The sequence below is a fragment of the Mustela lutreola genome, chromosome 4 (assembly GCF_030435805.1).
Source record: "Mustela lutreola isolate mMusLut2 chromosome 4, mMusLut2.pri, whole genome shotgun sequence".
Classification (NCBI taxonomy): domain Eukaryota; kingdom Metazoa; phylum Chordata; class Mammalia; order Carnivora; family Mustelidae; genus Mustela; species Mustela lutreola.
The window spans coordinates 126,181,966-126,323,561 of record NC_081293.1 but is presented as its reverse complement, the minus strand read 5'-3'; the positions used below and the strand labels follow the sequence as shown (position 1 = coordinate 126,323,561).

General features: G+C 39.6%; 2 protein-coding genes across 7 annotated transcripts; one reads left to right on the top strand and one right to left on the bottom strand.

Moving 5' to 3' along the window:
• Positions 1-22,891: 22,891 nt before the first annotated feature.
• On the top strand, positions 22,892-88,094 carry ABCB4 (ATP binding cassette subfamily B member 4). Of its 5 annotated transcripts, XM_059171002.1 has the most exons (28): positions 22,892-23,039; positions 23,249-23,334; positions 26,263-26,317; positions 29,505-29,655; positions 35,611-35,668; positions 37,748-37,939; positions 39,034-39,205; positions 40,248-40,372; positions 42,920-43,091; positions 45,382-45,495; positions 46,600-46,710; positions 46,924-47,049; positions 50,095-50,298; positions 50,661-50,831; positions 59,014-59,175; positions 64,062-64,238; positions 66,778-66,924; positions 68,578-68,682; positions 70,539-70,616; positions 71,711-71,794; positions 72,998-73,201; positions 76,294-76,394; positions 77,854-77,994; positions 80,243-80,399; positions 82,132-82,329; positions 83,801-84,007; positions 87,283-87,429; positions 87,841-88,094. In XM_059171002.1, exons 2-28 carry the CDS (start codon positions 23,255-23,257, stop codon positions 88,045-88,047), a joined length of 3,846 nt encoding a protein of 1,281 aa, XP_059026985.1. In that variant the 5' UTR covers positions 22,892-23,039; positions 23,249-23,254; the 3' UTR covers positions 88,048-88,094. The 5 variants fall into 5 exon arrangements, with proteins under 5 accessions (XP_059026985.1, XP_059026986.1, XP_059026987.1 ...); XM_059171003.1 differs by lacking the exon at positions 46,600-46,710; XM_059171004.1 differs by lacking the exon at positions 72,998-73,201.
• Positions 88,095-90,938: 2,844 nt separating this feature from the next.
• On the bottom strand, positions 90,939-139,256 carry CROT (carnitine O-octanoyltransferase). 2 transcript variants are annotated; one of them, XM_059171008.1, is made up of 18 exons: positions 139,131-139,256; positions 138,453-138,504; positions 135,411-135,546; positions 131,336-131,460; positions 129,559-129,740; positions 129,270-129,394; positions 121,940-122,048; positions 119,055-119,148; positions 117,735-117,860; positions 116,317-116,418; positions 109,965-110,048; positions 109,778-109,885; positions 108,973-109,103; positions 98,104-98,227; positions 97,062-97,140; positions 96,879-96,972; positions 96,635-96,754; positions 90,939-91,804 (listed from the first exon to the last, which is right to left on the bottom strand). In XM_059171008.1, exons 3-18 carry the CDS (start codon positions 135,523-135,525, stop codon positions 91,684-91,686), a joined length of 1,839 nt encoding a protein of 612 aa, XP_059026991.1. In that variant the 5' UTR covers positions 135,526-135,546; positions 138,453-138,504; positions 139,131-139,256; the 3' UTR covers positions 90,939-91,683. The 2 variants fall into 2 exon arrangements, with proteins under 2 accessions (XP_059026991.1, XP_059026992.1); XM_059171009.1 differs by having other exon boundaries at positions 138,453-138,545; positions 139,131-139,207.
• Positions 139,257-141,596: the final 2,340 nt, after the last annotated feature.

Sequence of the window (141,596 nt, the reverse complement as noted above, 5' to 3'; positions counted from 1 at the left end):
AGGTAATTCCCAAAGAAGAAATGCATTCGAAAAAAAAAGAAGTGCATAATCTTGATAATGAGAGAAATGTAGATTAAAAGAAAATACTAGTAATAGCAGCCTCATGGTGAAATAAGAGGTTCCTTGCTTTTGTCCTCCTCCCTCAACAACAATAGTTTATCATCCATCAACAAACAGAAATGCCTCTGGGGAGCTATAGGATCCAACGCCGTAAGCCCAGGGTCCTGAGAAAATCTCACCCACTTGTGTGTTGGGTAATAGGCATATAGACCTTGGTCCTGGCTATGGACCCTAGGCCCTCTCAGCCACAGGCCTAGAAAACCTTGTTAGACCATAACCCATGGATGAGAGAGCCTTTGTAGAAGCCCAGGAGTCCAGAGGAGAAGTTCCAGGAAAAAAAAAAATTAAAGCAAAAAATACTAATTTAATGCATTGGAGAGGGTAAGAGGAACAGCTTGACTTGTACCACTTTTCTCCCAAGGCAACACAGCTGAGGGCCCAAGAGAAATCTTAGTTCCTTTTCTTTTGGAAGGAGGTGAAAGCATGAATGAGTACATGGCTTCCCCCAGCTGTGCAGAATGCTGCCGAAGAGGTGCATTTTCTTCATCTGGAGTACTGAATCTTGAGCTGCATGACTTCAGGAGGTGAAGAGAAGAAACTGGGCGAGCAGCAAACAAGACTCTCAGAGGGCACTGAAAAGATACAGATCCTACCAATTGTGTCATGGACTCTATCAAGAAATTTAGCTGCAAGCCACACGGAATATGTTGCCTGTAGCTCCCCCCAACTAGCCCATGGAGTATCCCAATGCTCAGTGTTCTTCACTCATACACATATATCTTCTGCCCAGTCCTGGGACTGGTTCTTGTACAAGTTCTCAATGATGGTGGTAAGGGCAAGACTTGACAGACAGCTAGTGGTGAGCACACACAGGAGGCTGGCTCCAAAGAGCGGCCACAAACATGAATTTAATGCATTGCCTGCTACTTTTGGTGAAACAGAAGGAAGGCAGTCACTACATGGCCCGGTGTGGAGTCAAGAGACAGCACATAAGCTTAAGATCTCTGTCAATATGGGGAGCAAGAAGTGTGGATCAGTTGTATTCATAGAGGGTCTGATGAATCCTGCAAGTTACTAGCAGAGCTGATAGGAGATATTTCTCTTCTGAAGCCAGTGAATAAAACCTGGAAGTGACCGCTACTTCACATGGGAAGACAGCAATGTAAAATTTCATGGAACATGAAAAAATCAGGGAATCATGACACCATCAGTGGATCACAGTAATTTTCCAGTAACTGACTCCATAACATGAAGCTCTGTGGTTTATCTGGTAAAGAATTCAAAATAGCTGTTTTATGGAAACTTGATGAACTTCAAGTAACACAGAAAGAGAATTCAGCAAAATGAGAAGTTTAACAAAGAGGAAATTAAAAAAAAAAACAATTTCTGGAACTGAAGAATACAATGAATGAAATGAAAAATGTAATAGAGATTCAGTCAGAAGAGTTTGTGAGACAGGAGATAATGGGATAATTTGGGATAATCTAGTTGAAGGAGAACAACAAAGAAAGAATGGAAAAGAGTGGGCAAAGCCTATGTGATCCGTGGAATACCATCAAAAGAAGCAGTTTCTGAATTACTGGAGTTACAGAAGGAGAAGAGAGGAGAAAGGGGCAGAAAACCTACTGAAAGAAATAATGGCTACGAACATCTCAAGCCTGGAAAGAAATTGGATATTCAAGTTTGCAAAGCATCACATTAAATCAATTTAGGTTCTCTTCATCACACATTATAATTAAACTGTCAAAAATTAAAGACAAAGACTTTTAAAAGTAATAAGAGATTTCTGCAGTTGGGCACCCAGCTGTAGCTAGTATTTAAATACTAGTTTAGTATTTTTACTAAAAAATAGTTTTAAAAGGTGGTTTTAAATACTACCTTCTTACACTGCCCACCTCTATTCCCTTTGTGCTCAGCAGGCACTCAGCTGGCTAATCACGTGTTTTTTGAGTGATTTCTGCTACTGTATGTTTTAATTACAGCAAAAACATTGAACTTGAAATTTATCCTCTTAACACATTTTTAAGTGTACAATTAGGTATTATTACCTATAAGAATTATGTTGTACGGCAGATGTTAAACACATTCATTTTGCATAACTGAATTTTTTTTTGAAAATTTACACTCATTGAATATTTAACCATTTCCCTCCCCCAACTCACTAGCAAGCACCATTCCTTTTTTTATTAATTATTTTTTTAACATATAATGTAGTATTTACCCCAGGGGTACAGGTCTGTAAATCGTCAGGCTTACACACTTAATAGCACTGTCGTTGTTATTAGTATTTCTTCTTTATTTCGTTTTGAATTGGCATGTGTATTAAATTCTTTGTTTTCTTGCCTTTTTAATCACTATATCATATAACATAATCAGTGTTAACTTTTCATCATAGTACTTAAATTACAGGTTATCAAGGAGAAGTATGAACATCACTCAAGGACTTCCCATCCTCTTCTGGGGACAGAATTAATAGTTTTTAATAATAGTACACAGAATAGATGCATCATTCTAGACAGAAGTGTGACTTTGTTATTGTCTTTATTAGGATATTAAGTATGATTTAAGGAGAAGTGTATGAGTGCTAAATTGATAATGAATCTAGTATGATGGTGAATTTTATGTGTCAGCTTGGATAGAATGCAATCCCCAACTCTGATCAAGCACCATTCCAAATAGTACTCTATATTTATTTTTAGATGTGATTAATATTTAAATCAACAAAATCTGAGTTGGCATTTACATTCTAGTGGAAGAAGACAATAAATAACAAACAACTATATAAACTAGTACACAGCTAATCATATTATTAAAAAGAGTAATAAGAGAAAAAAATAAAAGCTTATAAAGGCCCCCTATATGGCTATACTTGGGTTTCTCAGCAGGAACCTTGTAGGCCAGGAAAGAGTGGCTGATACATTCCAAGTGCTGGGGAGGGGGGGAATCCTTGCCAACCAAGAATATGCTGTCTGGCAAAGATCTTCAGAAAAAAAGAGAGATTCTCCCAAACAAACAAAAGCTGAGGGAATTCAACACTACTAGAACTGCCTTATAAGAAATGCTGAAGGGAGGGGTGCCTGGGTGTCTCAGTCATGGAAAATCATCAGTTCACACAGGAAGACAGCAAGAGAGAAAGAAACAAGGGAATGACAAAACAGCCAGAAACCATAAGATGGCATTGTAAGTTCTGTCAGTAATTACTCAGTGTAAATTGATTGAATTCTCTAATCAAAAGGAATAGAGAGTTTGGATGGATAACAAATCAAGACCCAACTATATGCTCCTATAAGAGACCTACTTCAGCTTTAAAGATACACGTCGGCTAAAAGTGAAGGGATGGAAAAAATATTCCATGCAAGTAGAAAGCAGGGGTACCTGTCCTTATATCAGACAAAATGGACTCTAACCCACAAATGATGATAAAAGCAAAGAAGGTCCTTATATAATGATAAAGGGTTCAATTCTTTAAAAAGATAAGACAATTGTAAATATATATGCATCCAACAACAGAGCATCTAATATATTAAGCAAAATACTAAGAGATCTGAAGGGAGAAATAGACTATAATACAATAATAGCAGGAGACTTCAGACAATGCTAGAGTATTCAGGCCCCCACTTTCAATAGTGAATAGATCATGCAGGCAGAAGATCAACAAAGAAATGTTCAAAACCAAATGGGTTCACAGATATGTAGAGATCATTCCATCCAATAACAACTGAATATACATTCTTCTTAAGCACGCACAGGACATTCTCCAGGGTAGGTCATGTGATAGGTCACAAGTCATAGCAAATTTAAGAAGACTGAAATCATACCAAGTATCTTTTCCAACTATAATAATATGAAATTCGGCATCAGTAACAGGATTATTCATAATAATGTAGAAATTAAACAACATGCTCCTCAACAACTATTGAATTAAAGAAAAAATAAAAGTGGAAATCAAAAAAATCTTGAAAGAAGCAAACAAATGAAAATTGAAACACAACAAACCAAAATCTATGAGATGCAGCCAAAGTAGTTCTAAGAGGGAAATTTATAGATATAAATGTTAACATTAAGGAAGATCTAGAATAAACTGATTTTATATGTTAAGGAACATGAAAAAGGAAAACAAGCTAAGCCCAATGTTTGCAAGAGGAAGGAAGTAACAAAGAAATGAAATAGAGACCAGAAAAAAAATAGAAAAGATTAATGAAATTAAGAGTTGGTTTTTTTTTTTGAAAAGACAAACAAACCTGACAAAACTTGATTCAAATTAAGAAAAACAGAAGATTCCAATAAAGTCAGAAACAAAAGAGGAGACATTACTACGATACCACAGAAATGCAAAGGTTTGTAAGAGATTACTAGGAAGAGATTACATGCCAACAGATTGGATAACCTAGAATAAACGGATTAATTCCTAGAAACATACACCCTATCAAGACTGAACTGTGGAAATAGGAAATCTGAATAGACCAATATATAAAGAGATTGAATCACTAACTGAAACCAACAAAGAAAATACCAGGACCAGATGGTTTCACTGGTGAATTCTATATTAAAGAAGAATTAGTGCTATTTCTTCTCAAACTCTTCCAAAAAATTTAAAAGGAGGAAACAATTTAAATCTCATTTTCCAGGCCAGTATTGCCATGATACCAAAGCCAGGTAAGAATACTGCAAGATGTGGACACCTGGGTGGCTCAATTGGTTAAGTGTCTGCCTTCAGCTTAAGTCATGATCACAGAGTCTTGGGATCAAGTCCTGCATCGGGATCCTTGCCCCGTGGGGAATATGCTTCCCCCGCCTGCCTCTCCCCCTGCTTGTGCTCTCTCTCTCTCTCTCTTTCTAACTAATAAATAAATAAAATCTTTTTTAAAAACATATTACAAGACATGTGAAACTAATATAACACTGAACATTAATTATACTGGAATTAAGAAATAAAATTGAATAAATGAATGGATGGTGGATAAATGAAAAGGCACACTACAAGAAAAAACTACAGACCAATATCCCTAATAAACATAGGTGTAAAATTTATCAATAAAATACTAGCAAAACGAATTCAAAAGCACATTATAAGAATCACACACCATGATCAAGCAGGATTTATCCCTGGGATGCAAGAATGTTTCAACATAGGCGAATGAATAAATATGGTGCACCACGTTAATAGAATGAGGGATAAAAATCACGTGATCCTCTAAATACCGGAAGAAAAAAACACTTGACAAAATACAACATACTTTCTTGATAAAAATTCTCTACAAATTGAGTATAGAGGAATATAATAAAGGCTATGAATGATAAACCCACAGCTAACATCATACTCAACGGTGAAGGATTGAAAGTTTCTCCTCTAAGATCAGGAATTCCGTTAAGGGTTAACTTTTACCATTCCTATTCAACATACTACTGGAGTCCTAGCCAGAGCAACCAGGCAAGAAAAAGAAATAAAATTGGAAAGGAAGAAGTAAAATTGTCTTGGTTGTAAAAAAAAAACAACAACAGGACTTTATATAAATAAATATATATGTTACTAAAATCCTCACCAAAAAATTTGTCTTTCTCTGTCTGGCTTATTCCACTTTGCATAGTGTCCTCCAGTTCATCCATCTTGTCACAAATGGCAAGATTACCTTCTGTTTTATAGCTGAATACTATTCCATTATATATATTTATATACATGACATTTTTCATCCATTCATCTATTGGTGGACACGTGGGGTTCTGTGTCTTGACCATTGTGACTAATTCTGCAGTCAACACAAGAATGCTGATCTCATTTTCTTCAGATACATACCCAGAAGTGGGATTGCTGAACCATATGGCAGTTCTATTTTTAACTTTTTGATGACCCTCCCCAGAGTGTTTTCTCTAATGTTGTATCACCAGATTTGTGGTGATTGGTTACAGTAGCCTCAGGAAACTGATGCAGGCCTCAAATCAGAGAAGCTAAACATATATTTTTATTTAAAAAACAAAACAGTGAGGGTAACGAGGCTCTGAATTGGGCTGATGAGAACAGAGAAACATCTGTAGTGTATATGAGAAAGGTAGAAGTGTGATAAAAATTGGCTTAAAAAATGCTGTGACATTGATGGAGATGAGGAACTCTTTTAGAAGGAAGACGATTTATTCTTCTGGTTTAGAAGTGACATCAGACCAGAAGGTGCTCAGAAGTGCAGTCCTCAGGGTACTAACTAAGCACAGATGGGTCCTAATGTGTATTCTTTGCTTGAGTTCCACTCTTACTTTCCTAGTTCCCTTCTAATTGTAGGATTATACACCTGTGTCCACCTCTAAACAATGACAGCCCTTCTGTTTGCTTTACCAGAATCAAGTTCTGAATTTAGGCCAAAATGTATTTCGGTCTGTTCCTTCACACACAAAGTAGCTACTTGTTCCCAGGTCTCAGTGATAAGAGGCCTTTGTGGTTCATTTTCCTCACTCACATCTCTGTTTCAGATGCCTCCTCCCAGTTTGTAAACCCTTTGAGAAAAGGACTGTGTCTTTGCATCACTTGATTCTTGGGTTTGGCAAAGTCCTTGGTATCTAGTAGAGGTTCAATGAGTGTCTTTCTTTTGCCAAGTTTTTTATTTAGTGTGTATCTTCCTCTGGTTTAGTTTTGTTTTATCACAGATTAACATCTTAAAGTCTTCTGTTAACATATAGAAGAGAATTTTTATCTAAGGCCATAGAATTTTATATAAAAAATAGGAAGGAGAGAACATCATTACCATAAAATCTATAATCTAGCCTTTCCAACTCTACTGAAAAAATAAATAAATAAAGACTTATGGGAATTATATACATAATTTTGTAAAAGAAAAAAAATGTTCTTAAGATATTGGAGTGGTCTGGTATCAGTATTGTACCAATGTCAATGCCCTGGGTTTGATTTTGTCCTACAGTGACTATATGCCGTCATTTGGGGAAGCTGGATGAAGAATCAGCAGCCCTCTACAGTTTTTTCAACTTCCTTTGAGTCTATAATTACTTCACAACACAAAGTTAAGAAAGAAGAAATAGGAGAACCAGTTACATTTAAGGATTTGTGGCTCTTAAAATGAGAGTAATTTGGGCTGAAATCTGAAAAAGGAGGAGTTACCTAGGAAGTAGGAGTGGGGAGACAGGCCATAGGGAAGAAGGGAGAGATTTAAGGTGAAGGTAATAGCCTGCTCAGAGAGAGTTTGAAGTACATAAAGAAGGACATTGTGTTTGGAGCTGGCTGGCCAAGGCAGAGAGTGGCATGAGGCACCTAGGGGGAATAGGAGTAAGCACAGTTGCCTGCTTTCTTCTGGGAGCCCTCCCTGACAAAGTGGAGATGGCTACTTGTGATCTCTGTTAAATAAATCGGTTAAATCTTTTTTAAAATTTAAAAAAAAAACACAGATCCTAAGCTATGTTGACATCCCCCACCTCAGACCCCAGCAGCATGCTGTAAGGAGAAATCTAATGCACATGGGGAGGCCACAAGACTTGACTCAGCAGAGCCTCTAGCCACATCAAGGGCCAGATGTGAGTGGGGATCTCAGACATCCAGCCTCGTTAAGTCTTCAGATGCAGACCCAGCTAGCATCTGACTGCACCATCATGAGACGAGACCCATCTCACTGAGCCCAGTCAATTCAGAGAACTGTAAGAGGTGGTAAAAACTGTTGTTTTGGTTCACTTGGGTGGCTCCGTCAATTAAGCATCTGACTTTTGATCTCAGCTCAGGTCCTGATCTCAGGGTTGTGAGCTCAAGCCCTGCATTGGGCTCCACCCTGGGTGTGGAGCCTAATTAAAAAAAAACAAAAAGCAAAAAAAATCCAAAAAACATTGTTTTAAGCTAATTGATAGCTAATAAGTAATAACTCTTCCAGAGCCTATGAAGGATTTTCACTTACCTTAACTCTCTTGATTTTCAAAAGCATCCCTCTAGGCTGCAGTGTCTTGGTGGGCACCTCATTCACCCATGGGCACCACACCTAGAGCAATACTTGGCCCATTGAAAGTCCTCAATAAAAGTATAGGTTAAATGCAAAAAAAAAAAAAAAAAAAAAAGTGTTGCTCTTTAAAAAGATTAAACAAAAGATTTTCAGGGAACACCTTCTGCACTTGTAGTCCTTTGTTCCAGTTGGAATGGCTAACACCAAGGTTAAAGACCTCTGCCCTTGGAGCCTGAAGAAATCAGAATAGCAAAGAGAAAAGCAGGAATGTTTCCAGATATGTGCAAAAGGCAAAGGTACATGATGAAATATTTTTACCTGGACTCTTTCAAAAGAGCCAGTTTGGGTCATAAGGAAAAGCGACCTTGGAGCTGGAAACTAATATTTTCGCTTCTCCACTGGGCAGCTACACAGAAATGTTTTCTCTCTTATTGATCGTTGTCTAGTGTATGGAGAAGCTCCTAGTCTCTCCAGTCAGAAAAACCTGGGCTTCTCTTTCAGCTGTCGGTTTGTATGGTTCTTAGGCAAGTTACTTCCTTTTCTCTAAGACTTTATTTCCTCATTGGCAATTAAGGTATTTCAAGAGCTCCTTGTTGGATTATTTGGGCATAAACTATTACAATAAAGGATTTAGGACAATACCTAATATCTAGAAATTTCTCAGTAAACAGAAAAATGATGTTGGCTGCCTTTACTTCATATTTTTCTTGCCCTTCAAGGCTACCAGTTATCTTGTGTGAAAAGGAAGTTGTGTTTTGTATTTATTCTTTTGACAATTACCTCAAGTGCCTTCTGGACTGGATGTTGGGCGCACACAGTGTAGGAGACAAGAAATTAGATTGGTCATCTGTATTGGTGCCACAAGGCAAGACTTCTTGGAAAATCAAGTAGAGAGTGATCACTTCTCTTGGGAGTGGTTTGAGCGTTAGAAAACTTCCTGGAGAATCCAGTAGGTACCTGTCAGGTAGACAGTAGGGAGAGGGTGTGGACACAGAGAACAGTGGAGAACAGCCCAGAAGCCTGGAATGGGAAGTGAGTTTGGGTGGTCAATTTCCTGTGTTGTGTGTTGGGAGGATCCCTGTGGTGGGATGAGTCTGGGAAGTAAGGTAGGAACCAGCCCCAAAAGGCCTGTTGTGCTGGGATAGATGGATTTGTATTCTTGCTGTGGTCTATTTGAAATAGAGTATTGAGATACGCCTTATTTTAGAGGGTCCACATTCTGACACAGGTGCAGTGAGCTATCATAAAATGAACCACATCTTAACCTTTTGACTTCCATTATAAAGGTGAAAATGTATACCTTACAACTTCCATAAGTGAGGGAGGAAAAGAACACACTTTAAAAACCTACCCCAGGGGCACCTGGGTGACTCAGTGGGTTAATGCCTCTGCCTTCAGCTCAGGTCAGGATCCCAGGGTCTTGGAATTGAGCCCCACATTGGGTTCTCTGATCAGCAGGGAGCCTGCTTCCCTTTCTCTCTCTCTGCCTGCCTCTCTGCCTACTTGTGATCTCTGTTAAATAAATCGGTAAAATCTTTTTAAAATTTTTTTTTAAAAAACACAAAAAACCTACCCCACATCTCCCAAGCACGTGGCCAATGTGCAAGAGAGAAGCTCTGTCCATAGCATTTCATTCCCCAGCATCGAGGAGGCACAACTCCTAGCATATTAGGCAGGAAATCACACTATTCTTTCTGAGGAGGAGGGAAAAGGGCATGGTAAGGGAAGGAGTTAAAAGAGTCAAAAGGACTCTTTTTAGTCAAAAGAGAAAGCTAAAACAGTATTATCAAGGTCAGGACTCTAGTAGTTTATTTCTATAATCAAACCAGTTTTCAGCTGCGGCTTCCCTATTCAACCAGAATTGGAAAGTGACAAATTCTTTCATTTCCAAAAAAGTTCATTGTCCTTCTTCAATTCTCTTAGGCAAAACATGTCTATCAGTGTGGGCATTGACCCCACGACTCCCACCCTTTAGAGTTTAAATAGATGACTCACCTGGGATATATCGGTGGTTTTTCTACATCACTTTGGGAAAGTGCCAGCTCCAGCCAAGTTAGGGCTCAGACTGTCTGAATCATTTGTAAAAGTGCATGGCTATAATAATCTACCTCCATAAACTAAAAAATGGTATAAAAGTCTTTGGGATCTGACATATTCCAAGTCTGGAACATACAGACAAAACCTGGAGGGAAGTTATCGGGTTAAAGGGAGAAACTACTTGAGGGTTTCCTCTATGAGAACAAATACTTAAAAGGATGGTTAAGAATGTTGGATGATGCGGTGTTTCACAGCACTTAGCATACATGAAAATCTTTTGCATATACTTTAATTCTGAAAACAAGTTTTTGAATAGCTAAATTTTCTGTTATGGGTTATTATTGGCTATTAACAGATGAAATTAAATTTCAAATACCTTTAAACTCTCAAAATTTTCATTTCCACCAGAAGAGTTACTTTAGACAACAATTTCATCTATTAGCATTACATATCAAGGCCAACGTCATAAGTGAGCTATGCAAATTCTCTGCACCAAAACTCCCATATATTTTGTACATCTCTTTATTTTAGATTTCACTCTGTATTTTAATCACTTGCAGCTTCTTCACTCTGTTTTTGGTTATTTTTGCATACCTGAGGGCTGGGTCTCTATCTTCTTGTCTTTATGTCTTCGCTGGGCTTAATGCCATGTCTTGACACAGTCGATGACTACTTTAGAAGTGTTGCATGAACCATGATAGTCATAGTCAGGAAATGGCACAGTTCTAATATCTAATATCTTTATCCAGTTTCCAGAGACTTCCACCTTAAGACATGTGCCAAATATCTTCCCTTTGCTCTTCCCTGTTTACTCTCCACCTTCTCTCCACACTGCTCTCTGCGCTGGGAGATCCACTTCTGTGGGTTTAGCTGAAGGGGAGCCTGGGAGCAGCTGGAGGGGCCAACTGCCTTTCTCAAAGCAGTTTTCCTTGTCTAACACTTATTGTGGGTTCTGGCAACTGCTATTTTCCCTATGATGCCAACCTAGGGAAAGCACTGGTTTCCCCATTTTTGTGGCCCCAATGTCTCCCCTATCCGTTATGAAATATCCCCTACACCCTATATTCTGCCCACATCTTTGTTACTGGTTCCTTAATTAAATCTTCCTTGAATGTCCTAATTTGAGCATACCATTCTTCTCCTGCTGAGACTTGGACTGATTAAGGACAGTATGTATTTTTGCAAAAAGACCTACCATTCTTGACCAGTATAACGATTGCTTTCTTAAAACCATCTCGATAACCTCTGTAAGTCTAAATTCCTCCTTCATTTTTAGTGTGTAAAATCTCATAGTGTATAAAACCTCTTCTGAACCCCACTGCATCCTTACCTGTGTCTCAGCTCAGCTAAATGAAGATCACACCTTCTTTCTTCCAGAGCTCAGCTCTTCACCCCCAGCTCTTCTTGTGTGGCGTCCCTGCTCTTGGAACTCTGAGAATACTTTCCTTAGAAGTAGCTTTACATATATGGCTAAAGAGAGCATGGATATTATGTTTTCATTGGGTATTGGGGGAGGCGGTGGGGGAGGAAACACAGGCAAACAAAACTGAAGCAGCATTTCTCAAACTCATTTGACCAATAGAAACTTGTTATCTAGGGGACCTTTGTTACCTACTTAGTACTTGCTGGCAGTCCTCAGTTCGCAGTTTGGAAAACTTGGCTCTAGGGGCATACTTCTAACTCTATCCCTCTCTCCCTCCATAAATATGTATTGAATAAATGAACACATATTTACAAAATTGGTCAAAGCTCTAAAAGAAAGAAGTGAAAGACGGGGTTCTGCAACCCTTCCCTTCCCCCCCCCAAAGATTTTATTTATTTATTTGAGAAAGAGAGTGAGGGGGAAGGGGTGGGGACATAGGGGGGAGCCCTATGGGTCTTACCCAAGGAGGGGGTGAGGGGCTGGCTGGACCCTAAGACTTGATCCCAGGACTCAGGGGTTGATCTCAGGACCCTGGGATAATGACTGGAGCCAAAGGCAGACCCTTAACCTACTGAGCCACCCAGGTGCCCTGACAGCCCCTTCCACTTAAATCCATGGTATCTACTGTGTCAGGATCTTCTAAATAGGTGTGTGCTGGGAGGGGGCCAGCACTTCCTGCACAATCTAGTTTGAGGTACTGATTGATGGTACCTGGCTATTGATCTAGAGGTCTTCTTCAAGACTTTAATAGTAAATTAATTGCAGATGCAGTTTTCCTCCGAGCTTTCTGCCTTGATCCTGAACTAGCAAAGGGTAGAAAAAGGGGTGGGCAAGAAGGAGTAGGATTTAACAGGTACTTGCAATGTGCCAGCTACTATTTTTGGATTATCTCCTTTCCTGGAGAAGCACACAGTCTAGGAAGCTTACAGGAAGGAAAAAATGTAAAAATAAGCATAACGAATGCAGTCTAACATAACGCAAAACATAGCACAAGGCGGTATGAATGAAGAGCTCGTACCCTGGTTTCTTTAACATTGCCTCATTATTCCACTATGTCAACATCCATAATTATTGGCATTTGACTCCCTATTTTATTGTGGCATAACCTTGAGGCCAGACTGAGATAGTGTCCACCTACTCTCATGTCTTATGTAGAATTTTTTTTTTTTTTTGTAAGTGACTTAGTGGACTGGATGTTACTATGAGGGTAGAGGGAGGACATGAGCAGATAAGTTCGAGAAATCTTTTTAGTGACTACTTCACACCCCTTCCTCCGTCGATGTACAAATACTGGCTACTTTGATTTTAGGGTTTTCTTTCTTTGCCTGTGCATTTTATTAAAGGAAAACAGATTAAGAAAATCAGGCAGCATGTTCAAGGAAGATGGATAAGATGTATTTTTTCCTATTCTTCCTGCTGAGTCCAACTAGGAACACTGAACTTTGTATGTAAAACAAACATAAGAAGACTCTGAAAAAGGCAAACCAGATAAGGACATTTGAGACCAAAGAATGAATGACATGGTAGTGAATTTCCCACTTTCCTTTTTTTTTTTTTTTTTGCTTTGTTTCATTCTTGCCCCATATGTCCCCGGCTTGGAGCAGAAGAATGTGAAATGCCAGTGTACGCAGACAAAAAGAAGCCCCAGCAAAAGCCTGTTCTCTTCAGCCAAAGGACCAGGAAAGGGGCAACCTAGTAAGACGGAAAATGTTTAGACAGTAGCTACTGTACTCTAGCCAAACAGCATAGGAAAAAAACTTGTGATATCACTCAGAGCCACACCTAAAAAAGCTAAGTCTCAAGCCTCAGCTTCCATACTTGCTAGGCTATAAGAAGGCACCCCGACCTCACTGTCTGCCTCCAGCCATGTCAGGGAAGACTAAATAGGAAGCTGACTTTTCATCCTCACCTGATAGAAGTGAAGCACTCTCTTCCCTTTCCCTCCTGGGTGGTGTCAGAAGGGGTCCAGGAAGGGTTAGGACTTTTACCACCGCAAACTGGTCCCAAGGCCACCTCGCCGTTCTCCTCACTCCCACCCTTATCTGTACACCCCCACTCACCCTCCATGGTGCCGACATGACCATCTAGAGAACTCTAACAATGTACTTCTTCTCCCCCCAGCCAGGAAGTTAGCAGAGGAGTCCTAGTAGGAAGCCAGGACTCGACCAGTGCCCAGCCACAAGGAACCCCCCCCCCCCCAACCTCATGTGTGAATGGAGCCCAAGCAGAGAGCCTGGACTTCTCTCCCCATTTACAGGAATGAGGAAGGAATGATACCTCCCTTTCTGCTGAAACAATGTCTAAAAATCAAGGAAAGCAGAAGGCTTAAGAAAAATCTAGAATTTCATAATATCATACCTCCAATGTCAATGTTTCAGTTGAGTCACACTCAATAGACCATAAACTGGGAAGATCTCAAACTGAACATGGTAAATTATTGTACCTTCTATTCCATTTTGCTGTGAACTTAAGCTGCTTTAAAAAGAAAGACAAAAAAGAAAACTAAATATAAAGAAAAATATTGTGAACAGCAAGGGAAAAATGACACATCATTTTAGGGAAAAATGATCTGAATCATACTGGATCTCTCATAAGAAACTATTTTTCAAATGCTGAAAGAAAAGCACCCTCAACCCAGAATCCCATATTCAGTGAAATTATCCTTTAGGAATGAAGGAAAATGAAGACATTTTAATTGAAGGAAACCTAAGGAAATAGCTCACCTACCCCAACTACCCTAAAAGAAGAGCTAAAAGAAGTCCTCTAAATAGAAGATAAATGATAAAAGGGAGCTTGAATTATTGGGAAGAAAGAATGTGGTAAGCAAGAATATTGCTAATATAATAACCTGTCTGTCTCCTATTGTGTTTTCTAAATGTTTTTGCTGGTTGAAGAAAGAAATGGACTAAAAAATTATCACACAGCCTGGTATTGTTTTAAATGTAAGTAGAGGAAATCTATAAGACCCTCAGGTTATCAATAGGAAAGAGTAAATGACTGTAATGGAAATGACATTTCTACATTTCACTTGGGCAAATAAAATGCAGCAACAGTGGTAGACTGTGGTAAGTTATTCATATGCGCTATATGATACTCAGAACCACACAAAATGGGAGTTTAAAAAACGTAACCCATAATCTCTCCCAGGAAATAGAAGTGGAGGGAATGCTTCCCAATTCATGTTATGAAGCTAGTATTGCCTTGATACTAAAACCAAAGACAGACAGATGGAAGGAAGGGAAGGAGGGAGAAAGGAAAGCTGCACACCAATATTCCTTGTGAATTCTTTTTCCTTATGAATTTTGACACCAAAATACAATGTATTACTACTGGGGAGGTAGAGGAGATCTCTCTGTGTTATTCTTACAATTGCATATGGCCTCTAAGTATCTCAAAATAAGAAAGTTTTTAAAAACCAGAGCAAAGGAGTGAGTGAATACAATTTAGATTCCATCTGATATTATTCGTTGAGTTCCAAAATTGATTTACACATGACGGCAAGTTCATTTGGCTTCAGTAGGATTTCTGAACATTTTACAATACCCTTTCAATGGTTGAGGAAGCCTTAGGATGCCACCATTTTAAGGCTAGGAAAGAGTGTAGTAAGTGAAAACTAATATCAAATGCAAACTTGATGTTACTGTTCCTTTTCATTATACTATTTATGGACACTTCAATATCAGCAAATATCTGAATCTGTAGCAAAGTGAAGTGCATTCTTTTGAAAAGGTACAGTTTTGTAATAACCTTAGGAGTAAGTCAACATAAATGACCTAAAGCATAGTAACTCTCTTTCATGCTTATTCATTTCATCTCTAACCTTGACACCCTGTAGCCATTCCTGTCCACCTAATCATTCCCTTAACCCTCACAGAGCACAAGAATTCCATTAGGCAATGTGACCTTGGAACTCTCAATATATGCCGTTACTCTATGCTGACAGAAATGATATGACACTGTGATTCATAGCAGACTCTTCCCAACTGCTTCCTGAAGGTCCATCATGGCACTTCTGTAAGTCCTCCCTGGTTTGAGAGGGTGTAAAGAAGAATTCACTGGGAAAGAAAGAGCTGAATTGGAACCAATCCCATCTTCTTCATCGTACGAATACCTTCCAGTGTGAGTCAAGTAAGTCAGGAGAATTTTACAGTGAACAAAAGAAGACTGAGAACAAAAGCAAAATTTTTTAAGGAGAAAGCTAGGTCAGAAATGGAGAGGGATTTTTGTTTTGTTTTTCAAGCAATGAAAAGGTTTTGAAAAAAGAATTTTGGAGAGAAGTGCTAGATGTAGCATAGTTTGGAGAAAGTAAAGGCAGGGGCAATCAGTCTATGAACTCTGAGAAGATGGAAAAGTTAGCAGAGGTTGGAAAGGTCTGGTGGTAGTTTGGGAAAAGTGCTGTTAAGTGTGACCACGTGCAAATACAGTAGTTGAAGAGAGTATCTAACCATCTTCAGAGATGAAAGGTCAGGGTTTTTCACCACAAATACAGTATAGTGAGGGAAAGACCAAAAAGCATATTATGGTCAAGCTCAAGGTCAACTAGAGAAGGAGCTGAGTCCATCATAGTCTCTTCAGAGAAAACTGCTGTACATTAATTTGTATTTAAATATAAAATAAAAATATTGTGTTATTGCATTATATAAATATTACATATTATCATATTACATATATATTTTAACATGTTAGTAGATGGCATTTGTTCTTCCTTTTGTCTCTTAGAGGAAACTCTTTTTTTATAATTTTTTATGCTATAGCTTAAAATATTGATCTATTCAATACACATTTTTTAAAAGATTTTTATTTATTTGACAGACAGAGATCACAAGTAGGCAGAGAGACAGGGAGAGAGAGAGGAGGAAGCAGGGCCCCTGCCAAGCAGAAAGCCCGATGCAGGGCTCAATCCCAGGACCCCAGGATCATGACCTGAGCTGAAGGCAGGGGCTTTAACACACTGAGCCACCCAGGGGCCCCTAATTCACATTTTTTTTAAAAGATTTTATTTATTTATTTGACAGAGAGAGAGATCACAAATAGGCAGAGAGACAGACAGACAGAGAGATGAGGAGAAGCAGGCTCCCTGCTGAGCAGAGAGCCCCATGCGGGACTCGATCCCAGGCCCCTGGGATCATGATCTGAGCCGAAGGCAGAGGCTTAACCCACTGAGCCACCCAGGCGCCCCCCTAATTCACGTTTAATGAGCCTTCTAGTCCTGTGGAGACTAGAACTATAGGTAGGCACAGCCTCTGACTGACAGTCATCTTCCCCAGGGATACTGAACAGGGCAGCTGGAGTCACATGGCCAGAGTGGGAGTCCTAATGCCACTGTGTCTGAGCCACGTGGAAATTCACCTACTCTTCAGCAATCCCAATTTCTAACGTTTAAATCAAGAATAGCTTCTCCCTTGTTGACCTTAAACATGATTCTTGTTTTGATAATCGAATGAGATAATATATATGTGTGATAGGCTCTGTTCTCTATAAGGCACTGTATATTTCTGCATGATTTGTGCACTGGTTTATTCTCAGTCCATGGAAGGGCAGGAACCATACCCTGTTTTCTTTATATCCTCAAACCCCAGCACAGAGTCTGGCGCATTTTAAGTGTTGGCTAGCTCAGTGATTCATCTTTAGGCGCATGAGTCTTACATACTACTGAGGTGACAATAAATAACAAGGTTAATAAATCTGTGAGTTTCATAGTATATTAGAAGTGATAAACGTTGATTTGAATCTCTGAATCAAAATAGAGTGATGGGAACTGAGGGTCCCAAAGATATGGAATGCAGTTTTTAAAGGGGACATCCACGGTTGGTCTCACTGAAAAGGTGGTGATTGGGAAGAGACTTGGAGAAGGTGAGGGTTTTAGTCATGTGAATATTTGGGGGAAGAAAATTGGGGCAGAGGAAATACCTAGCTCCTCAGTTGGTGGAACTCTGCCTCTCTTGTTTGAGGAACATGGAAGAAGCCAGTGTGGCTCGGGTGGAGGGAGGTGGGGAGAGGAACAGAAACCGAGGTCAGAGAGACCAGAGAGAGGTTGAGCCTTCACAGGCATGGCTCTGAGTGCATTGGAGGCCACTGGGGAATTGGGAGAAGAGCAACATGATCTGACTTATTTCAAAAGAATCACTGGAGCTGTTGCTTTGAGAACGGACAAACGCAGAAAAGGGGGCAACAACAGCAGCAGAGAGATTGTTAAGGAGCTATTGTGTAGTGGCTCCTGGGCAGTACAGTCAGTTAAGCAGCTGTCTTTGGCTCTGGTCATGATCTTGGGATCCTGGGATAGAGCCCTGCATGAAGCTCCCTGCTGAGTGGGGAGTCTGCTTTTTCCTCTCCCTCTGCCCTCCCCCCGACTTGTGTGCATCCTCTCCCTCTTTGTCTCTCTCTGTCTCAAATGAATGAATAAAATCATGGAAGAAAGAAAGAAAGAAAGAAAGAAAAGAAAAGAAAAGAAAAGAAAAGAAAAGAAAAGAAAAGAAAAGAAAAGAAAGAAGCCATTGTAGTAATTCAGGTGAATTACTGTACCATGGTGGTAGAACTTGAGAAAGAGAAGTGATGAGATTATGGAACTATTTTGAAGGTAGAGCCCATGGGATTTCCTGACACACTGAGTATGGATTGTGGAAGACAGATGAACATGCAAAACGACTCCAAGGTTTTTGCTGAGCAGCTGGGAGACTGGAGCTGCCAACTGAGAAGGAGGCCGTTGGAGTGGACAGCTTGGAGAAAAGATCTGAGTCATTTTTCAACATAAAGGCACAATAGACATCCCGATAGAGATGTCAAAGATATAGTCATATATATGAGTCAGGAATCCAGAAAGGAAGTCTAAGCTAGACCCCTAGGCTAGAAATAATAATTTAGAAACTGTTGGATACAGGTGGTATTTAAAGCCGTGAGACTGGCTGAAATTACAGAGAGCGTGAGAATAGACAGAGAAGTCCAAAGAGGGAGTCTTGGAGCTCTCCAGTGGTAGTATAAAAGTTGAAAGAAGAGGAAGACAGGGGCGGCTGGGTGGCTCAGTCTGTTGAATGGCCAGCTGTTGGTTACAGCTCAAGTCATGATCTCGGGGTTGTGAGATCAAGCCTCCCCCCACCCCCCGCCCCCACCTCGTGCTCTGCACTCAGTGGGGAGTTTGCCCCAGACTCTCTTCCCTCTTCCTTTGGCTTGCTCACGTGCTCTTTCTCTTTCGCTCTCTCAAAAAGAAAGAAAAAAAAAAAAAGAGGAAGACAAAGTAGACCGAGAAAGAGTGACCAGTAAAGCATTACAAAATCCAAGAAATGTGTGGTGTCCTGGAATCCAAATGAAGAAAACATGTTATGGAAAAGAGAATGATGAACTTGTCAATTGTTTAAATTTGTGAAATAAGATAAAGACAAAGAATTGACCTTTGGGTTTAGTTATATAGAGTTTATCAGTGTTTTTTAAAAGAGCAATTTTAGTGGTGCAAAAGAGTCAGACTTCTTAGAAGAGTGGTTTAAGGGAAAACAGGGGCAGGAAATGAAGACAGTGATAGCAATAATAATTTTAAGATGTCTAGCTGCACAGAGAGGGAGATAAACCATAAGAGACTCTTAATCATAGGAAACAAACTGAGGGTTGCTAGAGGAGGGAGTGGAGGAATGGGGTAATTAGGTGCTGGACATTAAGGAGGGCACGTGATGTAATGAGCACTGGGTATTCTATAAGACTGATGAATCACTGACCTCTACCTCTGAAACAAATAATACTCGATATGTTAATTAATTGAATGTATATTTAAAAAAAAATTTAGTTGCAGAGAGAAAGAGAGAAATGGGATGGTAATTGGCAGGAGAAGTAGGGTCAAGAGAGTTTTTTGTTTTTTCTTTTTTAAGATGGAAAAAATAACAACATTCTATGTACCAACAAGAAGAATCCAGCTAGGATGGGAAAGTTGATGCAACAGGAGGAAAATCATTCTTCGGAGGATGGGATCTATATATAAAACTACAACCATCAGACCTGGTGGCAAGTAGGGGCATGGACTTTGTTTCATGGTGGGACCATCCGGATGGTTTTGTGCTTTTTCTTTGGTGGTGTTCTTCAACACAGTGTAGCCTTGCAGTAGTTGGATCATTTAAATTAGTCAGAGTCATGGTTTTATCGAGGGAGAGCAATACAAAGAGAGGACAAAGGAGTTGCAGATGTTTACAAGATGGGTTATGAAGGAAGAGAGTACATCAAGGAAGTCAGGAACAGTAAAAAGGTGGTGCGATCAATGGATTGGAGGATACATGTGTTTAACCATCTGGCACATTTGACACATCTTCACCACTCCCACTTCCCTGCCCTTGTTAAAACGGTGGCTAGGAACACTGTATGGATTAGAGTTCTTTCTGGCTGTCAGTTATAAGATCTCAATTCTGTTCCACTTTAATTTTGTTTAGCCCTGCCCAAAACACATTGCCTCAATTGCTGTGGTTTCATTGCAAAGGTCTTGATATCCAGTGAGGTGAATCCCAAGTCATTTTTCAACATAAAGGCAAAATACATTTTCAGGAAAAAAAAGAAGTGAGAAAACTCACCACTAATTAAAGGAAATACAAGAGTGTTCTTCAGGTAGAAGGAAAATGACCCAAGATAGTGACTTTGAGATGTAGGCAGAAATAAAGAGCAAGAAAGGGACAAAAACAAAGATAAATATAAGTGAACATTGACTCTATAAAGCAGTAACATTTTCATTAAGAGCCATAAATAGAGAAAATCAAAGTATATGACAATGATGGTATTCAAGTCAGAGGTAGATGAATGAGGTTTGAGAGTCCTAAGATATTTGCATTGTTGTAAAAGAGAAGAAGGTAGCAATAGTTGAAGATACGTGTCATAATCTTCAGAAAGGGGTTAACTATTGAAGAGATAAGAGAATACATACTTAATAAGCTAAGAGAAAGGAAACCAAAATAATAAAAATATTCAATAAATCCAAAAGAAGGTAAAAATTAAGATCAACGAAGAAAGACAAAATGAATGGAACAAATGGAAAAAGTAAGATAACAGAGTGGTGGTAAGACAACTCTCTAAAAGTGAGAACAAAGGAGAAGTATTTCAAAAATCCTACCCCAAAGAGAAAGTTAAGATTTCTTATAGCCTGAATATCATCAAGAAACCCAGCTTACCACAGTGGCTTAAATCTGGGCTTTGAATGAGTGAGTAACTGCATGGATGTGCAAGTAGGGTTGTTTCATTGTTATCAAATAAATATTAAAGGAGCCCTTGGAATTGGCCTTAACACAGGCAAACACAGAAACACTGTCACGTCGGCATGGCTCCTCTCTCCACGAACACCCACTTGTCCTAGATTCTCACTTCCGTTCTGAAACACAGAAAACCCATGATAAGCACTTTTTCAGGGACCACTTTGTGAGATGACTCAGACAGCCAGGCAAGCACATCTCGTAACTGGGAGCCTTTGTTTGCTTATTTTTGGGTTTTAGTTCAACAGATTGCTAACTGCTTCCTGTATCTGCCCTTTTACTCCTCCAAAATTTCTTGTGTAGAAACCAAAGAGGCTATCATCCCTATAGTCTACCGACTTTTATAATGTCCTCCAGCTACCATCCAACCTTCATTCCAACTGAAGAATTCCAATGGCTTTCGTCCCTCTGGGGATGAAATCCTGGCCTTAAAAAAGGGATATGACAGGCACCTGGGAGGCTCAGTGGGTTAAAGCTTCTGCCTTCGGCTCAGGTCATGATCCCACGGTCCTGGGATCGAGTCCCGCATCGGGCTCTCTGCTCAGCAGGGAGACTGCTTCTCCATCTCTCTCTGCCTGCCTCTCTGCCTACTTGTGATCGCTCTGTCAAATAAATAAATAAAATCTTAAAAAAAAAAAAAAGGGGGGGGGCTATGACTACCTGTTAAGAAGACTCCTGAAGAGCAGGCCTTCTGGTTGATCAGAAAAAGAATCCTCATGGTGATGGTAGACTGGATGAAGAAGAACAGCTATTCTGAGGAAAAACTACTAAAGTAAATTCATTTCTGTCACCTAATTCGAGAATATGTCGTAGTTTCAGTCAACCCCTAGAATGTTCTTCCAGACACAGGCGGCCAAGCTCCAGATTAACAGGCAGAGCAGGATGGAGAGGAGTGACCCGTATAAGAGTGAGCATCAGAGCAACTGCCTCCTCCTTCTTCCTCATCAGCCTCTTCTGATCTTTTAGTCATAACACTTGCTTATTAGGGGCTTCCTATGTACTGGGCACTTTTGTGTCTAATCCTAATAACACTCCTATCTTATGGATTCAGCCACTGAATTGATGAAATAAACTACCCAGATTAAATAAACCGTCCAAGACCAGACAGCTAATAAATGGCAGAGGTGAAGTTCATAGCGGGGTCTACCCAAAAACACGAGTTCCTGTGATACCTTGCTCTGCTTTAAGGTTCTCTGGGAACCCAACAAAGTCATGGGATGACTTTCGTTCTAATGAGGCACCATGGAAGGAATGTAATGTTGCTACCTGATCAGGAGGAAGGAAGGGCATATTTGTTGAGTATCTACTATGTTTTAAGCATAATACTAGGTATTTACCTTCCTGATTCATTTATTCCTTGCAGTAACCTGGAATGGGAGTTGTTATCCTCATGCTGTTTATGAGGAGACTGAAGCCCAGAGAAGTGAGTAAAGTGTCCACGGTCACATAGCTTATAAGATGTGAAGCTCTAGGTTCGAATCCCACTGGCTTCAAAGCCTTCATAATGTTTTGCTCTCTGTTTTAGACCCTTTCTTTTCAGAGACGTGTTCAGAAGTTAATCAGAAGGGACGAGAAAGCCATACAGGGGACTCAAGCAGGTGCGAGGGGCAGAGACCATGTAATATAGGGAGAAGTCTGAGATCAAAGTAGGGAGGCAGGGGAGGGCCCTGGAGACTGGATTCTCCACCCGCTGATGCAGCCTCAGGCAGGACTTTCCTCGCCGGCCTCCATTTATTCTTGTTAAAAAAAAAAAAAAAAAAGAAGAAGAAGAAGAAGAAAATAAAAGAAAAAAAAGCAGTTTTAATTCCGTGATCTCTACCAGCCTTTCCAGCCCTAAAGTTCTGTGTCTCTAAGTACTAAGAGGGCACGAACAGCCTTTCTCTTCTCCCAGGATCTGTTGATTCTGGGTCGTCCCGGAGATGGTGGGGCTCCGGACCCCCAGCACCAGAACTGCGGACGCGTTAAGTAGGAGGCAGGTCTGGGGCGCCCTCCTCGGCTCCCCTATGATTGTTGAGGGTCCGGAAACAGCACCCCACCCTGCACGGGTGTAAAAAGAAAACTGAGCCCCGAGAGAGAGAGTGACAGTCACTTCTGGGGGCTCGGGTGGCCCGCCCGGCGCGGCTGTCCCAGCCCCGAGCACCGGGAACACCAGGCTGGCGGATCGCCCGGAGGGGGCGGCGGTGAGGGCGCCCGCGGAGGGAGCCCGGCGGGTGGCGGGGCTGCCCCGGAGGCCGACGCTCGGGCCCCGGCGGCAGCGGGAGGCGTCGCTGGGGCGCGGCGCGCCTAGGGGGCGGGGGCGAGGCTCCCGCGAGCAAAGTCCAAGCCCCGCGGCCGCAGCGCCCCGCGCGCCCGGCGGCTCGGACAGACAGCGCGAGGTCCGAGGTGAGTCAGGCTCGGCGCTCCGGGCCGCGGCGGGAAACCCCGGGGCCGCCGCGCGCGAGACCCGGACCGCGGGGCCTCCTCCGGGCGCCCCTCCGGCGCGCGACCGTGTGGCCGGCTCGCACGCCTCGGCGGCGGGCTGTGGGGAAGCTGGTTGTACCCTCGAGCTGTGCCGGGGGCGCCGGGAGCTGAGGCTGTTGGTTTCTCCCCAGGTCGAGATGGATCTGGAGGCGGGAAGGAACGGAACCGTCCCACGCCCCGGGAGAGCGGAGGGCGACTTTGAACTGGGCCCCAGCAGGTACCTCCCCGGCACCCGCTGCTTTCCTTACAGGCGCATCCGCAGGGCCCCATTCGGCTTCGGCAAAGTGGAGCAATCTGTGGATGCCTTTGTGTCGGGGGCTTCGCTGCAAGGGTCTTGTCTAAGGTTCTGACTTTCCTCAAGGAGTGCCACAGAGGCTTCTTTTGGAACAGGCTTAGGAAGAGGCCGCCTTTAGAAGTGCCGCTTCCCCACTTTGTGCGGGGTGACTCGAGGAGTATCGGTGCTGGGTAACGTTCCCCGCATTATATAACTCAAAATCTTTACAGTTAACTTTCATAAACATCATCCGAGTTCGCTTGCCCTAGAGCATCTGACACCGGCTGTGGATGGTCGCGCTTCTGGAACAGGACCCGAGAGGCAAGAGAGCGACAGCAGCAACAGCCACAAAAACCCTCCTCCCCCTGTTAATTCCTCTTCCGCCAGGGTTATCCCCTCCCCCACCCCTCTCTCAGCACCTCGAAGGTTCGCGTTTCTCCCTCCCGGGCAGTGAGGTGGGGAGGGGGACTGTGGACAGCCTCAGTCTTCCGTAACCTGCGCTTCCAACATCAGTGTTTGTTCAGGGCAAGCCTCAGCCCTTCATTTGCTGGTTGGTTCTCTGAGGCTGACTGGCTCTCCGAGGCCCTCGTTAAGGGCACTTCACAGGCCTTCGTAGGGGCAGAAATGACCAGTCAGTGGTGTGTTGTCTTTGTTTCCTCTTTCAGTGGAGGAATCGTGAATCATTTTCGCCTTTAGCCTCAAATAGTTTCTGAGGCGGTTATGGTCTCTGAGTTCATGCCAGGCCACCCAGGACTGACTGACCTGTGTCATCAAGTAATCACCCAGAGGGACAAATTTATCAGGTTGTGTAGTGTGTCCTCAAGCTGCAAGGGGCCTGATTAGCCAACTGAAAGTATGCCTACCTGATGTTTAAAGAATCATTTTAGCCTGTTAACTTCTTCTTACAGTGATCCTGCTCTGTTCCTTCTAACCACCATGGTATTCATTCATAGAAAATTTAGTTTGCCAAAGAGAATTAGAAAACAGATGGATGGTATTATTTCTACCAAGGGGAAAAAAAATGTGGTTTTCATCAGCTGGCAATATAGGCTGGGATTGACTGTGAATCTATAAATAGATGGCATTTTTATGAAGGCTATTTATGTACTGCACTGGCTGAACATTTGATGAGTGCACAAAGGAGCTGTCCCTGCAAAAGATGCAGTAATCCCCAGAACTCAAGGGAGTTCTCAGAAATGAAGTTCACAGCCTTGTCTTGGAAATACAAGAAAACAATTCAGAAGAGAAATACAGAAAGTTAATAGTAAGTTAAGACTGTGAGATTAGGAAAGTACATGTTGAGACTAATTTTTATTTAAGAAGAAAAATCAGATCAAAGCTTATTCATTCCAAGGAAGTCAAGCTCCTTCCAGTTATTTAGGGCAAATGGCAAGTCATATGCTAGTTCCAGTCATCCTGCTATACTGCCTATGGCACCTTCTTTTGAACAGATTTAGTGGCAGATGTCTGTCTGATTTTAACAAGTGTTCTAAATAATTTGGGATCGAGTTTTAGGAGCAAAATTTATCACCTACTTAAATTAAATAATTAAATTAAGCTAAATAAAAGTATTTCGATTTTAAAAATCTCTATCCTCATGGAGTTTGCATTATTGTTGGGAGGACAGACATAAAGAATACTTGTGCAAAATAAGTCAGCTACAGCAATTAGAAGGTAATGAATGCTATGGAAAATGTTAATCAAGGCTAGGGAATTGGGGAGGGCAAGGAGGAAGTAATTTGCAGTTTTAAATAGGGCCCTTAAGATAGGTCTTATTGGGAAGGCAGTATTTGAGGAAAGACCGGAAAAGACATGAGAAGGAGGGTGGTGTGTGGGTGTCTGAGAGGCAGCATTCCTGGCAGAGGTGTCTGACAATATAAAGATCGTGCTGTGAGAACGTGTTTGGTGTGTTCAGAGAACAACAGCAGAGAGGCCAGTGTGGCTTGAAGCAAAGCAAACAGGAATAGGAGTAAGAAATCTGGTGAGAGGATGCCTTGGTGGCTCAGATGGTTAAGCAGCTGCCTTTGGCTTAGGTCACGATCTCAGGGTCCTGGGATCGGGCCCCATAATCCAGCTCCTGGCTTAGTGGGGAGTCTGCTTCTCCCTCTTCCTCAGCCTCTCCCCCTGCTCGTGCTCTCTCTCTGTATCTCTCTGCCTTAAAAGAATAAATAAAATCTTTTTAAAAAAAGAAATGTGATCCAAGAGGTGACAAAGACATCATGTAGGGGCCAAAAACCCAATGTAAGAATTTTGGCTTTTACTTTGAGAAAAATGGGAGCTATTATAGGCTTTTGGAGCATAAGAGTAGCATGATATGACTTGACTCGAGCTTGGGAATGATTATTTGCATGATGTGTTGAGGGCAGACTGAAGTTGGCACAACTGAAAGTTGAGAAACTAGGCAGGAGTTCTCCTGGGCTATTGGGATAGCAGTAAAGTAATGAGTAGTGGTTGAATTCTAGTTGTACTGCGAATATAGAGCCAACAGGATTTCCTGATACTGCTTCCTTTCGTCCTTCAGAAGAGTAGACTTTACTCTTCTTTTAGATCAATACATATTTTTTTTAGCAACAGAAAAATTTAATTATTTGGCAGATACTAACCTATGTATTTTCTTTCCATGTATGAGCTCTGCAAGGCAGGTGACCCTTTCTCATCCATCCAGATATCCCTGTAGTACCTTGGACAGTTACCTTTGCACTTGGTGATTGCCTTGCAATTTCTTAAACTGGTTAATTTGGACACTTTGTGGATATCGCTGTTTTATATTTGAAAAAAATAGATGTGATAACTACTCAGGTTTATAGTCAGTGACTGTGAAGCATTTGGTAACAGTTTTAAATTCAAACAATTATATATATATTTTTACAGCAACCAAGACAAGAAAAAGAAGAAGAGAATGAACCTGATTGGACCATTAACTTTGGTAAGCCATGAAATATTATATATGAGTAATTCTTATTTCCATTCAAATTTGGTGCCTTGAATCAACAGATGTGGAGTCAGTACTTTATGATTGTCCTAGGTTGGTCATCACCAGACCACATTCTCAAGGTAGTTGATAAAAAAGGTAGGATAGGCTGGCTATGAAACAGAGCAGAGCTAGGACTTGTGTTCATAGCACCTCATGCAGAGATGTGTTTTCCTGAAACAGATCTCTGCATTTGTTTTACACACACACACACATATCCAAATTTTGTTTAAAATAAGATTGCATATAAAGAAAGTGATTGCTAATTACAGAAATTTAGAAATAAGGAAGAAATCTATATTCCAAGAAAATTGATTACATATGGAGCAACATTTAGAGATTCTGATTATGTTTAACACAATTGTCAGTGGTTTTCTGCTAGTACAAGGCAAGTCAACATACTTTTGGGAGAAGTCTAATCTGGTTTTCATTTGTAATATGTCTCAGAATAGTGGGCCAAGAAAGTGTTTCCCACATTGAGTAAGTATGATGGGTTTCAAACTCTGACCGATTATTCCATAGCAAAAAAGATGGTATTAAGTGGCATGTCAGCTGAAACCTCCAGCTTTATAAGTAAATGGATGAAAAGGCACAAACATTCTTAGTCTCAAACACTGGTGCACGTTTCTCATGTCACAACAAAGCCCCTATTCATTCTCTTCTCCCTTATTGTTGTAGTGTTCTTATTTTAAAAATTTAGTGCTTTAGAGAATAAATTGTTTATAAAACTAAATCTGCATTTAATGCACATGTGTTAAATCTGCCTCCTATAGCAAATAAAACACCACAAACTTTGAGGCAAGAGCTTAGTACATTTAATTTGAACTTAAAAGTTAAAATTTAAATTAAATTGAAATATAATCTTTTTTTTCCTTGGAATAGATACTTTTTTTTTTGTCCTGAAAGAGGTTCAGGACAAAACTGTTTTTAACAAGAATTAGAAATTCATTGTTTGGTTGAAAATCACTTAAATTTAAGTTTGCTTAAGAAACTGTGCTATTGCTGTGAAATGCTTATAATTTCAAATTTAAGCTCAGAGACAGTGAAATTTTATTTAAATAGCATGAAAAGCATTTAAAATGATTCTCAATTTTATGTAAATGTTCACTAAAGAGAACATGACATGATGATCAGATCCTGTGCTTGTAACTGTGGTCAGTAGACCCAAGTGCTCTATGTCCCTTCCTCAGAGCCACTAAAATGAACCTTGGAAACACTAATCCTTTTTCTAGCAATTTTGGGGATACTTCTCTATTTACTCTCGACTTTACCGGCTCCCCTTGATCTGCTCCAAGCTCCACCTAGCTTCTGACCCTTGTCTCTTTCGGCACTCTAGCTTGCCCTGCATGTTTGATGATGGAATTTGGCCTTCCCATACTGAACTTCTGGAACTCTGTGAGAACAGTTTGCACACCCTCCTCCCCACCAAGTGTGTCTGACCTTAGACTGTCCTGGCCTGTTGACCCTGTTTGACTCAGCTTCAGCTCTCAAAGACCCCACTCTGCCAAGCCTGACTTGTGACTCATTCTCCCCATGACTGTCTTGTCCCCAAAAGGGGTAGAGTGAGAAAACTGGGTGACTCAGTTGATTAAGCATCTGCATTCAGCTCAAGTCATGATCTCAGGGTCCTGGGATCAAGCCGTGCATCAGGCTTGCTGCTCAGCAAGGAGTCTGCTTCTTCCTCTCCCCGCCCCAACTCATGCTCCCTCTCTCCCTCTCAAATAAATAAAAAATCATTTAAATAAATAAATAAAAAGGGACAGAGGTAAGGTATAGAAATGGAAATGTAAGGGAAGGTAGATGTAATCTAGAAGAGAGAGGAAGAGAGAAGACAACAGAAAGATCCATAGAATGATAGTAAAAACCTGGAAGAAAACATGAGAAATGAGAGAGGGCTAAAAAGACAGTGAGGGACAAAGTCTTTGACGTCCTGGGACATTGATTGGCTGGTTAGTTCTTGGGCATTGTACATGTCACTATAACAACTAGTGTCCGCCTTCTAAGTGATAGTACTAAATACACCGTACAGTGATACTTCAAAATCTAGGACCCTTGGTGTGGCCAAGGTGTGACCCACCAGGCCTTTTTTGCCTCTTTCTAACATCAGCTCCCATACTCTGCACTCCAGGATTTCCCCTGCAGGGAGTTCTCTGAGCACTGCATGTGGTTTCGAGGTACCTTGCTTTTCTAAGCCTAAATACCCCCAATTCATCTGTTCCCTCAATTCTTCTTCTGCAAATTCTCCCTTATCCTTCCAGATTCTTCAAGGAGCATCGTCTCCATAAGCAGGACTTCCCTAGAATACACATGTAAGCACTCCATAATGCTTTTTCATTTCACTTCTGAGCTGCCTTTTAAAAAGCTACCTGAAACCTCTTAAGAGGAACTTACCCACAAGACTCAGGGGATCTGTTTCCTCCTTATTTGTAATTCTCTCTCTGAAATATTTTGAATATTGTTTTGAAGGATGTGATGTGTGTATACTTAGCGTTTTCTCCTAGCTGCTTTTAACTGACTACATAGTAGCTCTGGAAGATCAAACCATATTTCTTCATGGAGCTAAACTTTTATCCCTTCTGATTATATTATAATCATTCAACCAAAGAAGATACTGATGAAACAGAATCAGAGTATTTCTTCACAGGATATAAAACCAAGAATCATAAAATTAATCTGTCAATAATTTGGATGGAAATCCTCCTTTTTCCCTATTACATTTATCTGCAACTACTGACCTTAAATAAAGTACTAACCTTAAGTAATATTATTGACCTTAGAGGAGCCTGGATGCCTCAGTTGGTGAAGTGTCCGACTTTTGGTTTCGGTTCAGGTCATGATCTCAGGGTCCTGGGATCAAGCCCAGCAAGGGGCCCCTGCAGGGCTCTTGCAGGGCTCTGCACTCAGCAGGGAGTCTGCTTAAGGACTCCCTCGTTCTCCCTCTGCCTTGTTCCTCAACCCCTACTCACTCTCACATAACTCTCTCTCTCTCTCTCTAAAATTAAATAAATAAATAAATAAATAAATAAATAAATTTTAAAGAAAGTACTGACCTTAAATAAAATCCAAAGAATATATAGTTACAGAGAAAGAAAAATTCTTTTCTATAAAATATTCTTTTATTTTCTTTCTTTTTATTTTGTAGTTTCGGTATTCTGACTGGCAGGATAAATTATTGATGTCCCTGGGCACCATCATGGCCATAGCTCATGGAGCAGGTCTCCCCCTCATGATGATAGTATTTGGACAAATGACCGACAAATTCGTTGATACTGCAGGAAACTTCTCCTTTCCGGGTAAGCATTTGTCTATTTTTTTTTTTTTTTTAACATACATTGTACTCCTTTAACTGGATGAAAGATCAAAGGTTGATTTTGCTCTTTCTCGTCCACTTAATTAATGGTTTGCCCTCTGGCTAACTCCAGGTATCACTGAAGAAGTTATAAAATTTTCAGAAAATTCCTTGAATACTCTTTAAATTTCAACCACTAGACCTATCCTGTTTGACTTTTAATACAGAATAAGAAAATGTACAAAAACTTTTGCATCTAAATAAAGCAGGGAAATCCCTCTCCTTGAGGACAGCAGAACTGTCATCTGAGTACACCTATGCAATGTCCATCCTTTTGGTGATGACAGACATGTTTCAAAATACTTCCGTTAGTATGGCCATACTTCTTAGCTACACTCAGCTTATAAATCTTTTGCTGGATTTCTTTTTTCTTTTCTCTCCCTGCACCCTTTTTGTCAACATTCTGTCCATCTTCTGACTGTAATGTGTGGTTCAACCAGGTTGACTGGAGCTTGATCTAACACTTCACTAAAGAGTAAATGGTTTCAGTATGAGAATGATGTGTTTTGAAACCCACACAGAGGAGTGTAATTACTAAAGAGCCAAGGATTCTCATAAGTTAGGGTCACCTGTAAGAGGGACTGTAGCAACAGCACTAGAGTCAGGTTCCAGTGGACAGAGTTATTTTCATATTAGCCATGTTCAACACAGATGGTGAAACCCTGATGCTTTCTACCAAGCCTCATGGCCCAGCTCCTCCCAAGAGACCTTGTAGGCACTAGGCCGGAAAAGATTGAGGGAAGCTATATTGGCACACAGATGGTGTAAAGAAGGGAAAAAAATTGATAAAGATATGGCAGCTTACAATGCAAAGATACCCAAGAAAAAGTGGACTCTGGCATTTAGATCAGTTGGAGTTTTCAGGGTTTGCTGATTCAGAACTATGTATTTGGTTAGCATTGCAGAACTTAAGTGTTATTACCTAAGAGAATAGAATTGCTTGATTTGTACAATAAGGTCTATTTACATAAACATTAATATCTTTTAGAAATCTAGTAAAGGTACCTTTTAAATTTTTATTTATTTATTTTTATTAAAGATTTTATTTATGTGTTTGTTAGAGAGAGAGAATGCACACAGGTAGGGGGAGTGGTGGGCAGAGAGAGAGAGGCTGGGATCCCAGAGGGGACCCTGGGATCATGATGTGAGCCAAAGGCAGATGCTTAACCAACTGAGCTACACCCAGCTGCCCCTAAAGAATAGACTTTAAATAAACATCATCTCTACAAGATGAGCAACTGTGTTCTGCTAAGGCTAAGTACAGATATGTACAGATCTTCTCTCAACTTCCATGATTTTTGCTAAACTCTAGGACTCTCAACATACCGGTGAGCTCTCGGGATTTAGACTGAGTAGGAAATTTAAAGATTTCACTTTCTCCAAAAAGGTATGACAATATTATCTTTACAAACTACTAAAGAGTGGGCATTGGAAATTAATAACATTTGAGGGACTTCTCATCGCAAGTCCTCTAAGACAGCCTGTAAGCCTGATGTCAGATGTGGCTGTGGAAGACCAGGGGTCATTTCATCTGGAGGTTACAGAAAGTAAGTTGGCAACTCTGGGGAGTTTATCACCCCAGCAATGACAGGTTTTTAAGTGATTTGCTCATGCCATTCCCCTGAGAGACCTTGAATTTGACCCTGGGCACAGCACATGGCACCTGTCTGCCATGCCCAGCTTCAAAGCTACTTGGTTGCATAATTAGAAACAAGTAAAAAACAAACAAACTGTTCCAAATAAGAAAGTTGTGGAGTTATTCTGGTCCTAGTGAAAATAAAAACAGGACTACTAAAATGGATCCAAACACTAACTTACCTGTGTTAAGTGTAGGGCATTATTTTAACCTCATTTTTAAAAAACTTAATTGAGATAAAATACACAACAAAATTTACCATCTTAACCATTTTTAAGTGTGCAGTTCAGTAGTGTTAAGTATATTCACACTGTTGTACAGTCAATCTCCAGATTTTTTTTTCATCTTGTAAAAACTGAGACTCTGTACCCATCAAACCACCAGCCCTGCCTGAGGCTCTGTACTCAGCACAGAATCTTCTTGTCCCTCTCCCTCCCGTCTTGCTCTCTCTCTTTCCCTCAAGTAAATACAAATCTTTTTAAAAAGGCACTTTTGGGATGCCTGGGTGGCTCTGTTGGTTAAGCATCTGCCTTCAGCTCAGGTCATGATCCCAGGGTCCTGGGATCGAATCCACCATCAGACTCCTTGCTCAGTGGGCAGCCTCCTTCTCCCTCTCCCTCTGCTGTGCTCTATCTCTCTCTCAAATAAATTAATACAATCACTTTTTTGAAAGTCTATTCTTAAAAATTGTTGGACCCTTGGACAGTTGGACTTACTGGGAGTCAAATAGGAAGGGAATGTTATAAGAAAACAAGGCTTAAATTACAAGAGGGTTTGACAGTGAGTGATTGTGAAGAAAGCACATCCTATCAACAGAATAAAGGTCCTCAGTGACAAGGTTTTTCTCTCACAATGAATCAGTTGTGTAGAAACTGAGTTATGTGTGTTATGCATCCAAAACCTCAATGACAGAGTCAAAGGAGACATTTTTTATGAAGAGTATCAGGAACTTAATATATTTTATGTCAAGTATATGTAACTGTAATGATCTAGAAAATTCTGTAGAGAAATCAATATACACTGCATGCCTTTGTATTGCCACGTGGTTGAGAGGAAAAGGCATTTTGGAGACCCCATTTATTTTAAGTAACTATACGTACTAAGTTGCCTGGACAAACACCAGCTCTTTGCTTTGTGCTGGATATTTCCATATGGTAAGAGAAGTTCTAGGCAGAACTGAGGAAGGCAGACATTGATTTGAGACTTAAATACGACAGTTAGGACTCTCTTTATAATGTCTCCCTAGGTAATCCTTAAGATATGCATTTATTTAAACCTTTCACTTACTAGCTGTATGACCTTGGGCAAGTTACTTAACCTCTGTGATTCTTACTATGCTCATCTTTTAAAGGTGATCATAGACTTAACGATAGAATTAAATGAGATGTTTACAAAAGTAGAAGATAGTAAATGATTGATAAATATTGGGAAAAACTAACTGTGAATACTTGGAAAAGAAGTGACCGCTCTAATCCATCCATCTACGGACTTTATGAGAGCGCTCTAAAATGAATAGGCAACTTCAAGAATTCTCCATTTCCTTATTCTGGGAGGCATTCAGGCAAACCAGAGTGAGGCCCACCCTAACACATTAGAATCAAATGGGGACAGTTTTTAGAAATGTGATGCTCTAGCTGCCTTCGGCTCAGGTCATGATCCCAGCGTCCTGGGATCGAGTCCCACATCGGGCTCCTTGCTCGGCAGGGAGCCTGCTTCTCCCTCTGCCTCTGCCTGCCATTCTGTCTGCCTGTGCTTGCTCTCTGCCCCCCTCTCTCTCTGATAAATAAATAAAATCTTAAAAAAAAAAAAAAAAAAAAAAGAAAGAAATGTGATGCTCTAGACTCAGCCCAAGGTTCTGACTGAACTGTTCTTGCATGAAGCCTGGGCAAATGTATTTTTTTCAAGCTCTCCATGTGAGTCTAACAGGCACATAGCACTGAGAACCCCTGAACTAGGTGACTTAGAGGTTGTTTATGAGACCGAGGTATAACAGGTAGCATCTGAGAAGACCAGGCCTAGGCCCTTTCAAATCTAGAGTCCCATTAGATCTCCAGATCTAGAATTTCAGATCAAGAGGCCCATGAGATGTCCAGGTCTAGAATCTTATGATATTTCCTGGTCTAGAATTTCAGATCTAGAGTCCCATAAGATTTCCTGGTCTAGAATTCCAGATCTAGAATCCCATGACTTTTCTAGGAACACATCAACACGTATCTGCCTTACTTTAGTCCTTGGGCAGCAAAAACTTTCCTAGGAGCTCCTAGGGTTATTAACCCAGGCCTAGATTGCCATTCTTGGCTTGGACTCTAAGGAGCATTTCAAATTTTGAATGCCCATAGATTCTTATTTCCTAGGAGAGAGAATCAGTCTGAGTTATAATGTGCTCACTGAGAGAGTGTAAACATTTGAAGGAGGCATTTAGAGGAGAGTAAAATTCATTCAAGATTCTACCTGATTTTTAAGTTCTGGGGGAAAACTAAACCTGTACACATATATGTGTGGCATTTCCCCAAGGTTTGAACAATGATTTCCACCATTACCAAGCTTTAAGTAGCTTGTCTGCCTCTAATTCCAAATACCATTCCAATTTGGCATCTGAAAGCAGCCATATTTAAGAACTTAGGGAGGAAGTGAGCAGACACAACTGAACTGATAAGAACAGAAGTGAAATAGGGTCTGACTCCCAAGGACCTGAAAGCTGATGGAGAGCTAGATTAATAAGCAGAAACATTTTACCATGAACATCAGTGGAAGTTACAGTTTTGAGGGAGAAATTATGCCATAGTCAAGGCTGCATGCCTGGTAATTGATCCTGAGTTTAAGTTTTAAATAAGTTTTTAAGTTTTAATGTTTAAGTTTCGACTTTAGCCCCTTTGGAAGAAGATAAGGAAGATACACCACAACCAGAAAACATTACTATGGGGTTATTTATGCATGATAAGTGAACAAAGACTAATTTCTGTCTTAGCACCATGGTAAATAGGGAAATATCTACTTTGGTATGTTTTCTCAACAGTGCTGTGGTGGTTATTTTGTTCTATTATTTTGGCATGGATTGTTTCTTTTATACTTTTTCATTTTGTGGTTGTGTGTTTTTCAATTTTTAAAGACTTTTATTTATTTATTTGAGAGAGAGTGAGAAAGAGCATGGGTGGGGCAGGAGAGGGAGAAGCAGACTCCCCTCTGAGCAGGAAGCCCAACTCAGGGCTTGATCCCAAAACCCCAGGATCATGACCTGAACTGAAGGCAGATGCTTGGCCAACTGAGCTACCCAGGCATCCCTCACTTTGTGTTTTTTAAAAAGTGAAGATAGTCATTACTGCATGAAACCATTAGTGTAGTATGAAGTTAGGAGCTATATGTATAGTGTGAGGACTCTCAGCCTCCTTGCTAACTGTGTGACTTTGGACAAATTACTTTATCACCCTGTGCCTCAATTTCCTCATCTGTGAAATGGGAATTCACAAAGGAGTCCTACATCATAGGGGTGTGGTGAAAATTAAATGAATTAATACATGTAAAGTGTTCAGAACAGAGCCTGGCAGATAACAAATGCTCAATACATGCTAGCTATTATTACAACAGGAACAGCACATAGACGTTTTCATCAAATTAGTTCAAATTAATATACAATAATATTTCCTTCCAATCAATACCACTTTAAAAATACCAGAATATAGTTTTGCCAACAAACAAGATGTGGAATCCAGGATCACAACCAATTGCCAGTGAGCAACTGTCGTGTCTTTAGACAACTGACTTATCTTCCTTGTCTCTAATTTTCCCTCCTTTACAATGCATGTAATTCAGCCTTTGTACCCCTGATGGGAAAAGGAAGCACCTAAGGGAAAACACACATGTAATCAAACAAAATTAACAAAAGCAATTATCTATAAAGTGCATTTGGCCTCTAAGAAAAAATGCCCCTTGAATTCTGTCCTTTCTCTTGAAACCATTTCTTTTTTCTTCCTCTGCCTTCTATATGCTCTGCCTGCCCTCCATCCACTCCTCTCTGCTGCCTTAGGAACCTGCTTTGCTAAAGTCCTGAGACCGCCAGGATCAGGGACGAACCTAGGAGAGCGATCTTTCCCCATCTGGGCCCTAGATGTCCTGCATCTAAACCCGTGGACTCTCTATTGGAGCAAAGTGAAAAGTATTCATTGAGGTTGAAAAAAAAAGAAGATTTTTAAAACCTGGTAACATCTATTAATAGTTCAACTTTTTAAAAATGTCTTATTTTTGTTTTGTTTTGTTTTTATTTAGTGAATTTTTCATTGTCAATGCTAAATCCAGGCAGAATTCTGGAAGAAGAAATGACTAGGTAATTGGCTAATACGTACATATATATATATGTAGGTATTCTATATATAAATATACATTTATATATATAAATATGATATACTTTTAAAAATGTTTTATTTGAGAATAATTGCAAACTTTCAGAGAAATAAGAATATACAAAGAGCCTCTGTATAGTCTTTACATTTTATTATATTCTTTGACCTATTGTTATCATTGATTTTTTAATGATTTATTTATTTTAGAGGGAGAGAGAGAGCAGGAGTGGGGTAGGGACAGAGGGAGAGAGAGAATCTCAAGCAGACTCCCTGCTGAGAGTGGAGCTCTAGTCCAGGACCCCGAGATCATGACCTGAGCCAAAAATCATGAGTCAGCAGCTTAACTGACCGAACCACCCGGCACCCCCTGGCCGGTTGTTATCGTTATACCCAGTCCCCTCACCGCCACCATCTGACGTAACTTGCATACATCATCGTGGCCCCTTCCTCATAAATACTTCAGTGTGCTTTCTAAGCATAGGATACTCTCTTCATAACCATAGCACAATTATCAATGTCGGCGAATTTAATACTGATACAATACTTTGATCTAATCTATCATTTGTATTCCAGTTTTGTCAGCTGATCCAATAATGTCCTTTATGGCATTTTTCCCTTCCGTCAGCCTTCTTTTTTTTTTTTTTTTTTTTAAGATTTTATTTATTTGACAGAGAGATCACAAGTAGGTGGAGAGACAGGCAGAGAGAGAGAGGAGGAAGCAGGCTCCCCGCCAAGCAGAGCCCCATGTGGGGCTTGATTCCAGGACCCTGAGACCATGACCCAAGCTGAAGGCAGAGGCTTAACCCACTGAGCCACCCAGATGGCCCCCTTTGTTCTTCTTAAGAGAAATCTCAAAAGCCTGTGCCATAATGTTTGTATGCTTACTTATCAATTAATCCTGCTGATTTAAATGAGCTCCATCCATATGCTACTGCAGGCCTGAAAGGCTTCTTTCTGGAAACAGTTTGTAAAATTATATAAGAAGTATCTTTGAGAGTATCAAAACTGAATTTGTTCTTTTTTTAAAATTCTATTTATTTGAGAGAGAGAGAGCGAGCATGATCAGGGCAGAGGGCATAGGGAGAGGGAGAAGTCGACTCTCTACGGAGCAGGGAGCCCGCTGTGGGGCTCGATCCCAGGACCCTGGGATCATGACCTGAGCTGAAGGGAAATACTTAACCAACTGAGCCACCCAGGCACCCCAAATTTGTTCTTTTTAATGATACTAACTTTCCTCTAACTTAGTTAAGACTTCGCTCAGGGGCGCCTGGGTGGCTCAGTGGGTTAGGCCTCTGCCTTCGGCTCAGGTCATGATCCCAGGGGACTGGGACCGAGTCCCACATTGGGCTCTCTGCTCAGCAGGGAGCCTGCTTCTCCTCATCTCTCTCTCTGTCTGTCTCTCTGCCTATTTGTGATCTCTCTCTGTCAGATAAATAAATAAAATCTTAAAAAAAAAAAAAAAAGACTTCGCTCAAAGTTAGTTTGAATTTATGTTTTTGGCGTACTATTAAAAAATATTTTTGAATTATGCCAGAGAGCAAGAGGGTTTTCTGTTTTGTGTGTTTGTGTGTGTATGTTTGTGTTTTGTTTTGTTTTGTTCTTTTGGCGAGGGGGGGGTGTCTTTCTGTAAACAATGCAAGAACACTTATATTAAGAACCATTTCACATGCTCAATCTGGTTATTCCTATACCTATGGTATGTGAATAGTAGTGAACTTTTTCAATACAATAAGATATGCAAGTCTGGAATCTTAATTATGAAAGAAGAATCACATCATATCTACAAATTGTCAATATCAGTTTTAAGATGATCCATTAATACCATTATTTTTTGTAATTAAGCCCCAAATGTTTCTGTTTTCTGGCAATTCAAGTGAACAGATTTTCTGTCATCCTCTTATAGTTTAAGAAAGAGAAGAGAAAAAAATTTCATGTGTATTTGTTATGATGTCCTACACAATCTATATGATTTTGATAAACTGAATCCCCAGTTCTGAAGATTTTCCTGAAAAAGATGAGTAAATTAAATAGTATTTAAAAGAAACTTCCTAATTATTTTTCAGGTATGCATACTATTACTCAGGGCTAGGTGCTGGAGTTCTTGTCGCTGCCTATGTACAAGTTTCATTTTGGACTCTGGCAGCCGGCCGACAGATCAGGAAAATCAGACAGGAGTTTTTTCACGCTGTTCTACGACAAGAAATAGGCTGGTTTGATATCAACGATACCACTGAACTCAATACACGGTTAACAGAGTAAGTGTATTGTTTATGTCACACTTTCATAATGAAATTAACCACTAACTATGTGAAAATGTGCCATGGTTAGATTTTAAACTTAAAAAATTACTAGATGAAACATTTGGATACGTACTGGGAATAGATCACCTAACAGCCGTTTCTAGCATCTGTAGCTTATGCCCCCGTGTGTTTTCCTTATCAGTTTGTTCTCCTCAGTGATTTAGTAGGTTAATTTGAAGACTGGGCTCACATCTTATATTTGTTTCTCTCTCTGTGGAGCTTGCTACAGGGCCTGGCAGATGTTATGCATTCAGTTAAGACGGTTGAATGAATGAGTAGATGTGTGAATGAAGTCACAGCGAGGCTTGTCTTCGTAATTGTTGGCTCTTCACTTATTCGACAAATACCTGAGGGCCTATTACATGCCACGCACTCTTCTAGATGTTTATGATATACCAGTGAACAAGACAAAGATCTCTGCCCTCCTGTTGCTTACTTTCCAGCAGGGGGAGATAGATGGCAAACTTTGCCTTACTGGGATTCCTGGCAAAAGAGTCCTGAGCAAATGAAGTAAAAAAAGAACAGGCAAAGTTCTTTTATTAGGACCTGGTTGGCCTCACTACAGACTTCAGCTTTGCCTCCTAGTAAAATGGGCAGCCATTGGGAGTTTTGATCTGAGGAGGAACACGCTGAGACTTCCATTTTCAAAGGATCCCGCTGGCTACTGTGTTGAGAAGGGAGTGGGTTGAGGGTAGGGCAGAGGGTAGAAGCAAGTAGGCCTTCCTTATTAGTGTTGCTATGCCCTTCCTGAACCCTGCTTTTAAACACATGGATTCATACGTGCAGAATGCTAGTGTTTCTCGAATGGGATTAACTAGTTTAATAGCATCAACTTTAATGATACAAACTTCTTAGAGGCATGAACTGAACCTGAATTTCTTCCTTTGTGCAGTATTTAGGTGGGGAAAAATCTCATTCAAGAGGCTAAGACTGTGAACGAGGCTTGCCGTAGTGTGAACGAGATTTACCTATGTGTTTGTCAGATGTCTGCTTCAGCCCTCTGATTGAAGACCTCCTGCCTGTAACCACTTAGGTGTGATCTTTTTTAGTGACATCTCCAAAATCAGTGAAGGAATTGGTGACAAGGTTGGAATGTTCTTTCAAGCAGTAGCCACGTTTTTTGCAGGATTCATAGTAGGATTCGTTAGAGGATGGAAGCTTACCCTTGTGATAATGGCCATCAGCCCTATCCTGGGACTCTCTGCAGCTGTCTGGGCCAAGGTGTGTGAAACGGGGGCATTTCCCTGTGTGTTAGCCCACACTTCAATAGTTATTTTTTAACGTGCAGGGTTCGGGTTCTTGTAGTTGTCCATATCTGTGTGACATGTCAGTTGAAACCACATTTAAAAGCATTCTGTTAATGCCATAATAAAGAAATTCATTTTTAATGTGATTTTAAAGGTCAGTTATTATCTCAATTATGGATTTTTTGCACTGCTATTATTTGTTCAGGTAAATCTGCTGACATAGTAGTTTAAACTGCTTAAATGGTTATGTTCCTATTTAAGGAAACACAATTTTAAAACCTAACATTCTACCAAACCATTGCATGAATGTTTTTTTTTTTTTTAAATGAAGTTTGGATTTATTTTATTTATTTTTAACTGTTATCTCTGACAGGTGGCACTCTGCCAACTTGGCCATGCCACAAAAATGTTTGTTAACCTGTTCTACTTCAGACAACACTGCAGAGTTGAGAAATGTTACTGGCCATTTTGCTCTTTTGGAGGTTGATGAACTGCTTAGTGACTTACTTGTAACTCTTTTATTTTGATCATTCCTTTACCTGTCTCTCGCAATACCTTGTTTAGTCATCATATTATAAAGCAGAATGCCCATGAGTAGATCTGGAGGCATTGTTCCCATAGTACTTAAAATCATGATATGATAAAGAATAGTGACTTTCCAAAGCAGTAAGATTTTATTTTAGTTCATTTTGCAATTAGCAGAGAAAAAAAACACAGCAGATGTGGAACTTGACGTTATTCCTCAAGGCACTATTAGAGAATTATATGTGGATTTTCTGTTCCTGACTGCTCTCGGGGAGCGTACCACCAGGGGGGATCAGATCTAGCCTTTATAGGGGGTGGAAGGAGTCCCAGGGTCTGGGACACGTACTGTTGTTCACTTCATGACTTCAGTGTCTGGAAAGGGAAAGGGTTTGGGAAGAAAAAGCAAGTTAAAGAGTTGACCAGACTGCCTTTTAACTTTTCTCCCCATTCGAAAGTCATGAATGTTTCTCCTCCTATCTCCCCGTATCCAGATACTCTCGGCATTTAGTGACAGAGAGCTAGCCGCATATGCCAAAGCGGGCGCCGTGGCAGAAGAGGCTCTGGGGGCCATCAGGACCGTGATAGCCTTTGGAGGCCAGAACAAAGAGCTGGAGAGGTCAGGAAGGTTCTTTGTCCACTAGATCAAAGAACCCATCTTTGCATCTTGTTACTCATCTTTTGTTGTGTGTGTCTATTACTTGCCTTGCCTCAGTATTAACCCCTCCCGCCCCCAATATAGGGACACTTTCCTGATGTCTGGAGTTTAATGTCAGCCTCTAAAGCAGGGTTCTTACTCTTTTTATGTTCCATGGACTCCATTGGCAGTCTGATGAAGCCTACGGACCCTTCCTTAGAACAGTAATTTTAAATGCACAAGACAAAACACAGAGGATTACGAAAGAAACCAATTATAGTAAAGTACAGTTTTCAAAATATTTTTTAAACTGTGATACAGTAGATATCTGCCTTTGCTGTTAGCATATTAAATAATAAGAGCGAACTCTGGGTTCAGTAACTAGTGTAACTCTGAAGTAGAAGTGCAGGTGAAAGATACTTCAAGATACTTGTTTCAAGTGTAGCATGATCTAAAAATGATCCAAGGTCTCTATTGGCAACAAAGGCATGGTTACTGCTAATTCTGCAGTGGTTTGTTGCCTCTGCTAAGAATCCAAGGAAATGCTATCTTTCAGGTACAAGTTCGTGAAAATAATGATATAATTGTTTCCACCTTTGAATTCCTTGACCATGGATCCCAGGCCACGTAGCCCTGCTCTACAGGAACCTGATAGCCAAAACCCAAAATGCCCAAACAAAGCCCGCAGAAAAGGCAAGTCTGCTTTTCTTTAATGCCCCCAACCAGTTTCCTTTAGCTAGCATGCCCCAGTACAGTCAAAGTATGATTCGGCATCAAGTATTCTCTCTTGCCATCCTGCCGGACTCCTGATACCCACAACTTTTTGCAAGAGAAATTCTCTGGAAATTCTTCCTCCTCAGAAGCCAAGTTGCCCCCAGTTTCCTCCATTTTCTTTTCCTCTTTTCCTTTTCCTGAAGCCCTCTTCACAAGCGCCATGTTCCGGTTCTCTAATCTCTTCCTTTTTCTCTCTCGCTGCTGCTTCCTGCACACAGTAGCCCCCACAGAGCACACTAACCCTCCCTGGGACCTCAGGATGGGAGTGTAATCAGTACCGCTCCATTAGCCGCAGTAAGCAAGCCGCCTCAGCGAAGGTAATTACAGCATGTCCTCCACTGTCACCGGAGCCTGGTGTCACACGGGGGCTGACCTGAATCTCCCTGGGCCTTGGGGCCCCGCCACAGGGGACTAATCACAGGGCTGGAGGCGGCCTGCCACGGGCTTCCCAGGGACACAGATCTGCGGAAAGAAAGCAGTGCCCTGAGCTGGGCAGGGCACACTGAAAAGTCAGCTGCTTTGAGTAATCAAACACAGAAACTTTTTGGTGGCAATGGCATTTAAAAAAAAACAACAACAACAAACATCTAATGAATCTTCAACATCTCATTTGGTTAAACTAAAAAGAGAAGTGTTTGTTTTTGTTAGAAACACACTATTTTATATGATATTTCCCCAGTCTCATTTTATAGACATGTATTTTTTTCCTAATTTTAGGCAGCCAGAATTAAGTTTTACACACTTTCTGTACCTAGCATGGAAAGGTAGATTTAGTTTAAACTGATGGAAACAAAAATCGTAATTTATCAGACCCACTGTAGACATTTATATCTTTGTATCAAATCCTGGAAGCCAGAAATATGAATTTTAATTACTACTCAGAAATGTAATATTATGTGCACTATTCAGGGAGAGATTAAATACTAAAACAACAGTAGGAATAATAAGAGGAATAAGAATCACCAGGTTTTGCCTGGTGTGCCCGCACTGTGGTAACTACTCTCCAGAATTCTCTCTCAGTATCAGAATGATCTTGCAAGGTAGGCATTATTAACTCCATTTTATAGATAATGTAACTAAAATCTAGAAAAACCGAGTAAGAACCCCATACAAAGTGACCACTTTAGAACCTTGCGCCCTGGCTTGACAGTGGAAGATCAGTCTGACCAAAAAACAAAACAAAACTAACCAACAACAACAACAACAACAACAACAACAACAAAACAAAACAGAAAAAAAAGTAGGCCAAAGTTTAACACAAGAATGTGTGAAATTCCGGTGCTCACCCAATGGGGCAATAGAAGAAGTCTTTTCTCTTCTTTAGAGAAGAGAAATTGAGCAGTGTAAAGAATCTGTTGTAATCATCCTGAAACATATGTAAGTTTTAGAGCCGTTCTCATTTGGTTTGGTTTCTCTTCTCCTACCTGAACCTCGGCTCGTGATGCTGGCCAGGAAAGTGATGGCTAAAGCTCTCCCATATCCCAGGAGAGGAGTTCAATCCTGGAACAGCTACAGGAACCCTGGTTAGACTGTGAGGGACCAAAGGAGATGAGTCCAGGCCAGTAAAGAGAAGGCTCAGATAGGTTCTAGTCCTGGCTGATCCTGAATTGGTTTGATTGCCAGGAAGCTGGGTTTCAGTAGGGTCTCTTACTTGGTTGGCTCTGTTCCTTAAACCTCCAACTACGTAGGAGGCAAATATGGCTCTGATTATAGATTGTTTTCTTGCTACAACATCTTCCCCTCATTTTCTGGTAGGTATGAGAAACATCTAGAAAATGCCAAAAGGATTGGAATTAAAAAAGCTATTTCAGCAAACATCTCCATGGGCATAGCTTTCCTGTTAATATATGCGTCATACGCGCTGGCCTTCTGGTACGGATCCACTTTGGTTATATCCAAAGAATATACTATTGGAAATGCAATGACAGTAAGTAGTTTTCCTAGTATTTATAAGAAACCAAAAATACTGTTTATCCCTCTACCTTGTGTTTTCTTTCATACTCCTCCTTTTCAAAGAATGAGCCTGATTATAGGCTTTTTTCTTTTGGGGAATCTTTGCTCTGTCCCGTGGGCAGACCTGGCCTTCTAGAATACTCAAGACATAATTATGAGTTGAGGGCAGAAAAGTAGCATGTGGATGGACTACTTGGAAGCTTTACAGCATATAAAAGAAAGTAAAAATTGAATGGATTTATGAATGAACAAATATGGATTGGAGGCATCCTCTTTCTGCCATTGAGTTTCATAATATAAGAAAGTTAACATTATTATAGATCAGTCGTAGTATGAGAGAACGCCAAGTTTATATAATATAAAACATCAGCTATCCAAAATATAAGATGGACATTTATTTTCTGTTTTTTTAGAATGAACATAGATTTTATGATTCAGAAAATGACATATACTAGTTATATGAAGGATTAGAATACAGAATTTTTAGAATTACGGATTACTTAGAATTTAATCATTCATACATAGTTAATGACAACTTTTGGTGTAGATCTCCTGCATCATTATATATATTTATTTTTTTCTTTGAAAACTGGAATTATATTATACATATCTTTTTATAACATTTTTTTAAAAAGGCTTATTTATGTTAGAGAGAGAGCGCACGCACAAGCAGGGAAAGGGGCAGAGGGAGAGGGAGAGGAAGAGAATCCTCAAGCAGACTCCCTGCTAAGTGCAGAGCTTGACATGGGGCTTGATCCCAGGACCCCAACGTCGTGACCTGAGCCAAAATCAAGAGTCAGCCACTTAACTGACTGAACTACCAAGCACCCCTACAAACCTTTTTTGTATAAACCAGCAATATTTTGTGACCATCTTTACATGTCAGTGATGATCCAAACAACATGTAACCATTCAAAGAGCAATCTTTTAAAACCTACAGTTTCCTGTGTTTCTTCTAAGCAGAGCATACTGATCCCAATTTGGCTCTTTGGTGATGAATGGGGACCATTAGGAAAATTAATCATCTCAAAATGTTTTTTGGAATGGTATCTTCAGATTCCATTAGGTGTTGAGGGCTATTTGCCGGATGAACTTTTGTAACTGTGGAGTGGATTTTTCCTTCCTTTTCTTTTTTGTGGGGGTTGATTTTTTTCTCATTTTGGCCTCCTTTCTGGTGGTCAGCTCGGAAGCTCTCCACCTTCTTCACTTCCTCATTTGCTAAATTTTGTAAAGAAGAAAGAAGAGAGAGAGAAAATCCTGACTCGTCTCTCTGGCCCAGTCTCTGCATTTGTACAATGTGGACAGTGACACCTCCCCAGCAGGGCTGGAGAGCAGAGCCATGGTGCTGAGAGCCCAGCCACACCCTCTGCACACCAGGACAAGAGTTCTGGTGCATGACCTTTATAACATCTACTTTGGTAGAGACCTTTCTTGCTTCCTTACTTGTTCTCATCTGTATTGCAGTCAGTAGATTAGATATTGGTAGGATATTTGAATTCGGGATTTGTGAAGTGTTTTTCACTGTGTTCAGAGCAAAGTCAAGCTAAATGTAGAAGTTTTGTCATGCCCAGAGAGAAAGTTATAATTTCTCTACATTTATGTTTTCTTCAGTTAAGTGTTGCTAATCATATGCATTCCTGAAGCTATATTCTTGGCTTTTCTCCAGTAAAAGGAAATGTGTTAATTTCTGTTTGCCATAGTATAGAATAATTGTGTTTAAAAGAATTATTAATCAGTGCACACAAGTGTGATTTAGTGATTTATGTGTGAACTATTACTTTTAATATAAAAAAGGTTATCAAAATATATATGTAAAATGCTTTTTTTTTTTAAGGGAAATTCCACGGGCCCCAAATCTACTGTGTTTCATCTTGAGAGTTTTGTATAATTCCATGCATAGGTAGAGAAAGTCCTAACAATTTGAATAACATTATTGATGGGCAATGTTTCCCTCTAGTGGCCATTGGCTTCAAAGTCAAGGAGCTAGGTCTGAAAAACCGTTCTGACTGTATTAAGTTCAGGAGAAGAACAACAGATAGTCTCACCAGCTAGACAAAGAAGGGTTTTTGAGGTTAAAGAAGCCTATTGTGCAAGGAAATGTTATATTAACATCATAAATGTTGCCCTTTTGCTAAAAATTATATTTAATGGGATAAACCTAAACTTAATCCTTAGTGTAGTAGGTGTTTCAGAGAGTCGTATTTGAGATAATAACGGGCAGCAGAATGGGGACTTGTAACTGTTCCCCATGTTCTTTCGCTCAGGTCTTTTTTTCAATCCTGGTTGGAGCCTTCAGCGTTGGGCAGGCTGCTCCATGCATTGACGCTTTTGCCAACGCAAGAGGAGCAGCCTACACGATCTTCAACATCATTGATAGTGTGAGTCATTTATTTTCTCCATGGCAAAAAATTCTTTGAGGCTCACATACTTAATTCTGCCTTTAGATGAAAAATCATGTGAAAATAAGGGACCTTTTCTTAGTAATGAATGGAACAAAGTGCCTCTTCTTAATGTTTCTAAAGGTTCATCTTGAAATGATAGAACACTGATCTCATTTTGGAAAAGAACCTTTGCACCAATGTGTGATTACTAAAGTCCAGAACAAAGATGTTTGCTTTTCTGAGTTTTTTCTTCTCTACTCTTGCATCTTTACCCACTGAGCCCCCCAGGTTCCCCCTGCTCTTGCATCTTGTAACTGGGCTAGGAATATTATGATTTCTATACAGAGAATGAGCGGGTGGAAGAATTATTGGTGAGACCCGTAATGACAGTATGATATTTTGCTGCGGGTTGCCCCCTTCGAGGAAAAAAATCATTGCATGATTCATATGACTTTGAATCAACTATGCTGAATGCATGCAGCGAAGTAAAGAAAATCGTTTTCACATATTGAAGCATGTCCCTGCATTACACAGATAAAATCCAGAAGAGGTACCTGAAATGTGGTCATGTAATCCAAGCAGATCCTCTGGGTTCATTGACCCAAGTCAGGAGAAACTTGCTCAGCTTCTGATTATATTTACAGTTTACGTTTCTCCTAAATAACTTGGCCTTAACCACGTCTTCACAACCCAAATCCATCCCATTTGCTGTTTAAGAATAAGCTCATTTTCATTAAATGCTGGAATATCTGGCTTTATCAATTCTAATATGTCTTGTTATCTCACTTATCTCACTTGTAGAAGCCTGCATATTTGACCATTTAGAAAATGTATGGGGATAGGCCAAAAACTTAAAGAGAGGCATTATAAAAAATGAAATTAATATACTCCTATGTATCAGAAAGTGTCTGATTTTTGCCAAGGAATATTTTCTTACACACACACACACACATGCACACATAGTCTACAACTAGGTTCTGTCTCTTGGGAAGGAAGTTGTGCCTTTCCAACTCCTTTTTTTGGAAATTGCTTAGTCATATTCCTTAAAAGTGCAGTTGTTTGTCCTATGATGGAATAGTCATTGAGTTTTGTTTTATTTAGAATCCTAAAATTGACAGTTTTTCAGAGAGAGGACACAAACCCAACAGCATCAAAGGGAACTTGGAGTTCATTGATGTTCATTTTTCTTATCCAGCTCGAGCTGATGTCAAGGTACCGTAAGTGATATTTGTAAGAATTCCTAACTCAGATTGATTGCTTACTCATCATAAAGAATCTACAGTCTCTATTGTTTTGATATTTACATACTTTTTCCTTTTGGGGTTTTATTCCTTTATGTGATAATTTTTTCAAAGTTCAAACTGAATCAAATTAGTCCCCTTTTAGGATTTAGTTGTGATTGTGTTCTTCTCTTTGCCCTCACAGATCTTGAAGGGCCTCAACCTGACGGTGGAGAGTGGGCAGACAGTGGCACTGGTCGGGAACAGCGGCTGCGGGAAAAGCACGACAGTGCAGCTGATACAGAGGCTCTATGACCCTGATGAGGGTAGGGTAAGTGGGAAGACACGTTCTCAAAGTGGCCAGCAGGGTACCAATTAGCCCTTTGAAAGTGTTTTTTCAGTAGCAAATTTGCATGTGAATCCAATTCTGGCAAAAGGCTATAGAATTGCAATCCATCTAGATAATGCATTCAAACACAGGAAAGGATTAGAAAAATATTCAAGATGATAAAAGCCTGGACCCCTGGGTGACTCAGTGGGTTAAGCCTCTGCCTTTGGCTCTGGTCAGGGTCTCAAGGTCCTGGGGTCGAGCTCCCCCCAACCCGGCGCCACCCCCCCCCCCAATCTGGCTCTCTGCCTGCCTCTCTACCTGCCTTTCTGCCTACTTGTGATCTCTGTCTGTCAAATAAATAAATAAAATTTAAAAAAAAAAAGATGATAAAAGCCAAAGAGGCTAGACAACACTCTGTTCTGTTCTAAGTAAGCATTTCATAACTCACTAACTCAACAGGGAAACAGTCACCCAGACCACTGAGACTGTTATTTTCAAGAAATTATTGGGTTTGCTAAAAAATATTCCACATAGTAATTTTTGAGAAACTGATACTCGAGGTCACAAGAAATCTCAGGACAATAATTAAATTCATCAAAGATGGCTGAGCTTTTTAAATGCTGGGATATCTGAAGGGGAAAGTGGGGTAGTCTCTTCAAAAACTTCTGGGGACTTTTGAGACATTAAGAGTCTAGAGTAGATTTTTTTCCTTTCAAAAACTTTCTTATGAGGTGCCTGGGTGGCTCAGTCAGTTAAGCATCTGAATCTTGATCTCAGGGTTGTGAGATCAAGCCCCACATTGGGCTCCACACTAGGCACGTAGTCTACCTAAAAAATAAATAAGTACGATTAAAAAAAACCTTTCTTATAAATTGAAACTTAAAAGTTGCAAGCAGGAAACACATACAATCTTCACCCTGATTTACTAATTGTTCATATTTTGACCCACTTACTTTATTGTCTTCTCTCTCTATCCACATATATAATAAATACACATGCACACACACACACACACAAGGGCATATTTTTTTCTGAATCTTTGAGACTAAGGTAAGGACATTATGCCCCTTAACCCTTACATACTGCAAAGTACATTTTCTAGGAAGAAGGACATTCTCTTACATAACCACAAAAACAATTATCAAAAACAGTAAACTTAATTTTAATACAATACCAGCCCACAGTATAGATTGGGATTTCCTCAGTTGATACAACTGAGGACAACTTTAGGACATTGAGTTTACCTGATACTAAAATATCTTATGAATCAATAATTATGAAAACAGAAGATTACAAGGTATAAAGAAAAACAAGAAAAAAAAGACATTAAAAGGCATTGAGATAGAACAGAGTTTTTTGGAATGAATAGAGAGTTCTAGGGTACATGAATTATTTATTTATTTAACTTAAGAAAATACACGTTTTTGAAAAAATATATTATCAGGGGAAATATAATCCTATCCCCATTTACTAAAGCAAACTCTAGGTTGGTTCAAGTATAAACATTTTTCTTTATTTTTAAAAAAGAACTTAGTAAGATACTAACCATTAAGAATACACATTTGAAAATATCTTCTTTTTAAAATTATTATTGGATGGGCGCCTGGGTGGCTCAGTGGTTAAGCCGCTGCCTTCGGCTCAGGTCATGATCTCAGGGTCCTGGGATCGAGTCCCGCATCGGGCTCTCTGCTCGGCAGGGAGCCTGCTTCCTCCTCTCTCTCTCTGCCTGCCTCTCTACCTACTTGTGATTTCTCTCTGTCAAATAAATAAATAAAATCTTTAAAAAAAATAAAATAAAATAAAATAAAATTATTATTGGAGTAGGAGCGCCTGGCTGACTCAGCTGTTGGAACTTGTGACTCTTGATCTCAGGGTTGTGAGTTCAAGCTCCACATTGGGCATAGAGCCCAGCTAAAATTTAATAAAAAAGTTTTTTTAATGTTGACTAATTGAATTTAAATTATAAAGAAGAAAATTTCAAATTTTCAAAAATATTTCAAATTTCAAATTTTTCAAAAAGAAAATAATTATTGGAGTAATATTTTTTTAAATATACATGTCAACATGGAAAAAAGTCTTCAGAAATTCTCTAACTCAGAGGTATGCACTGTTCACATCATGATTTAGCAATTTTCTTACTAAAATATTAAAAGAAATGTCCAGTGGTGCAATTTATTTATTTAATTTTTCCTTAAACTTTTCTTTAATTAAACATAATAAAACATAAAAATCTTTAGAGAATAAATACGTATCTGTAAAATTTTTCAAGAAACGTTCAGCCTCATTTATAAATATATACAAAACCAAGCAAATATAAGGCACCAGTTTGCAATTATTAATTAGAAAGAAACAAATTAAAATGATAAAACCCAGAGCTAGTAAGTTGCAAAAAAGCAGATACATTTTACATATTTTTGCTGACACTATAAATTGTTAAACTCTTTTTAGAGTGTTGTCTATTCAGCCTTTCTCCAATAAATAATAAATGTCCAACATAGCCCAGTCATTGTACAGGTAAGCAACTGTTATCAGAGAAATAAAAAGAAATCTTACTCTTCAGCCTGGTAACTCTACTTCTACAATGATTGTCTTTCTGTGTTCTTTGAAAGAAGTCAAGTACCTAGCAGGTAGGAAATGCTAAAATAAATTATGGTATAGTCCATCTAGTAAAACATCATTATGCCATCAAAATGATAATGTAGACTATGTAGGTAAATGGATACTTTATTCAAATTTAAATAGTGATAAGCAAAAAATAATAGTATGCCAAAAATATATAACCTCCTATCGCTTATAGGGAATAATCCATCCATGAAAAATCTGTGTGTGTAAGATCATAAACATGCTTTTTATTTTTATTCTCACTCATTGCTATTTGTTTGTAATTCTCATTTCTAACCACTTGTAGCCACAAAAGTAAGTTAAATAAGTTAATAAGTTAAATGTTAAATGGCAGCCAAGACTTTTTGGATCAAATTAAAGAGTCTTGATGCTTTAGATGTCAGATGGTTTAAAATATTAAATGGAAATATTTCTTTCTTCCAGATTAATATTGATGGGCAGGATATTAGGACCTTTAATGTAAGATATCTCAGGGAGATAATTGGAGTGGTGAGTCAGGAGCCAGTGCTCTTTTCTACCACAATTGCTGAAAATATTCGTTATGGCCGTGGAAACGTCACCATGGATGAGATAAAGAAAGCTGTCAAAGAGGCCAACGCCTATGACTTTATCATGAAACTACCACAGGTAAAGGCTCTGTTAACATCCTTGCCCTTGAAATTCGAATTTGACTTTGTGCAAGCAAGTTCTTTCTTCAAAGTTTAAGCTATGAATGTTTAAGATGTAAGGCTGTTCAACCTTCCTTAGGCAAGTCCCTTGCATTATTCAGTTGGAGGTATAAGGAGTACGGCCTAGTACAGGAATCCCATAAAATTTATACAGAGTATATGGTACTGGTTTTTTAGAATTCAGTATTCATCGACTTTACTATAATTTGGGACTCATTACCATAGTCAAAAAGAAGCTCCACGTTGTCTTCATGAACTTCTAGACTCTATGGCCTTTTCTATTTAAACTACATGAGTTCCTCCCTGTTTTCCGTGCTGTAGAAATTCGACACCCTGGTTGGAGACAGAGGGGCCCAGCTCAGTGGCGGACAGAAGCAGAGGATCGCCATCGCTCGGGCCTTGGTTCGCAACCCCAAGATTCTCCTGCTGGACGAGGCCACGTCAGCCCTGGACACTGAAAGCGAAGCAGAGGTTCAGGCGGCCCTGGATAAGGTCAGTCAACCTGAAACGCCCAAAGGACCAGCACACTGAAGGCTTTATTGGAAATTCTTGCCGATGCTTTGCGATTCTAGATTGAAAAACATAAATGTGAGAGCAAGTGAAGCTCTCTCCTGGGGCTTTATTGATTTCCCTTTTCTGTCACGTCACGTGGCAAAGAGAGGTAGGTGGCGCATTAACCGACTTGCTCTTACCAAAGCACACGGAGCTCCAATCAGGCGTATGCTGCGAGCCACTTGGTCATGAACTCCTTGCTCGGAGGCTCTTGCTTTGATCAAAAGCAGTCCTGTCAAAAAAAAAAAAAAAGTCATGTTAAAATGTCCAAAGAAAAATCTGGTTACCTAGACACCAGTCCAGATGAAAAAACAGCTCAAAATACTTACCTTATTCTGTAGAAAGGCAGTACCATTATCTTTATTCACGAAGGTGAAAGGAAGGCCAAAGGAAGTAAAATCCAGTTTGTGTGTTTATCTAGGCACATAAATCAGCAACACATTTTAAGGATGTTGAGCTCACATGCCCAGCTCTGGAATCTCTGAATCTCTCACAGTCATTTTTCAAAGCTGAAGCTTTCCAGGAAGAACCTTATGCTGTGACACTCTTGTGGTCACTGCTGATGTCATCTGTACTAAGGACCCAGGATAATAACCAGAGTCAGAGGACACCGTCTCAATGGGTCTCAAAAACATAAACACCACAAATATATTTGATTTGAGAATACTTAGTAATCAAATGTGCAACTGAATTCACAGCTTCTATCCAAACTACCTCTTGCGATTTTAGAGACAAGTTGTATGAATCAGGAAAACTTACACCTGAATCCTAAGTAAACACTATAAACTGGGGTTAATCAGTGCTTCATGGTTTTTCAGATTAATATTTTGGCTTATTTTATATAATTTAATATAATAATGATTAATGAGATGATAGTTATTCCTCACAAATTCTTGCACCAAATTATATTGCTTTCATGTATGTTAAGTCTCAGTATTAAGGAACCAATATATAAACACAGGAAACTGGCATTTGTTTGGTTAATCAGGCATGACTTAAAGTAGGAAATTATTTTTTAACTGCATAAATTAAAACATAATACTTAAATGAGCATTCATGTGTTGACATAGACTTTTTTGAAGATGTCAGAATAAGCAAGATATTTTGGGGGGAAAATGTCCCATTCATCCTTAAAGCTTAGGTCCCAATGCTTTCTAGGATACAAATACTCAATATAATAGCACTTTCTGTGCTAAAAGAACAGAAACAGAATTATTACACATGTTATTTTTTGTGATATGTATCCTATCAGAAAAATTGTAGTCTTACAAGTTTTAATTGATAGACAAGTTACTTCATGCAATTTTAGCAATTTGGGTTCTCTAGGATTATGACTCACTCCCCAGTTGATAAAATTTTAGGTTTTAAAAATAGCTGATGAATCACTTGTAATTTTTTTTTTTTTTAAGTCCCAAGAAAAGCCATTAGCAGCTTGGGGAAGGGTTAAGAGCACAGGCTTTGGTGCTAGACTGGCCAAGGCTGGAGTCCTGGCTCTCTGTCCCTTTCTAGCTGCATGATCCTGGGTAAATTAACTGACCTGTCTCTAAGCCTGAGATCTTGCAGAAGTAACTGGGGAGAAGGGGGAAAATTATGATAAGATGGTTGTAAAGATTCAGTGAAATCTTTACAATGTAAGGTTGTAATCTTTACATGTAAAGTGAAATCTTTACATGTAAATAAACTAGCGCATACCTTGCACATTGGGAACTATGTGATAATGTTAGCTGGTGCTATTATTATGGTGACTGCCAGTACCATGATTATTAACTATACTAACTGCAGAATTGGTTACCTATTGCTACATAACAAACCATCCCAAATTCAGGTGTTTTTTGTTTTTGTTTTGTTTTGTTTTTTTAAAGATTTTATTTATTTATTTGACAGAGAGAAATCACAAGTAGACGGAGAGGCAGGCAGAGAGAGAGAGAGGGAAGCAGGCTCCCTGCTGAGCAGGGACTCGATCCCAGGACCCTGAGATCATGACCTGAGCCAAAGGCAGCGGCCCAACCCACTGAGCCACCCAGGAACATATGATATATTATTAATTTTTTAAAAATTAACATATGATATATTATTTGATGATTCTGTGAATCATCAGTCTTACACACTTCACAGCACTCATCATAGACATACCCTCCCCAGTGTCCATCACGCAGCCACCCCATCCCTCCCCACCCTTCCCTCTAGTAACCCTCAGTTTGTTTCCTGAGATGAAGAGTCTCTTATGGTTTGTCTCCCTCCCGATCCTATCCTGTTTCATTTTTTCCTTCCCTACCCCTCAAATCTCCTACTCTGCCTCTCAAATACCCTCTAGTTCCACCCATGTCATTGCAAATGGCAAGATTTCATTTCTTTTGATGGCTGCATAGTATTCCATTGTATGTATACAGCACACCTTCTTCATCCATTCATCTGTTAATGGACATCTAGGTTCTTTCCACAGTTTGGCTATTGTGGACGTTTTTGCTATAAACATTCGGGTGCACGTGCCCCTTCAGATCACTACATTTGTATCTTTAGGGTAAATACCCAGTAGTGTGATTGCTGGGTCGTAGGGTAGCTCTATTTTTAACTTTTTGAGGAATCTCCATGTTGTTTTCCAGAGTGGTTGCACCAGCTTGCATTCCCACCAACATCCTCACCCGAATTCAGTCTTAAACCAATAATTCTGTGGATTGGCTGGGTGGATCTTTTGGTGTTTTCACCTGAACATATTGTTGCCTCTACCTGGAGGGTTGACTTAGCTGAAAGAGTCCAAGATGGCCTTACTCCCATGCAGGCTGTTGACTGGGCTTCTCATGTGGCTTCCCATTCTGGTACTTATACAATAGACTAGCCTGGCTGCCTTCTATGGCCTTCTCAGGACATTGTCCTGAGGCAGAAGCTAGAAGACGTCTATAGGCTTCGACTCCAGGACTCACACAGTGTCCCTTTCATCATATTCTGTTGGTCCCAGCAAGCCACAGCGCAGCCCAGACTGAAGGAGTGAGGAGACAGAGTCCACCACCTCTTGATGGGTGAGCTCTAAAGTGTCTGTGTCCATATTTAACCTTTCACAGAACACTCTCTCCCACAATCACTCACCCTTCTCCCACCTGCAAGATAAATTCACCTCTTCCCAATACCCTCAAAATTTTCAGGTTCAAAGTCCAGTACCTGAAGATCTGTATGGGTCCAGATATGGATGGATTTTTCATGTTATGCTCATCTTGATCCAAGATTTGTGAACTCAAGAGACAAGTTTTCTTCCACACACACCCCCAACATGCAATGTTGATGCAAGAACAGGATAATAATAGTCACTCCCACTCAAAAATTAGAACAGGAAGCACATAGCAATTACCGGCCCCTAGTAATCGTGACGTGCAGTCAGGTGCATGTAGCCAGTTACCCCACTGCCCCAGGGAATGGGCTGGCTCCTTGATTAAGTTTCTGTCCCACCCCGAGCAGTGGTCTCCTTGGCTTTGTGCTCTACCTTCTGGGCTCTTAGATCCTCTCTCTGAGAGATCTTTGCTTTGTGATAGAAATGGCCTGTGTCTGTAGCTGAATAACTTTCTCAGAATGCTTTCTACCCACAGAAATTTGGGATCTGCGGGCCTCTATGTTTTCGATTTTCTCAGTCTCCTTCAGTGCAGGCCAGTAGACACTCTTAAGGACTGTGAGCTTGCTTGGAATCCGACCGTGGCTCACTCAAGCCCCAAAACCTACATCTATAATTTTTTTTTTTTTTTCCAAAACGAATCTCTGCTTTGGACCATGTGTGAAGGCTGCCATGAGAAAAACCTTAAGAGTCTCTGGAGCCCTTTTATGTAGCTGTGGACGTCTACCAGAATCTGCCTTAAATGTCTCAGATATTTTAACAAAAAAAATCATATACTCACACACTGATTGGATATTTGACTTCATTTCACTGGATGACTAACAATTCACTCCCCAAGCAAGCAGGCATGGGTCTCCTGTGTTTCCTCTAGATTCGCCCTGCAAGCCAAACAGCTCCTTCTTAAGTTCCTGTAGCTTGTAACAAAGAGCCAGTGGAATCCCACTGGCATGTCAACATTCTATTCAGAGATCTCTAGAATCTTCTTGGCCAGATGTACAAGTGCAGTAGATAAAATACCCTTCTTTCAAATGATAGCAGGACCCTTTCTTCTCCAGATACTCCAAGGCTGTATAATGCAGGTTACCCTCTTTCCAGGCTCCAGTAGCAACGTCCTTACTTTTCTTCCAGGCTTCTGAGATTTCTGAGTCAGCTGCTTTAAGTCAAAACTTAGGAAGACAGCTGGTGTTGTTCTTCTGTTGGTTTTCCTAGTCTCCCTTAGGCAGCTACTTTCAACTCAGGGTCCGCTGGGCTGGAACGTTCAAGGTGGCCTCACTCTTGTGCCCAGCAGTTGTAATGGCTGTTGCCTGAGGCTACTCAGTTCTGCCCATGAGGCTGCTCAGTTCTGCCCATGAGGCTTCTCATCTTCCAGTAGATTAAACAAGCTTCCTTTTACTGTGGTTTCAAGGTAGCAAATCTAAGGCCTCCTGAAGCCCGGATTCTAGAAATTGCCAAGTGTCAATTACTTCACTTTTTTTTTTTTTTTTTTTGGTCAAAACAATATCAAGGCCTGCCCAGATTTGAGGAGATGGAGAAATAGACTTCACCTCTGGATGCAGTGTTTATGGCCATGTTTAATGAACTGTGGTTGCTATGACTACTTTATATTCTACCTAATTGACTCCATGCTTTGCAAGATAAGCAAGCTGATCTATTTTGAAAACAATAAATAACATCTTTAAAAGGGAAATCCTTTATTACTGCACCTCCCTCAATGATCCTAGTCAGTCACTTGGGCCAGTCATTCTAAGGTCCCAATGATACTTTAACAATGACAGGTTGACTTTGTAATTTATTATTTTCCCTCTGAGGAACATAAGGATATAGCATAAGGATATAAGAACATAAGAATATTATATCTATTGCTATTTGTCCCTGATTACCTATCCTGTAAGAATAATATTTTTCTTTTGTGAATTCTTTATACATTTATCAATACTTTGGCACCAATTTGTTGTAGTTATTTATTATATATATTTATTTATATGACTTCTCTCTCCTAGAAAGATTAAATCCTCTAAGAGGCAGAATTAATAAATTGTTCATGTTTATATTTCTTTTTTTTTTTTTAAAGTAAGCTCTACGCCCAATGTGGGGCTTGAACTCAGGACTCTGAAATCGAGTCAGGTGCTCTACTGACTGAGCCAGCCAGGCGCCCCTATGTTTATATATTTTTAACACTTAATCAGCACCATGCTGATTATGCTTATGTAGATATGATTATGTAGATTCTACATAAGTTTTTACTGAATTATGCTCCAGCTCTTTGAAATAATACATGTGTATGTAAAAAAAAAAAAAAAAATTAAGGACTATATCAGCTGTTGACTCAAAGATAGCTACTATTTATCAAAACAAACAATAGGTTTTTCTATGTAAGATCTTAAAGAATACAAATGCAGATTTGTTATTATGGTTTTTAAATGAAAGTCAGTAGTCACAAGGTTTCATACCTACATGACTCTTCTACTCACAGTGTTACATACTGGAGGGGCAAGAGAAAAATTAAAATTAGCCTCCATGTGATTTTATCAAATGATTTCAAAGGTTTCATTTTATGTCCCCCGCTAGGCCCCCCCCACCTCCTTTTCCCTCAGAAGTTCCAGAAAGCTAGTGGATTAATACTCCCTTTGTTTGGACCTGCCTTTTATCCCTGCATATCCAACATTAGCAGAAGGTCTAAATTTCTTAACAGTTGGTGTCCTTCAATCTGGGATATTTACTTATCAATGTTTTTTCATCATTGGAACATCTGAAAGCTCTGCAAAAAAATCTCTTTGTGTCGAATCTCTACTCTGGCCAGAATTTCGTGGGTGACACTTGCTAACTTTTAAATTCATCAACACTTCCTTTGTTTCTCCTCCGTATCAATCATTTGCTCACAAGTCTGGCTATAATTCCTCTGGGCTTTTTTAAAATGTTGACGTAGTATCAACCTATGGTTATCATAATATTAATATAGCCATTGTTAGCAATTTACTCATCACTATTAGTATCATGAATACGATTAGAATAATAAAATTATTTCCTACATGCCTTACCATACACAGACCAAGATATGCAACCTCCACATCGACAAATACATATGAACATTTTTGAGGGCCTGGGTACTAAAATCTGAACAGTCAGAAATGTTATCCAATAGATAATAGTAGCTCTAGTCTCTGTTTTTTGCTATGGTTTAACTCTTTTATACTTATTTAAACATAGTTGATGGTGGTAATGTTAGTGTAAGGACTGATGGGAAAAGACCACATTATTTTTTTCCAGGTGATTTAACAGTTGGTCCATACCATTTATTGTACAATCTACCCTTTTCCTGACTGATAAGGCCTTGTTTATCATACACTAATTCTTAAATGTTTTATATCTATTTCTGGACTCTCTATTTTGGTTTATTGATCAAATTGCCTATTCACTGATAGCTTCCCCTGGATTCTATTTAATTACTATTTTAAGTAGTCTTTTATGTGTAATATCTGGTGAAGGTATTCCCCTCTCCTTATCTTCTTTTTCAGAATTTTCATGGCTGTTCTTTGTTAATAAAAAATTGAGATATAACTCATATACCATGAAGTTCACCCTTTTGAAATGTACAAGTCACTGATTTTTAGTATACTCACCAAATTTTGCAACCATCACCACTAATTGCACAAGATTTTCATCATCCCCAAAGAAAACCTAGTACCTCTTATCAGGTTGCTCCGCATTCCATACTCACCCCAGCCCTTGACAACCACTAAATCTACTTTCTGTCTCTATGGGTTTGCCTATTTTGGAAATTTCATATAAATGGAATCATACAATGCAGACCTTCTGTAACTGATTTCTTTCATTTAGTTTAATGTTTTCAAAGTCCATCCATAGTCAAGCCTGTATCAGAATGTCGTACTTTTTTATGGCCCAATAATCTTCTATTGCGTGGATGTACCTCATTTTGTTTATCCTTTGATTAACGGATGAACATGTGGCTTGTTCCCAGTTTTTGACTATTATGAATCTCAGCTGTCATTTTTAATTTGCATTTTTAACTACTTATGTGAATTAAGCTATACTCTAATAACCATCCTAATCACGTGGTTTTATTGCCTCAGAGTAGGAGTGGTCTTAAGAAGCTATAGCCTAACAGAGCTAATGAGTATCAAAAAGAATAACCTTGGGGTGCCTGGGTGGCTCAGTGGGTTAGGCCTCTGCCTTCGGCTCTGGTCATGATCCCGGGGTCCTGGAATCAAGCCCCTCAATGGGCTCTCTGCTCAGCAGGGAGCCTGCTTCCTCCCCTCTTTCTGCCTGCCTCTGCCTGCTTGTGATCTCTCTCTCTCTGTCAAATAAATAAATAAAATATTTTTTAAAAAAAGAATAACCTTCATAAATGATATAACATGAATAATTTGATGAGCACATTTCAGGGTTAAAAGCCCATTGATAAACCTACCAAGCCAAAATGTGAGTTCACAGAACCACTTAACGGGATGATTTGCAGATTTTCACGTGCATAACACTCACCTGGGGCATTTGTTAAAAAGCAAAGTTACTGACCCCACTGCAGAGTTAGTGATGTAGATGGTCCCTGAACTATAATTTAAACCATGTGCTCCCCAAGTACATTTTCATCTAAATTGCTTGCATGCAGCCCATCAGAATTACAGCTAAAATCAGGTTCCCCAAAACAAACCCTCCAGAAGTGCCCCGGAGAAGGCTGCGTTGGACATAACCAACAAAGAAGGGTCCTCAGACAAGTATGAAAACACCTGAGAAAGGTCAGACCTTCTCTTGTTTTTTTCCTCGGGCAAGCCTACACTACCGTGAGCCTCCAGAATTACCCCCATCCTTGTATGGAGCGGTTGGCCTCCTTTCTGGTCCAGAACTCAAGCCTCACCTTAGCCTTCCATGGATGAGGGTGCCCGTGCACCCTGCCCGCAGGGCAATCTACTCTCATCAGCTGCTAACAGGTGCGTCCACATGAGGAGCCTTGCGTGCTCCGGGGCCTGCTAAAGCCTGCAGCGTCGCGTCCATCCTCCCTTTCAGGCCCGAGAAGGCCGGACCACCATCGTGATAGCCCATCGGCTGTCCACCATCCGAAACGCAGACGTCATCGCTGGGTTTGAAGATGGCGTCATTGTGGAGCAAGGAAGCCACAGGGAGCTGATGAAGAAGGAAGGCGTGTACTTCAGGCTTGTTAACATGCAGGTATGTGCGTCCCAGGATTTTGCTTTCTGCTTCTCAGTAGGGTGTTCTTTGTATCATCAAAACATCAGGCCGCTAATGCCATGCTGAGAAATAGAAAGCTTCAGGAAGATACTGAAAGTGTATGTCTCAACCTTGAATTCGGAATCAGCCAAAGAATCCTGAGAGAGAGAAAGGTGAGGGAGGAGGAAAGTGAAAGAAGGCGTCAGAAATGTTTCAAATTTATTTCTCAGGACAGAGATCCTTAATTGCCTGGGGAATGTGTTGAACCTAGAAGGTCCTTTCCACTGTGAGACTAGGGACCATCGGAGAAGTGGCAGGAGCCAGAGATGCCAGGATCTCCCAGGGTTAGAGGAGGTTCTATGTGAGTTTTAAAATGCTTCCTAGATGATCCTAATAAAACCAGCAGCAGGAGTCATGACTCTAGGAAGTGAATAGAGCAGTCTTCTTTTAAAAAAAAAAATAATTCACGGGGTGCCTGGGTGGCTCAGTGGGTTAAGCCGCTGCCTTTGGCTCAGGTCATGATCTCAGGGTCCTGGGATCGAGTCCCACATCAGGCTCTCTGCTCAGCGGGGAGCCTGCTTCCTCCTCTCTCTCTGACTGCCTCTCTGCCTGCTTGTGATCTCTCTCTGTCAAATAAATAAAATCTTAAAAAAATTAAAATAAAAAATAAAAAAATCATTCACTCTAGTTCCTGAAACAGGTAATATTGATAATTGTTGGCTTCTATTACAATTGTATTATGCTTACTTGTGCAACTTTGCAAAATAATTCAGCTAGAAATATTTTTTCTATAAGCATTCTTATATCAAAGCAAAAGTTGAGTATTTAGTTTATTTCCAGTATTTCTCTAAGTATTCTAAGATTATATTTATTTATTTGAGAGAGCGTGAGAGAGTGCATGTGTAAGCACGAGAGGGGGGCGGAGGTGCAAAGGGAGGGGTAGAAGGAAAGAAAATCCAGCAGACTCTCCTCTCCTCTAAGCTCAGGGCTCAAACTCACCACCCTGATCATAACCTGAGCTGAAATCAAGAGTCGGATGCTTAACCAGCTGCAGCAATTTATTACACGTTATTATAATGGATTGCTGAGTACCCATTAAAATGTTAGCATCCAGATGATCTATATCTGAAATGTTAAGAAAAAAAAATACCCATACATATCGTAGTTATGGTTATATTTATAGAAGTATATACTTTTGCTTTGATATAAGAATGTTTATAGAACAAACTATTTCTAGCTTAATTATTTTGCAAAGTTGCACAAGTAAGCATAGTACAACAGTAATACAAACCAACAATTATCAATATTACCTGTTTTAGGAACTAGAGTGAAACTCTGGTTAGTGAAACTACCAAATGAAACGATGGAAAGTCTTACAACTCTTGCTTCAATTGGCCAGAAAAGGTTTTCCGGCAGTAATTATTGTGTTTTCACTAATTATTTCCATATGGCCTACCCATCACAGGGTCTTCATCATTTCTCTCATTAAGAAAATAAGTATAATATTCCTTTAATTCAGTTTTAGTTTTCATTTTGTTAATGGTTCCTATGGCTCTGCAGTTTTGCCTGTCAGATTTGGTAACCACGGGGCGCCTAGGTGGCTCAGTGGGTTAAAGCCTCTGCCTTCGGCTCAGGTCATGATCCCAGGGTCCTGGGATGGGGCCCTGCATCAGGCTCTCTGCTTGGCAGGGAGCCTGCTTCCTCCTCTCTCTCCGCCTGCCTCTCTGCCTACTTGTGATCTCTGTCTGTCAAAAAATAAAATCTGGAAAAAAAAAAATGTGGTAACCACTTTCTCCCCTGGCTGACCACTTCCGTGCCCCAGAAAGAATGACCTTCTCTTCCCACCAGCACTTAGGTTCGGAGGCCACCGAGGCTGCCAAGAGGATAAGGACAGCTCTGACGTTTCTATATTGTCCTCCTTTCTTTTCTAGGAAAGAAATAACCTTTCTTTCCTAGAAAAAGACATACCATGGAAGACTGAACAGTGTCCTGTGATAGAAGAGGCTTGTCACCAACTAAGCAGTGGTTTCAGCAAGTTCTTCCTGGTTCACTGAGGAGAGCATGTCCCAAGATGACCGCTTCATGTTGCCACCAGCTCTGACAGTCTGTGATTCTTAGTCCCCATGAGCGTGGCCACCTGGACACTCACACGTTTCCCACTTCTGGTTTACACTTTGCCTCACCAATTATTTGTTGGTGCTGGTGCAGAGATGGAGGAAAGAGCTTCAGTGAGCCTGGGTGTTCACTAAATGCTCACACCAACATGCTGCTTTGTCCTCTCGTCCCAAAGACGGACCAACCTAGTGTCAGAAAAACCTTGTCTCGGTTTTGTTTTTAAGTAGAATGTTCATTTGCTTTTTCATTACCTAGACTCTTGGCTCTTCGTTGTTTCTTTTAAATGTATTTTTTTTCCCCTGATTATAAATGTAATGCATTCTTATTTTTAAAACTCCAAGCGTTAAAAAAAAAAAAAACCTCAAACATGAGTATCTTAGAAATTTGAGAGACTCCTATAATTCAAACCCTTGTTGATAAGCACTACCGGCCACTTGGTATTTTATTTTTCATCTTTCCTAACCTAAAAGAGTTAAACAGTATTTCCAGATTTCTTTCATTATTTATGAGATTATCTTTTCACATGTTCATTGGCCATTTGTGTTTTTTCCTCTGTTAAAGCATCTTTTCCTATTTTAGGCCATTTTTCTGTTGGGTCGCTCATGATATTGACTTATAAGAACTCCTGGCATAAAGAGGAAATCCACTCTTGCATGTATTTTTCCTGCCTTTTTCCTCCTTTTTTTTTTTTTTTTTAAGAGGGAAGGGGGAGAGAAAAAGTACGCATGTGAGCACATGTACACGTACGTGCATGTGAGGAGGGTAAGTGGCACAGGGAGAGAGAGACTCTCAGGCAGATTCCTCCCTGAGCACAGAACATGTCACAGACTCTATCCCACTACCCTGAGATTGTGACCTGAGCAGAAATCAAGAGTAGGATGCTTAACTGACTGAGCCACCTGTGTGCCCCTGCTTTGTTCTTTTAATTTTGCTTTGTAGTTTGTTTGGCTACCATTAAAAACAACAGGAAGAGGGGCGCCTGGGTGGCTCAGTGGGTGAAAGCCTCTGCCTTCGGCTCAGGTCATGATCCTAGGGTCCTGGGATGGAGCCCTGCATCGGGCTCTCTGTTCAGCAGGGAGCCTGCTTCCCTTCCTTTTTCTCTCTGTGTGCCTCTCTGCCTACTTGTCTATCAAATAAATTTAAAAAAAAAAAAGAAGAAGAAGAAAAAAATAGAAAGAAAGAAAGAAAAGCAAAAACTTTAAAATCATATGTAATTATATTATCTTTTTTTTTCCCCCTTCATATGTTCAGGATTTGGAGTTGTTTTTAGAAACGCTATTCACCCATATTTTCTTTCAACATTTATTGTTTTACTTTTCATAATTAAATATTTGAGCCAGCTGAGGTATATTCAGGTGTAAGAAAAAAGGGCTATTGGTTTTAAATAAATACATTTCATCACCTGGTTAAAGTGGCCATTTTGACTTTGGAGCTCAGTGAACTCAGCACCCACGAAATGAGGGCTTCGGGTAAGGCACAGAAAAAACTATTAAGGGAGAGAGAGAGGGATTCTTCATTTAGTTACAGAAGGCTAAAATCAGAGTGGGCTTATTGGTAGAACTGTTCATTTTGATGGACCCTTTGAGAGCATAGAGAAGATAACAAAAGAAGGAAAAGAAGAGGCATTCACAAGAGGTGGTCCAGTTTGACTTGCCATGAACTAGAATTTGAGGGGGCCAGGCATGAGCGTACAATGAGGACCTGTGGAAGATGTTTTGAGCTGGGATGTGATTTGAGCACAACTGCTCTTTAGGAAAATAAATCTGGTAAGAGTGTGGGAGTGGATGGAAGGGAGGATGCAGCAATCAGAAGACTAGGGCTTTAGGTTGGTTTGGGTTGGGAGATGGTGGAAAACAGCTCCAATTATAAGCAAGTAAGGAAGTCCACCCTGCAGAACCGCAGAACGCGTCACTATCCTGCAGTTCAAGGCACGTGGGTGATGTTCTGTCGGATATCAAAAGCACAGCTGGAATGCTAGAATGGGATAATACGCAGAGCTCTCGAGAGGCTGCTGTAGGTGCCATGAGGCACTCATCATAGGCATGGGTTGGGGGACAGGACCTGAAGAAAAGGAGCAAGAACATGACATCACTACAGTAACTCGGGTTCTGGATAAACCATTAAGAGTTTTAGACTCAAAGTTAGCCGTCAGCAAGGTTGGCTTGATGTTCCTCACCAGCCATTGAGCTGGAAGTTGGAAATTTTCCCTGCCCCTGCCCCCTTTAAGGAGAGAATTGATCCCACTGAAGCTTAGTCTGCAGGTGGGGTCACCTGGGGTGAGATGAGTCTGAGCAGGGATAGAAGGAAAAAGATGAATGTACTCAGCCAGTCAGGGAAAGCAGTTTAATTGCCTCCCATGGGGAGTGACCAGCTTTTTCCTTGTTTGTAGCTTTAAAAATTACACTCGGGAATAGTTCTATTCTTCTTCCTGCTGGTGGTGGTCATGAATTGTTCCCGCATTCTTGAGTGCAGAAAAAATTCCTGTGTACCTGCTGGATGATGGAAAACTTGCCTTTTAATTTTTAGGAAATACTTTTATTCTCCAGTTTTTATATTGTTCAAATGAGATTTAGCTTTTGTGTCCTTTTAACACAACTTCTCTGTGTTGAAACACTTCTTGACGGTCTTAGAGCTAGTCTTGATTGAGAAGCTGTTAGGAAATGGACAAGTCGTGGCACATGTAATATTCAGTATGGCTTTATGGGTCTAAATTTGACGTCATATCCATCTGAAGACACACACAAGTATACAACTTAACATTTTCTTTTCAGATGTCAGGAAACCAGGTCCAATCAGGAGAATTTGACCTTGAACTAAATAATGAAAAGGCTGCCGCAGATATGGCCCCTAATGGCTGGAAATCTCGCCTATTTAGGAATTCTACTCATAAAAGCCTTAGAAATTCATGGAAGTATCAGAACGGCCTTGAAGTGGAAGCCAAAGAACTTGTAAGTTGTTTTTCACTTAAATCTTTTGTGGTAGAGTTCTACTGTTAAAATCCCTACCTTTGCTGGTATATTGCAGGCACAGACGATTGATTCCTACTCTGAATCTACTTTTCCTTCCTGGAAAAAAGGAAATTTGAACTTTTAAATGCATTTGGCAATGAATTAAAATCAATTTCAATTAAAAGTGGATTTCCTGTTTTGGGGGGATATATTGAGAAAAGTAGTCTTTGTGATTAGATGCTTAAACGTAGATATTCCATTCATCTTTGAGATCCAGAGATAAAGCTCCAGTGAAAGGCCCTGATATCTGCATTCTGTTAGGAACGATTACCTCTGATGGTCTATGCTGAAAAGCCAGAATAACATCATTTCAAACAAATGAAGAGTTTTCATTTCTTTCACCTAAGAAAGCCTCAGTGGTAAGAAACCCAAGGCTAGTGTGGTGGTGTCCCCGCAGTTCCCTTGGATTCATGCTCCTCTCATTCTTATCTTCACTATGCTTGCGTGTGACCTTCGTCCTCAAGGATCTAAAAGGGTTTCTGAAGCTCCAGCCATAACAGCCATAGTCCAAACAGCAGGAAGAAACAAAGAGATTTTCCAGAAGTTCCAGACATACTTTACTTACATGTCCTTGGCCATAACTTAATCCCATGGCCATACCTAGCTACAAGGGAGGGTAAAAAATTTAATCTTTTTACTGTATGCATTGCCACCCTAAATTAGATTGGAATTATCTTACTAAGGAAAGGGACAGAATGTCGAGAAATAGCCAAATTCTGTGTTCTTTAACTCTTCCCACCTGAAGACTTGTGATATTAATTCAAGTTAACTGGAACTTTTATCATTGTAAGGGGGAATCCATTCTAAGAAAATGTATTTTCTTATTTCAAGAAATTGTTTGAAAATACACTTGGATGTTATTTGATAAAGGTGGTTTATTTTTATTCCCGTGTTGGCCCGAAGAAACTCATCCTACTGAGAGTTCACTGCTCTGTTTTTCTCTGCCCACAGTATTTACTGCAGAGATTACAAGGGCTCTTTTAAAGGTCTTCATCTTGGTATATTTATGGAAAGAAAAGTAACAATTGTACTATCAAGTGAAGTTGCTTTATCTTAAGGAAGATAAACAATTCCCACCTACACTCCCCCTTTGGCTATGGAGGTGTCCACCTTTTGTCTTCTCATTTATCTTCAGAGCTATGCTGCTAAGTCTTGAGATTCTGGCATTTTGGAGGACCACTTCTCTTCTCTTGAAGAATTGCACAAAGAGGGGGAGGCAGGACATGCCACAATCAACAAGATTGTCCCAAGTACAATCAGAGAGGGTTCGACAGTGTGCCCAAGGGGAGAGAGGAATTAAGTGTGATGAAAGGAATCTGGGGAGACCTGTTTTTGTGTGTTGAAAAGAGTAGTCTGGGGAAAAGGCTCATTTATCCGGTTGGAGACCAGGACTTAAAGATAATGATAACTGGGGAAGAAAATAAAATGAGAGAGAAGAAATAAAAGAAGTGAAATGAAAGAAAAGAAATAAGAGAAAGAAAAAAGAAAATACAAAGAAAAGAAAATACAAGGAAAATACCAAGAAAAGATGAGAAAATACAAAGAAAATTGGTGACTTGAAAAAAGAAAGCTGAAAAGAACCTACCACTATGTTCTCTGTGTCCTAGAGACCAAACGTGGTCTCTGTAAATGACCATAAAGCTCTGGGATTCCATAGGCACCTTCTGCATCTAGTTTAATTCTAAAGGAGAATATTCTGACTATAGAGGTAGCTTATGTGACCTAAATCCTTCCTGTTTGAGCAGACATGGAGTTTGACATTTGCTGAGACTCTGGTGTGTGCCAGGTATTGGGATAATCTCTATGGATATGAAAATGTACAGTCTTCACCTTTAAAATCAGAACTCCTATATTAGAAAAAGAGGCATATAAATACATAAGAAAAAAAATCACAAAACAAGCTAAGCTTTGAAACAGGAGAAGCCTGCCAAGGACCAGTGATAAAAGGGAATGGGATAATTGATTTGGTTTTATCAGTTAGGACCCTGTCCCAGAAAAAGGCAGCACTGGACAGGGTTCTGGGGGTGAGGAGACCAGGCCTGTGTTCTCGGGTTACTAATGGTATCCTACATTTGTGGGGATCTTTATCCATCTGCTCATGGGTATTGTCTCATTTGACCCCACCATCACCCCTGAGTGGAGTTGGGACTTGAACACCAGAGCGTTTCGTGCCTGGGTCTTGCCTCGTCTCCCTCTGCTGAGGCTGGAACGGAGATGGGCTGATGAAACTATGGAGACCGCTTCTTGGGTGAACAACTCTCGCCCAGCTTATGCCGTGTAATCACTGGCCACTGTTGGGATTTATTAAACAGTCTCACTCTTCAATGGTTGCATGTGGACGGGTCATCTCTGCGCCTCATCTGCAAGTTCCTCGAGGGCAGTGCTGTCCTTGTCTACGTACTCCGCTGACTGTTGTGTCATTACCGGCTGGTCCTGACCTGTCTATATTTGTGTGTGTGTGTGTGTGTGTGTGCTCTAGGATGAAAACGTGCCGCCCGTATCTTTTCTGAAGGTCTTGAAATTGAATAAGACGGAATGGCCGTACTTTGTTGTCGGCACAGTGTGCGCCATTGCCAACGGGGCCCTGCAGCCAGCCTTTTCCATCATATTCTCAGAAATGATAGCGGTAAGTTTGCAAACATCCCTCAGGAGCTTGAATTGAATCCGTTCTCATGCTCACATCACGCCTGGGTTCATTTTGGAGTAAAGCAGCCTCAAATTAAAGTACGCCCACGTTTTTAATTCCCTTTTGAGGAAAGCCATGAGGCAAAAGAAAAAGTAGCCTTTCGACTCATGCCAAGTGAGAGTATTAATGATATGATAAGTTAAAAAAAAAAAAAACAACCGTTGGAGGCATTGAATTGTGTGTCTGCACTGGGGTGAAACTGAGGTCAGGCAGTCCTCCTCTGCCTGCCCCTGGAGGGGAGATGTGTGCTCACCCTCACCGCATGGCTGGGGGGTAGGGGCGTGAAGGAAGGGCAGGCTCTAGTCACAGCCTCTGAGAGGCCAGATGCTCAGGACTGGCCGGCTTGCCACTTCCCAGCTGTGCAAACTTGGGCTAGATGCTGTCCCTCCTTGGGCCTCAGTTCCTTCTTCTCTAAAATAATCAGGTTGAGGCTGGAAGGAGATGGCACAGATCACTCTAAGGTGAAGCACTGAGGAGCGTCTGCTCCAACGTGAGCTTTCAAGAAGCAGTAGCAACTCATCACTGTTGGAATAATCCTTCCAAGGCCTGGGGAGTCTGAGACCCAGAAGATTTATCCAATTATTAACTTCGGTGGGGGATAATTGTAGGAACTTTCCAGAAATAGCTAAGGCTCTCTCAAACCCACCATTTATATTGTGTGGTCTTAATCAATCTCTGACATCATGGGAGAGACTTTCTTGTTCAGGTGAATTACTCTTCATCGTCGTTACAAGTTTATTGTACTTGCATTAGACATTGGTCTACAAGTAAGAGCACCAGCCAAAAAGTTAACAAATTACCAAGGACCCTCCAAATATTTTTAAATTAGAAAGCATGGCTTTCTAATGGCTCCCTTGCTATTCAGGACCTGTATGGACTGTATTGATATGTGGGAGCCTCTGCTGTGTGCCAGATGCTGCTCCGGGCACTGGAAATCAGGCAGAGAGTAAAGCAAGACGAGCCCTCAAAGCAGTTACTTTCTGCCGCCTAGACACGGCACACACAGGAAACAAACACTGAACGTGTCACGGGATAGCAGGTGTTAGGCAGGACCTGGCAACAGGGGAGCTGGGGCTGGAGATACTGTTTCTCGGGTTGCTGGGTTGGGAGCAGGGCTGGGACCTATTGAGAAGGAGCTGGGGTGGCGGGAACAGTGAGTGCTGGGGGAGAGGAACAGACGCCAAAATGTGCAAGCACGCACGCTCCACCCACGGTGCCTCAGCCCACGTTAATAACCACGCGCTCCTCAAATTGGCCACAAGAAGGAGAGTGGCTCTCAGCAGGCTGGGGAGTGGGGATGGGGAGAGAGACTGTTGATGGGGTGCAGAGTTTCAGTGTGGCGTGCCGCAGAAGTTCTGGATGCGGGAGCTGGTGAAGATGGCATCATACCGTCAGTGAGCTTCATGCCACTGCACTGGATTCTGAAAAATGGTCATAAAGGTAAATTTTTTGTTATAGATATTTGGCACTAAACACCCCTCCCCCATATGTTCAAAGCCTAGTGTTTCAATTGTGACGTTCAAGCCATTATTTATGGGAAGAGTGAAGAGGATCATGTAATCCAAGTAGGCATTTTTAAATGTTCTTTTGTAGGTTTTTGGACCAGGGGATGATGACGTGAAGCAGCAGAAATGCAACATGTTCTCATTGCTTTTTTTAGGTCTGGGAATTATTTCCTTTTTCACTTTCTTCCTTCAGGTAGGTACCTGTGATTCCATCTGCTCAGCAAGTCTACATTCCATTAGAGAATATAAATTTATCTGTTAGCTAGATTTGCATTCCTTATCACTACACATTAATTACCAGTTCACCAAACCCTAATGGAGCTTCCAATTCTTAGATCGAAATGAATTGCAGGGACTCCTGGGTGGCTGAGTTGGTGGAGCGTCTGCCTTCGGCTCAGGTCATGATCTCAGGGTCCTCTGATCGAGTCCCACGTGGGGCTCCTTGCTCACTAGGGAGCCGCCTTCTCCCTCTGCCTGCCGCTCCCACTGCTTGTGCTCTCTCTCTTCCGGACAAATAAATGGAAAAAAAAAAAAAAAAAAAGCTTTAAAAAGATGCAGTCCGCGAGGCTCTTCCAGAGAGCAGTGTCTGAAGCAGAGGGAATCCTGACTCCCCCGTGTGCTAAGTTCTGTAATGTTCCAGGTTTGTCCCCAGCAAACATTCGTTACAAAGGGAAAAAGAGACTTGAATTCATAAGAGGATGGAAGTGCCAGATAAATTCAATATAAACCTGGGGGGAAAAGTCAGTCCAACAGTATTCGCTCTTCTGTTGTGACTCAACATGAAGTAATTTCTCTGATCTCTTCCTCCCTGATGGATGAACTCTGAAAGAACGTGTGTCCTATGCGTTTAGACACTGTGGCCCCAGCCACAGTGAACTTGTCCACCTCGTTCTGTTAGTCCTCTTCCACCTAGCCTCGTAGTCCATTTCTTCTGACTGTATCTCAGCACCACACGGACCTTTCGAACTCAGGCCATTAAGTCAGCAAAATGAGCTTTCCTAGTCCCATCCAGTGCACTTGCCTTCTGTCATCGTTGAATGGATGGCGAAAGCAAGACAAACATGGTCTCCAGAAATCGTTGCCGTACTAGTCACAGCTCCGTTCTCCAGTCCAGCCCAGGCCTGGGTGTATTTGGGGAGTGGAACTGGATTTATAAACGAGTTTTGGAGCCTGGGACACCAGTGGGATGGTGCACAGAACTGCTGTGCCCACACTGGCCTTGAGCGATGTGCCAGCCAAGGGAGGAGGAGACCAGAGTCGTCAAGCCAGTCTTAGACACTTGGGGCTCATGCCTCCCCAGGCCCTGAGCACCATCCTCCTGGATTCCTAAAGACTCCCGATGTGTCCTCCCCCCAGCACCCCACACCCACACCCCACCGATACTCTGTGTGCCTGTAGGCTCCGACCTATCCCAGCGGCCCTGGAAGCAGGCCCAGCTGGAGACATCCGGGCTTCTCTTCAGTTGGAACAATGGTATAACTTAGAAAGAGGGACATTTTCTGGCAGGGATGCCTGCTGAGGAAGAATAGCCTAATTGTTCCCCAGTCTGAGAGTAGGTGGAGCCTTGACAGAGAACCAGCAAACTCCCTTCATTTGGAGCTTGATCCTACAGACCTCCTCCTTCCCTCTGCCCTCCATTCTCCCCTACAGGAGCCAGAATGTATTCCTGGACAGTGTTATGTTCCTGTTTCCAACCATCTGAAGTATCAGCAACACAGGGTTATAATTATACATGGTATTGTCCTTACTGAGATGCTGTCCTTAAAGTCTGGAAAAGGAAATAGACTTAGAATGTTTCAAAAGCCAGAGCTGGACCTTTGTAAGGCTTCTGGCGTCAGGCTTCTTTCTGCATGCTCACGATTGCGTAGCACCTGGATTTGAAGTTGAGACTTCGATTTAGTGTTTGGTCATAGACTTGTGTTACCTGAATGGTGGATTAATATGTAAGTCACATAAAAATCAATGTGAATGTACCTACTTGGGTCAGAATCCTGATGATCCAAAAGGACAATAGGTTTTTTTTTGTCTATTTGTTTTTATCTCAACCAGGGCTTCACATTTGGGAAAGCTGGCGAGATCCTTACCACCAGGCTTCGGTCGTTGGCGTTTAGAGCAATGCTAAGACAGGTAGGTGTGTGTGCTGGAGGACGCCCTCTGTTTGGATTTCTTGAGCTCAAAGCCCATTTCTGTTTGGAGTGTGCTGTAGTTCCCGTCTGCGCCTGCCCGCCCCACCCATGCGTTCCTGCAGGGACTGGCGGGGAGCCCTGCACACCATCCTGGGCTTGGAATGTCCCAAGTCTTCTCAGGGATCTCAGTGGAGTGGGCTTAATTTAGGTGGCTTTTTGGGCTTATTTTGCCACTATTTCTATCCACATGGATACCGTCTTTTCAAGGACCTGTGGTTCTTCTCTGGATTCTCTGCAGGCCCTAGCAAGGCATTTGAGACTCCAAGGTATCTTTTAACAAAGGAAAAGGTGGTAATATTCATGATTGATTCTGCTAATCATTTCCCCAAATGTTGGTAACTGAGTTTTGGTTTTGTCTTATTTGGGCTCTGTTTTTGTGTTAATTCACCTGTTAGTTCACTCAGTCCTTACCAACTCTGTACCAGTGTACTAGTAGCTGCGACGATAAGGTGCATTATCTACCCTTTCAAGAAGTCCACAGTCTGGTGCAGGACTGGAGGGAAATGTGCAAATTTCAATTCTCTGTTTTTGTAGAGAGGCCTTAAGAGAGGCCCAGAACATTACCCATACACTTGGCAGGATTTGATTATATTCCTGCTCTATAAAAGAGCCCATAGCAGGTATCCTATTTGGGACATGTCTGAGTTTACAAACTATTTTCCAGTGTCTTTTAAGTGTTGCTATGTAGGGAAAATTATTTTCTATGAAACTAAAAGATGCATGGATGAGTAGCCTATAGTTAAAATCATTTTTAACAAACATCTTTTCAATTCTTGTTTAAAAAAACAACTACACATGGTGAGAAACCAGGGCTGATCTTCTCATGCGTAGAACTTTCAAGAACTGGGTTGAGCACAACCCAAGTGTGCCTGCGCACGGCAGGGATTGGGGATCTGCACTGAATGTCACTTCTCCCCTAACTCCAGGGCCAAGTTAGGTGTGGATATCTCCAGCACTAAAGGTTGTGGAGGTTTCATCTACTTTACTCTGCTTGTTTTAATTTTGAACTCATGTAAAGGTGTGTTTGTGCCACAGGACATGAGCTGGTTTGATGATCATAAAAACAGTACTGGTGCACTCTCTACCAGACTTGCAACGGACGCCTCCCAGGTCCAAGGAGTATGTAGACTTCATGCTATTCCTTTTTTTTTTTTTTCCTTTTTATTGTGGGTTTTTGTTGTTGTTGTTGTTTTTAAGATTTTATTTATCCATTTGAAAGACTGAATAAGCCCTGGGGGAGGTGGGGGGGTGAGGCAGGGAGGTGCGTGGAGCAGAGGGAGAGGGACAAGAAGACTCCCTGCTGAGCTCTGAGCCCTCCAGCCATGGGGGGTTTGATCCCACAATTCTAAGATCATGACCCGAGCTGAAATCAAGAGTTGGATGCTTTAACCAACTGAGCCACCCTGGTGCCCTTTGAACGCGGTTTTGAATGAACATACAGCATAGCTGCTTCAGTGCAGCAGCTTTCAGCCAGAAATCACAGAACAACTCAAACTGACCTGAACAATAAAGAGGAAGGTTGGACTTCAGGGTTGATTGATTCGTTGACTCAAAAATATCATGAAGGACACAGGTTCCCTGTGGTTGTGGCTCTGAGCTTTTAGTCCTCAGAGGTGGCCTCACCCTAACACTCCTTCCCTCAGGGCCCCAGGATGGCTGCTGGCTGCAAACAGAATGGTCCAGTGAGACTGCCCCTACCCATACCTCAACCACCAAACCACCACCTTCCCTTAAAACTAAGACTGGCTAATTTGGGTCATTTGCCCAAATCTCCACAGATTACCGTCTCTGGGGACTGCCACTTCCCCCAAAGCCAGAGACAGAAGGCAGTGTCCAGTGCACCGGCCCCCCTCCTTTTCTGAGCCCTACGAACAGTAGTTCAGATCCATGTATGGTTGGTGGCAGACGGTCTCTTAGGACAGATCCATTTCATAGCAGATGGTCTCTTCGGGGGGGGGGGGGGGGTCAATTTCCCCCTTATACATGTGCAGCAAAGTGTTCTTAAAATGACCAGAGTATACTAGGGTTGGTTTTCTCTTTAAATGTTGCCTTTGTGCTCCAACGTCCTCTCCCAAAACCCAAGCCCCTGGCCTGGTTTTGTCCGGCAGAATTGGTGTGCGCAGGTCAGGAATGAGAACCACCGGGCATGAGCAGAGAAAAACCTGCAGGGCCTCATGAGCCAGACACCGGGGTGTTGGGTTGACGGCAAGGAAAGGGAGCCAACATAAGCCAGGCCCGCAGCCCTCTCCCCTTCGGACCGGGAAGCCTCAGATGGCAGCTTTACGATTTACAACACAGCTCCGTCTGTGTTTGTTCTTGCAGGCCACGGGGATGAGGTTGGCGTTAGTTGCACAGAACACAGCTAACCTCGGAACCGGTATCATCATATCCTTTATCTATGGTTGGCAACTGACCCTCTTGCTGTTAGCAGTTGTTCCCATCATTGCTGTATCAGGAATTGTTGAAATGAAAATGTTGGCTGGGAATGCCAAAAGAGATAAAAAAGAACTGGAGACTGCTGGAAAGGTGGGTCGCATAAGCTTCAGTGAGTATAAGTAGTGCTTTTAGACGTGTGTTTTAGTGGTGTACTTGATTTAGTCCAAAATGCATGATTGGGTTAACTGAATGTTCTCCCTACACCTGATAACAGTCACCGCAGCACAGGATATTTACTGTAATAATAATACCTGTAACTTGATGATGGGATAATTAATTGAAGTCTCTATGCCTGTCAAAAAGCACTTTATGTGTGGTTTTTATATGAACCTGAATATCCGATATATATTCCTGAATATCCGAAGTCCCTTTTCCCTTTGATTTAATAACACAGTCTCATTGTTGAGATGAATGTCACCCCTATGTTACACAAGGAGTCCTTAGGGCAGAGACTGTAAGTGAATTGTTTAACTGCTGGTCCTTGGGGGATCATTCTTTCTTTCTTGGTTGTGATGGGTACTGTTAAGGTAGGTAGCCCCCAGATGGCAGTAAATGCTTCTTTTGGTGGTTCCAACAGAACCACCATTGTGCCATTTGGGCAAACACTTGTGTTTGGTCTGTGCCCACTCTGGTGTTAAATACATGGTCCGACTCATTACACTGTCAGTAATCCCATGAGGCAACTACTATTGTTATAAATGGGGAACTTGAGAAACTGGGTCAAGGCATGGCTGGGATTCAAATTCTGGCTTAACTTCAAAGCTCTTTACTCTGTAGTCTCTTCATATGTGTTGAAATGTATTTAAATCTAGAAAGAAACATTTTATTTATGTGTACATGCATTTAAATATTTAAACTACAGCCCAGAGTATTTTTACTTACTTGTGTCAGCATTATCTTTTATTGACACATGAGAAGACAGAGCAGACACTGTTAAAATTGTGACAGTTTCTGCAGCACCCCACGGGACAAAGCCCTTTTGCACCTCAAGGCAACCACCTTTTTCAGAAGGGAGAATGGCCAGTAGCCTAGTTAAGATAACAGTCTTAACGCTATTAAAAATGGCTAATAACCCTGAAACGTATCAGAATTTTGGCAGGAGTAAGGCAGTTAGAAATGAGCTTGTGGCAAATGGGACATAGCCCCTTGGATTTTTAGTCTTGGTCTTGCTAGTCACGGCACGGGATACTGAAGATCTCCAACTTCTCTGGTCCTCCCTTCACACTTGAACAAAGTGGGAAACTATGGGCTCATGTTCCGTGTTCCTTCCAGCTAATACCCTCATTCTAGGAATCTGAGAATAACGCCGAGGGAACAAAATTATTTTTAATAGCCACTTAAATCTAACAAGCTTTTTTTTTTTTTAAAATACAGTGTGAGAGATTGGACATTTTAGATGTCAATGGTTAGCAGTCAATCATAATTCAGTTTTGTTTACTAAGTCAGCTCTTGATGTAACACAGAATGAGGGTTAGAAAGAAGGTCCTGGAATTCTCCCGACCCGCATCACTGTCCTATGTTTTTTGTGTTTTCAAAAGAAAAAGCTCTTATTAACCTGGGTGCAGATAAATCATGGTTAAAGTACATCAGGGTCTGGGATACGTTCCCATTTTCATTTTTCATAAAGGGCTTGGTAATGAAGGTGTTCACTCCTTGGCTGGTAAGGAGATAGGGAGTGTCTGCATTTAACCCTCCTGGATTCAGGCCCTGCGTCAACTGAGATGACAGCCCTGCCCAACCAGGAGGAGGCCTCCGAGCAATTAATCCAGAACCAGAAAATCTGGAGTTGAATGTGAAGTCATTAACAACTAGCTTCCCCCTGTATGCGTTACAAAGATGGGGAAGCAGAAACGCATAATGGGTTAAGAACACATGCTGGGCACCAGATAGCCTGATAAGGAATCCTTGCCTCTACTTATTAACTCTAGGGTTAATAAATTAGAAGCTGCTGAGGCAAGTCCTTTGACTTCTCAGTTCCTTCAGCTGCAGCAAGAGGAGAATACTGATCTCACAGGGTTGTGTGAGACCAAGTGGGAGCCCGTCCATGAAGCAGAAACTCACTAATGTGCTCCAGGCTGGCTCTTGTTGCCATTGGGTTCTTCATTTCTGACTGAAGAGAGAAGGTTGTTCAGCCTGAGGTAGCAAATACCTCGCCTTCATCTTGTGACAGACGCTGAGAACTGAGGTATAAAGTCTTAAAGCTGAGAGAAAAAAAAAAAACCATAAAACTAAAATCTGATGCTCTTTGTGTTCACAGATTTAGAGAAGTCAGCTAGAGAACCAGGCTTTAAACTTCACAGCTCAGTCACAGGCCATTAACATTAATTCAGAACAGTTTGGCTGGAAAAGTCAGAAAACTGCTCTGGCTGGTTTGGGTATAAAGGAGTTTGAGGTAAAGATGCACAGAACTGCAGGGAATACAGATGGAGAGTATTCCTGTGAAGTCGCAGGCTCTCAGAGCCTCACGCTCCGATAGGGTGGCTCTCCATACCCTCACCTGCTGAGGATGCGGACCTGCTGCCTCTGCATACCCAGTGTGGCTCCCCAAATGGAGACCTTCCTCTCGGAGTCCACACAACCTCTCCATTCAAGCAGCAGCCTCCATCCAAGTCCAGGAAACGGATGAGTCTGATGTCCATCCCTGGCTTAAGCGGGGACTGAGGGCAGGGCCATGTTGTTTATAGTTGGGATCTTCATTCCAGCTATGACTGGCAGGTCTCTCTCAGGAGGGATATGTGCCTGGAGGAAATGACTGGCTGCTCCAAGGGGTCTTTAGAAATCATGTAGCCTAATGCCCTCTTTTAGGACCCTACCCTGTGAAGAAAGCAAAGCCACCCAAGGCTGTGGCAGAGCCAGTCAACTGACTGACTGGTGGCAGGGCTGGGGATAAAATCTGGCTTCTGGTGTCCAGGACACCGTGCTTGGTCTCAGCATGTCAGTCTCGCTGGGCATATGAGCACTCACCCATTATATTTGGTACAACCAGATTTGCTTTTAAGATGGGCAGCTCTGCCATAGAGCTCATCTTGAAGAATACATTATGCCTTTGCTTTCAAAACCGAAGGAATTAAAAACCTGTCAACATAACCTCAGGATTCCTCTAATAGAGCCCTAACATTTCTAATTTTCATGATCTAGGAGTAAAAGCCCCACTTCTAACCAAGATCTGTTCTACGTTACAGATTGCAACAGAAGCAATAGAAAATATTAGGACAGTTGTGTCCTTAACCCAGGAAAGAAAATTTGAATCGATGTATGTTGAAAAATTGTATGGAGCTTACAGGTAATGAACATGAATGATTGTTACTAAGAACCCAGAGCTTTCCTGAGGCTAAATAATTGCTTCCAAAAGATAATAAAACTTCTCAAAAAAAAAAAAAAAAAGAAAATGATAAGGCTGAAGAATGACATATTTTTCAGTAGCTCATTGAGAAAAAGTAGCCTTTGGATGCGATTGGAGTATAGGATTGAGTTTTTACATCTCTTATAAAAAGAGCAGAGGGGATCTCTGAGATGGAGTAGGTACAGAGGACACACCAGTGTGTGCTCCTCTATTTCGCTAGAGCGTCCCATGTGTTCTCTGGATAAGGACGAGATCCAGCCTACTCAGAAAACCCACACATAGCCTATTTAACTGGTTCATAATTGACCAATTTAAGAAACTCCAAGAGGCACAACTGGCCGCTTGCTTATAAATGAATATATTTCAACACTAACAAAATTGAGCACAACTTAGAATACAGCTTTGCAGACTAGCACAGTAGCCTGAATGCTTACAAATTTGAGAATGAAAAAGTGACATTTTGACTGTATTCCATCTCATTAGCTATATATACTCCAAGAGATTATACTTTTTTCTCCATTTGATGTAAACATATAGGTAACATGTAAATATGTGCGTGCCATTACTTAAAACTTAGGGTTGATTTGTACTTCAAGGGAATGAAGGAGGAGCTAATTTTTAATTTGATTGTAATTTAAAGATGGAAGAGCACTGCAGATTGAGTAATTTTAAGTAATGTAACCACACTCACATCAGGTAAGTTAAAATATCCAAATCAGCAATAGTTTGAATTTTTCTAGTCTTTCCAAATGCTTTCCTTCTAATCTGGGAGTAAATAAATCCCTGTTCTCTTGAAAGATGTAGAATACAAAGTATAATAAAGCAGCTGTACTCATGAAGGATAGCATGTGGTCTAGTTAGAAACAGGGCAGAACAAACTATTGGGACTGGTGGGATCTAGCTCAAGGAAGAACTTCTCATGTGTGTCTGTATATACCGCAGTGACCCAGCTTCTCCGAATCTGAAACATGAATTGTGACATAAGACTATAACTAGTCACAGAAGACAAGATAATACTGAAGAAATCGCATTCAGACAATTCAAACTTTAGACCTCGCTTTAACATCCCCCAATGTTTTCAATTCAGCAGTCATGTTGATACCATAGGGGTTGGATATCTGATTGACTAGATATTAACATGTAATAATATCAGCAACTATCAATTGAAAAAATCAGTATGAGGTACTATGCTAGACATTTATGTTGTTTCTTTAGTTCCCAATTCTGCATCGTATTGGATATCCCCATTATACAAATCAGAACACTGATACATGAGAAGCTGTCATGTACGCAAACTGACAGAACAGGAGGCAGGATATATACCCAGGTCAACCACACTTAGAAGCTGCACTAAGAGAGGCCAAAGAGATGACTATGAATATACGAATTTGCCTTTCAGGAATTCTGTGCGGAAGGCACACATCTATGGAATTACTTTTAGTATTTCTCAAGCATTTATGTACTTCTCCTATGCTGGTTGTTTTCGATTTGGCGCCTATCTCATTGTGAATGGACATATGCGCTTTAGAGATGTTATTCTGTAAGTAATTTTAAAAATTTAAATTATTCTATGTGGTTTTGGTAGGGCCATGCAAAATTAGAGTGTGTGTGTTGGGGGTGGGGACTCACTTGTTCTAAAATGAGGTCAGAGTTGAATCTACCACAGAAATGTGATCTTACTAACACTCCAAGTACAGTTGAATCATCCAAGTGGACTAAAATTAGCCAAGTTCATAAAAGTCGTAAACCAGAACAGTAGTAATACAGAGAACTCCAGTCAGGAGGATAGAAAACTTTTTCATTGTATAGTGTAGGCAGAAATACATCATAATGAGAAAACTGTTGGTTACCATGGACTCAAACCAGAGGGTTAAGTAGCTTGCTGTTGATCTGCAACCACAAAATGGCGTTGATGGAGGGTTGGGAATGCTTGACTGAAATCTGGCCAAGGCCTCTTCCGCTGGCTGGGCCTGGGATAATCCTGCCAATGTTTGGCCTTGTAGCCTCTCCTTTTTTTTTTTTTTTTTTTTTTTTGGTTTCCAAGGCTAACCAGCAGTCTTTCTAATTGATGCACTTGTCTTTTCAAAATATGCTAACTACATTCAATTAGGTTGTGTTCTTGTCTTGCCAAAAGGAAACCATTCTTTTTAAGATCACTTGGCATATTTCTGCTCTGGTGGGATGATTTTAAAGTAGTAGTGGATAGTCTCTTTTTTGAACACAGGGAGGACAAGGAAAGTGTTTTCATCCAAAATGAAAATAACTATGAAAAAAGTATATATAATGTTTGTATCACTCAGGATTCCAGCAGGAAACAAATGTCCTTCGGGTGGGGTAACTAGGGAGAGTGCTAAAGGGTCTGTTTATAAAGGTGTGAGAAGTTAAGGTAAGCAGGACCAAGAGCTGTCAACTACCCAGCAGTTCCCAGCTACGAACCACTAAGACGCTCAACCCAAAGGGCAAGAGGAGGGAAAGAACCCAAGGGGGGCTTCTGTGGTCCCTGGTGGAGGGATACCAACCACACAATCAAACAAGGGAGAAGCCAGTCAGACAAATGTCCTCACTTCCTGCTAGTGCCTGTCACTACCAAACCCCACCAGAAGCCAGGGGACAAGAAGAACATTTGATGCAGTCCATGACGGTCAGCCTCTTAGGGAGTGGGATGGTCCAGGAGAGAGGTGGGTAGGGAGTAGACGGTGGTTTTGGAGGGATAAGTGGCAATATCCAGCTCTGGGAATTACAACTTGTAACACTTTGTTGTCTAGAAGAGCATCTCTGAGGAAATGGGCCTGGCTTTTTTTGTTTCCTTTCATCTCTACCAATAAAAAATTCTGAATAATTGGAAGACAACTTTTTAATCTTTTAGGTTAAATCTCGATTACAGTCTATATAAAAAAGTTAGGCAACATGTGGGTTGTTCGTCACTATTTTAAAATTTCATTTTTGGTAACCAACCTTAAATATTTAAGGGATAGCCTTACTATACCCACCATTCCTGCTCCCTCCACCCCCATACTTAAAACACACTTTAATATCTTAGATTTACAAGTTTGGGGAATGAAACACTTTGTTAAGTTCTCCAGTATTAATAGATAAAAAATGTCCTCCCATTCCTCTTGTTCTAGGGGAGCTCAGGGGTCAGGAGTAAATAGCCTCCTGGAGATGTAGATCTCAGAATCCCAAGCCCTTCCTCAAAGATGTTATAATCGCTTTCCAGTCTTCAAAGAGCATATCACTGGAAAATTGAACTTTAGCTAAAGATGATTGTTTTTATCAGGGTAGTGCCAGTAGTTCCATTAATTATAAGAGAAAATTGAGTTGTTGTAAAGGCTTATTGTCCTTAACACAATTTCTCTAACTGCAGCGAGCCGTACTGGGTGTGTGGTAGCTCAAAGGTGTCTATGAACTGGCAGTCAGGGCCAGCGAATCAGTAGGTAAAGAGTCACTCCTTGTCCAATGCTAATGAAAGCCCTCCAGCATTCTGGGCCTCAGTCCAGAGTCCAGAAAGAATAGAACTGGTCCCTAAAGTTACTGGAAGTCACAAGTCAGTTACGCACCACTTCACGAACGAGGACTGTGGAAAGTTATGTAAACTCTGACGTCGCCTCCAGATTTCCTTTGTTCATGGAATCCCATGGAAATGCGTGTTGTGGTTTTGGCAGGGGCTGGGTGGAGGGCCTGCCGGAGTAGTGAAGAGTGATACTAGTTAAGTGGTATGTCTTTGGATTTTGAAACCTCCCAGTGTTAATTATAGACGCCAAGTTGTTAATTGCCCTACTTCTGTCCAGGGTGTTTTCAGCAATTGTGTTTGGTGCCGTGGCTCTAGGACATGCCAGTTCCTTTGCTCCAGACTATGCTAAAGCCAAGCTGTCTGCAGCCCACTTATTCATGCTGCTGGAGAGACGACCGCTGATTGACAGCTACAGTGAAGAAGGCCTGAGGCCTGTGAGTTCTCTGCTGCCTGATGAATGCTTGGTCAATTTTTCTTTCTTTCTTTTTTTTTTTTTAAAAGATTTTATTTATTTATTTGACAGACAGAGATCACAAGTAGGCAGAGAGGCAGGCAGAGAGAGGAGGAAGCAGGCTCCCTGCTGAGCAGAGAGCCCGATGCGGGGCTCTATCCCAGGACCCTGGGATCATGACCTGAGCTGAAGGCAGAGGCTTTAACCCACTAGCCACCCAGGCACCCACTTGGTCAATTTTTTATTAAGGTTTGCTATCTGCTAGATGATCACCACAGGAAAAATTTGTCATGATTACACTGACCTAAATTTAACTTACTCTGTGATACTTATAGCCTAATATTTGGCCAACATTCTTAACATTTAAAAATTTCATGGGTGGGCAGAGGAACCTGAGTGGCTCAGTGGGTAAAGCATTGGTCTTCAGCTCATGTCATGATTCCAGAATCACAGGATCAAGCCCCAAGTCAGGCTCCCTGCTCAACAGGGAGTCTGCTTCTCCGTCTCCTCCTCCCCCTGCTTGTGATTTCTCTCTGTTAAATACATACATACATACATACATACATACATAAAGAAAATAAGATTTCTTAGGGATTTCAAGGAATCTGAGGTTGAGCACATCAAAAGTAAAGAAAGGGGTGCACGGCTGGCTGAGTCAGTGGATCATATGACTTCCTTGATCTTGGGGTCATGAGTTCAAGCCCCATGTTGGGCATAAAGCTTTTAACCTAATTTTTTTTTTTTAATTTAAAACTAAAACCTCCTGTATTGAACAAAAATCATAATAAACTTCAATTTTTTAAAAGATTTTACTTATTTATTTGACAGAGCACAAGCAGGGGGAACAGCTGACTGAGGGAGAAGCAGGCTCCACACTGAGCTGGGAGCCTGATAGGGGACTTGAACCCAGGACCCTGGGATCATGACCTGAGCCAATGGCAGATGCTTAACTGACTAAGCCACCCAGGCACCCCCATAATAATAAGCTTTACAGAAAAGTTAAAAAGAAATCCAGATGTACTAGAACTAATTTCCATGAAAAGCGTTAATTATTTATGCATGAAGATATATGCGTGTGACTCTGTAAGTAAAGACAAACAGGATTGTGGCTTTAATCACATTTCATAATGACTGAGTCACAAGTGGTAAGAAGGCTACTTTATTCACGTTAGGAGTAATAATCCTGTACTACTTTCAAAGTTTAAACTCAGATTTAGATCTGAGTGTTCTCTTTATGACACAAGCTGCTGTATGCATAGACAGTTTTTCTGGGACTTTACCATGGATTTCATGTGCTGAGAAAATTCCTGTGCCCCCTGAGTAAGCTAAAGAGGCAGCCAAGGTTTGAGATAAGGGCTATCCACTGAGACCTCAGGTAGACACTGTGCCAAATTCCCGAGCCTTCGAGTCTTTGGCCACTGGCTTTGCTCTAGCCTCAGAACCATCACTAGGAAATCTATTTGTCTAAACCCGGAAATCAAGCTTAGATAACAACTCTGTAATGTGACTCTCTCTGTTTTTTTTACTCCCATCTCCTGTCTTCATTTTATATAATAGCTTGCTCTCAGTAGTAACTAGTGCCGACATTTAGACTGAATGTGAATTTTATGTTCCTCTCCTACACTCTTTGGTAAAGTTTCTGTGAAATACTTCTTATTCCAATAATTATCAGACTAATTATAAGAGCAACATTAAACTTTTTTTTTTTTTTTTAGGATACATTTGAAGGAAACGTGACATTTAATGAAGTCGTGTTCAACTATCCCACTCGACCAGACATCCCCGTGCTGCAGGGGCTGAGCCTCGAGGTGAAGAAGGGCCAGACGCTGGCGCTGGTGGGCAGCAGCGGCTGTGGGAAGAGCACGGTGGTCCAGCTGCTTGAGCGGTTCTATGACCCAGTGGCTGGAGCAGTGGTGAGCACACTTTAAGTCAGTAACCTGATTTAAGGTTTTATTTCAAGTGGCCAATAAACCAACATTCTTGTAAGAGGAAAACAAACAAACAAAAAGGCTTATAATCCTGGCTGACGCAATGACCACATTCTAAAACACCCAAACTGGTGTCCATACTCAGGAAAATATATGAGGACAAGAGGGTAGAACATCTGGAGTTTAGTTCAGAAAATATTGAATATGAGGCTAACCTTTGCCCTGCTGTGGGCTTTTGGAGCCAGCCTGATCCTTCTAAGTAAATATCCACTTCATGGCTTGTAAAGGAGAGCCACAAACTTTGGCCAGGATTCGAGGCAGACACCCGAGACAAGCTAGTACCTTCTTATACCCGCCCTACCTCCTTCTGCCTTCTCTCTTGAATCCTGAACTCAAGGCTCTCTGACTTTGACCCTCATCTCCAGACCTTTCATACTCAGCTTTTCATCAGTGATTTTCTAGTACCTAGATCCTCTCTCTGTGATGAGTAAACTCTTGGCTTTTACTGATAATGCCTGCATCTCCCATGACCTAGGATGGCACCCACAGACCAAACCCTAGGAGTCCTTCCCCATTTAGATGGTCACCCAAGTATTAAACCTTGTGTAGGTAGCTCTTTTTAGGAAATTTTATGCTTCCACTATTAAAACTACTCTGCAGGTATTAATATAGGCAGGCCAGCTTGACAACATGATGTGCTAATAGTATGGTAGAATTTTTCTTTATTGAGAGATCAAGACTAATCGAACTCATTTCTATTCCTTCACCCCGAAGGAAGCTGCATTCTCAGTTGATATATCACAAGCCTCCTCTAGAAGCAACATGTCTCCTGCTTAAAGCAAATGGAAAAATAACCACCAACAAAACTGTGCTCCCAAAGACACTGGGGTTCTTTTGAGCTTGTTCACTTTCCATTGAACTCTTATCCTCAGTGCTATTGAAGAGAAATGGGTGAAGTTTAAGGCTGGTATTTCTTGGGAGAAAGAGGTAGGACAGGAAGTAACCAACTTTGAGAATCTGGGGCTGCACTACTGATGAGTTTTGTTATCTGGCTGCCTGGAGGTGGGGAATAAAGTCAAGTTGAAAGTTTGGAGTCGTTCTGGGAAGAGCAGATCCGAGTGGGACACCTGACTGCAGACTTCTTAGAAGCAGGATGATGTACATGCCTGAAGGAGTGCACATACGGAAAAGAGGAATGTGGAAGGACAGGGCCAGATGGGCTGTCATTTCACCAGTGAGATGAAGAAAGGATGGCTTAATCACCAGAGAAATCTTTTTTGTTGTTTTTTTTTGGCCTCCAACAGTAAGTGCTGAGAGGCTTTGAGCCTTGGTATTTCCCAACCAATGATGCTCACATGTCACAATGCTCCAAATGGTTAATCGGTTAATTTATGATTTAGGGGTTTTATTTTTCCTTTTTAAGCCCTTTTAATAGTTTGTGGACTTTGGTTTTCAGCTCCTAGATGGTCAAGAAGCAAAGAAACTTAACGTCCAGTGGCTCCGAGCCCACCTGGGCATTGTGTCCCAGGAGCCCATCCTGTTCGACTGCAGCATCGCGGAGAACATCGCCTACGGAGACAACAGCCGGGTCGTGTCACAGGATGAAATTGTGAATGCAGCCAAAGCAGCCAACATACATCCTTTCATCGAGACCTTACCCCATGTAAGTTAAGCGATAATTTCTTAGGATGAAATCACAAGCAACTACAAACTTTTCATCCTCAAAACAGGTTCCCAAGTTATACAGCAACAGAATCTTATAAGAAAACTTGTCTATGTAGTAGCACTAGGACCTTACTTAACACACTGAACTGCGTAAGTTTTCTAACTGGCAAATGAGAATATCAGGCATCATGTCTAGATCTTATAAATGCAGTGAGAGGCAAATGAAGTGATCTTAATTGTAGGCAAACTGGTGGTTGTGGGCTGCATTCAGATAACAGTCATGTTTGATTTATCCTTTATGGTACTTGCATTTTTAATTATTAATTATATTCACATGCAGTTCTAAGGAACAGAGATTTTATGTCACCTTTAGCTAGTTTCCTCCAGTTACTTCTTGCCAAACTGTAATACAATATCCCCACCAGGATATTGACATTGACCTAATCCACTGATCTCATTCAGACCTCCAGTTTTCCTTGTAATCATTTGCATATGATTTATGCGTATTTAGTTCTGTGCAGTGTTACTGCAATGTGTAGACTCACTTATCCACCACCAGTCAATATGCAGAACATTTCCTTGTATGTCTCTTAAAGTGAGACTTGAAGTAGAGTTGGCGGTGCAAATGTAAAATTAGATCGTGTATCCAATACACAAATAGATTCTGAATGCTGACTCTGTGCCAGGCCCCATTTTGGGAGATGGGACACACTGGTGTTAATAATTGTGACACAACAAGCTGATTGATACACCCAAGGTTGTATTGTGTTTCTCCAAGGCAATAAAAATATCTCCAATCAGGTCCTGTACCCAAGGTTGTTCTTTGGATTAGTCTATGAGCTTCATTCTTAATTAAAAAAAAAAAAAAAAAATACAGAACATATCCATCACCACTCCAGTCCCTCATATTGCCCCTTTAGAGTCACATACCCCTCTTCCCTTTTGTCCTCACACCACCCAACCTCTGGCAACCACTAACTAGTCTCTACTTTTATTTTATTTTATTTTTTTGTGGCTGCCCAGAGGAGGGGAATAAAGTCAAGTTGAAACGCTGGTGTCATTTTGGGAAGAGCAGATAAGGAGTAGGACAACTAACTGCAGGCTTCTTAGAAGCAGGGTGGTAGATTTGCCTGGAGGAGGGCAAAAGCGACAAAGAGCGATGGGCTATCATTTCACCAGTAATTTTCTACTTTAAAATGTCATTAAGCACACATACGGTATCTAACCTTGTGAGGTTAACTTTTTTTCATTCAGTGTAATTCCCTGAAGTTTTCTTATCTACAGTTTATTCTTCTTTAGTGGCATACTTTTTAGTAGGACGATTAGGACTACAGGACATGGATTGTACCACAGTTTGGTTAACCATTCACCGCTGAAGTGTATTTAGGTTGCTTCTAGGTTTGGGCTCTTAAAAGTAAAGCTGCTGTAAATAATGTGTGCACAGGTTTTAGTGTGAACCTGAGTTATTTCTCGAGGATAAATGCCTACAAGTTCAATTGCTGGGCCATATGGTAATTACATGTCTAGTTTTCTAAGAAACTGCCAGCCTGGTTTCCAGAGTGGTTCTGTCAGCTTACCTTATTCTCTTACACCAGAGTAAGTATGATTGACGCTTTCTTTGCCTCTTTGCCAGCATTTGCTCTTGTAATTCTGATAGATGTGAGATAAATCTCTTCATGGTGGATTTTCTAATGGCATATGATGACTTTAAATTTTTTATTAAAGGGAGAAGAGAGAGAGAATCCTGAGCAGGGCTTGGTCTCACACTCCTGAGATCATGATCTGAGCCGAAATCAAGAGTCAGATGCTTAAGTAACCAAACCACTCAGAAGATCCCGTACATGTTTTTATATACTTGCCACCTGTATTTCCTTTTTAGTGAAATACCTTTTTTTGCCCATTCTCTAATTTTCTTCAAATGTTGAATTTTGAGACAGATATATATTTATCAGTCCTTTGTCAGATACATAGTTTGCAAATACTTTGTCCCAGTTGATAGCTTGTTTTTCATCCTTTAACAGGGGTCATATGCAGAGCTAAACTTTTTAATTTTGATAAAGTCCAGTATAACAGTTTTTCCCTTTACAGATTGTGCTTTTGGTGTCCCATAAAAGAATTCTTTGCCTAGCCTATGCCTTCTAGGTCCTAAAGCCACCTAGGTGGCTCACTTGTTAAGCGTCTACCTTTGGCTCAGTTTATCATCCAGGGTCCTAGGATGGAGCCCTGCATCAGGTTCCCTGCTCAGGGGGAAACCTGCTTCTCCCTCTTCCACTCTCCCTGCTTGTGTTCCCCCTCTTGTGTCTCTGTCAAGTTAAGTCGATAAAATCTTTAAATATTTTTTTCTCTATTTTTTTCTCTTATGGCTTTATGAGTTTACATTTTAGACCATAATCCATTCTAAGCTCATTTTTGTATAAGGTTTTTCTTTCATCTTTCATTTTATTCCTTTGGAGAGGACATATACTCTACAGTTTCCATGGTCCCCAACTGTCCCTTGTTAGCTTGTTATAGCTGCTATGTCCATAGCCAAAGTGCAGTGAAATCAGTATGTACTTAGAAAATAAGGAAAAGTTCAGTCAAACAATTTTCTTCAGCAATTGATAAAGGTGAGTCCACCCACAAAGATGTTCTGAAGACACCAGAAGTGACGGCAGGGGTCATTAATCTTGTGGTATGCATCTAGCTTCTAAGGTTCTACTGAATTAAGTAATTTTACAACTGTATTCTGCTATAATTAGCAATCACACTTAAAAACTTTCAAATCCTCCATCTTGGTTAGCCTTACTCACCCTTAAGAAGGTAGTTATTGCCTTCAATCAAGGATAGAATTTGATTAATAGAAAAACTTTGCTGATACTGGACTTTAGGAAATTAATTCACATTACTGTATAAGTCCTTACTTTTTTGGCTCTTTATACTTTTTTTTACCTGAGAATGTTCTTCCCATGATCCAGCTTCCCAACCTCTGTACAAAGGTATCTTTCCTCATGCATCTCTTTCTCTTCCTACCTTATCTCCATAATTTCTATTCACTTCTCATGTTTCCTAGCATGGTGAGTATACCTCTCATTTGGTACATACTGGACCTTATACTGAAGGCTGTACAACCAGTTTTTCTCCTCGCATTATAAATTCCTTCTGGGTAGGAATTTTTGTATTTCTCAAAGTTTTTGGTATAAGAGAATAAACGGAGTTCCATGTGGGTCATATGAGTATTTCACATTAAGTAGCTGGGTTAGGACTTGATTAACTCTACTAACGGCTAACTTGCAGAAATATGCAACAAGAGTGGGAGATAAGGGAACTCAGCTCTCAGGAGGTCAGAAACAGAGGATTGCGATTGCTCGAGCCCTCATCAGACAACCTCAAATCCTGTTGTTGGATGAAGCTACATCCGCCCTGGATACTGAAAGTGAAAAGGTGAGGCCTCTCTGCTCACATTCCATTTAATTTGTATAATAGGAGTTTCTCAGTACTCTCAAATCTGAAGAAGGTCAATAGAAATTTCCTGTTATATTCTGAAGTAAAAAACTTTTACTCCTCCCAGTATTTTCCAAAATTTGTAAAATGATTATTTCATAAGCCAAAAAAACGAAACAAAACTGCATACTTCACATTTTTAGCACATTAATCATGAAAAGTTAGAAAATAAAAGGGAACTAGCAAGATATGTCTGTGGACTTGTGATTTAGTGTGAGAATTCACTTTTATAACTAAAAAGGAACTAACTGGACTATAATGCCATTCATGTAAAAGTACACATGCATAAGAAAAGGTAACATTTTGCTCTGATGGTAAAGTTTTAAGGCTTCTGTTCTGATTCATCATTAGATTGTCCAAGAAGCCCTGGACAAAGCCAGAGAAGGCCGCACCTGCATCGTGATCGCGCACCGCCTGTCCACCATCCAGAACGCAGACTTAATAGTGGTGTTTCAGAACGGCAAGGTCAAGGAGCACGGCACGCATCAACAGCTGCTGGCTCAGAAAGGCATCTACTTTTCCATGGTCAGTGTCCAGAATGGGAAACAGAACTTATGAACTCTTGTTATATCTTAAAAATAAATAATCTTTTACAAATCATAAAATACAGGTGTATCTTATTCCATATCAATTTAAAACATCCCATGTGATGTTGATACGATAGCATCTGAAATTTAAGAGTAAAAAGTGAACCTGCCTTGTAAGGTATAAAGACAGCAGCCTAGCTCTTGAGTTACCAGAAGCATACAGAGAAAGCAAAGTTCAGATATATAAGCTTGTAGCTCTCACAGAAATTAAGACATAGAGAAACTTCTTAGGGTTCTGAACAGTTGGGTATATGATAGGATGGTTGGGGAGCAGTTTTCAGAGGAAGAAAGTTAAAATATATTGTTCCACTGCCTACTATCTCCTTTGCTGACTTTCTATTCTTTTGGGAATGGAGGCTTTTTTTTTTTTTTTTTTAAATAACTATTCCCAGCTTTATCATCAAAGTCCAAGAGGAAACGAGATAGCCTTTATACAAGCTAACTACAGGCACACATCTGTTCATAAAGCAAAAAGAAGAGAAAACAAAAATTTAAAAAGACCAACCACATACCACTGAATAGCTCTGAAAATTTTAACACAATACAAATTTATATCAAGTGCAATTTGAAACATTAGAAATAACAATGAAATGCTGAAGTTCTATAGCATCTCCATTACTTTTTACAGTAATCTTAATTTGCCCAGAATATGTTTAGATAGAGACACACACACACACACACACACACACACACACAAATTCTAGGTTACCTTTAGAAGCTAACCACACCATTATGTTTTTCCTTAATTTTCCATTTGTTTCCTTTATTTATAAATAACTGAAGCAACATCAGTGTTCACCACTATCACAGGTTCTTTAGGTCAGTAAGCTACCCAAATAAGTTCCTTTATCTGTAACAAATCAGATCTTACCAAAGATGTTTTCAATGAAACCATGTGTATAATGGACTAAATTTCAGATTAACCAAGAGAATGGGACAAGGGGTTCATTACCTCAGTGACTCAAAACCTCTGGAAGTTCTCACTCTACAGGTCTGGGTAGAGGCTCAGAAATCTTTGTAAAAAGCATTCCAGATGATTTTCAACTTCTGGCAGATGAGGGAAGCATGTTAAAGTATCATTGCAGGATTTCTCTGCAGGAAGTGAACACTTTCTAGTCTTTAGACATTTAAAAACAACCACCTGGAGATGCCTGGGTGGCTCAGTTGGTTAAGCAGCTGCCTTCGGCTCGGGTCATGATCCCAGCGTCCTGGGATCGAGTCCCATATCGGTCTGGCTCCTTGCTCGGCAGGGAGCCTGCTTCTCCCTCTGCCTCTGCCTGCCTCTCTGTCTGCCTGTGCTCACTCGCTCTCTCACTCTATCTCTGACAAATACATAAATAAAAAATCTAAAACAAAACAAAAAAAACAACCACCTGAATGATTCTAAAAGCCAATCACAGTGTAGTCTATAAAACTGTACTAGTGAGGAAAAAGGTCCACAGTATAGAATGGGAAGAAGAAATCTGTTCAGGATTTATCAAATGTCACAGACGCCAAGTCAGTGTTTTCACAAAGTAATAAATGTCTTACCAAATTCACAAGATAGGAAAATTTAAAGGAGGTATAATGTAGAACATTGCTACAAAAACAGCCCTCAGCATGTGCACCCGAATGTTTATAGCAGCAATGTCCACAATAGCCAAACTATGGAAAGAACCTAGATGTCCATCAACAGATGATTGGATAAAGAAGATGTGGTATAGATATACAATGGAATACTATGCAGCCATCAAAAGAAATGAAATCTTGCCATTTGCGACGATGTGGATGGAACTAGAGGGTATTATGCTGAACGAAATAAGTCAACCGGAGAAAGGCAACTATCATATGATCTCCCTGATATGAGGAAGTAGAGATGCAATGTAGGGGGTTTGAGGGGTAGGAAAAGAATAAATGAAACAAGATGGGATCCGGAGGGAGACAAACCATAAAACTCTTAATCTCAAAACAAACAGGGTGGCTGGGGGGAGGTGGGTAGAGAGAGGGTGGTGAGGTTATGGACATTGGGGAGCGTATGTGCTATGGTGAATGCTGTGAAGTGTGTATATACCTGGTGATTCATATACCTGTACCCCTGGGGCTAATAATACATTATATGTTTATAAAAAAATTTAAAAAACAGCCCTCAGTAAATGCGCCTACTTATGTACATTTACAAAATGACTCCGCAGTTTCTCATAACAAGAAATGACATTTTGCCGCCACTCCTTGAATCTAGACTGCCGTTGCAACATTTCACCAATAAAATGCAAAGTAAGTAATATCCTAGGACTTCAGGGGATAGGCCTCATGAGGCCTTGCAGATGCTCCCTTTCCCTTTTGGAACACTCCTGCTGCCAAGTACCTAAGTCAAGGCTAGAATACTGAATCATCAGAGAGCATGTGGACAGAGTCCCAGGTGCCAAGTCCCCAGGCAGTGGGGGGAGTTATCTCCAACTTTACAGCCTTAGCCCAGCACGCTCAGGAATGCAGCTGCATAAATAAACTACAGCAAAACCAGAAAAACGATCCATCTGGGCACAATCAACTGATACAACCATGAGAAATAATAAATTGATTTAAGACAGTTAAGTTTCAGGTAGTTTTTTTTTACACAGTAATACATAACTTAGATCAGAAAGTATAAGGTCAAAGAGGAGTAGATTTTTTAAAAAATTTATTTATTTGACAGAGAGCACAAGTAGGCAGAGAGGGAGGCAGAGAGAGAGAGGAAGCAGGCTCCCCTCTGATCAGAGAGCTCGATGCAGGGCTCGATCCCAAGGCCCTGAGATCATGACCTGAACCACAGGCAGAGGCTTAACCCTACTGAGCCACGCAGGCGCCCCAGGAGTAGATTCTTTATCCAAACACCAAACAAGAAGCTACATGATTGAAAACTTTATTTTCTATTTTGAAAAGCAGGGGGAAAACTTGTAAAATCCTGAGAATTTGATTCAGTAATCTTCAAGTCACTAACTCTAATTTTAAAAATAAGTGCTTTAATTTTATATTCAAAAACCTAAGTACAATATATTATAATGAATTTTGTTAGGGTTTTTCTGTGTGTGCTTCGGAGTATAAACCTTGCTTTAATTCTTCTAATTTCTTCTAATTCTTCCAACACTAAGTCTACTTTTAGATGATCATTCAATTGTAGTGTCTTTCCCATCAAACATAGTAGGCTTGTATCCCTGTGGTGAATGTGAAAGGCAATGATTTCAGGGAAGTTAACATCTAATCATGTATTCCATACCCTTTGGCAAGTAGGCAATGTTAAAGTGCTTGGCAGACCCTATAATGATGTTCAGAGACAGGATTTATAACCTATATAGGTAACCAACAAAAATCCTTCTAAGACTTGCATTATTAAAATTTGTAGATTTGCATTGTTGAGACTTATCTTCAACTTTTGCATAGTTCTATATTTCATTATATCAATTTGCATTGCTACTGCATCAGAAGAAGCTTAAAAATCTTTTTCTTCCTATGTTAGAATAAATTTAGAGAGCATGATTCTACTAATTTCTACATTTAAAAGTTTCCTTTAATATTCCTTCCTATCACATCACCAACCCATTCTCCATACCCCACTTAATATTTTTATAAATGCTAAATAAATGGTTAGTCTCTAAAGATGAGCAGTGTTCATCAGCCGCATCATATCATGGAAAGCCTGAAACACCAGCAGAACTAGCTTTTCTGCATCAGACTCTGGACATGATTTCCAGGCTGAACAAGCCACAACAAACCTGTGAAGCACAAAGAAAAAGTCAGTGAGGACTACACAAAAATCACAACACAAAGAGGTTCCAAATGCTGATGACAAATATAGCCATGAGCTTTACTCCATCTAGTTATTCAGATATCAAGTGTGAATTCTTTTTTTTTTTTTAAGATTTTATTTATTTATTTGACAGACAGAGATCACAAGTAGGCAGAGAGGCAGGCAGAGGCAGAGAGAGAGAGAGAGAGGGAAGCAGGCTTCCCGTGGAGCAGAGAGCCCGATGCGGGGCTCGATTCCAGGATCCTGAGATCATGACCCGAGCCGAAGGCAGCAGCCCAAACCACTGAGCCACCCAGGCGCCCCTCAAGTGTGAATTCTTACTGACATTAGGTGAATGTTACTGGACACAACTGAAGGGTAAAGCCGTATGTATACATAATGCTAGGAATACCTAATCTACTGTGTGACTGGAGAGTAAGGACAAAAGAAAACAAAAAATTGGCTAGAGATCAAAGCGTGCTCTGGAGTAAGGTATTAGTGTGTTCAAACAACCCACCCACCTCTTCCAAAATAACAAGAACAACAAAAAACCTTCCTAACATTTCCTAATGTAGTAAGTTTGAGGGTGAATTCACGCCACTGTCTGCAATGAGACTATTTTTAAAGAATATAGTGCTTGAAGACAGTTCAAGAAAGAAAAAATTAGAGAAAGTGTAAAAGGAGAGGAAAGATATTTCTAGAGAAGCCAGACAGAAACTCTCTTGGGATAAGTCACCTCCCTCTATATTCTCCTCATTTAAAATAATAATAATAATAATAACAATCCCCTACGTGGCAGTTCAAACTCTCTTCAAACTAGCCTTCCCCTTTCCAGACACTCAGATTTTTATAGCAAAATGCATTAAGCATAAATTAAAATCAAAATGCTGTTGCAGAATGTAAAGCTTGTGGACAATCATGCAATGTTCACATCATTAAAAAATACAATAAATTAAAACTTCAGCATGTGCTTTTGATTAAGCAGAATGAAATAAAAACATGCTCTGGCCCAGTGTATAATGATGAAACCAATGTTTGACTGGATTACATTTGCTGAAATGTATACAGGAACCCAAAGAAAGTTCTGCCTTGTTTTCATCTAGTGACTCATGATCACCCATCATTTTGCAACTATACTGTGCATAAAATTCTCAAATATTTAGCAACATCTAAATATATTTCTTTGCAATGATTAACAACTGGTATTTAAGTATTGAAATTTCTTAAAATTCAGCTATATTTCTAAATCATGGAAAGCTTTTCTATATGCAGTTTACAAAAGAATGTACACAGATGTCAATTAAGAGAAAATTCGCTTTGTAAGCATATTATGTTATTTTTGCCTATAGACCCGGTCAACAATGATTTATAATGCCTAGAGTTTGCAACAATGTGATGAAATGAGTATATACAATTATACATTATTTGTAATGATGAAAAACTGAAAATAGGGAGAGTTACATAAATTATGGAAATCTGTGAAACATTATTCAACCACTAAAACATCTTAAAGTATGGGGCGCCTGCGTGGCTCAGTTGTTAAGCCTCTGCCTTTGGCCGAGATCATGATTCCAAGGTCCTGGGATTGAGACCCTCATTGGGCTCCCTCCTCAGCAGGAAATCTGCTTCTCCCTCTACCACTCCCCCTGCTTCTATTCCCTCTTTCACTGTCTGTCAAATAAATAAAATCTTAAAAAACAAAAACAAAACAAACAAACAAACAACTCAAAGCATATTTAACGGCAGTGGAAATTGCTTGAAATAATGTTAAGTGGAAGTGAATTTCCCAAAAAGGACACTAAAATATTTAAAATGTGATCCAAATTTTTAGAAATTATATACTATATGCATTGTAGATTAGAAACATTCTAACAGTTTTTGTCTTTTAATTGTAGATGACTCTGTTCTTTTTCCTTTTTTTACTGATTTTTATAAGCATGCAGTACATTTAAAATAAAATGCTATTTCAAAAATAAACCAATTTTCTGTAAAGACATACAATTCTCAAGTTTAACAATGAATGAAAAAGCTTTCCAGATAGTTTCCATGTATTTCTTTTGGAAACTATTTTCTATGTATTCATTGTAATGACTTATAAATGTGTAACTCTAGCCCTGATCTCTTTTGTGAGCTTCACAGTCATGTTAACCATATGCCTACTGACACATCCTCTCATATATGAAGATAATACCTTCCTTATTAGATGAAACAAAATCAACATGTATAAAACAAAATTCTACCCTTACATGCCCCAATCATAGTCCTCCCCTAATTTTCTCCATTCCAGTAAATGCTACCATCGAAATCACTAATTCATCAGTTAAGTCACCTCCAAAGTTGCACTCAAATCCCTCCACTTCTCTCCACCTTCATTACCTCCTGCCTTGTCCAACTTAGCGTTTATGCTGAGTTCTCTCATCTCATTCTTGCTCCTGTTACTTTCCACCTTATTTATATTTCATGTAAGAGCCAAAAGTCCCTTATACATGCAAGTCCCTTATACATTTCATGCTTAAAAGCTGGTAAAATGCTCCCATTATCCTTAGGAGAAAATCTCCACTCCTTACCATCTCACAAGGCCCTATTATCAACTGACCACCCCAAACAAATCAGTGTTTCCAAAAGAAATATTTTTAGAGCTTTCTAGGTGCTTCTAATGTGCACTCAGAGTTGAAAATACTGTCCTCTAAGATGCAGCTCATACCTACCTCTCTTCAACTTCTTCTACCAACCCCCACTGCTGCAACTTAATTGCTAATTTATAGCCATAATGCCTCTTTCTGTTCCTTATAAATGTCAGGCCACATCCTGAGGACCATATAATTATGTTCAGCAACAAAATCATGGTGAAAACATATATTATTTACAAGGCATGGTTACAAAGGTGGGGATACAGCAATAAACAAATCAAAAACCCTGTTCTTATGGGTTTATATTCTAGGAAAGGAAGAAAGATTGCTATACCAACAAATATGTATACCCACTGGATGGTCGTGTTACAAAGAAAATGTAGCAGGTGGGGGAGGCGGGGAGTGCTATTACAGATCATCAGAGGAGGCCTCCCAGATGGTAGCAAATTTTAAGCAAATACCTGCATGAAGTAAAGGCCCCCAAGCTACTTATATGTATTTCAAGGAACAGTAGGAGACAGAGAAAATCGTAACTGCAAATGCCATGAGGAGGGAGCTTGCTTGCTATATTCAAGGTACAAGAAAACAAAAGTGTCTGGAGTGGAGTGAAACAGGAGGAGCACTGTAGAACGTAAAGTCAGAGTGGTGAATGACAGCTTGATCACGCAGGATCTCGTAGAAGGCCTTTGGATTTTACTGTGAGTGAAATAAGAAACTCTTGGAGGATTTTGAGCAGAAGGGCATTTTTAAAAGGGCATCAAAGGGTTTTGTGTAGACAGTGTTCTGAAGGGAACGAAGGGCTGAAGCAGGAAGGCCGCAGGAGAACCTGTTGCAACAACCTATGTGGGAGAAGGCAGTGGCTCAGCCTGGCAGGTGGCACTGGAGACAGCTGGCAGCGATCAAAGTCTGGAGAGCTGTGTTCCTGGTTATTAATGTGGTTCATTCCCTCTCCTCAACATCTCTGCTCCGCTGGCCCTCTCTGACCACACTAAATGAAGCAATGCTCCACTCCCGCCCACAGTTTGTCTCTATCACCTTACCAACTTGCTTATTCCCTTCACAGCATTCTTCACTCGTTATCTTGCTTGTTTGCTTTTGTCTCTTTTCCCGAGTAAAAAACCAAAATCTTTAAGAGGGAAATCTTGTCTGTCTTGTGTCCTCAGTATGTAAAAAACAAGTTCTCACTACCTACTTCGTGAATGAGTGACTGTAAGTTCTGCCCCAGGATCAGGACTTTTTCTCAAGTCAGACAGCTGAAGTGTGTCTGGCTGGAGCTCCTGTCCATGTGCGCAATACAGCATCCAGATGTGAAATATGATAGAATGATTATTCTCTGTGCCTGATGATGATTTTACACTTTTGACCCTTTATTACGAAAAAAAGAGTAAGATCTATGTTTAACCTCTGTAATTTACCCTTTAATTTGTACATTAATGTACATAAACTGAATATAATGGGAATGGATAATTTAGGATGTAGATGCTAACAAATACAGGTAACACTGGTATAACACGCTATGCACAGGTGAGATTTGACATGGAGACCGATAATAAAATTTTGAACAATAACACTGATTGTAAGCTCTTTCAAAAATGTAAAGTACAAAAACAATGTCTACATATGATCATTCTAATGTTTTATATTCCAACTGCACCTATCATCTATTCACTGTGCTAGATGTAGCCACTTTATTTTTTATAAAGGCCCCCAAGCTACCAAAGACCTCTGAGAGGAGACGGCCAGACTATGTGAATGAGGACCTCCCAAGCCTTTCTGCTAATTTCATATTACCTTGCTCTCCACCTACCAGGTTATAGCATTTTCTTTCTCACTCTTTCCATAAACCTCATACAACACAAATGAAATGTATAGGAATTGGTAAAACATTCTTTTTTTTTAAATATAAATTAATTTACCAACCTTTATCTTGGTCACATCAGTACTATCTATGACTATATGAACCACCACATATTTATAGGCAATCAAATTTTACCTGAACTTAGCATAAAACATGTTGGGTGGAACAAATATGCTAAAATGTGTACTGGGTTTTGAGAATGATGATGGTATGTCACTGAGTCAACCTTAAATGGTGTTCTGCACAAAACACCTAAAGGACTGATTTGCCAAGTGTCCCAAAAACTGGACAGAGAAACAAACACACATTAAATGCCTAACAGCCTTACCTGTCATCTCTGATATGGTAGAAAAATCCATAGCCATTGTGGACCATGGGAACTGCCACTCCTTGGACTTTAAAATAACCAATCAGACTTGTTGAGAGAACAAAGTTTCCACCTCCTCCACTGTGTGGCATAAAGAGAGGTTATTTTACTAGGCTTACAGAAACTTTCATCACTTCTAAAGAGCTTTTAACCTTCAGAAAAAAGGATCTGATGGATCAAATTATAAAACACTGTATCATATTACCTTTTGGAGAAAAGAGGGTCTGTAAAGAGTTCTGGAACAGGAAGACCTTCTTCTTTTGCTATGAGTAAAAGCCCTAAAAGATGACGGTCAAATCCTGCAATGAAACCAGAAGTATGAAGATAGAAAAAAAATGTTTCAACATGAGAGAATTTTTTAAAGTCAGAATAATTCCAATATAAGTACCTTTTCCAGCTGAAAAATCTTTCATCATTTTATTATGTTTTGCAAAAGCTTGTAACATCTTCTGCTGCCTCTCAAGAAGCTGTGTTAAAAATCAAGACAATACTTCAGTAAACTATACAGAAACCAAATTTTAAAAACCCTGAATTCAACATGATTGAACATAATTTGAGAAATCTGAAAGAGAAAAGATTTCTATGAAGATGCTGAGACACAGGTTTCTACATATTTTCCTTACTTCTTCTACTACCTTTTCTTTCCTCTATCGTCCTTCATCTTGATTATTTCTTTCTAAGGAAGGAAAATAGAAACTTGTGGGCAACACCGAAGTGATATTCATAAGTGTAAAGACAGAAGCAACTATGATTTCAAAACACAGAGCTGTTCAAAATGATAATGAAATAGTTCTATGCTATTAAAATAAATGAACATATATATAACCTTGTCTATCAAAACTAAATAACAAATACAATACCAAAACAGCAGTGGAAGGGAACCACCCTATTGCCTAAATGGATAAAAAAAAAAAAGTACAGGGGCGCCTGGCTGGCTTAGTTGGTAAGGCATGTGACTCTTAACCCAGGGTTGTGAGTTCAAGCCCCACACTAGGTATAGAGACTGCTTTAAAAAAAAAAAAAAGAAGAAGAAGAAGTATAAAGCAAAACATAACTGTTCTGGTTCTAATACGTGAAAACAAGAATCTGTGATTTCAAAACCTTTCAACCATATCCAGGAACAGCGTCCTTTTAAGGCACTTTAGGATAGTCTGTACTTCACTGGTGTTATCCTAAAGATAGATTAGGAATAGTAAAATATTCATGGTATCAAAGATACTTTGCCCAGAAAGTGACACAACTGAGCTTCTTCTCAGGTCTTTCCTGTTTCATATTCTTTCCAAGTATATACAGTGAATGCATTCTTTAAACACCTGAGGGTCAAATATCTGAAACGATTTTACTGATCCAGGGGAACTGAAGCAAAGAAGTTGGTTATTCAAGGACTAAGATTCCTGTAAACAAGTAAATAATAACTTTTCAATACTCACACCAGTAGAAGGATCCTGCATGGACTGACACCACCGGAGTGCTTCTATAGTACACGAGCGCATAGTCTCTGTACGGCCATGATAAAAGCACCTTGTCGTAGCTGTCTCATAGCAGCTGCCAGGGCTACAAGAAAAAATGAAAATAAAAGAAAGTGTCATAACAAAGAAAATACTCAAATATTATTACAAAAAAACCTGACTTAATAAAGCTGGCTTTGGTCAGAGACTAAGTTCTACACTACAGACCACTGTTGTGACTTTCAGTAATGAAGACACTACTTTCAATAATCAAAGAGTAAAAAAAATACTCTGATCTACAGGGTCTGGGACACCATGGCTTCCCTCCTTCCAAGGCTTGGCTGTGGTCAGGTTCTATACCGTAGTGCATCTGTGGTAGGTAGCCTCTAAGAAGCACCCCCAGTGATCCCTGACTCTTGGTAGTAATACTGTGTGTAACTCCTCAGTTTGAGTGTGAGATGGACTTGTAATTTGCTCCTAATGAAAAGAGCAGGACAAAAGTGATGGGATGTCACTTTTGAAATTAGGTTACAAAGAGAGATCTGAATCACTCTCACTTCCTTAGTATGAGGAAAGCAGGCTGCCTCACTGGAAGGTGCCCTACAGAAAGGCCCAGAGGATGAGAAACTGAGGGTTGCCTCTAGAAAATAACCTGGAAGGAAGTGATCTCTGCTAATAACCACAAGTGAGCTTGGAAGCAGATCCCCTCTGAGGAACACCTTCAAAGGAGAAGAGAGCTGAATGACACTCTAACTATGACTTCAGGAAACTTGAAGGTAGACACACCCAGGAAGCCTGCACCTGGGTTCTTGTGTGACAGAAAATATGAAATAACATTTACTGTCTTATGCCAAATGAGTCTGTGATAACTGTTACACAGCAATAGATAATACCGAGTCCCTGGCCTTTAGTTCCTTCATGTACTACATGAATCACTACAGGATTAAGTAAAAGCATTCTCTAAGAAGTTCCCCAGAGTGATGACTGTTATTCCTGAGTTGAAGAATGATGTAAACAATTTTGGATATAGAGCTCTCTTACTTATGAAACATTATTATTTCTGGTGGTAGGAATCCAGAGTTAAAGAGATCAAATGGAGTGAGAGGAAAAAATGTGAACATGGGCATTAAGAAGGCTCAAACAGAATTACTAAGCCTCTTCCGCCCAGTGTATCTATAAGGCTATCTCCCTGAGCTGAAATAGTATCCTTTTAAGTATGAAGAGGAGAAAGTGTAAATAAAAACTTAACACTCACATTCTTTAAAAAAAAAAAAAAAAAGATTAAAAATAAAAGCAGTAAGTAAAAATATCACTGCACTGTAACCTCTAACAAAATAATATATCTTAGTTATGATCATCAATGCCTACTAAAACCATTAGGTAAAAAACTCAGGGAGGAAACTTTATAATGGACATTGGCTTACAAATCCACTCAGTCTCAACAGGATGAAACAGAAAACAAATGACGTTAATTACTTGATGTACTGTCATAAAAAATAACAAAAATAACTGATTCTTAGTCTCAAGTCTCTAGATCTAACTCCGAGTTTATGGAGAACATGGGAGACAGAGCAACATGTTTAATAGTTATTTTTATTTCATTTAAAAGGCAAATGCATAAAACAATAATATAAACCTGTATCAATGGGCACACAATGTAGAAAGATGTAATCATTAACAAAATAGAATACAGAGATGTACAGAAGCAGAGTTTTGTATACTACTAAAACTAAGCTATTATTCAATGAGGTTGTTACAAATATTAAATATGAATTGTATTCTCCAAGTAATCGTGAATAGATTAAAAATGTAAAGAAAAAGAAGGGAACCAAAATGGTACACTGTAAAAAAAAAAAAAAAAAATCAAACAAATAAAAAAGAGGTAGTAGAAGAGTTTAGAAACAAAAACCAAATAAGACCTACAGAAAACAGAGCTAGGTGGTATAAGGAAATATTTCTTTTTTTTTTTTTTTAAAGATTTCATTTATTTATTTGACAGAGAGAAATCACAAGTAGATGGAGAGGCAGGCAGAGAGAGAGAGGGAAGCAGGCTCTCTGCTGAGCAGAGAGCCTGATGCGGGACTCGATCCCAGGACTCCGAGATCAGGACCTGAGCCGAAGGCAGCGACTTAACCCACTGAGCCACCCAGGCGCCCCAGGAAATATTTCTTTATCAGTAATTATTTTAAATGTAAATAAACTATTCAATCAAAGGCAGAGATTGACAGAATGCATTAAAAAAACCCATAATCTAGTATCTTATATTCACTGTAGATAAAAAGACATTAAGAGGTTAAAAGTAAAAGGACAAAAATAGATATTCCCTAAAAATAGTAAGTACAAGAGCTGGAGTGGCTATGTTATTATCAAACAAAAGAGCTTTTAAGCCAAGAGTTAAGAGGCAAACAGAACACTATAAATTAATGAAAGGCTTAATTCATCAAGAAGACATAACAATTATAAAAAATATATGCACCTAAAAAGAGCCCTAAAACATACAAAGCAAATACTGGGAAAATTGAAGAGACAACTAGACAACTCTCCAATGGCAGCTGGAGACTTTAATATCGAACTTTTGATAACTGAGATAGCCCATGTAGACAGGCGATAAATAAGAAACAGAACTTGAACAATAGTATCAATAACCAGACCTAAGAGACATATATAGAACATGCCACTTCCAAACAGTAGAGTACCAATTCTTCTCAAGTGCACATGGAACACTCTCCAGGAAAGACCAGTGAGTAGGCGACAAAACAAGCCTCAATAAATTTAAAAATACTGTAATGATAAACAGTATCTCTTTCAGTGACAATGAAATGAAGCCAAAAATCATAACAGAAGAACAACTGGAAGATTCACAAATATGAAGACATCCAACAAGTCATAAACAACAAATTGGGAAAGGGAGAAATCACAAGGGAGATTAGAAAACGCCTTGAGATGAGTGAAAATGAAAACACAACCTACCAAACCTTATAGAATGAAAAGTGCTCAAAGGGAAGTTTATAGCTGTAAATACCTGCATTGTGGGGTAAGAAGCCCCTACAAATCAACAGACTAAGGGCACACCTTAAGGAACTGGAAAAAAGGAGAGCAGAGTAGACCCAGAGCCAGCAAAAGGAAGAAAATAATTAAGATTAGAAATAACCAAAATACATAAATTAAAAATTAGAGAAAGTTAACTGAACTTGATACTTTGAAAAGGTAAATAAAACTGACAACATTTAGCTACAATGATTAAGAAAAAAAAAGGGTAAAAACTCCAATTACTAAAATTAGTTATGAAAGAGAGGGCATTACCTCCTTTACAGAAATAAAAAGGATTTTAAGGGAATACTATGAACAACTGTAAACCAATAAACTGGATAACCTAGATTAAACAGACATATTCTGACTCAAGGAAAAAAAAAATCTGAACCTACTTCAAGTAAGGAAATGAATGTGTACTCAACAACCTCCCCACAAACAGAAGTCCTAGATCACGTAACTTCATCAATGAATTCTAAGACTTAAAAAATGAACACCAATCCTTTTCAAATTCCTCCAAAAAACTAAAAATGAAGGAACATTTCCTAACTCAAAGGGAAGCCAGCATTACCCTCCTACCAAAAACAAAGACAACACTAACAATGAAAACATAGAAAGGGAAATTAGAGAACTGATTCCATTTACTATAGCACCAAGAACTGTAAGATATCTGGGAAGAAACCTAACCAAAGAGGTAAAGGATCTGTACTCAAGGAACAACAGATCACTCATGAAAGAAAATGAAGAAGGCACAAAAGATGGAAGAGCATTTTATGCTCATGGATCAGAAGAATAAACATTGTTAAAATGTCTGTACTGCCTAGAGCAATCTATACTTTCAAAATTCCACCAGTATTTTTCAAAGAGCTGGAACAAACAATCCTAAAATTTATATGGAACCAGAAGAGACCCTGAATTGCTAAGGGACCTTGAATTGTTGAAAAACAAAACTGGGGGCATCACATTGCCTGATTTCAAGCTTGACTACAAAGCTGTGATCACCAAGACAGCATGGTACTGGCACAAAAACAGACACACTGACCAGTGGAACAGAGTAGAGCCCAGATATGGACCCTCAACTCTATGGTCAAATAATCTTTGATAAAGCAGGAAAAAATATATGGTGGAAAAAAGTCTCTTCAATAAATGGTGCTGGAAAAATTGGAGAGCTATGTATAGAAGAATGAAACTCGACCATTCCCTTACACCATACACAAAGATAAACGTGAAATGAAATAAAGACCTCAATGTGAGGTAGGAATCTATCAAAATCCTGGAGGATCTTCGGCCACAGAAAATTCTCTCAAGACATGTCCCCAAAGGCAAAGGAAACAAAAGTGAAAATGAACTTTTGGGACTTCATCAAGATCAAAAGTTTCTGCACAGCAAACAAAAGAGTCAACAAAACAAAGAGGCAACCAAGGAATGGTAGAAGATATTCGCAAGTAACACTACAGACAAGAGCTGATGTCCAAGATCCAAAAAGAACTCCTCAAAATCAACACCCAAAAAACATAATCATGTCAAAAAATGGGCATAAGACATGAACGACACTTCTCCAAAGAAGACATACAAATGGCTAACAGACACATGAAAAAAAGTTTTCATCATTAGCCCATCAGGGAAATTCAAATCAAAACCACATTGAGGGGCGCCTGGGTGGCTCAGTGGGTTAAGCCGCTGCCTTCGGCTCAGGTCATGATCTCAGGGTCCTGGGATCGAGTCCCGCATCAGGCTCTCTGCTCAGCAGGGAGCCTGCTTCCCTCTCTCTCTCTCTCTACCTGCCTCTCCATCTACTTGTGATTTCTGTCAAATAAATAAATAAAATCTTTAAAAAAAACAACAACAAAAAAAACCAACAAAAAAAAAACCACATTGAGATACCACCTTACACCAGTTAGAATGGCCAAAATTAACAGGACAGGAAACAAGTGTTGGAGAGGATGTAGAGAAAGGGGAACCCTCTTACACTGTTGGTGGGAATATAAGTTGATACAACCACTTTGGAAATTAGTGTGGAGATTCCTCAAAAAATTAAAAATAGAGCTACCCTATGACCCTGCAATTGCATTTTTGGGTATTTGCCCCAAAGATACAGATGTAGTGAAAAGCAGGGCTATCTATACCCCAATGTTCATAGCAGCAATGGCCACAGTTGCCAAACTGTGGAAAGAGCCAAGATGCCCTTCAAAAGATGAATGGAGGGGCACCTGAGTGGCTCAGTCGGTTAAAGCCTCTGCCATTGGCTCAGGTCATGATCCCAAAGTCCTGGGATCAAGACCCACATCAGGCTCTGGCTTGGTGGGGAGCCTGCTTCCTCCTCGCTCTCTGCCTGCTTCTCTGCCTGCTTGTGATCTCTCTCTCTGTCAAATAAATAAATAAAATCTTAAATAAAAAAAAAGATGAATGGATAAAGAAGATATGGTCCATATATACTATGGAGTATTATGCCTCCATCAGAAAGGATGAATACCCAACTTAGTATCAACATGGACAGGAGTGGAGGAGATTATGCTGAGTGAAATAAATCAAGCAGAGAGAGTCAATTATCCTATGGTTTCACTTACTTGTGAAGCATTAAGGAATAACACAGAGGACACTGGGAGATGGAGAGGGGAAGTGAGTTAGGGGAAACTGGAGGGGGAGACAAACCATGAGAGACTCTGGACTCTGAGAAACAAACTGTGGGTTTTATAGGTATTGGTGAGGATGTAGAGAAAGAAAACTCTTTGGCACTGTTGGTGATGCAAACTGCTGCAGCTACTCTGGAACAGTATGGAGTTTCCTCAAAAAGTTAAAAATAGAACTATCCTACAACTTAGCAATCGCATGACTGGGTATTTATACAGAGGACATAAACATAGTGATTCAAGGGGGCACATACCCCCCCCCCCAATGTTTACAGCAGTATTATCTATAAAAGTCAAATTATGGAAACAGATAAAATGTCCATTGAGTGATGAATGGGTAAAGAAGATATAATGTGTGTAGATTACTCAGCCATAAAAAAGAATGAAATCTTGCTATCTGCAATGATATGGATGAAACAATAGAGTACTATGCTAAGCAAAGTCAGTCAGAGAAAGACAAATACCATAGGATTTCATTCATATGTAGAATTTAAGAAACAAAACCAACAAGCAAAGGGTCAGGTGGTGGGGAGAGAATAAGGCAAAACAAGAAACAGACTAACTATAGAGAACAAACTGATGATTACCAGAGGGGATGTGCATGGGGGATGGGTCAAATAGGTGATGGGGATTATGGAGTGCACCTGTGATGAGCACCAGGTATTGTATGGAAGTGCTGAATAGCTAAATCGCTAATATTACACTGGAATTTAAATAAAAGCTTTAAAATATAGCTATTATAAAAAGACACAATAGACCAATACCCCTTTATAAATAAAGATGCAAAAATTTTAGAATTACTAACAAACCAAATTCAGCAGCATGTTAAAGGGACAATACACCATGCCCAAGTGGGATATAGTCTTAGAATGCAAGGGTGGTTCAACAAATGAAAATCAGTCAGTGTAATACACCTTAGTAATAGAACAAAGGGTAAGTCCTACAGGATAACGGACACAGAAAAGCATTTGACACTCTGCCATAATAAAAACACTCAATATACCAGGAATAGAAAGAAACTTCCTCAACATGTTAAAAAACATTTATGGAAAACTCACAGCTAACATCATACTCAATTATGAAAGACTAAAAACTTTCCACCTAAAGTAATATGACAAAGATAATTCAGCATACTATTGGGGTGTTCAAGCCAAAAGAAATAAAAGGCCTACAAATTAGGAAAAGAAAAAAAAAAGCAGAACTATCTCTATTGACAGATTATTTGATCTCAAGTCCACAAGAGTATTAGAACTAATAAACTAATTCAACAAAGCTTAAAGACACAAAACCAACACACAAAAATAAGCTGCATTTCCACACACTAGCAATAAATAACCTGAAAAGCAAATTAAGAAAACAATTCCACTTATAATAGCATCAAAAAGTATAAAATACTCAAGTTTAAACTTAACCAAAGAAGCAAAAACACTATACACAGGAAACTACAAAGCAATGTTTAAAGAAATTTTTAAAAGCATAAATAAATGGAGCAGGACTTTGTGTTCTTAGATCGGAGACTATCATTAAGGTGACAATGCTACCCAAAGGAGTCTAGAGATTCAAAACTCTAATATTTCTGAAAAACATGTAAAAACTAACCCTAAAGTTCATATGGAATTTCAAGAATAGCCAAAACAGTCTTGAAAAGAACATAGGTGAAGAACACACACTTTTGCATTTCATAACTTACTACAAAGCTACAACAATCAAAACAGTATGGTACTGACATAAGAAGAGACATATAGACCAATGAACAGAACTGAAAGCCCAGAAATAAATCTTTACACGTACAATCAACTTATTTTTAAACATGAACATCTAGACCATTCAATGAACAGTCTCTTAAAAAAATAATGCCAGGGGGCACCTGGGTGGCTCAGTGGGTTAGGGCCTCTGCCTTCGGCTCTGGTCATGATCTCAGGGTCCTGGGATCGAGCCCTGCAGGCGGGGTGCCTGCTTCCCTCCTCTCTGCCTGCCTCTCTGCCTACTTGTGATTTCTCTCTGTCAAATAAATAAATAGATTCTTAAAAAAAAAAAACAATGCCATGAAAATTAGATATCCACTTGTCAAGGAATGAAGTTGGACCTTTACCACACACTATACACAAAAATTAATTCAAATAGCATCAAAGACAGGTGCCTGGATGGCTTAGTTGGCCAAGTGTCTGACTCCTGATTTTGGCCCAGGTCATATCTGAGAGTCATGAGATCAAACCCTGCATTGGGCCCCACACTAGGCATGGAGTCTACTTCTAGATTGTTTCTCTTCCTCTCCTTCTGCTCCTCCACCTCTCCAACCACTTGTGCTCTTGCTCTCCAAAAAAAAAAAAATTAAAAAAAAGAAAACACATCGAAGACTTAAAGTAAGAGCTACAGCTATAAAACTCCAGGAAGATGGGGCACCTGGGTGCCTCAGTGGGTTAAGCCTCTGCTTTCGGCTCAGGTTATGATCTCAGGGTCCTGGGATCGAGCCCTGCAGCAGGCTCTCAGCTCGGCGGGGAGCCTGCTTCCCCCTCTCTCTCTGCCTACTTGTGATTTCTCTGTCAAATAAATAAATAAAATCTTAAAAAAAAAAAAAAAAAAACCTCCTGGAAGATAATATAAGGGCAAAACTTTATGACACTGGTGGGTTCCTGGGTGGCTCAGACGGTTAAAAGTCTTTGGCTCAGGTCATGATCCCAGGTTCCTGGGATTAAACCCCACATCAGGGGCGCCTGGGTGGCTCAGTGGGTTAAGCCGCTGCCTTCGGCTCAGGTCATGATCTCAGGGTCCTGGGATCGAGTCCCGCATCGGGCTCTCTGCTCAGCAGGGAGCCTGCTTCCTCCTCTCTCTCTGCCTGCTTCTCTGCCTACTTGTGATCTCTGTCAAATAAATAAATAAAATCTTTAAAAAAAAAAAAAAAAAAATAAACCCCACATCAGGCTCCCTGCTCCACCGGAAACCTGCTTCCTTCCTCTTACTTCTGCCACTCCCCCTGTTTGTGCTCTCCAGATCACTCTCTGTCAAATAAATAAATAAAATCTTACAATAATAATAATAATAATAATAAAACTTCATGACACTGGATTTAGCAATGATTCCTTCAATATGACAATAAAAGTACAGGCTACAATTAAAAGCAAAATAGATAAACTGTACTTCAAAATTAAAAACATAGTGGTATCCTTTGATGCACAGAATGAAAAGAAAAACCACAGAGTGGGAGAAAAGTACTTGCCAATTATGTATTGATAAGGGTTTCATATTCAGAATACATAAAAAACTCATTCAATTAAAAAAAAAATGATAACCCAATTACCAAAAACACAAAGGACTTCTATAGACAGTTTGCCAGAGAAGATATACAAACATATATACATCTGGCCATGCAAATGGCCAACCAACATATGAAAAGATAAACCACCTCATTAGTCAATAGGGAAATGCAAATAAAAACCACAATGAGATACTACTTCAAAACCAATAGTTATAATTTTTTTTTAATGAAAAAAATAAGTGTTGGCAAGGATATGGACTAATTTGAACCTTTGTAAACTGCTGGTGGGAATGTAAAATGTATAGCCATGGTGGAAAATAGTTTGGCAGGTGTTCAAAGAGTGAAAAAGAATTATCACACAATCCAGCAATCCCACTCCTAGGTATAGACTCAAAAGAAATTAAAACAGGGACTCAGATACTTGTATGTGAATGTTTACAACAGCATTATTTGCAATAGCCAAAAGGTGGAAACAAACCAAGTGTCTATCAACAGATGAATGGATAAAGAAAATGTAGTGTATCTACACAGTGGAATATTTACCCATAAAGAAAAATGAAGTTCTTATTATACCATATGAATGAACCTTGGAAACATTATCCTAAGTTAAATAAATCAGAGACAAAAAAGACAAATATCCTATGATTCCACCTAGAGGAAATATCTAGAATGGGCAAGTTCATAGAGAGTGAAAGTAGATTAGAGATTGCCAGGGGCTGAGACAATAGGAGAAATTAGAAATTACTGTTTCATGGTTACAGTCTCTCTTTGAGGCAATGAAATCATCTTGCAAATAGACAGATGTGATGCTTGCACAACACTGAGAATGTAATTAATGCTACATTATGTAATTAATGGCTAAACTGGAAAGGTTGCTTTTTTTGTTTTTTTTTTTTTTTAAGATTTTATTTATTTATTTGACAGACAGAGATCACAAGTAGGCAGAGAGGCAGGCAGAGAGAGAAAGAGGAGGAAGCAGGTTCCCTGCAGAGCAGAGAGCCCGATGTGGGGCTCGATCCCAGGACACTAGGATCATGACCTGAGTTGAAGGCAGAAGCTTTAAGCCACTGAGCCACCCAGGTGCCCCTGGAAAGGTTTTTTTAATTTACATTTTACCACAAGAAAAAAAGATAATCCACTTCTTAATGTCAATAGTAACCGTGTATTGTGAGGCTTACTACCTTTATAGAAGTATAATATACAACAACAGCATAAAAAATGGGAGAAACATTCTGTTTTAAGGTTCTTATGGTACACTTCAAGTGGAAAATGTTACTTGATGGTAAACTTGGGTAAATTAAAGATGTATTTTATAGACCCTGTGCAACTACTAAAAACAAAATAAAACAAAAGAGTATATCTGACAATGGAGATAAAATGGAACAATTTTTTAAAAACACTATGAATTCAAAATAAGATAAAAAAACAAAAATTGGATATGATAAAAAGAAAAGAAAGAGCAATATGGTAGACTTAAACCCAAACTTACTGATAACTATATTAAATTCAAATGACCTAAAAACCCATTTAAAGACACATATTCTGAGACTAGATATTTAAAAAGCAAGTTCACAGAGCTTCTACTCCTGCCTAAGATGTAGAAAGTCACAACACACCATCTCTCTTATCCTAAAAATTAGTCAAAACAGGATAATTTATAAAATCATAAACCCATCAGGAAACAGAGGCTACAAGGAAACCAAGTGATTTAAATTCCAAAGAACAGTAAAACCTCTCTTAAAAGACAGTCGACACTCTGTAGAAAGTGTCACACATCAAAACTCCGAAACAATGATGATGGAAGTCCAAATTAGGACACAGCACTGCTTGCGGAAAAAGTCAGGAAAAACACTGGGGAATGAGGATGGAATAGCTATGCTAAAGATATACCCTTGGACTTCAAGATGCTGAAAATGGAAAATGAAGGGTTCTCACCGTCCATAAAGTCTATAATAGGCCAGCTGAAGTGCAAGCTGAATAAATGTATCAGGGTGAAGCAGCTTCTTCTTGGTTAGGTTTTTGCCAAAAGATATAAAGGGATACACCACAATCTGCAGATCGGATGCCTAACAAACAAACAAACAAATAAATAAATAAAAATGGGAAAAGTGAAAAATCAGCTAAGAAGAATACCCCAAAGATAACCAAATCATCATCTGCATTAAACATTACATATAAAAAATTAAAGGATCAAAGCTACAATTTAAAATGTTTTAATGTTGGGGCATCTTGGTGGCTCAGTTGTTAAGTATCAGCCTTTGGCTGAGGTCATGATCCCAGAATCCTGGGACAGAGCCCTGCATGAGGCTCCCTGTTCAGCGGGGAGCCTGCTTCTCCCTCTCCCACTCCCCCTGCTTGTGTTGCCTTTCTCACTGTATCTCTGCCAAATAAATAAGATCTTTTTTAAAAAAATGTTTTAATGTTGTTTGGGTGCTTGAGTGGCCCAGTCAGTTTAGCATCAGACTCTTGATTCCAGCCCAAGTCATGATGAAGGGTCATGAGATTGAGCCCCATATTAGTCTGGGTTCAGTGGGGAGTCTGCTTGAGATTCTCAGTCCCCCTCTCCCTCTGCCACCAGCCCTACCACCATGCTTGTGCTCTCTCTTTAAATAAATAAATATTTAAAAATAAATAAATAAATTGTTTTATGTTGTCATGCTCAGATGATGACCCAATTTTTATATGTGGTAGTTGAAAGAAAAGCCTTAGTATCTAAGAAAAAAAAGTTTAAAAAATCTACCTGCTTGAGAAATTGGGCTTTAGCTTGATTTATATCATTTAGAATTTTATCATCCACAGTGAAAACAAGTTCCTCTGGAAGTGATATATCCCGTACTTTTTCTGAACCCTGAAAACAGGGAAAAAACTTTAAAATATTAAAACAAAAAACTATTAAGAAAAAAAATGAAAATTTTTTTCTAACATACCTTCCATCTTCCTTCATTCTCAAAAACTTTCTCATTAATATAATGGCTGATATTTACCATAACCATTCCATCAAAAGGAGCATGCTAAAATGAAAATACACAAGATTTTGAATACTTCATGTCAACTTAAAACGTGACCCAATATTTTATTTTCAATTTCCCTCCCCTCCAATCTTAATACATACTGAAGTACAGAATTCAAATGCCTGACCCAAGGACAGAGAAATCCTACGGCACAGCAAGTGACTGCTGTCTTTTATTTGCTGTAAAGGAACAAATACTTAAAGTTGGAAGCACCTAATGAGGGATCCTGAGGTAATGGGGAGGGGTGTAAGTAAAGCAACCATGAACTATCTAGAGAAAATAACCATTATTTAAACTGGAAATGAAAGCAGGTGTATGTGTGCAATGCTAAGACATTCTGAAATTTGAAGAGCACTGTGCAAAAAGCAAAGGAGGATGACAGACTTTTTGAAGGCTAAATTGAGCACTGTATGAACTTTATCAGTAAAGACAGGCCACTAGGTGAGCATTAAAAAGCATAATCAGTTTGTGTTTATGTCTACAAGAGTGTTTAGATGCAGCAGAAATATTTCTCAATGTTTAAGGAATACTGGAAAGATGGGCTGAGTTATAGGGGTATTAGAGATTTAACAGCTATATTATAGAGAGTAAGGAACTTCAACTAGTGAACTTTTCCATCATTTATTCTGGAGGACAAATTTTTGCTTTCTTTTCTCCATGTCCTTTGGCGACAATTCCATCAGTTTTTTTCCCTCTATGTTACTCCTATCACTTTACATTAAACAGTTACCATTCATGAACTGAATGTGGGACTACCAGCCTTGGAGAGAAAGAAGGAAGGCTTAAGATATGGACTAGCACATCTGCGTCCACATTCAGAGGAGTAAATTAAGTGTCTTGAGTATCACCCTAATATTACAGAGATCTGTAGGCCTATCTCATAGCCCAGTGGAGCCTAGAAATATAGTATGAATACTGTTTACCAACTAGATAGCAGCTACAGCATCGAAAAGACTCTTGAGGGAGGTCTGAAGTAGATGCATGAGCAACTCAACCCACCTATCCTTTGATACAATAATGACACTCACAGGTCATTAACAAGTCCATTTTCTAACTGCATCTAAAAATTTTACAAAGAATTTGCAGATGAAACATATTGTTTCATTTGAAACAGTATAATTAATTTCTAATTCTTTTACTGGACCCAGTAAGAAAGAGCAAGGTTAAAGGATAAAAGTACCTCTGATTGGTAATTCTACCTACCCACCACATGGTGGAAAGCTAAATATCAATTTTTAAAGAAAATTTAGGAAATATGAAAACTTCATATGCTTTCCTGATGTTTTATTTGTTCATTTAGCTTTTTTTCCCTTTTTTTTTTATTTATATGGAGACATTATGTGTAACATACTTTCTAGGAATAGAGCTTCAATCCTGTGTCCACACACTACCATTCAACTGTTGTGCAACTGTTGAAGTTACTTAATTCTTAAGTTACTTAATCCTCATCTGTTAGTGGGACTAATAATGTAACAAATGATCTTCATAATGCTCATAAAGTGCTTCCTACAGAACGTAGACCACAGCAATAATCAGTAACTGCTTTTAGTCTTTAACTCTTTATTACATGCTTCCTATGTGCTCGTCACAAAGCCCAATAATAAACCTTAGATAGAGAAGACAAAATAGTTGACCCCGGATTTTAAATCCCAAGAGGAAAATGTAATTAACCACTGTGATCATGAAAGTACATATTAAAACACCAATGGAACAGAGCAGCAACATGGTATTGCATTTAGAACAGACCAACTTTTACAGTATATAATATACTGCTCACCCCTGAACAAAGCTGACCTCCCATGCAATCAAAATCCACATATAACTTTTCACTCCCCAGAACTAACTTAATTACTCATTGCCTGTTGTTGACCAGAACATAACATTTGCCGATACAAAAACAGTCGATTAACATGCTTTGTGTTGTATTATGCACTGTATTCTCACAATAAAAACAGAGAAAATAAAGTGTTATTAAGTAAATCATAAGGAAAAACCTATATAGTACAGGAGTAGAATAAGGCACCACACATCTCCTCATCCCCACCCAAAGTTAGCAAAGCTACCCAGGAATGTGGGCAACCTCCTTTCAGGCAGAGTCCAGGGAAAGGCAGAGAACAGGGGAAGGCACAGCACTGTTATCTTCTCTCTAGGTTGCTTTCTCCTTCCGGTCCCTCCATGTGGTTCTAAATCAGTTTCTGGCAAGCTGCTCCCAGCAATATTAATTCTCTGCTGTAGAGAATATTCAGCACCTCAGACAGCTCTCCTTCCTACCTTGGGCCTTAGAGCCCACATTACTACCTGGTGCTATCCCGCCCCAAGTATTTCCCTGGACCCCTAGGGATGGCGGGGTGGGGGGAGAGCAGATTATCATTCTGTGGTCCTTGGCCAGCTATGGACAATGACTGGTCTTGGCACCTCGCTGAGAATCCCTCTCCAGAGACAGCCCCTTCACAACTTTTTGTTGAAAATCTCAGTGAACCAAAAACTCTGCACAGGTAGTACGATGATGAGTGCCACAAGCAGGTGACAGCCTGCTGTTCCAGCCTTCTCAGCAACTCTCCATCACCTTCCCTTCACTTTTAGTCATGTGGCAACTTCTACCTTATTTTTTAATCACAGAGTAAAATATGTATTTATTGAAAAAAAATTCATTTAAGAGGACCTACACAGTTCAAACCCATGTTGTTCAAAGACCAACTATATACAATTTACTAATGATGTTTTACAGAGGTTAAATTGTTTTTTCTACAATCATCTTAAGTTACGAGAGAAACTAATATGGGATATTTAAAAGCAGATTATCAAGGAGAGATAATCAGATCAATTTTATAAATAAATGGATGTTAATACATACACATAAAACATGCCCATACAAGTACAACAACAAAGATCTCATCTGTGGTGAGATGTATGTTTATTATGGGACCAATATTCTTTATTCAGAGATAATGAAGATCCCTAAAGTTACTTTCATCCTAAATTTGACCAAATAGAAAGAGTTTAGTACTATTAATAAAAATCAAAGTAGTGCAAATGGGTATTTACCCCAAAGATACTGATGTAGTGAAAAAGGCCATATGTACCCTGATGTTCATAGCAGCAACGACCAAAGTTGCCAAACTGTGGAAAGAGCCAAGATGCCCTTCAACAGATGAATGGATAAGGAAGATATGGTCCATATATACAATGGATATATGCCTCCATAAAAAAGGTGAATACCCAACTTTTGTATCAACATGGATGGGACTAGAGGAGATTATGCTGAGTGAAATAAGTCAAGCAGAGTCAATTATCATATGGTTTCACTTACTTGTGGAGCCTAAGGAATAATACGGAGGACATGGGGAGATGGAGTGGAGAAGTGAGTTGGGGGAAATTGGAGGGGGAGACAACCCATGAGAGACTCTGGACTCTGAGAAACAAACTGAGGGTTTTGGAGGGGATGGTTGGGGGTGGTTGGGTGAGCCTGGTGGTGGGTATTAAGGAGGACACATATTGCATGGAGCACTGGGTGTGGTGCATGAACAATGAATGCAGGAACAGAAAAAAAATAAAATGGGGGAAAAAAACTTAAAAAAAAACCAAAGTAGTGCAATATGTTTTTTTTGTGTGTGCAGGGCGTTGAGGGTTGTAAGTGAGTGCGGCAAGTAAGATGATGAGCTCTTGATCATGAGAACAACTTAACCTTATGTAATAATATAACATGCAGTTTGAACAATATACAATGAAATTCTCAAAATGAGAAGAGATAAAAACTAGAAAAGAAAAACTGCTACATCAACTGATGAATGGGTAAAGAAGTTGTGGTATACATATACAACAGAGTATTATTCAGCCATAAAAAAATGAAAAAGTTCTGCCATTTCCAACAACATGGATGGAGCTAGAGAGTATTATGCTTAGCTAAATGGGTCAGAGAAAGACAAATACCAAATGATTTCACTTATATGTGGAATTTAACAAGCAAAACAAATGAGCAAAGGGAAAAATAAAGAGAAAGACAAACAGACTCTTAACTATAGAGAACTGATGGTTATCAGAGGGGAGGTGGGTAGTGGGTAGGTGATGGGGATTAAGGAGTTCACTTATAATGATGAGCACTAGGTGATGTATGGAATTGCTGAATCACTATACTGTACGCCTGAAACTAATACTGCACTTACGTTAAGTAACTGGAAGTTAAAAAAAAAAGACTAACTGCAAGCTACCTATATAAAAACAGTCAATGAAACTATTAAAACAGGAAGAGAACACACACAGGAGGGAAAAGTGAGACTTAACATTAGGGTTAGAATCAGCAGCTGGGAAAAGGCTGTTAAGTGTCTGAGTACGTATAAGGAGGAAAGAGAGGAAGACGGTAGGAAGTAGTAAGCTACTCCACAAAGGATAGTGTTCCAGGAAACAGTGATAATATAAACCAGACTAAGAAAGTCAAGAAGAATAAAAGAAAGAACTCAAGAGAAGAAAACTGAGGCAATTAACAAGAAATATTTTGTCAACAATGAACTCCAAGGAAGAGGAAAGACAATCTTTAAAAGCACTCATAGCAACCTTTCACTCTGATGAGCTACTGTAAGAGACAACTAGTTTTATTACCTGCTCATCAACCACTTAACCTTCTTCCAAGATTTTTCTGCAGGCAACCACCACACATCTGTAATGGTTTGAATGAGAATGATTCTACCCCCTAGATTCCAAGGTTTAACATGTGACCCAGGCCAGGTAATTAAGAGTACCTGACTCCTCAGAACGGGCACATGATAGACAAAGGCCAATAACAACCAGTGAGCATTATTCCCAAGACTTGTGTTGGAACCACTGGAGGGAAGAAGGGGGAGGGCAGCCGTGGTAAGCTGGCCATTTCCATTCGGAACACTAATCTGTGAAAGGAGCTGTGAAGACATGAGATTGTGGATACAACAATCACAGGGGATAGTCTACCTGAAGATGAAGTTAAACAAAGGGAAAAAATGCCAAAAAATGGAGAAAGAAATTTCTTTTTTTTTTTTTTTTTAAGATTTTATTTATTTGACAGAGAGAGAGAAATCACAAGTAGGCAGAGAGGCAGGCAGAGAGAGAGAGGGGAGGAAGCAGGCTCCCTGCGGAGCAGAGAGCCCGACGTGGGGCTTGATCCCAGGACCCTGGGATGATGACCTGAGCCGAAGGCAGAGGCCTTAACCCACTGAGCCACCCAGGCGCCCCGAGAAAGAAATTTCTAATGAAAGCATTTGTACACTGGAAGTCAGTCTTACCCAAACTTAACTGTACTCCTATGCCAACGAATACATTCTTAAGCTAATATCAGTATAATTTAGGTTTCTATCACCTAAAACTGAATAAATACTGATTAATACAGCTATTGAGCCCAGATCAATATGACAGGTCAAAAAAAACTACCTCACACTACTTTATAGTCAGTTCCATATTTTATGAAAGATCTTACAATGAGATTGTAAGTGTATATTGCAACTTCTTGTTAATTTTCTAGGTTCACAGACTTCTTGAACGTCTATCAGAAAATGGCAAGGTAGACTTAATAAAGATGATCACAGGAGAATAAAGAGATTTTTTTAAAATAAGGAGGTAAAAAATAGTAGAAGCGCCTGACACTTTATTTTCTATAGTGTAAATAAATGTTCCAAAGGTTATGTGCTATTTTAGGAAAATAATTAAATTACTGGGAAAATCTAGAAATATATGCACATCTACTTCTCTGTGCAAAGAACATAGACATAATGCTGAATCTTTTAAAATAAGTTGTAATTCAGTCACCTGGGTGGTTCAATCAGTTAAGCATCTGCTCAGGTCATGATCCTTGGATCCTAGGATGGAGTCCTACATGGGGCTCCCTGCTCAGCAGGGAGTCTGCTTCTTCCTCTGCCCCTCCCCCCTCCACTCATGCTCTCTTCTCCTCTACCTATCTCTTGCAAAAATAAATGAAAATCTTAAAAAAAGAAATAGGTTCTAATTCTCAATAGGTAATAGTGCATTTTAAAGAGCTTCATAATTCTTTAAAATCCGTAACTACATAAAATACATGCAACTTCCACTTTGCAGATACACACCAAACTATTAGCCATAATACAAATGAAAATAACTTGTCCTATTCTCTGTTTTCACTGAGAATTCAAAACTAAACCTTTTAGTATAATGTCACAGAGCTATCAAAGTGTGTATGTATATGAACACAGAACAGCCTACCTAGTTTATTGCCACTAAATTAACCTAAACAGTTGAAAAGAAAAATAACTTCAGAAAGTTGACTTACATCACAACTACAGCCAAATACTCCATTGGAAAAGGAAATCAAGTTATAAGATTTGTCTCCCCAGCGTACAGTTGGATCTCCTGTAAGGGTCATTGTGGTTACCTAAAATACATGTAGTATTTTAAAGTTAAGAGAATTTAATGTTAAGAGGTTTATAAGTATTTACATCTTATATGTCTGTGTATATTATATAAGTACACACACACACACACACACACACACACATATATAAGATGCCACTTTTCCTCTTCAGGTAAACCAAATTTAGTAAAATGATAATAATTATACTCAAGAGATAATACTAATTCCAGCCCTGCCTTTAAGTATTTCTCAAAATCTCAAAAATCCTATGAAAAACAGAAAGCTGGTACAATAGTCATGGGGGTTTAGAGAACTTAAAAAGAAAAGACAAAGCTTTTGCAGCTTGAATAGTCTAAGAAGCTGTGGTAAGTTTAGTCATTAGAGTCCACTTATGAAGAAGATATTTTAATAATATTGTAATTTACACTGAATTCATATCCACTAAGGTTGTTTCTCACACAGTAGGCTTTGGCTCATTAGGGAGTCATGAAATTGATTTAATATATCACAGTAAACATTCATTACAAAAAAAAAGAGAGAATACAAATATTAGACTCTATCACAGATAGTAAAAGTAATTACTATTTTCTGAAACTTCCGTTACAAGTGTGTATATATGTAGTAGACTGCAATCTAAACGCAAGTCTAACTAGATTCTGGCAGTGAAAGTTCAAACAGTACTACATTAGAATATATTCTTCCTCAAGAAGTTTGGTAACTCTCCTACTTAAAAAATAAAGTTCAATTTACATAAAAGAAAGCTATTTCTACCTACAAGATTTTCCAACTCTGTACTATTTCTATCATTCAATATAAATGTTTTCAAAAGACCAAGAGACGTCTACAAATAAGACTACTACCTTTTATTATTTCCCAGGAAATGATAATATTACCCAGAGTGGGTGGGGGAGGGGAAACAAAGACCACATTTACTCTTAAACTCACTAAAGTCTGTCAATAGTGCTATAACTCTTAGGATAGACCCCAGCAACTAAGGTGTCAAGATACACTGGGGTGGGTCACAGGCACGTTCTCATGTCACCCCTGGCATAAGCTCACTTAGCCCAGTGTCCTATGCAAATTTTCTGTACATGCAAACAACAGTCATACTTCTTTAAACAATGTCCAAGATATATCTACATTACCTAAACAATGACAATAACAATCCTTTATGAAGGATTATTTATGTATAAGCTCCAACCTGGTAAATATATATGATAGCTACGAAAAAATTTTAAGACCCTGTATATAACAAAAAATCTTCTCATCTTTGGTATACACAAGAGTCTTCCAGAATAATTAGTGAGAAGAAATAGCAGAGCAAGATATTTACATACCTGAGAATAATCTTCTGGTGTTACATGTGGACTGCTATCCTCTATGGAATATACCAGTAAACTGCTCTGAATTTTTTCTAACATAGTCAAATTCTCTGGATCAAGACTAATCAAATACTCTCGTGCCTAATGTATAAAGAGAAAGTGATTAAATATTACAAATTAACTATATCCAGAAAAATCTCAAAATAATTTGTCAGGGAAAGGTTCATCAAGAAAAGTGTAAACTGATATCTGGAAGTAGAGCATTCTTAAGTCAAAATGATAAAAAGCAGAAAAGCAATTACTATTAATTTATACGGAAAAATGTTTGAACATTCCTGGGCCCAAAAAAATGACCTCTCTTAGAGGCTTTACTGATAACATAGGACACATTTTGGTAGAGAACTTACAAATAAAGTGAGATAAAGCACAGATGCTCGTAGGCACTGATGTTCAAAGCTTGATGCTGAGATACTGAGGGCAGCTCCTGGGGAAGGAGCTTGTTGCTGCCAGGGAGGCGCATGCAGAAAAAAAAAAAATGCTGAACACTATTTTTGCTTTTTGCTTTTTTTCACAACAGCAAAAATCCTTTCTGGGTTTCTTTCAATGAACAAAAATAAGTACTGAAGTAGGTCCTTTGTGAAAGTGAAGTGACATAACACAAACTTTCAAAACATGGAGGAGGTCTGTAAAGTTAATAATACTGTATTACATATTTGAAAATTGCTAACAGAATACTTCTTTTTAAAAAAAGATTTATTTATCTATCTATCTATTTAATCATTTGAGAAAGAGCACGAGAGAGAGCATGAGCGAGGGGAGGGACAGAGGGAGAGGTAGAAGCAGACTCCCCACTACTCTGAGCAGGAAGTCCCACGTAGGGCTCAATCCCAGGACCCTGGGATGATGACATGAGCCACCCAGGTGCCCCCAGAATCTTAAAAGTCCTCATCACAAGAAAAACAATTTGTAATTATATGAGATGATGAATGTTAATCAGATTTATTGTGATCATTCTGTTATATATATACACAACTATCTAATCATTGTGTTGTACACTGAAACAAATATAATTTTATGTCAAATATACCTCAATTAAAAAAAAAAAAAAAAAAAAAAAGAGGGGCACCTGGGTGTCTCAGTCGGCTGAATGTCCAACCCTTGATTTCAACTCATGTCATGATCTCAGGGCTAGGGGATGAAGCCCTGCATCCGGCTCCACGCGGAGTCCATTTGAGACGTCCTCTCTCCTTCTCCCTGCTCAAGCTCTCTTTAAATAAATAAATGAATAAATAAATAAAGTCTTAAAAGAATAACAACAAAAGAAAACCATATAACCTTAGCCCATTGAGTTCGTTCCTCACTAGTCAATGCTGCTATCCCAGGTCCATCAGGTTCACTATGGCACTTCCTGTGAATGTATGTCAATTGCCTTAGGAAAGATTAAAGAAAGAGTATTTTAAAAGAGCATAAGCATGATCACTAGCTACTTTTAGCCTTTAATAGGTCATAATATTTATCAGTATTTGTGTTTTCATATATTATCCAAAGAAAGGGATTATGATCTCAAAAGCAATGAATTTATCTCTCATACCCATCTTATTTTTTAAAAAATAAGTGAGTATGTGGCCTATTCACACAAAAGTACATTTGACAACAACTTAAGTAAATAAATTGACTGTTTGGCTAGTATTACTTATACTGCCAAATGTTCTTGTACTTCTAAGGTCCAAGTCAATACTCCTTACAATAAATACCTCTTACAATAGAGAACTTGAAAAATATTATGACAAATAATATTACAAATATTATGCATATCTTATCTAACTAAAAACTATGTGCATATGTACTTAAGAAATTACACTATATCTGATTAATATTTGTGTGTAACCCCAAAAACAGAAGTACTGTGCAGTCAGTTTGAAATATTTTCACATTTGCTGTTGCTACTTATCATCATTGTAAAGATTATTAGATGAAGACAAATTATTTCCTCGCAAAGTACTTGCTTCTGCCAATCTGATGAATTTCATCAGATTTTTACACAGATGACAAGTAAATAACGGATTCTTCAACAAAGAAATACATTTTCATCAGACAAAAATCTACAGGTTTCACAAAGACAACAAAAGCACAGGCAACACAAGTAAAAACAGACAAGTAAGATTACATCAATCCAAAAGCTTCCACACAGTTAACAACAAAATTAAAAGGCAACCTAAAGAATATGAGAAAGTATTTGCAAGCCATGTATCTGATAAGAATATTTATATCTGATATTTATATCTGATAAGAATATCCAAAATATATAAGGAACCCCTACAACTCAGCAAAAAGAACCAGTCTGACTTAAAAATAGGCAAAGGAACTAAACAGCCATTTCTTCAAAGAAGACAGAAAAATGGTCAGCAAGTACATGCAAAGGTACCAAACATGACTAATCATCAGGGAAGTATAAATCAAAACCACGATATATCACCTCACAGCTATCTGGATGGTTATTACCAGAAAGATAAGAAATGAGTGTTGGTGAGGATGTGGAGAAATGGTGGGAGTGTAAATTGGTCCAGCCACTATAGAAAACAGTATGGATGTTACTCAAGAAATTAAATGTAGAACTACTTTGTGATCCAGCAATCCCAGTTCTGGGTATATATCCAAAGGAACTGAGATCAGGACCTTGAAGAGACATCTGCACTTCCATGTTCACCACAGTATTATTCACAATAGCCAAGAGGTAGAAGCAACTTAACTTTTTGTTGACAGATGAATGAATAAACAAAGTGTACTAAAGATACACACACACAGTGGAACATTATTCACCCTTAAATTAAACATTATTTCCTCCCTTAAAAAGGAAGGAAATCTTAACAGCTATTTGGATGGTTATTATCAGAAAGAGAAGGCGAAATCAGCAAAGAGTTAACTTTGTGGTGACATGTGAACAAACATAAGGCATGAGAAAGAATGCTTGCTTATTCAAAAGGTGGATAAGGAAGAAAAGGGCATTCCAAACAGAAAGCACAAGTACGTGCAAAGATTAAAGATAACCTGATGTGTTTCAAGAATTGCTAACAAAGAGGACTTTCTAAGATGGTGGAGGAGTAGGAGACCTTAGTTTCGTCTGGTCCCTGGAATTGAGCTAGATAGCTATCAGATCATTCTGAACACCTCTGAACTCAACCAGAGTTCTAAAGAAAGAAGAGCTGCAATTCTACAAATAGAAAAGCAACCACTTTTTGCAAGGCAGGAGATGCGGAGAAGTGAATCTGAGGAAATATACAAGAAGATAAACCACGGAGGGGAGGGAGCTTCTAGCTACTGGAAAATTATCTAGCAGCAGAGCACAAAATAAGAACTTCTGAAAGTCTGTTCTGGTGAAGGCCACCCACCTGAAAGGTGCTCAGGTGGCAAAGTGAGGTGGAATTCTAGCTGGGACAGTAAGGTCTCAGGATCCCCAGGGTCACAGGAAGATTGGGGTGCCTAGGTATGACAGAGCTCCCAGGCATCGGAGTGGGGAAGCCAGCTGCAATCAGCTGGCCCAGGAAGGGGCTTTCAGCTCGATATTGCCGTAAACCATTAATCATGGCATGAAAAATGTTCCACATCACTCAGCATTAGGGAAATACAACTATTCCACATCACTCGGCATCAGGGAAATACAGATCAAAACCACAATGACATACCACTTCACACCAGTCAGAATGGCTAAAATTAACAAGTCAGGAAACAACAGATTTTGGTGAGGTTGTAGAGAAAGGGGAACCTTCTTATAGTTGGTGGGAATGCAAGGTCTGGCAGCTGCTCTAAAAAACAGATGATTAACAATGATTTTTCTTGAAAAAGTAAAAAGATTTACAAATGCTACAGCAGACAGGGGCGCCTGGGTGGCTCAGATGGTTAAGAATCTGCCTTAGGCTCAGGTCATGATCCCAGGGTCCAGGATGAAGCCCAGTATCGGGCTTCCTGCTCAGGGGGGAGCCTGCTTCTCCCTCTACCTCTCCCTCTGCTCGTGCTTTCTCTCTCACTCACTCTCTAATAACTAAAATATTTTTAAAAATTTTAAAAATAAAATGAAATAAAAATACTTTTGAAAAATCAGCATACATAAAATTCTTCTTTTTAGCTTACCCTTGCCTATAAAAAAGGCAATTCTGAATATTTATTTTTTAAACTCAAGCAAAGGCTTAACACCTCAAGACTCAAGAAAGTAGAATGAAAACCTGTAAATCTCTGGTGGGGTGATCAAACATCCTTCATGTATTATATCAAAGACAAAAACTCGGCCTCGACAAAGCACTGCAATGTGAGTTGGGGAATGTCCTTCACTCTCTGGAAAAAGAAACAGAAACACCAACTCAAGCTCTCAAAGTTACATAAGAGTAAAACTGCGTACTTACACCCAGTAGAAGAAAATAACCCTTGCTCCAATACTTCGTCATATACTCATCAAATATATCATATGAATAATAAGGTGGACTTTCAACTATGATATATACACTCTTGAAAACTGTCCATGTGAAACATGAAAAACCCATGGAGTTTCAAGTATTTGTACACCCTGAGACTCGTATAAATCCCAAACTACTGCAGGGCTCTCTGGTTTATTCATGGACAGCAATGACAAGGGGAAAAGGGTAGCAAGGAATCCTAGAGAAGAGCTATTTGAATTAATTTTTCTTTGGGTTTATTTCAATGTTGACCACTCATCAGATAATTTAAACTGCAGTAATACCTAGCTATGGTTTCTAAATAAAATAGTTTTCAGTTGAGAAAGAACACTCTTTGCCTGTGTGGCAACAATGCTTTTGCCAAATCTAGTTTTATTTAAGGTTCTAATGATACCTGGTAAGCCACTGATAACTTATTCTATGATTTTCTGGGTATGCCTTAACTCCCTAAGAACTACTGCTTTGCTGTAAATCTCAGACTATTCTGATTTAGCCTCATTTTTCAATTATTATTCCTTTTAACAAATGGCTTCCTATATGATTTCTGCTTCTTCCCTCTAAGAAAAAAAAAAAAAAAGAGAAGACATATATTACCAACAGAAGGAAATTTACTGGTTGATACGTACAAAACTGTGGTAAATGCTTTGCACACATTATCTCCCGAAATTCATCAACTATGAGAAACACCATCTCCTCACAGCACTTTTTTTTTTTCTAATATCCTATTTTCTCAAGTCCTAGGAGGTAAGGCATGTATTTTTCTGGTCTTTCATGACTATTTCCAAAACACTTCTTCTCTCTTCTCCTTCAAAACCCTCCATATCTTTTTACATTTAATGCTACCTTTTTTTTTTTTCTGTCATTTACGGACCAGGTCCTAACAGGTCTGGTGACTAGAAGTCTGAAATGTGTCTTAGTAGGCTAAAATGAAAGTGTCAGCATACCTGTGTTCCTTTTGGAGGCTCTAGAGGAGAACGAATTTCCTTCACTTTTCTAGTTTCCAGAGGCTACCCATACTCCTGGACTCAGGACTCGCCTCTTCCATCTCAAAGCCATCAAGGGAGGTTCATGACTTTCCATCAATTTGCTGCCATCAGTTTGATTCTCTCTATGCCTCTCTCTTCACTCATGACAACTCCTGTGATTACTCTGTACCCACATGAATAATCCAGAATAATCTTCCCATGTTTAGGTCAACTGATTAACAGTCTTAATTTCATCTGCAACCTTTACTGCCCTTTACCATGCAACCTAAAACATTCAACAGGTTCCACGGATTAGAAAGCGAACATCTCTGGCGGGTGGGGAGGCATCATTCCACCTAACAGAGAGGCTACTACACTTAGTGATGGAAAGACTGCTTTACATTTGTTGAGAAGAGGAGTCCATTAGCTGAGAATAAGGAAGGAAAAAGGCATGAAATAGTCTCTCTGGAAGTGAGAGAATAACATGACAAAACAATATGGCAAGTTCATGCTGTGGATCCATTTGGGGTTTGAGAAAATCAAATGAGGTTTTCTTGGTTTTCTCAGGCCAAGTAAATTGCAAGGGTAGGTATCTTTAATATATAGAGGCAAGACAGACAATGAAAATTAAACCATGATGGGGTGTGGGTAGAGTGAGGAAGGAGTGAGTGGGCAAAGATTTCAATGTGTATGAAGGAGTTAATTCCAGTGAATAAGCACAGAAAGAAGTACAGATTGGGGGTGGAAGAGGGAGGACTGGAACTGTGAAGAACTATTCCATAACTCAGTTGAAATCACAGCATGGTCAAAGACATAGCTAAGGCTGACTAGTAAAGGAAGTGAGTTGTGAACAGAAGGTGGAGATCAGAATGAAATGCTTATAATTTCTATGTTAGAGGACATGAGTTTTTTATAATAACAAGTTCTACGGCATGACCACAGGTGTGTGGTTGCCTGAGAAGGAGTCAAGGTACAGATTACTGCATGAAAAAAGTGAAGGAAAGGAGATCATGGATTATCTACAACTAGAAGCTAAAGTCATTGAGAACGAGAATGTGGGGGGCACCTGGGTGACTCAGTCGGATGGTTACGCCTCTGCTTTCAGCTCAGGTCATGATCCCAGGGCCCTGGGATTGAGCCTGCATCAGGCTCCCTGCTCAGCAGGGAAGCCTGCTTCTCCCTCTTCCTCTGACTGCTGTTTCCCAGCTTGTGCTCTCTCCCTCTCTCTGTCAAATAAATTGATAAAAACTTTTTAAAAATTTTAAAAATTTTTTAAAAAAGAAAAGAATGTGAATGAAGTAGTGATGAAAAGAAAGATAGTGAGACTGGTGATAAAGCAATGGGAGAATACTAAATTCTACCTCAGAAACTAATAATACCATATATGTTTAATTGAATTTAAATTTTAAAAATTTTGTTAAGAATTAAAGGATAAAAGGTCACTACAACAATGACAAGCTCTGGTGACATAACCTGATAGCTTTCCTTTTTTCAAGAGCTCGAACTGTAAGGAAGGAGAAAAAAAAGGGGGACAAGGGCCACCAGAAATAAAAAGGACACCAACATCTCCTATATATCCTCTAGTACCACAGTATGACAAAAATATATACCCACTTGAGATGGTTATAGGGAATGCAGGGATCTCAAATAACCAGGTTCAGTAACAGTACCTTTCAAAAGGAAACAGGAACTTCCAGAGAAAACCTTGAGGATATAAAGGATTTTGCTGCCCATGAGCTCCAGAAAGTATAGCAGAAGTCAGGGAAATGGAGGAAGGGTGGGTCACAGTAGTGGGAAACTTGGATCAAATTAGGCTACACAGAAATCCTGAATCTAGATAAGAGATGACCTGAGAGGTTTGAACTGCTCAGGCAAATGAGATAAAACAGGATAAAAGGCAGGACTGAATTAGTCTTAATGGTCTCTTAAGGGGTAAGTAAAAATAAAAACAGTTCTCAACTACTGCCTCCTTAATGACATTATCCTCTTAGCCAGAGCCTTACATGCTGCCTTTGCATGCATAATCTCTTCAATTTTCTCTGTATCAAAGATAGATTCCATGGCCCAGCATTTTAATTTCTTCTTTGTAAAACCCTTAAATCTTTCACTCTCTCACTCTGTGCCTGCCTGATTGCTGCTGAAGAACAAAACAGTCTAATCTAACTTCAAATTCTTAAACACGCCATTTCAAATGGGCACTCAACACTGATCAGCTACCCTGCATTCCCCTAGCACATTTGCTTCTCCCACTTTCCAAAATGACTAGTATTTTTTTTTTAGATTTTACATATTTATTTATTTATTTTGAAAGAGAAAGAGAGAGCAAGCTGGGGGAAAGGCAGAAGTGGGGGGAGAGAGAATCTCAAGCAGACTCCATGCTGAGCACGGAGCCCATTGTGGGGCTCATCCCACAACCCTGAGATCATGACATGAGCCCCAAAACAAGAGTCAGATACTTACCGACTGAGCCAGTCAGGTACCCTGCCAAAATGACTAGTATTTTAAACCTTCTCCTTTCTCCTCAAGTCTTCTACCCCAGCTAATGACCTCAGTTCTCATTTCCCCAAGGAAAACACAAAGATTACATAGACCTCCTCATCTTCCCACAACAAAATTGACCCATCTATTTGCACCCAGATGCACTTTCTGCATTCCTTCTCATCCTTGCTCCTATCAAAGACCAACCCTCTACTGTTTCTACTCTTGATCCTCTCAGTTCTTATCTTTTCAATGACTTTGGCTGCTTATCCTTTCTCCTGCCAGATTGATTATTTTTCTCTCTCTCTCTACTATGTCATTCCTATGTTAAATACTACTCATTTTAAAAAAATAAATGAAGTCCCTCCCACTGCACATCAAAGCTTCTTCTGTAAGCATTAGTTCCAAATGTTGTCACTACTTACTTGGTTTGCTTTCACCTCCTCCAACTGAGTTCCATCCTCAAGTTCCACTAAGACTGCTCTTGTCAGGGCAAACTCAGTCCGTATCATTGATAAATACAATGGTCACTTTTTTTTTTTTTTTTTTTTATCTCATTTGGCCTCTGGTGCATTTGATACAACCCTTTCTTCTCCTGGCTTCCAGGCGACCACTGTCCTTCCTTTCTTCCCACCTTGGTCTCTTTTGCTATGTTCTCCTCTTCAGACTACCAAATACCCTATTTAATTGTGGTAAGATTCGGTATGGGTACTGATTTCCCTGATAATCTCCATCTCCAGGTGTCACAAAAGTAGCTTTAGCTACTCTTATGCCTTTAAAAATTTATTTTATGCCTACTAATGGTGATTCCTGAATCCCTATGTATGTGCACTACTGAAATCTCTTCTGAACTCCAAACTTTGTAGCTAACTGCCTACTTGCATTTCCACTTCAGATGTCTAAAGGGCATCTTAAATTCAACATAGTCTAAGGGACCTCTTAATTTCCTCCCTAAGTATTTCCTCCCAAACTTTCCCACCTGAAGAACCAACACACCTATCTATGCCATTACTCTGTAATGGGCCAGATACTGTAAGTCATCTCTGATTCTTTTTCTCTCACATATCACAACCAATCTATGAATAATTCTACCAAATCCAAATCCAAAATAAATCCAGAATCTACCAACTTTTTACCAGCTCCATGCTATCACCTTAGTTACAAGACATTTTTATGGCTATCTTGGATTACTGAAACAATTTTCTAACTGATATCCCTGCTTCTAACCTGATCTGTTCCTAAAAATCTTACTCCTCAAATAGCAGGTAGGATCATCTTTAAAATATATGTAGATATATATATATTATAAAATTTTAAAAAAAATTTTTATAAACATATAATGTATTAATAGCCCCCCAGGCGTACAGGTCTGTGACTCACCAGGTATACACATTTCACAGCCCTCACCATAGCACATCAAAAAAAAAAAAAAAAAAAAAACAGATTTTATTTATTTATTTGACAGAAAGAGATACAGTGAGATAGGGACACAAGCAGGGGCAGTAGGAGAGGGAGAAGCAGGCCGCCAATGAGCAGGGAGCCTGATATGGGCCTCAATCCCAGGACCCCAGGATCATGACCTGAACCAAAGGCAGATGCTTAACAAATTAGCCAGCCAGGCACCCCTAGAATCATCTTTTCAAAACATAAATCTGATCACATCACTTTCTTTCTCAAAACTCATTATATATTCACATTCTTAAAAAAGCCAAAAACCTTAGTTGGCTTACAAAATACTATATGATCTTGTCTCTAGTCAACACTCCAATAGTCCCCTCTGCCTCCTGCCTACTCTAGTCCATCCATATACCCCTTCAAACATGCCAAGTTTATTCATGCCCAGGGTATTCCCTCCTCAACACATAAAACAACAAACTGAACTTAAAAAAAGAAAAAGAAAAAGCCAAAAAACTGCTGGATCATCATATCATTCAGATCCTCTGAGAGGTTTTCCCTAACTATCTAATCTAAAACAGCCACTCAGTTACTCATATTATCTTACTTCTCTATACAGTATCACTAACTTTGTTATTTTTTTTAGTTATTCCCTCAGCTTTGTCTACATCTCAGCTATCTACATATCTTCACATGGTCTTAAGTACAAGAATATACTAACCACAACAGCTTAAAGGACTGCATTAAGAGACACATTATTAAATTAATGAATCTGAATTTTACATACTGTAACTTAAAAGATTACCTTATCTAAGGACCTATGAAGTGAAAAAGATTAAACTGAAAACCAGGTCTATTGATATTAGATCCTAATTGATAGGTATATTTCTCTCTTTGTTACGGCTGTTCTCCATTTTCTCCTATTCATCTTTTCCATTCATATTTAGCCATTAAACTTTATGCCATAAATAACCAGGCCTTTCATTTGCAACATCAAGATAAATATGAGTGGGCTTGAAGACATTAAATATCGCAAGCATCTAATGAGGTTTACAAAGATGAGTTGAGTTATACATGAAAGTAAACTCATACTCCCCACACTACAAACAAAACTGGCTATAGAAATTTTACTTTTAAATGAAATTTCAGTTAAGAAAAATATTACATTCCACAGTAACCATAATTACATTCCACAGTAACCATAAGCTATGTTATTATTTTTTTAAGATTTTATTTATTTATTTGATAGATCACAAGTAGGCAGAGAGGAAGGCAGAGAGAGAAAGGAGGAAGCAGGCTGCTGGTTGAGCAGAGAGCCCAAGGAGGGGCTCAATCCCAGGACCCTGGGATTGCTACCTGAGCCGAAAGCAGAGGCTTTAACCCACCAAGCCACCCAGGCACCCCACCATAAGCTATGTTATTAAATTTACAAAAAAGAAAAAGATCCTAAAATAACTGGAAAACAGCACTTACAAAACTATTTTCCATTTTAAGATATGCTAGTACACCAAGGAGAATTTGCCATTAAGCTGACAGTAAAAACAAAAACTTTGATGAGTCAATATGAACTCATATGTCTTCAAGAAGACTGATATCAGTCTCTCACCTCATATGACTGGGGGTAGAAGGAAAGGCATACTCACAAAGAGAAATGGGGCATGATAAGCACAGATAAGCACATTCAAAAAGAGAATTCAGGGACGCCTGGGTGGCTCAGTTGGTTGGACGACTGCCTTCGGCTCAGGTCATGATCCTGGATTCCTGGGATCGAGTCCCGCATCAGGCTCCCAGCTCCATGGGGAGTCTGTTTCTCTCTCTGACCTTCTCCTCGCTCATGCTCTCTCTCACTGTCTCTCTCTCAAATAAATAAATAAAATATTTAAAAAAACAAAAAAAACAAAAAAAAAAAACAAAAAGAGAATTCAAAGAAGAGAAAAGAGATAGATAGATCCAGATCCTATGCTCCAGACTTCCTAATACTCTGATTAATAATACTCTTTAGAATTTCAACTCTCAAATGACACAACGTAATCATCAGGTTTTACACAGAACAATATAAGATTCAGTTTACAAAATCCATTCCCATAAATTATTTCTGACTAATTACAATTACTGAAAGGTTCAAAAAAAGCCTCTGATTAGTCAAAATCCAGTGAAGAAATATTCAAAAGAGTTATGTTCCATAGTGTCATAGTAGAAGCTGCAGCAAAACTACCCAAATCCCAATGCCTTTACCAAAAAAATCACCCATGTTTTCTACTTACCAGTCCTAAAATAACTAATAACTGAATCTCTAGTAATTCCTGGAATCCTGCAGGTGGAAAACAGCATTCGGAATTGATTCATATCTAGAGGACTATTTTCAGATTTATCAACAGGCACTTTTTCTCTATTAAAACAAACAGACAAAGTATTTTGATCAACAAGTCATTCTAAAACTTATAAACCAAGTAGTCACAACTGTAGGATCCTCAAAATAAATAAAGCTTCTCAACATTTTGCCATGTCAAACTTTGAGTAAATATCTTACTAAATTCACATAACTGTCCTTACTTTCTTAATAGCTGCCAGTAATTCAAGTTATGCCAAAGATTTATACTTCCTCTTTCCAACTGAGTGCCTTCCTTTGGAGGCCAGTAGTGTTCAATATAAGGTGCAGGACCAGCAAAATTGACATTCAGTTGCGATGGTAAACGAACATCCAGATAGGCACAATTCAGCCACCACTCTTCCAGCTAAAAGAAATTAAGAACATCAACCCAATGCTGAGAATACTCAGCATTGAATGTGTAACTGCAAGGGGGAAAAAAAAGTTGTATTTGTTCTTTTCTCTTTATTCTTTAACACTTAGAAACATGTTCTCTTACCCATGCCCATTGTACACTGATAACAGATTTTATTATATGTAAATTTTACCTTGGCAAGTTTGTTTTGAAAACAAAACAAAAAAAATTAAGAAATAAAGACATTTTCTTGTTTTAAATCATGGTAGATATTGAAAAATGCTACTGTGATCATTTCCTTTTTTGGAACTATCAGATCTTAAATACTATTCTGTTTAACTACACTATCAAAAACAGGCAACAAGAAAACAATGAAAAGGCACCTTTTCAGAAATATCTTATTGGAGTCACAAATACCAAACTAAGTACTTAGGTGTGTTTTCTCAGAGCACCTTGGGTAAATAAATATAAAACAAATCCTCATTTAATTTTAACAACTATTAAGGCATTTGCGATTACCCTTTTCCAAGCAAAAACTGAAATACTAAATCAGAAATCTAAAACCTTTTCAGTATACTTAAAACTAATTTAGATTTTTCACAGACAGGGCTTTGTGTGTCCATCTTTTACAATCTGCAATTGAATTTCATGCTTAGGTAAACATCCCATCAAACTACATGGAGTTATTTTTTAAGGAACTGATGTTATAAACTATAAACTACAGTTTATAGTTTATATGTTAAATGTTTATATGTTATAAACTATAATCAATCATTTAGGAAAAGAAATAAGCAAAAGGATACAGACTTCTTTATCTTTACCCTGATTTAATTATAAAATCACTCAAGTCTCAAGACTGAGAATAAAGGAATCTGGAAGTATAAAATTTCATTATTCCATCACAGGTATCAATGACTAATGAAAAGATCAGCTTCCTTTTTATTTCTAAAACTTAAAGATAGCTACAATCATTATTTCTAGAGTAAGGCAATGTTTTTTAATTACAAAAACTTATCCTCTGATTCGTACTACAGAAGTAATTAAGCTGAAGAAGTCAAAGACTCCCTGTAGAAAATTACTGCCTCAGTAATTATTATACTAACATCTCCCCTTCAATCTATTTAACTAAAATACATAATACTCATAATCATTCTCCACTCCAATTTTGTAATGGCCCTTTCTCTCCCATATGATGTTTAAATATTTGTATACCACCTATGTGGTATCTATTTTTGGTGTCTGGAGTTTTTTCAGACTAGGATTACCTAAACAAAGTCTTTCTCACAAGCAAGGGCTACAGAACACCTCCATCAGAACCACATGGGACAGCTGTCAACATAAGGGTTTCTGGGCCCCCATTCAGAATTCCTGGTCCCAAGCAATCTGTATTTTGACAGGTTCCCCATATAAGAGAGGAGCTCACACACAACAATCAAAACTCCCTAGAGTTAAACAATTTATTAATTCTTTTGGATGACTATAACAATGGCTGAAAGGACTTAGGCTAATAATTTTAAAATGAAAGCTATTTAAAATGAAAACTATTTTTATTTTTCATTCTTTAGGCATCATCAATTTTCTAATTCTAAGTACAATAACATAAATACCCAATTTCTTTTTCCTTTTGCCCTTTCAAGTAATTTCTGGTGCAGTTTTCTTCCAATACCATCTTGAAATTTTTGGACAATTTCTTTAGTTTTTTTATATTCTTCTTTATTTGCAAACGGCTTTACTATAAGGAAAAAATATTTCGTTAAAATATTTCGACATCAAGTAAAACAAACTCACCTCCACTATTACACAAATAATGAGACTCAATTATGTAAGATATGCAGTAATTATCACAGTGGTCTGATAAACCATAAGAGAATTTACATGAAAATGACTGAAAAGCAACAATACAAAATGCTATAAAAAAATTAAACAGGGGATACTATGTAATCTGATAACCATTTTCTGAAAAATTACTTCAAAATCATTCTGGATGATGACAGTTAAAATGATGAAGACAGGACTATCCTCTAGCTATTGGTCCAACAGAGAAGTAAATCCTGTATAGCAATAAATAAGAGAAATCAAAGCTTCTTTCCACTAATGTTCAAGCAGAGACTTGAACATCACGTATGTAAATGCAATACATATGTAAATTTAAGTATAAAGCCTGCCCATAGAAACCATTTTGGTTTCCTTCCCCAAAAGTGGGGGAGGGGATGGGAAGGTTCCTAGTCCATGAAAATGAAAACCAACTGTTCTGAAAATTAAGCTACAGACAAGTCAATTAGTAACCAAAGGACATTAATATCTTCCTTCTGTTTTATTTTGTTTCTTCAAAGTACTATCTTAGTCAATTTAAATAGCTCTAGAGAAAGTACAAGCAAGATGAGTAACAAAAATACAGCAAATAAACAGTAAATTAAAAAAAAAAAAAAAACTAGAATTCCCAGATGAAGGTAAATGAGTTAAAAGAGAGAAAAAAGGAAGCAATTATAAAAATGTCAGAGGACTTTCAGTTAAACAAAGTGAACTAAATGAATACATTTATCTCTAATCCTTCAAGAAACTCACTAAACGGACAGTAATTAAAAGGTATAAATCTATAAGGACAAAGAATCTGAAAGGAGAGGGCAGCAGACCAGTTAAACTAAGATTTCACGCATTATAAAAGAGGTGAGAAAATGGTAACTGAATTTGTAGAATGGTGAAAGTATCTAAAACTGGAGAGTAGAAGGTAGGAAGAGACAAGGTAGGTTTAAGTGCAAACCAGGAAGCAAGCAAATGGCTGCAGTAGAATCCCAGAAAGGTAAATGGACTTCCAAGTCCAAGGCAAATGGACTTCCAAAGTGGGCAAACAGAGACTGATAACAGGTTGCTTAAAAATGTTCAGAAGCAGCAGACTACCATCTCATTCACACCCACACCTGTAGATCTTTCTCCATTCTAGAAAGCCAGGCAACTGCCTACCAACACCAGAAGAAGTCTAGAGAAATTGAACCAAACAGTATAAATAGATCCTAACCCATACTGGAAAAAAGAGAGATTATAATAAAAAAATAAGCCCTCCAGCCTCCTTTCCCTAGTTAGCCCACAAAAGACTAGACATTAGGTTCATGCCTTCTAAACAAAAGAGGATTCTTCTCTGGGGAAACGGATCAGTCCAAGAGAAGTATCACATATTTGGGCATGCTCCAGTCGAACTGCTAGATCTCTGCAAGAAGGTTCCCTCAAAGGCCCATCAGTGGTCACCAAGCCCCTACCCATGCACAAAGCTCTCAATCAGCTTTTTAGGGTCTCTTAAAAATGAACGACTAGTGATTGTCAGATATTTGAAGAAAGCCTCTCAAATGAGAATCAAAAAGCAGAATGAGCAAAAACAGGATTGGTGACACCCAACACTAAGCAAACCAGAAAGGGAAAGCCACTAAATAACAAGGGAAATAATTTTCTAATTAAAAGTTTAGTCCAGGGCGCCTGGGTGGCTCAGTGGGTTAAAGCCTCTGCCTTCGGTTCAGGTCATGATCCCAGGGTCCTGGGATAGAGCCCCTCATTGGGCTTTCTGCTCCGCGGGGAGCCTGCTTTCTCCTCTCTCTCTCTGCCTGCCTCTCTGCCTACTTGTGATCTCTGCTGTCAAATAAATAAACAAAATCATTAAAAAAAAAAAGTTTAGCCCAGAGCTCCCCAGATCCAATTAATGGGAGTTCCAGAAAGAGAGGGCAAAGAAAGGAGGAGAAAACTATCTAAGAAAAGGTATTTTGAAAATTTCCTAGAATAGAATAACATGTTTTAAACTTAAAAGAATCTACTGTATATTCAGAGAAATAAATGAAAAAAATCTATACACTAAGGGACATCAAGAAATTCAGAAGGGGGGGGGGGGCGCCTGGGTGGCTCAGCAGGTTAAAGCCTCTGCCTTCGGCTCAGGTCACGATCCCAGGGTCCTGGAATCGAGCCCCGCATCGGGCTCTCTGCTCCGCGGGGAGCCTGCTTTCTCCTCTCTCTCTCTGCCTGCCTCTCTGACTACTTGTGATCTCTGTTTGTCAAATAAATAAATAAAATCTTTAAAAAAAAAAAAATTCAGAATGGTAGAGATAGAGAAAAAAGTTTTCAAATACAGCCAGAGTGTAAAAAAAACAAGTCACATATAAAGGACCAAACAGAATGGCATCTCAGGAGGAACATCTCAGGAGCAACAAACAGTACCTTCAAAACTCTTAAGAAAAATCATTTCCAACCCAGAATATTTTATTCTCAGCCAGAAAATCAAGTATGAGGGTAGAATAAAATTTAAGGTCTTACATTCTTTCCTTCCCAGAAACTCTTTGTCTCAAGTAGCTACTGAAGATGTACTTCACAAAAATAAGTAAAAAGAGGAAGAAATAGACAGCCAGGAACCAGGGAATCCAACACAGGAGAGAGAGGTAAAAAGAACTGCCAGAGATGGGGGAAGGAAAGCTCCAAGCTAACAGTTGTCCAGCCCACTCAAGGAAAGTGAACACTAACTGAAGCAAGAAGGCAGAGGGCCTCAGGAGGGATGTCTCCAAGAAATGAAACCAAGAGAATAGCTCATGTATATAATGTACAGGTACATATCTATATACTTGTACATAACATATGTATATATATAAATAATTTTTTATATGTTTCATATATATATAAAGTATATAATGTAGTCAGGGATTTTCAGTACTGAAGTATTTGAGAGTGAATTACTTACAGATACAAAGCAAAGTAGGCAAAGGAAAAATAAGCAAAACAAAACAAAGAATGCCATAAAAAGGCATTCAAAGTAAAATGAATAGTTCTCTTGTGAATAGCTGCCTAGTAAGAAACCCTAGATGGTCAGGTAAATTAACTCAGGTACACACAGATTTAAATCAGCTGAAACCTGGAATTAAATCAGGTGAATACTAATTTAATCCCAAATGGTGATTTTGTACAACTATATTGAAAGAATAAAAAGGAAAATGTGGATATGTTGGATTGCCTATATGTTGGGTGTGAAGAGGGGGAAGGTTAAAGGTATGAAAGAGCTAAATCACATCTTCTTAGGAACAAATTTATAATATCCACAACTAAAAAAAACCTAACTACTATTTGTTTAATAGTAAGTTTATTTTAAGTTTAAAGTAAGTTTAAAGTTTACTTTAAATCTGGAGGTAAACAATACCAAAAAAAAGATAAAATATTTGACAGAGAGAGTGGGATTTGGGTGGGAAGTAGAGCGTAAGGCAGAGGCCTACTACTTTTTATTATAAACCTAATAGTAGTATCTGGCTTTTTAAACTAAGGAAAAATTAACTTGAGAGATACAACAAAGTTCTGGACATTTTTAAATGCCTTTTTTGTTGTTGTTTGTTTTTTTAAGAGAGTGAACGAGAGCGGGTGGAGGTGGAGGGGCAGAGGGAGGGCGAGGGGGACAGAGAGAGAATCTTAAGCCGGCTCCATGCCCAGCTCAGAGCCCAACAGAGGGCTCAGTGTCAAGATCCTGAGATCCTGACCTCAGCCAAAATCAAGAGCTGGACACTCAACTGACTGAGGCACAGGCGCTCCAAGTTCTGGACATTTTAATGATACTTTAATTATCATGAGCCTAAAGGAAAAAACAGTAAGAACTTCATCAACTTCTAATACTTTCAGTTGTCTAAGTTGTTAATAATATTAATATTTACTAGATCACAAACATACCTGCTTCAAGGTATTTTTTTAATGATTCTTCAAGGGAAGGAACAGGCAGAGATGGAAGAGAATCCTGGTACTGAAAAGTTCGCTCTTCAGTTGATTTAGCCAACTGATTTTCCATGATGCAATCAAAACAGGAAAACTAAAGGAAAAAAAGCCCTGATAGTTTAAATCTCATAAATACTCTTATATATGGTAGTTACAGTTCACTAAATCATTATTTAGGGATCACAGTATATCCAGAATTTGGTCCTAGTCCTTAAGGAATTCAGAAACTTGTCAGAGAAAATCAATTGAAAAAAAAAAAAGTACAGACTCCAATTGCTGGAATTCAAGGATTCATCAGTAGAACTAGTATAATTTTGACTTATTGAGCACCCACTATTTGCCAAGTAGTACAACAGGTGTGATAGAAGATAAATATGTAATCTTCCTAGTATCTCTGCCTTTCTGCATTCCCCTCCATTTTATGTATGAAGAAACCAAAATCCACATCTCTTTCATTAAAATCTTCGCCCTACATTAAACCTGAGATTGTGAGCAAACTCCCTGTAGGTCTAAATGGGTAGGTAGAATTCAGATGTGTAGCAAAGTATGATGAGTGGAAAGAAAGAAGTCTCTAAAGTATGAAGAACAGAATAAGACTCAACCAGCTGTAGGATATCACAGAACACATAAATCATGACAAGTTCCTGTAGCCTACTTATGCAGATGGTTTGAGGTCTACACGAACAGCTTCAAGTATCCCAAAGCAATCTTAAACATTTATCACAAATTAATTTTCCTCAAAGAACCCAAACTAACCCAAAATGTGAATGTATACAAATGTTAAATGGAAAATGAGATTTCTCAAAGAAGTCTTTAAAAAATAAGTTATATGATAGCAATTGAGAAATCAAGGATCTTTTACAGGAATTACCTGCCTTTCAAATGCCACTTTTTAAATTACAATAGCAAAGCCATATAAAATATTCCACTCATAGAAGGTTACAGAAAAAAACATCATCAAAAGCAAGGGTGTGGCAAAAAAAAAAAAAGCAAGGGTGTGACAGACCGTTATCAGTCGATATAAATTTTCCCCTTTTTGTCTTAACAGAATCTTGAGTTCTAAATGGGTATAAAGCCACACAGCTTTCATTCCTACCATGCCTTAGAGCTCAGTATGACTTTGTAATGTGTCTCCTCTGGGTCATGCCCCTATTAAGGACTAACTACACTTACTCTCTCTATGCTTTCTCTCCTCACTGCCTAACAAGTAGGACCAACCAAAGCAGCACCATGGAATTGTTTATGGAAGCCATGTATTGAGGTTGTCAGAATCTTCCTACTAGCCCTAGACTCCTCCCAATAGATGTATGAAAAAACACTTTTATTCATGTCATTGTTATGGTAAGAGTGTAACCTACACCACTGAAAGAATGATACAATCCGGGGTACCTGGGTGGCTCAGTGGCTTAAGCCTCTGCCTTTGGCTCAGGTCATGATTTTAGAGTCCTGGGATCAAGCCCCAAGACTGGCTCTCTGCTCAGTGGGAGCCTGCTTCTCCCTCTCTCTATCTGCCTCTTTGCCTACTTGCGATATCTCCCTCTGTCAAATAAATAAAATCTTTTTTTTTTTAAAGATTTTATTTATTTATTTGACAAAGGTCACAAGTAGTCGGAGAGGCAGGCAGAGAGAGAGAGAGAGGGAAGCAGGCTCCCCGCTGAGCAGAGAGCCCGATGCGGGACTCGATCTCGATCCCAGGGCCCTGAGATCATGACCCGAGCCGAAGGCAGCGGCTTAACCACTGAGCCACCCAGGCGCCCAAATAAAAATCTTAAAAAAAAAAAAAGATATAATCCAAAAATAAGGTACAACAAAGATCTCATAATTCCTCAGCTTCTTCCCATATAATGACTTTGGCTGCACTTTATTTTGACCACGCATAAATATAAATTTTAGACCAAATGGAAATATAGGTAGATACCAACTCCACTGCTCTCTAGCCATGAGCCCCTGGACAACTAACTTTAACTGAATTTCCTTATCTGTAAAGAGGATAATCATAATCAGAAAGAGATGTTATTAGGATTATTTTAAAATGCCTACCAAAAAAATTATAAAAATAACGTAATCTAGTTGAGACAACCAAACTATGCTAGGCAAAATTTCTGGGAATGGCTCCCACGATTCCACCCTTATACTCCCCAGAACCTGTGAATATAAGGAGATCATCACTTCCATGCTTGTGATCGTGTAGTCTTACACAACACAGTTAACCTTAAATAGATTACCCAGGTGGGTCTACTCACTGGAGCCCTGAGGAGCAGAATGCTTTCTCCAGAAGCTAGCTGCAGGTAAGTGAGGGAGATTAAAAGCAAGAAAAGGACTGAAGGTACTCTCTGGCTATCAAGATACAGGTGGTCTTATGGAACTGAAAAAAACCCCAGCTGGAACCCAAGGAGGAAATGGGAACCTCAGCTGTAAAAATGCGTGAAAATTAATCCTGCCAACAACCTTAATTAGCCTAGAGCTGGCTTCTTTCCCAGAGTCTCCAGTCAAGGACCAAGAACTACAGAAAACTTTATTTCATCTTTGTGATATCCTTAGCGGAATATCCAGCTAACCCTACCTGGACCTCCAATCTATAGAAACTGTGAGAAAACCAATTTGTGATATTTATTTTGAACTGTTAAGTTTGTGATAAATTGTTGTCAGCAGTAAGAATCTAATACACATATACAGAAAAAGATACCCTAATTCCTTGTGTACCTCCCTGCTACTTAATAGACCCTAGAAAACTCATACCGAGACTACCAATCCCATACTAGTCTTAACTCACCAAAAGGTACACTGAAAATAGAAAGTACCAAATTTGTTCAGGAAGGATTATTCTGAATTCTCTACCACGAAGATTAAATAATTCCACAAGAACCACCAACGCCTTAAGACAATGATGTCACTGGAACTAATTTACAGTAGGCTTCCTGGAGCAATAAAATGCAAACTATGTAAATAAAATGGTAAACAGAATCAGGAAGGTAAGGAAACAAACATAGTGTCACATACCGGTACACTACGATGAATTGCTTAGGACTGCCAGGAGCCTGCGGCACCGATCCTGTTTCGAGAATACAGGGGTTAAACGAACTAGGCTGGTGACTGTAAGAAGGAAAAAGTATTTTTATATTTGGGAGATGTTTTTAGCAAAAACTGGTGAACGAACGTGGAAGGCAAAAATTCTGGAAACTGGGAAGCCCCAAGACTTAAAACTGTTGGGAATCCGAGCAAACACGCAAAAAAAGTTCATCTGCTAAACGCTGGCTCGCAAGGACCACAGGAGTCACCAGGTTTGCGATGATCATCACACGCTCATTACACAAAGGGTCTCAGGGGAAGGAGTTCGTTCAAAGCTCGACTGGAGAAAACAGGGCAAGCAGAGCGCGACGAGAGCTCAGCCTCCGCCCACCCCACCAGGAGCAGCTCTGCACACTCAACGAGGCCAAGTGCGAGAAATGCGAGTTAGCAGCACTGTGGACAGCCCGGCGGCCCAACCTCAGGGCTAAGTTTCCGACCCCCGCAAGCAAGATAGATAGATGCCGGCCAACACCACGCTCCCGCAGAGTCCTGGCACTTCCGCCGTTCTACTTTTATTCAGCTCTCTTCGAAGCAACCTCACTTTCCCTCACGATCCCCAAGGGCTGAGGGAGAGAGACAGCGCTGTCCCGTCAGGCCTGCAGATCTCACCGCTTGCGCTTCGCCTACTCCGCCGGAGCCCACAGCCGCCACTGCCCGCTCCTCCGCCGCCGCTGAGGAGCGGGAATTGGACGGAAAGCCGCGAGGGTCCCGCCCCGCGGTCACCGGGGAACGAGGACTGGACGGAAAGCCGCGAGGGTCCCGCCCCGCGGTCACCGGGGAACGAGGATTGGATGGAAAGCCGCGAGGGTCCCGCCCCGTACTTGAAGCCGGGGATGAGCCGGGCCTGCGGGAGGAACGGCCCCAAGCCCTGCGGCATCGCAGTTAACCACTTGGTGCAGGTGGAGCACAACGTCGGGTCAGGAGGCTCGGGTCCGGTAGTGCTCCATCCACGCAGGTACCCTTAATCCTCTGGGACCGATTCAGGAACTAGTGGCTTAAACTCGTTTTCACCCACTTTGTGCAAGACTCGGCGCCCTGTTGCCCTTCCTCTTCTAGCCCCAGCTCCGGCTTACGAGCCGCTCCTCCTCCTTACCAGTGAGACTCTTTGCAACCGGCGAGCTAGAAGTTAGACCAATGCCTCTGAAAGGAATCCTGTTCCCTGGCAAGAGAGCAGTGACCGCAAAGATCTCTACTTTCTTTCCCTTTATCCAACTGAGACTGAAGTTAGCCCAACGTAGATAATGGCCCAAACACTCCGCAGCATCCCTACCTTCCCTACCCTTCTGCCCTTCTTCTTGGTCCCAGGGTCCGTGAAGCCCCAAGGGATGCTCACAGTACAAGCTTGGGCCTGATCTGATGTCTTGTCCTATTGTGCCCCCAAAATGGGAGTTTTTAACCAAAGTGGAGCTCGACAAGTTCAAGAGGATCATGATGTAATTAACTAAAAATTACATTTACTAAAAATTAACATTTCACAGGCTAGTCCATTATACATTTAACTTTTGAAACAAAAGATACTGTTTCAGTTTTCGTTTTAAATACATTGTTCCTTTTGGGGGGGAAGAAAAGACCAAGAGTTTGCACTGGCTCTGAACCAGATATCAATGATAAAGAACCGGCTTTCAGATAAACATGTCATTACATTAAACATGTCAAACCAGTCATTTATCTGTCTTTCCTAAATCCCTTCTAGTTAAATCTAACCTGAACAGAATTGAAGCCATGAATAAGTGGATATTCACTTAGTGTGAACAGTCATTGAGTTTTCTATGGAACAATTAACGTGTTTAATTACAGTGCAGCCCCAACCCATGCTGGAAGTATTGCATAATATAGGACCTCACACCTTTCTAATAAAAGTTCTGAATTCTGAGATGTACCAGGCCAAAAAGGCTTCAGATATGGAATTGTGAATTGTTTGTAGTAGTTATCTCCGAAGCTGTGATAAGAACATTTCTCAAAGTATGTAAATGTGTGTTCTGGATAATGTTAAAATTGTCTTACAAGGTAGTATTCTTAAACAGTAATTTTTAAAAACTGCTCAAAAGCCTTCATTCTACTTTTTGCTTCTTCCTAGTGAGTTTTGGCACCTCTTAAAAAGTTTGTGCATGTTTAATGGCTGTTGGTGGTATAGAACTTACCTTTGCTGTCTTCTACTCCTGATATGAATTTAAAGGGAAGCAAATTATTTCTGTAAAAAGATTCCTGTATTCTTGGAAGGAGGAAAAAATGTGGACTGAATGAAAATGACAGGAACAGACTTGAGTATGCAGGGCAAAAACAATGTAATCTTTTAAAATATGTTATTTTGATAAGTGCATGTACCCATAAACCTAAAAAGCATGTAAGTGATTTTTCTTTAAAAATGCATAATATGGGGCACCTGGGTGGCTCAGTGAGTTAAAGCCTCAGCCTTTGGCTCAGGTCATGATCCCAGGGTCCTGCAATGGAGCCCCACATCAGGCCCCCTGCTCAGCGGGGAGCCTGCTTCCTCCTCTCTCTCTCTCTGCCTGCCTCTCTGCCTACTTGTGATCTCTGTCTGTCAAATAAATAAATAAAATCTTAAAAAAAAAAAACCCACAAACCCAAGGAGTTTCTATTTAAAAATGCATAATATATATTTTTAATGGCAGATTCCAAATTATGTTCTGTTCAGGTTAAATTTGAACTACCTTGCACTTCCTAGGATGATGTGGGTGATACTGGCTAATAAGGAAGGTGTTTCAGGCACATGAAGTACGCTGATAACAAGAAGCTGTCCCAAGATTAAGAATCAATTGTGAATCAAAATATTTTTCTGGAGAAACGCTTTAAGTACAACAAGTGGTGATAATAAGTTTTTTTAAGTTGCCATAAAAGAGCTTTCATTTTTAGTCCTATATAGCTCTTTCTCACTATACTACAAATAGAAAAAGCCCTTATGGACAAGTCTAGATGAGTTCCATAATAAAAATACAAAACTACTAGAAGTTTGCATTTCCACTGCACATCAAACTTCTCATTAACTCTAATGAGATAGGGAAACTGAAGGGACTCCATTTAGAAAGTCTCCAGCCCTGGTATTTTTCTGGTAGG

Bases quoted from the DNA above. Each gene is read 5' to 3' on its own strand.
- ABCB4 (XM_059171002.1), top strand. From the start codon at position 23,255: ATGGATCTGGAGGCGGGAAGGAACGGAACCGTCCCACGCCCCGGGAGA. The intron at 50,299-50,660 runs GTAAAGGCTCTG...TCCGTGCTGTAG, and splicing joins TTATCATGAAACTACCACAG to AAATTCGACACCCTGGTTGG. The intron at 77,995-80,242 runs GTAAGTAATTTT...ACTTCTGTCCAG, and splicing joins CGCTTTAGAGATGTTATTCT to GGTGTTTTCAGCAATTGTGT.
- CROT (XM_059171008.1), bottom strand. From the start codon at position 135,525: ATGGAAAATCAGTTGGCTAAATCAACTGAAGAGCGAACTTTTCAGTAC. The intron at 129,741-131,335 runs GTATTTATGTTA...AATTTCTTTTAG, and splicing joins CAAAAGGAAAAAGAAATTGG to CTGGAAGAGTGGTGGCTGAA. The intron at 116,419-117,734 runs GTATGTAAATAT...CATGTATTTTAG, and splicing joins CACCAGAAGATTATTCTCAG to GTAACCACAATGACCCTTAC.